This window comes from Macrotis lagotis, chromosome X (assembly GCF_037893015.1).
Source record: "Macrotis lagotis isolate mMagLag1 chromosome X, bilby.v1.9.chrom.fasta, whole genome shotgun sequence".
Lineage (NCBI taxonomy): Eukaryota > Metazoa > Chordata > Mammalia > Peramelemorphia > Peramelidae > Macrotis > Macrotis lagotis.
In genome coordinates, this window is record NC_133666.1 from 547,781,562 (window position 1) to 547,925,740 (window position 144,179).

Below are 144,179 nucleotides of genomic sequence, written 5' to 3' on the forward strand. Positions count from 1 at the left end.
ACATAACCGTAACATCTAAGTTCCACCTAAGAAGCACCTAGGTGTCATGGTGAATAGAGTACTAAATTTGGAGGAGGACTTTTTCAAATACTGACTCAGACATTTAATAGCTGTGTGACCCGGAACAAGTCACTAAACTTCTTTGTGCCTCATTATCCTCATCTATAAAACTACAGTAATGATAACACCTACCTCCCAGGGTTGTTTTTAAGAATAATGAGCATGCCTCCCCATTCTTTCATGGATATGTATATATTTATAGTTTTTGGCAATCTTTAAAGCATTAATGTTAGTTATTAACAATTCACTGTAAGTCTAAAAGTCACCAATTTTTACCTGCATTATTGGGAGTTATCACACCACTAATTCCACATGTTGATGAAATCCCAAAATGTGACTCTTCAGTAAAGATAGGATTTAGTTTTTCTGGTATTCAAATTGTTGAAGATTCCATGTGGAATAGTAAATTAGAGAGCTAGTCTGGAATCGGGAATATCTGAATTAAAAAACTTTCATCTCCAACCGGTACTGGTTCTGTCTCTCAGAAGATCAGGCACTACAAAAGAAGGTGGCTTAGCCCTACCTGATCTAAAATTATATTATAAAGCATCAGTCATCAAAACTGTTTGGTATTGGCTAAGAAATAGAGTGGTGGATCAGTGGAATAGACTGGGTGCAATAGCAGGAAATGATTATAGTAATCTGCTGTTTGATAAACGCAAAGAGTCCAGCTATTGGGATAAAAACTCTCTTCGATAAAAACTGCGGAAAATTGGAAGTTAGTAGGGAAAAGTTTTTGCACAGACAAAACCACTGTAAACCAAGATTAAAAAAAAATGTAGTAAACTGGGAAACAATCTTTACAACTAATGATTCTGGCAAAGGATTCATTTCTAAAATATACAGAGAACTGAGTCAAATTTAAAAAGAAAAAAGCCATTCCCCAATTGAGAAACGGTCAAAGGATAGGCAAAGGCAATTTACAGACGAGATCAAAGCAATCCACAGTCATATGAAAAATTGCTCTAAATCATTACTTATTAGAGAAATGCAAATTAGAGCTTCTCTGAGGTACCACCTCACACCTCTCAGACTGGACAATATGACCAGAAAGGATAATAATTATTGTTGGAAGGGTTGTGGGAAATCTGGGGCACTAACACATTGTTGGTGGAGCTGTGAACTCATCCAACCTTTCTGGAAATTTGGAACTACGCCCAAAGGACAACAAAAATGTGCATACCCTTTGATACAAATACTGGGTCTATACCCTGAAGAGATGATGAAAAAGGACAACAAAAATATGCATGCTCTTTGACACCATACACTGTCACTTGTACAAAAATATTCATAGCAGCCCTGTTTGTGTTGGCAAAGAATTGGAAATCAAGTAAATGTCCTTCAATTGAGGAATGACTTAGCAAACTGGTATATGTATGTCATGGAACACTATTGTTCTATCAGAAACCAGGAGGGAAGGGAATTCAGGGAAGCCTGGAGGGATTTGCATGAACTGATGCTGAGTGAGATGGGCAGAACCAGAAAAACACTGTACACCCTAACAGCAACATGGGAGTGTTGTTCAACCTTGATGGACTCACTCATTCCATCAGTGTAACAATGAGGGACGATTTTGGACTATCTGCGATGGAGAATACCGTCTATATTCAGAGAAAGAACTGTGGAGTTTGAACAAAGACTATTAACTTTAATTTAGAAAAAAACTGGTATCTTATTGTCTGATCTTGCTATCTCTTATACTTCATTTTTCTTCCTCAAGGATATGATTTCTCTTTCATCACATTCAATTTGGATCAATGTATACCATGGAAACAATGTAAAGACTGACAAATTGCCTTCTGTTGGGGGTGGGGGAGAGAAGTAAGATTAGGGGAAAAAATTGTAAAACTCAAAAGAAATAAAATCTTTAAAAAAAAAAATCAGGCACTATATAACACTTTAACTTGCAGAACAATTGTTTCCTCACAAGGAATTGCCTCTATCAGTTAAATCAGATCCTTTTTTTTACATCATATTGCTGACTCATTGAGCTAGTAGATAAACTGTCTATATACATCTCCCCACTCTTAACCCCAATATATTGGTGAAATGGGGTAGACTGTACCAAGTATAAAACTTTACTTTTATCATTTTTAGAATCTATTTGTCCACATTGTTGATTAAACAATAAAACAGCAAAGGAAGGTTCTATGGGATACACTATCAAGACTATCAAGATGTCAACATCATTGAACCATTATTGGGTCCACCCATTTCACCTAAATTCACCTAACCATACTATCATCTAATCTAGAAGTATTCTGCCCACAAGAATAGCATGAAGCATTTTTGTCAGTTTACAAAGATATAGCTAAAATATAACTACAGCTTTTCCCTGATCTGGCAACTGTCAAAAATGGGAAGAATTTATCTGCCATTAAACTCTAGTTGATGAAGTAGATTCTTTGTGATCATTGTTTCCTTTTTAAATTGTCCTTAGTTAAGTATCCTTTTAATATGTTGTAGAAATAGGGCAGCTAGGTGGCATGAGTGGATAAAGCTCCAGCCCTGAAGTCATGAGGTCCTCAGTTCAAATTCAATCTCAGGGGGCGGCTAGGCGGCACAATGGATAAAGCACCAGCCCTGGAGTCAGGAGTACCTGGGTTCAAATCCGGTCTCAGACACTTAATAATTACCTAGCCGTTTGGCCTTGGGCAAGCCACTTAACCCCATTGCCTTGCAAAAACACAAACACATTCAATCTCAGACATTTGCCACGTGTCCCTGGGCAAGTCACATACTCCTGATTGGCTCACACACACAGGGTCACCTCCAATCTCCCTGATATATCTGGCCATTGGATCCAGTTGGCTCTAAAGAAGGAAGTGAAGCTGGTAACCCCCTTAACTAAAATACAATTTACTTACCTATCATGTCATCACTTCCCTGCCATCATGGTCTTCAAGAATGAAGGACAAATAACAATTTTGTAGAATATTTCCAAGAATCCAAGTCAAGCTTTCTGAACCATTTGTTCAAGTAATTTGCTCTTACCAAGGACAACTCTTTTTAGGACAAGTCCCTAATGATAGTGGGTTTCAACTATTAGCCATTTTTGTTTTCATTCTTTCAGGTCAAAGATAACCTTCTTTCTTAAAGCAAATTTAAGAAAAGCAGATCTCTCAATTTTTCTGATTATTCCTGTGTGATTCTGTGCATATGTTCATTTGGTCTGTAGAATACTCTAGTAAAAATACTGTCTTTTTTGGATCTCATTCATCCTTCCTTCTCTGATTCCTGGATTTATGCAGAAGAGCTTATCTTTGCTCTCTCCCTTTCACTCCTTCTCTCCCTGCCCCCCCAAAACCCAAACATTTTACCTATAATGGTTCAAGTACCCTTCCAGAATCATATTACAATTATGGGTCCCATCCCACCAAGTCTCAATGGTTGATATTTATGATATGAAATTTGGTAATACATATTTCTCATAAGTTTATAACTTTCTATACAGACATCCAAAATTAGATTTTTTTTCCCTTGATTTTATCTCCTACAAATTTCTGAATAGCTCTACTGATATTTTTCTTCCTAATTATATTTCTTAAACTTTTTGATCTCAGGACCTCTTTCCACTCTTAAAAAATTGTTTAGGATTGTTTAGGATCCCTCAAGTTTTTTTCCATATGAGTTTTATTTTGATAATTACCCTATTAGTTATTAAGATGAACATCATTACAAAAGAAATCAGTTCTTATTTCAAGTAGCTATTGAAAAGGTCTCAGGGGTGGCTAGACGCAGTGGATAGAGCACGGGCCCTGGAGTCAGGAGTACCTGGGTTCAAATCTGGTCTCAGACACTTAATTACCTAGCTGTGTGGCCTTGGGCAAGCTACTTAACCCCATTTGCCTTGCAAAAAATCCTTAAAAAAAAAAGTCTCAGAATCCTGGTGGGGTGGTAGTGGGATACATTGTTTTTAAGTTGGTGGTTATATTTAGGCATATTTTCCCTAAAACTCTTTTTCAGTTTATAAAATTCTCTTAAGGAAGCTTTGTAAGACTGCAAGTAAATATATTTTTGCCTTTATCCAAGTTATTAATAAAGAGTTAAATATGGGGCGGCTAGGTGGCACAGTGGATAGAGCGCCGACCCTGGAGTCAGGAGGACCTGAGTTCAAATCTGGACTCAGACACTTAATAATTACCTACTTGTGTGGCCTTGGGCAAGCCACTTAACCCCATTTGCCTTACAAAATCCTAAAAAAAGAAAATTTAAATAGTTAAAGGCTATTTAGAGAGATTGCAGTGGCAACTTCCCGGAGTGGACATTGAACCATTAACAACTACTCTTATGAATTTGGCTATCCAACCTGTTCTGAATCCACTAATCATTGTTATTGCTTAGCCTACATTTATTTCTCTGACTTCTCCACAAGAATGTTAGATGTTTATATCTATAGACATGATCTTCTCTTTTGGTAATTTTGTCAAAAAGCAAATGAAGCTCACCTGTTATCACCCCCCACCCACCCAAACTATCTCTTTGGTCTTTCTTTTCTCCCACTAACACTAAACATATCCTTTGCATTGCCCTCTGTTTCTCTTGCTAGCACCAGTTCATTCTGAGCTTTTGGACTCCTAAAAAGATTTTTTACAAGACCGTATCTTTCTTTCATATTGACCTGCTTATTACCTGACCTTGTTTGCATCTTCTGCATAATTATTTTTAATGTGAATTTGTAAATAGGAGCCCTTGAGACTTTACTATTCCTATTAATTTCTTAACTTTTTTTCTTTTTTTGCAAGGCAATGGGGTTAAGTGGCTTGCCCAAGGCCACACAGCTAGCTAAGTATTATGTGTTTGAGCCCAGATTTGAACCCAGGTACTCCTGACTCCAGGGCCGGTGCTTTAGCCACTGTGCCACCTAGCCGCCCCCATTGAGATAATTGATACTAATTTTAATCAAGCAAATTTCTGGATAATTGGATATCTCTCATTACTGAACTGTGGCTTGTAATGTTTCCCATACTCATCTTTCTCCTCTCTGGCATTCTACATTCCACTGGAAAAAATCTCGTTTATTCTTCCACTGACATTTACTCAGATGGTTCCATTCTTCTAATTCCTAGATTTCCTCATTAATTTGCCCCATTTTAATGTTCAATACTCTTGTCACCCCACTCTCTTTTCTATTTCTTTTGAAATAGGTCCCATTTAAAGATATTCAAGTCATTAGTTTTCATTGCAAGAAATGTCAATAATTTCTGAGGTTGAATTTGCCTTCTTGAATGAGTACCTCTAGTAGTAAACTTAGGGCATATATATATATGGAGATACATGGAGCATTTATTTTCACTATTGGCTCTTTTAAGAGTCCGTTATATGACAGGCACTCCACTGGGCTTTGGGTTTACAAAAAAATGCAAAAGAGGATTCCTACTGTCATGGACCTCACCATCTAATGGAAGAGATGATATCAACATATTAAATAAGCTATATAACAGGATAAAGTGAGTTATTGAGAGGGATCATGAAAGATTTCTAGGAGGAACTTTTTTAACAGGAAAGAGGAAACAGCATAACATGCTATTTTGAAGGTAAAATGGAAGAAGGGTGATAAAGTAAATGGCCCAAGATTATCCACTTAAATTGCAAGACTGGGAGGATAATGGTTTCCTTGAATATAATAGAAAGTTTGGATATGTTGAGTCCAAGATGCCTATAAGACTTTCAGTAGAACTATCCAATAGACAACTGTTAAGCTAGAACTAAAGATGAGAGTAAGTTTAAGACAAATAAATTTGAGCATCGCCAGCATGGAAATGATGACCTGATAAAATTTCCAAATAAAATACTAGATAAGACAAAAAAGGATAGAGCTTTGGAGGATATCCATTTAGCAGCTAAAACTTTAATATAGCAAATATTAAGTAGTCAAATAAAGGTGGCTAGGTGGCACAGTGGATAAAGCACCGGCCTTGGAGGCAGGAGTACCTGGGTTCAAATCCGGTCTCAGAAACTTAATAACTACCTGGTTGTGTGGCCTTGTGCAAGCCACTTAACCCCATTTACCTTGCAAAAAAAAAAAAAAGTAGTCAAATAGGTAGGAAGAAAGCTTGGACAAAAAATCACTAAATCCTAGAGAGAGTATCAAGGAAAAGATTGACAGAGTCAAAAACTGCAGAGAATGCAAAAAGAATAAGGATTTTGAAAAAGCAGTTGAATGATAAGAGTTAGGATAAAGGAAAGGAAGTAGAAGCATCAATTATGAATGGCCTTCTCCAAGTGATCTTCAAAGGGGAAAAAATGGAACAATAGATATCGGAGATGGATGAACTGATGGTTTTTGTTGTTTTGGGTTTTTTTGCAAGGCAATAGGCTTAAAGTGACTTGCTCAAGGTCACACAGCCAGGTAATTATTAAGTGTCTGAGGTCACATGTGAACTCAGGTCCTCCTGGCTTCAGGGCCAGTGCTCCATCTTCTATGCCATGTAGCTGCCCTGGGACTGATATTTTTTGATAATGGAGACATGATGGACATGTTTGCAAGACAGTAGGCAGAGAGAGATTGAAGTAAGAAATAGAAATGGTAAATGGAGTAAATCTGCAAGAGAAAATGGGATGGAATGGAACTTGTCCACATAGAGGTTTGCTTTGACAAGGAAAACAGCCATCTTTTTATGTGAAAGATGGAAAGAGATACTGGTAGAAGGTATCTGTGTGATGTGAGATGGAGTGGTGTTCAGAAAAAGCAATTCTGTGAGAGCAAATATGAGCTAAGGTCTTCAGCTCAGAGAGTAGGGGAATTCTATGGGAGGTTTGAGGGGAAATGAATCCTTGGATTTTGTCTCCTGTTCAAGTCTAGATGCCACAAACGCTATCCTTTCTTCATTGTAGCTATACTTTATGATATCCGTCTCAGGGTTGGGAGGGTGGGAGAAAAAGAATCTTCTTCTTCCCTAATCTTTCTTAGTTTTACATTCCTTGATTAAATTTGCAAGACACCCAGTTTACTAATTAGCAGATACAGTCCCTACTGGGATAAGAAATGTGTCATCCCTATCCTTTAAGCCAAGATGTGGGAATCCAAGTCTCTATCAAGGAGTTGTTCACTTGTCTTCTGAATTACCTGTGTGTCCCAGTGGAGTAAAGCGACCTACCTAAGACTTCATAATCATCAGCAATACTTTTTAAGTTCCTTTTCACAGTGTCATTTGTATCCAGTTGAAAACATCACAAAGTCATCTCTTTTTATATGCCTTAGAAAGTTTTCTCTTATTCCTTGGACACAAGACTAGGGAAGACATAACTATGCAAGATACTTGTGACCCTTCTATTGTAGTTTTCAAATTGACAAAGCTGTTTCAATACCCTGTGCTAGGAGTCCACTAATACTCTGATTCTTATTACCTTTAATGGATGAGCTTACCTGATAGCTTCAATGACTGCTACATCATATTTTGAGCAAATCAGTAGCTCTGTTCTTTTCAGAAACAACCTCAGAAGTGTACATCTCTAATACTACATCTTTCCTTTTCATTCCTTCCTTTCCTCTTTCTTTTCCATGATCCTGATAAGGGTCAAATTTCCCCTTTTCCACCTTAGACCTCTTTTTCCTTCACTGAAAAGAAATATTTTATTTTATAATATTTGATTACCCTTTTGACTACCTAGAGCATGGAGAATCAATCTTTAAGACCTTTTTTTTTTCCAGGAGATTGTTCTACATATATACATTCTGGCTATTGCAGAAATAGAGATATCTACATTCACTGTACAGTTTCCCCTACTCTCTTCATAGAGGTGGATATTTTCAGCATTATCTTTCTTTAACTATTTGTGGGTGCTTAGACCTCCATCTTAAATGCCTGGTTAAAACTTTTACAGCTTGTTATCACCTTCTGATAACTTGAGAACCCCACTAAATGTTTCTCATGAAGGATTATACAAGACAGCTATGAACTTGGCTATTGTTAAATTGGAATAGACCTGATCTAAACTTAAGTCTTAGTATGAAGCTTTTAAAACTGCTTTGAATCTTTTGGGCAAAAATAAAATCTGTATCTATACAATTACTCCATACTGTTATATTTTTTTCTGGACAGGTGCTGCACAATTCTTCAACCTAGGAAGATCCATAATGGATCTGTCACCTTATTGCAGTCATATGGACTTTGTAACCATTTGCTTCTAAAAGTAGCAATTGATTACAATTGTTATATTATAGAATTATTAACTAAAATTTTTAAACAGTGCTGCTACTTAAGAATATTAATTTAATGCAGTAAAGAGTATCTGAAGTTATTTTATTTTCAAATTAAAATACTTTTTATCCCAAATGGAAATTATGTCATTAAGAAAGCTGTCAGCATCAGTGTTTTAAAAACGTATGACTGTGCCATAGAATATGTGCTTTTTAACATAAACACTTGTTAGGCAACTTTCCATATCACTTAGATAATTAGTAACAATTAACTAGGTAAACTTAATAGGAAACTATTCACCATTTCCTAACAATGAAAAAGGATTTATGATACTGATGATAGTTATGTTTGGATATGCTACCATGCTATAATTAATTTGGCTTTATAAAAGTGTTTCAAATAAACCGTGATTTATAAATAATTGTCTTAAATCATTTTTTCCTTTTTTTCAAATCTTTATTCTAAAAGGTATAAAAATTTATGATGACATAATGGATGAAATAGGTAACGCTTGGTAAAAGTGAATTCTTTTTTTTTTAAGGTTTTTGCAAGGCAATGGGGTTAAATGGCTTGCCCAAGGCCAGCTAGGTAATTATTAAATGTCTGAGGCCAGATTTGAACTCAGGTACTCCTGACTCCAGGGCCGGTGCTCTATCCACTATGCCATCTAGCCACCCCAAAAGTGAATTTTCAAAGACAAAAAAAAAAAAGACTACTGGTTATCAGTTAAATTTTAGTGGCTGAAAGCTAGGGAAAGACTAAATTTTTTTTGGGGGGGAGCATATCCAATAATTTTTTCATATAAACACAATATCTACCTCATAATTGTTTCTTAATATTAAAGAAATCAAAATGTGCACACTTACCTGTTATTTTTTACGTCAAACTTAACTTAGTATAGTGCCTCTTTCTTGCCCGTGCCATAAGTTCAAGGGCTGGCCTTATTCAACAGCACAAGAGCTTTCACCTACTCCATTTCTATCCTGAACTGGTTGGTCCTCCCTCCTTAGATCCCACAGGCTTACCACCATGATGCTGGGCTTAATGCAAGCATCTGACTGCCTTAATTCAGTACAGCTCAGAATTCCTGAGAGATCCATCAGCCTCTGCCTACCTCCTCAGAGGCAGGCATGTGTCACCAAAGACAGATGACTTGTCCTTTCATACAGTAACTAGAGTCATAGAATTAACATTTGATATCTTTAATATCATCAGTAACTAATTACAAAAGATCATATGAAATTATTTGAAATTGTTTACACTGAAGTCACATTACTTATTTCAAATACATTAACAAATCAGTCAGGAGGCAGCATGGTACAGTGAAAAAAAAAGAACAGATTTGGAGTCAAAGGATCTGGGTTCAAATCCCAGCATGGCTACTTACTACCTGCATAACCTTGAATAGGTCAAGTCATTTGGACTAGATAGCCTCTAAGAGGTCTCTTCCAGCTCTAAATCTATCATCCCAAACTTCCATATTCTGAGAAAAACAGAACGGAAGTAATACATCTGTTGGCAAAAGGTTATTGCCTTGTTAACAGCAATACAACCTGATTGTAGTTATCACATGGAAAAGTGCTCTAAGGGAGGGCCACTCTAGACTTCACCTAAAATAAATCATTTCTGAAAATACCAAAAAGATGTCTTTGATTTTATCTATGATGGAAACCTCTTGGGTTACAGTGTACAGAGAACAGGTATATAATCTAAATGGATCATTTCTATGCTCTGTGTCTATAACTTAAATACAGGTATAAAATCACAATTTTTCTACTTTCATGTAATCAGTTTGTTTTATGAATGCTAAATTCTGAATTTTAGTAAGCATGTGAACAAGTTTCATTACTGTCTTGTTTTTTTCTGCAAGCTTAGTTAATTCATAAATGATTCTTTATCCAATTGCATTTTTAAATAAAATCATTAACTCAAATGCATTAAAACTCTCAGAAGTTATGAAGTATATTATTTATAAAAGATTATGGCTTACAGTTGTTTCATGTTAGTGGGTCTTTGCTTATGCATGGAGGTGGAGGGGAGAGAAGAAATCATGGTTCTAAAAAAGGAATTCTAACCTTTTGTGTCATGAATCATTTTCTCAAAATATTTTCAAGTGCATAAAATAAAATACATAGAATTACAAAAAAAAATTATACCAATGTATGTTTCCCATCCAAGTTCACCCTTCACTACAAAGGACCCAATAATGTTATAATTTTGTCAGAAATTCTCCCACAGATTATTTTTTTAATTATTGGAATAGATCCTAAAACTGAAACCTAGGGTAATTAGGATTCCTAGAGTCTTGCCAAGCCCTAGAATGAAATGAGTGCCCTATACCTATCTTAATAAAAAGCTATATCCCCTGACAACTTCCATAGCATCTTTTCAAAATAAAAGGAAAAGCAAGAAAGCAGCTTAATACTTGGCAACTACTTATAAACATTAAAAGGTCTAGAAAAAAGAAACTGCCTTTACCATCAGCTTTACCATCCTTAGTCTTTTTATCTTAAAATGAAAATACTTTATTTAGTTCAATACCTAAAAGTTTATCCTATTTTGTACATATATGAAGATATAATACTTAAAGTTTTTGTATAATGAACTATAGTAACCACAAGCAAAATGAACAGAAATAGTACTTCCAAAACAGCATGTTAACATGAAAACAAAAGAACTCCTACAAAATATGAAATACCAATCCTACCCTGAATATAGCAATCAAAAGTAGAATCAAAGTCTATTTATTTCTCAAAACTGTACCTGTCACATAATAAATGCTTGACTGATTCAAAGTTCACTTCAGAAACATTAAGACACAGAAGTCTCCCCCCTTACCCAATCCACCCCCCTCCACTCACTGCAAAACAAAAACATTGCTACAAATGGAATAAAAACACAAATCAAATATTTTATATACAGTCTGAAGAAACCTATCATACAGCTTCATATCAAAAATTGGTCTCCTAAATGGTCTTCTGCCAAGGCTTTTTCATCCTATAAAGCAGTAATCCATATTCCCTATGGAGCAGAAATTTGAAATTACAATACATAGATGAAAATTCTACAAAAAATTCTAACATTTGACCCGATCTGGGCAGAAATGGGACTGTATTCATTTACAGTCCATATGTATATAGTCATAATCAAATGATATTTTTTTAAAAATTAAAAGATTGACCTGAAGATCACTTGTCAAAATGTTACAGAATTGTTAAGACTCATTTCATATCTAATTAATTGTTTTATAGAATCTCAGTACTGGAAGGCACCTCAGAGACTTGTCCAACCATTATCTGAAAGAAATACTTTTCAATATACCCAAGGACCCATTGCTCATAGAATTCCAGAATCCATTACCAATAGCAAGTTCTTCCCTATATATTTATACTACTTCTACTACTCATTCTCTATCCTGCCCTTTGGTGTCAAGCAAGTCAAATCTAACACCTCCCTTCTAAGGTTAACTAAGCTTAACATCCTCAGCCTCTTCATGTCATTTGACTCAAATTTGACTCTTCAGTCTTCATGGCATTTGAGTCAATTTCAGCAGTTTATTTTGCAGATAGGTTCTAATCTATCTAAATTTTTAAAAATAAAATATTTTGTCTGAAAACTTTACTATATTGCTATAACTTCTACTCTGATGCTTCATCATGGTGTCAAAGGTAACTCAGGATTTTGCAAGCTAGCAGAGTCCTATCAAGCTGAAAAAAAGTCTTTAAGTAGAGCCAACAATTTAACTGCCTACCTGCTTTCTATGGACCAGTTTAGCTTAGGTACATCTGAAGAAGGTCAGCATGAAAAGGGCAGTTTTTTAACTTTGCATCCATTAACTTTTTTGGTATATATACTGATAACTTTCTAGATAATTGCTTCTTTTATAATGCTACATATCTTAGTTTATGCATTTAAAAAAATTATTTGGAGGATTCTATGGGCTTCACCAGACTGTCCAAGGAAGCCAGGTCACCATAAAAGTTAAGAATCCCCAACTTTGTAGAAGCTTTTTTGAAAACAGTAGTTTATTAAAGAGTGGGATATGATCTAAATTGAAGGGAATACCCACGAAAATGAAATTCTGAAATTTTAAATGCAAGCTGGAATCTTCACATTCCTTAAATAATGATCTTTATAAAGAGAATATAGTTGACAAAATACGCTCACAGAGCATAGCCACAAGAAAAGTTGTATTTGCCTAACTTATTCAAAGGAGGGCTTTCTACATCACCTCCTGTTCTGCCATACACTCTATGACCCATGTTAGGCTAATCTGGAAGGATAATTGTTAAATATTTTTTTATCAAGTAATTCTAAAAAAAAATAAACTAGTGCTGGCATTGATCATAATTTCTCATCCATTTTGAATTAACTTCCTCAAAAACTAAAGCTAAACTTGAAGTGATTCCCTCATGAATTTCATAATGCTTTTTGCATGCTTAAGAACTCTGAAATTTAAAACTTTATCATATTTCCCTCAAGAACACATTTTGTTCTTTTTTTTTTATTCTGTATGTTTGTCAATGGCTACTGAGCAAAAACAATAAAATATCTTATGACATAGGACTTAAATATAGTGATTAGTTAATAGTACTTTCTGGCATGATAGGTAACATTTCTTAGCTATATGATTCTTAATTTTGGCTAGGAGTCTAACAAAAAACACAAGTGTTCCCAGAAAGTATTTGATGCATTTTTTTTACTTACTTTGATGATCTGTGATCTCATTAAAGTGGATACTTCTTCCAATGGGGTAGATTTCAGCCCATTCACAATTAGTTCATCCTGTGAAATTCTTGTCCTTTCTGAGGGCCTTCCTCTAGAGCTCAGTGTTCCACCAACAGAATTGGAGAACAACCCCTCCCTCTACACAAATTAATCCCTCACTCTTGTACAATCCTGACTTATGGCTTCTTTTCTTAGTTATACAAAGTCACCATATGTCTTTCCATTGAGCTTTGAGTACCTGAAACTTTAATTTCTCAGTATGTGGTATTTTCATGTTTAAAAAAAAAAAAGACAGTAGCAACAGAACAATATGGGAGTTTAAAAGACAAGTCTTTGTTTCAGGGAAATCATTCAAAGAACAGCCCAATTTTCTAAGAGCAACCTAACCACTTGCTTCCCTCCTTTTCAGTTCTAGGCACAATTCATTGTTGGTCTGCAGTATCTGTCGAAGATGTCTGTTAAAGGTACATCTTTTCTGTAGGCCTTTCCTCCAGTTGACTATAATAGTCTAGACCACACACATTAGTTATCCCCTTGATTTCTTCCAGTATAGTTAAGTCAAATTTTCTTCAGTGATTTTGGATCTCATTTATGAGGCTCTAAAATTTTATAAATCTGGATATAATCAGAATACTATTATCTCCAAGTAAGCACATCTTGAGTGCCTCATCAACTATAACAAGCCCCCTTCCACTTGGACATCCTTCTTGATGATGGAATGGCAATCATCTTTGATGAGCTTAGATCTCTGTTTATACCTTACTTTGTATTTATAACCAACCAGAGGAAAGAATGATGTTATCCCTATTCCAATTTTCAAGTCTCTGACAATTTTTAATGTACTCTCAAGATACAATTGTTAGTGCAAGTCTTTTAAGACCACCAACAAGCAAAATTTTCAAATTCTACCTATTACCCTTTCATATTATCCCCAATTTCTTTCTTCCCAGGGAGGGGGGGTGATTTTTTTGGCAAGGCTATGGGTTAAGTGATTTGCCCAAGGTCACATAACTAGGTAAAGTGTGTGAGGCCGGATTTGAATTCAGGTCCTCCTAACTCCAGAACCAGTGCTCTATTCACTGTGCCACCTAACTGCCCCATGCACTAATTTCTAAAAAGTAACCTCATTTTTTTCCAGAAATATTACTTTAAAAACATAAAAGCATACTCATAAATAGCTACTATCCTATTAAGAGTACATTTACCAGGGTGGCTAGGGGGCACAGTGGATAAAGCACCGGCCCTGGAGTCAGGAATACCTGGTTTCAAATCTGGTCTCAGACACTTAATAATTACCTAGCTGTGTGGCCTTGGGCAAGTCACTTAACTCCATTTGCCTTGCCAAAAAAAAAAAAAGAGTACATTTGCCAATGACAAAATCTACCTTCAGAATAGAGTAACATGAACTTGGGAGGACCTCCTCCAGATTGACAATTTAAAATAACCTTAGAGGTTCTTTCTGCAGACCTTTATTTACTCCTATAATCATATCCAAAAGTACCATGTTACTCTTCAATTTCCCTGAGCAACTTGTCCCAATTTAAGAGCAATTTCTACACTGACAATTTATTATCTGTGATGTTTTCATAATAGCTGAAAGCATTTAATTAACTGAAATTAATAAGCTGAAATAGCTACACAGTAACAGCATAGGGTGGTAACTTTACAAAAGAACTCAAGACAAAAGTGATTTTGTATCTCATTCCACTGAAGCATCTCAAATTTCTTTGTCTCACCTGATAATCTAAGAAAATCAATTACTTAAGAGACCTTCATTTTGCTATAAAGAACTTTAAACTACAAAATCCACACTTTAAAAAAAATACACACTTTAGCACTACATGATATTGCAACTTATACAAACAAGGTGAATTATGTTAAGCATTATGTATAAGAGTTTGGATTCTAGTGATTAACATTTTTCAACCCACCTTTTTTAAACACAAAAGACAACATGTTAACTCAGTAACAGCTAAGAGAAAAGATGTAATATAGTTTCCTTCAGCCATTTTTTTAATAAACAGAATTTTTCCTTCCCTCCATCAACACACAAATACACAACTATAAAAAAATAAAAGTATTAAGCTGACAAAGATATATATATATACTGGATAAGTGATAACAAAACTCCACACTATAATGGAAAGACTCAGGGTGACAAAACTCTGGGAAAATGTAGTTACTGTATTTAAATTTATGTACTTTCTTTTTAAGTCTTACTAAATGCTTCCAATTTCTCCCCAAATAGCATTAAGATATATCTTATTCTGAAGTATTAATCATAACACCATTGAAACAAGGTTAGTAGTTCCAACCTGAGAACACAAAACAAATTGATACAGTTTTCCTACGACAATTAGAAAAAATTATTTTTTAATATTTTTAATCAGGAAAAAAGGCTACTTTTTACATAGGCGTGGGATATTTTATAACAAAAATGCTAAAATTTCAAATGCCCCGACTGAGATATACATCTTGCATTTTCTATGAAATCCCTCAAAAGTGCTTTAGAATATAAAGAGAAAATATGCAAACATACATAAAAATGTTTGGATTTTTATTGAAATTTCATGTTTCGTATCAAACAAAATCTTTCTTCAGATAAAAATATTCTCTCAGATGTGTCCCGATATCTGTTAAGTCTAAATTGGTCCTTCAGTGCCTTAATTTTTAAAAATTGTCTTGATGAAATGTCTGTGCTCTCAATGTTCCCAAGAATAATTTTTATCGTGTGAAGGACCGTACGTGACGACCTCTCCCGCTGCCTCCACTAACAAACTTGCCTCTTGAGCCTCCACTGCCACTATTTGCACTTGCCCAAGAAGGCCCGAGTCCACCTCGACCTCTGGAAGCACGGTCACGTGGACTTGGACGATACCCTACAATAGAAAAAAAATAGTTATTTTAATCTATGCTTGGTTTCTTGCTCCTGTGAGTAAACACTAATTTATTATAAATTAATAAAACTCTGATTTCATATAATAGACTCTTGTTAGTTGGATCACTTTAAGTGATTAAACATTATCTCTCCAAAAGTATTATTCTAAAAAGGTTATCCTCACCATATCAGGCCTTTAAGTATAATGTAAGCTCCTTTAAATCAGATACTATTTCTTCTTTGTATTCCTAGTTCATAGAACAATAACTGAAATCTAGTAAGCACCCTAACAATGACAGCTGAAATAAATGTTTAGTCTCATCCAAGTTGTCAAAAAACTTTTAGGTAAATTCTGGAATTAAAAATTATCTTAAAAAAAATTAGGAATTCACATTAGCATTTAATGTCTGACAGTGTGCCTGGAAAAGGATGAACATCTTCCCATTTATCAGTGCTATTTCACAAAAATACAACCCACCTGCAGAACTGAGCGGTCGAAGTGGAGGAAGAGGGCCCCTGCTAAAATTGCTCTGTCCTCCTCTACTTTCATTGTAGGTTCCCCGTGGTGTACTTTGGGCACTCCAGCTGGAACCTCTTGTTCCCTCACGACGACTATAATTTCCTAAACACAATATATTATGTTATTTAATAACCTGCAATATATCTTTTCATTGAGAAACTAGTTGAAGAAATACAACTGACAACTTATTAAAAAACTTTTAAACAAATAACTGGAATAAAGAAGTAACTAACTGAAGAAAAACAATTTCCAGGAAGAATTATTAATACAGTTAGAGAAATCTATTCTCACATTCCCATATGTATACATATTATGTATGTGTAATATGTAAATATTTACTAGTGAGGGCATAAACATCAACCTTTTGTAAAAATCCTAAAAGGAACAGTTTTTCAATATTAGACTGGGAAAGCAATTTGCTGAGTATGAATTGGTAAACTAAGAAAATAATCTCAAAGAAATTTTCTTTGTAATTCAGATGGATAAATCTAATGCACAAAAATTAAAATGATCATTAATGTCACTCAAAGATACTACGATCAAAATGTGAGAGAAGGGAATAAGTCAAACCCATTGCTACACATATATCTAGTAGAAAACTTTCAGAAATGAGTCACTGAAATAATTCTAATCAGTAAATGGTAGTTTCTTAAGATAAAAGTTATTAGGACTCTTTTTAAAAGGAGAAGTGAATTTTCAACTTATCCAAACTATTCCAAAAATTACCTTTTGAAGCAGGTGGAGTGAAGAATCTGTTTTGGCTATGAAAAGCACCTCGTCCTCCTCGGTTCCCTGAAAACCCACCACGAGAAGAAATCTTCTGTGACACTTTGGGTGGTCTTTTTGGTGGTGGTAACCCATCCTGTGGAACCACTTCTTTGCTCTCAGCTGCAACAAAATCGTCCACGTGCATAGAAGGTGGCCTACTTGTGTTCTGTTTCCTCTGACGAAAAATATCATGGGGTCTGATGCCCTGTCCAAATCCTCCCCGGCCTCTTCCTCTGGGAGGTGGCACAATGTGTGCTCTCTTGGCTGGTTCAATGTATTCAGATTTTCCACTAATTAAAATTTTAAAATATTTAAGTTAAAACCAATAGAAAAAAACAAAGAAACATTCATATAAACAGAGAAAAATAAAACCAATTAACTCATACTTTCATAAGCTTTCACAAAGATCTCTTCCATTTGTTTCCAAACTTTGTTCAAAAGATTTTCCCTCAACCTTAAAATAATTCATTTCCCACAAAGTATAACATTTTTAGAGAACAGCACATAAAAAAGAGTGACACACCATATACTTACAAAATCCAGGCGAAAATGGAGATCTCTGACATTATACTCTTTGTAAATAAAAAACATTTTCTGAATGATACAATTAATTTCCTTTTTCATGCACAAGAAAGCAACAGACATTCAAGTTTTCTTAGAATCAAAAATTATAGCAATGACCAAACTCTCTATGCCCCACAGTTATAAACCAATTGAAAAAGTCATCTTTACAAGTGGAGTGGGGAAAAAGACCTCTCAGAAAAGATGGCTTATATTTCAACCACCATTTCATTTAATTTTTACTTTGAATGTTCTTCAACTATATGCAATTGTGAGATTGCTACAGAATAGCAAAGCGTACCTCGATGTTATAAAAGTCTCGTGTTTGTGCTTGCCAAGCTTAAACCCTTTTGTAGTCTTTGTCCTCCCAGGAGATGATGGTTCCGACAAAAAGGAACGCTCTAATTCGGCTTGCAAATCAAAGTCACTATAGCATTTTTCAGAGAGCTCAATTAAGTCAACCTTTACCTGCAATCATCAAAGAATATAATTTCACCTGTACAGCCACTGAGGAAAAGGGGAGTAGATATAATATATTCCAGATGCAAATATTTGGGTATAATTTTGGCAGAAGTTTTCATCATATGTCAAAGTCAACATTTAAATAGATATGGGGAAGAATGTATATATACTTTTCAAAAATAGCAAAAATGACCCTTTATCAATAAAGTAGATCCTGGGTTTCTTTAAAAAAAAAAAAAAGCAAAAACAAGCTGAGAGAGTAAAATCTCATAATCCTATCAGAAACAATGTGGAATATCTTCAGCCTGATACCAAAAAACTAAGGGTGGGGCAGCTAGGTAGCCCAGTGGATAGATCATTGGCCCTGGAGTCAGGAGTACCTGAGTACAAATCAGGCCTCAGACACTTAATAATTACCTAGCTGTGTGGCCTTGGGAAAGCCACTTAACCCCAATGCCTTGCAAAAAAAAAAAAACTAATAAAAAACAAACAAATAAATAGATGAAAAAGACTAAGGATGATGACATGTGAAATTTCCTGACTAATCATCTTCAAAAGAGAGGATCATATATCATTTATTGTCTCATATTTCTCTACCATGGTATTCCAAGAAGCTCTAGCAAGGGTTCAATTTAACAGAAATTGTAGTTAAACATACATAATTTTTAATGTCTTAACTTTTATATAATGAAACAATCTTATTTAATGTTATATTTCAAATAATACATTGTTAATATTTCACTGTTTCATCTTAAGGATCTCAAACTATAATCACTTAGATTCTAAACAACTAGAGTAAATTTAAAATTAAAATTTTAATTATTAAAATAAAAATCTAGAAAAAATTTAATACTAAAAGACACTTTGGGTATTTTTTCAAATCAACTTGATAGAGCAATTTTAAATGTAAAACAGCTAACACCAACTGTGATATTACAAAGAATACAACTAAAAATAGAAGGGCATGTCTTTTTTTTTATTAAACTAAGTATTCTATAAAATATTATTCAAAAGTATTTGCAGAATGATGATGAAACATTTTTTCCTACAATAAAATATTCAAGTAAAAATTATTTTTTCAATATCATGTTCAATAATTCATCATTAGAATGTTTTTAAATATGCCCCAGTATTTATTAACACAGAAATAAAGTGGTTAGAAATCATTTTCCCTCATATATTATTGTAGAGAACAAACTTCATACAAATTCAATGTGTTTAACTGTACACTTATAAATTTGTCAGCTTGTCTCTCTCCAAATACGACATATCATGCTACTAAAGAATCTCTTTAACAAAACATTCTTAGGGGAAAAAAACAGGATTTTGTTGTCTTAATACCCTCTTCACATTTACAAACAGGACCAAACTGATAAATCTGACATAAGGATTTTTTTCTCATCATCCTAATATCAGACAAAAGAATAGCCTCTAGAAAAAAGAGAACATGCACTTGCCCAGAGAGAACTCAGCTGATAGCAAACATTATAATGGGTATAGAATGAAAAAATATAATCTTATCCATTCAGGACTGCATCTCCAAGATTCATAACACTGAAATTATAGAACTAAAATGAGGTAAATGTGAAAAATAGAGAAATCAAACAGAATGAAAGGCAAAGTGAGACAAAACATAAGGAAACTACATCAGTAACCTCAAAATAAAATTTTGACACAAAGTAAAATATGTTTTAGGAACTTAAAGAAACTACCACCAATTACAATTTTAAAATAACTCTTTAGAGCTATATGAAAAAAAAAAATCACTTCACCATACCAAATCTAAATCTGTTTCAATCTCTTCAGCCTGGAATGGAGAGAACCACATAGACTTCAGCTGGTCATCCATGACATCAGATAGCACATATGCAGTCCTAAAAACAAAAGTTAACAAATACAGACTTCAAAATAATTAAGATCATCTTCCCAATTTTCTGTAAAGTATATTTTAAAATATCTGAAGGGTTTAGGAAATTTTGTGCTACAGCTTTTAAATAACTACCTTCGGGAAATAAGTCCTTAACAAAGATTAATAAAACTAATAATGGATTGATTCTTCAATGCTACATAGATGCTATATACTGGGGTTAACTGTATTTTCAAGAAAAATTTAAACACAAATATTCAAAAGAACAGAGATGATTCAGTTCAATACCCTCATTTTACATATAAAAAAAGACTCAAATAATCTCATAGCCAATTTAGAACAGAGGCTCTAAACAAAGAGTTCAATTCGAACATCTTTTTTGAACGTGAAGTAAACTAGTTAGGGCACTAAAAGAATGAACCATTTCCCTTTTGTGTTTGTATCCCTATTCTCAAGCACATTGCCTGATACCTCACAGGTTCTTAAAATTGTTTGATGACTGAGAATGCCAATTATTAAGGGAGGTTATATTTCATTTTGACAAAACTAGATAGGAAACATTACATATGGTCACTGATTCCAGAGAACAAAAACAACAAAAATTTATTTTACCTATTGTTAAATAAATTTTGAAGAGACTCTGGAGCTGAAAGTACTGGTTCTACATCTTGATCACTAAGTGGTAAAGGATCACCTGCAGATTCCAGCATTTGTCTAAGACCAACTATATTGTCCTGTAAAGAATCCAGGTTGTCATCATCTTTAGAATGTTCCTAGGATTAACAGGAAGAAGAAAAAACCTTGAATAATAGAGCAGAAGGTTAAAATAAAATTTACCATATTCATATTTTAATGGAAAAATCAGAGCCATTAAAATCAATATTTTCCAAAGCAAAAAATTTTCAACTTCCAATTAAAAAAAGTTAAAACAACAATTACAAGATTATTTCCAACAATGTCTTAATATAAAAATCAGATACCTTCCAAACAAAAATAAGCAAAATTTCAAAATTTTTAATTTTCAGATAATTTTAAAAATCTTTCACAAATTATTAATTTCAAAATGAAAAATATGGAAATTTGAAAAAAGTACTGCTACCCACTACAAGGATCACTCTTCCAAATAGTAACAATGAAAAAACATAGAACTCTAGACAAAATATGGTTTGATTAAAGGGAAGTTTTTTTTTTTTTCCTTTTTACCAAAATATGCTTCTCCAGTTGAAGCAACAAACTTTCTGGACTTTCTTCTTTGCTCTGTAAAAGCTGTTTTAATTCTGCAGCATTAAGATTCAATGTCCTTGATGGATGGGTTCCATCAACTTCCATGAGACCACTGTCATCTCCGCAACAACCCTATAAATATTAGGCAGAAATTAAACTAAATTAATAAATTTGGAAAAATGTTTACACATTTACATTAAACATCTAGTATCTTATTTAATTTCACTTGATGGTTTTGCTTTATACCAGCACAAAACTGTTAAATGAAGCAATAAAATAAACAAATAGCCTTAATCTGAGATTCAGTATCAAAGAAGTGATGCAACAACTTTCCTACTGATCTTCAATTATGGCACCAAGATGTCTCAAAATAAACTGAAGCATCAGAACATAACTTATACAAGATTTAGTTAAAACTATGCCTACCATTAGAGAAGACAAAATTTTAAATTATCTCTCAGCAGACAGTAAGACAAACAAAGGAAGAGAGCAATCAGATTACATCCCATGGGTATAAAAATGATTATTTTTCTGCCTTATGGGATATACTCACAGCTCAGTAAGTTTTACTCCTTAATTTGAACAATTAAAGTGAAGTTTTTTTTTAAATTCTAAACTTAAAAATCAATGTAACTAAAATAGTTTAACACGCCTCCCTCCAAAATACTACATATGCTACAAAATATTCTCTTACCAAAAAATTCCTATGGGGGAAAAAATCAAGATACAGTTGTTATAATATACTCTCCTCATACTCACACAAAGGATGAAAATGATAAATTATCATGAGAATTTTTTCTACCATCCTAGCACCAGTCAAGAGTAAAAAACACTTAAGACTTTGTCAGCTCTTTCAATTAACAGTTACAAAAAGGGGCAGCTACATGGCACAGTGGATAGAACACCAACCCTGGGGTCAGGAGGACCTGAGCTCAAATCCAGACACAGACACTTAATAATTATCTAGTTTCTGTGACCTTGGGCAAGTCACTTAACCCCATTGCCTTGCAAAACTCAAAAAAAAAAGTTATAAACAAAAGTAAAAGTCACTCTGGTTACCCAATAATGCAATTATTTCATAAAAACAGTTGTGAAGAACATAAAAATTATTAGACAAGAGATTTTGTGAAGATTTCATTTGTTCAAGGTTTCCTTCTTCCATCATTATCATAAACAACAGATCATGGCTAAAAATAAAAAAATACCTTTTTTAAACTTGATAATTTGCCCTTTGTGTCAGAGTTAAAAGTTTGGTGTCTGAAAAATTTATATTAAATTTCACATACTTTCAAGATCTTTTCTCATGGAAATCTTAACTTTTCTTAGTCAATTTAAAATACAAAGGTATAATTTTTCAACCACTAACATTATTATTAAGGAAAAACCAAATGAGCTAAGAAAATTCAGATGAGGGAGGAATAAAGGTCCCATGGGGGGGTCCCCCCAAAAAAAAACTCAAAGAAAATTCAGACAAACATAAGAGTGATATTGCCTCCCACCACTTCATATATTGTCTCATCCTCAGGGAAAAACTGATTTTTAATTTGTTAACCAAGAAAACACCCTTAGGAATTTGAATGATTTGTTGCAAGATATTCAACAGAGCTACTACTTAAGGCTGAATTATCCAACTTTTTAGCACCAATTTTAAAACTATTCAATTAAATCATAATACAAAATGTAAATTTCTAAAATTAAAAAATAAAAAAACAATTTTCAAATAAAATTCAGATTATTCTCAATAAAATTATGCTTAATAATTTAAAATTTACATTAAAAAACAAAGCTTTTTTCTTAATCTGTTAATCAAAATAGTTCATAAAACATTTTAGTTTCCTAATTTGCTTGTTAGTAATATTTTAATAAACAAGTTATTTTCGGCCAAAGCAGAGACATAAAAATCTTAGTGCAGAACCTCAAGTCAAAGGCACAACTATTCAATTTTTTTTAAGGTTTTTTTTCAAGGCAAATGGGGTTAAGTGGCTTGCCCAAGGCCACACAGCTAGGTAATTATTAAGTGTCTGAGACAGGATTTGAACCCAGGTACTCCTGACTCCAGGGCCGTTGCTCTATCCACTGCACCACCTAGCCGCCCCCTATTCAATTGTTATTATGATTTATTCTAGAGGGGCGGCTAGGTGGTATAGTTCATAAAGCACCGGCCCTGGAGTCAGGAGTACCTGGGTTCAAATCCAGTCTCAGACACTTAATATTACCTAGCTGTGTGGCCTTGGGCAAGCCACTTAACCCCATTTGCCTTGCAAAAAAAAAAAGATTTGTTCTAGAAGATTTAAAATGGGAGATAACTATGAAAGATACTTCTTGAATTTTAAATTCAAATCTCCAATTAAACACAATCTAGTACTATTAATGGGATGTTAGCTCCTTGAGAAGAGGGACTACTTCATATCTGTCTTTGTAGGCCATTTGCCTAGCCCAGAAAAGGCACTCTATAAATCAGGTGTATCCAAGCTGCCCATAGGCTGCAAATGGCCCTCAAAGCAGGCATTATTACATAACCTGAAAATAAAAGAACAGATGAACACATGCATATTGCAATACCACAGATTAACTTAACCTTTAACTTAACACGAATCAACTTTTTCAGGTAACTAACATGGTGCAGTCTCACAGACCAGTTTTTTTGTTTTTTGGGGGTTTTTTTATATTTTTCGAGGCAATGGGGTTAAGTGGCTTGCCCAAGGCCACACAGCTAGGTAATTATTAAGTGTTTGAGGTTGTATTTGAACCCAGGTACTCCTGACTCCAAGGCTGGTGCTCTATCCATTGTGCCACCTAGCCGCCCCATTGGTTTTTTTTTTTTACAAAAGATATATATATAGGAATTAAGATCTTTATTTTAAAACATTATTTGACTTAGCCTAATTGCAATAGACAACTTTATCGTATTAAGCATTAATTGATTTTATCACAGAACTTTGAGAATAGATTTCAAATTTTTGAAAACATAAATTGCATTGCAGAATATTTGCTACTCCATTCTCAGTTGACATCAACAAGTTGCAAAACTTTCAAACAAAATGTATAGAGTTGCAAGCAGACATAAACTTAAAAAGTTATTCAAGTGTCTTTATTGGACATTTATAAACCGTATCTGCCTAAAATATCAGACATTTCATGAATATGCCCTGTTCATGATGTCTCTTCTGGGAAGTATATATACTTTAAACAGTTCCTAACATTGCTATAAACCTCTAGCAAACCAGATATAGATGTACTGGTATTGAAAAGGCACATTAAATATGGCATGCTCTTATTTTTTTGTTCAAAAAGTGAATGTTTTACTATTATGCTCATTATTTTATTATCATATTATATTATATTATTATACTCACTGGTAATATAGGTTATACTGTCATAAATAAATATTAAGTTCTATATTGCAGTCCTTGAGAAGTTTTTATTGGACAATGATGTCAAGAAGAACTAATAGGTTGGGGGGAAGCTAGGTGGCTCAGTGGATTAAAGCACAGGCCCTGAAGTCAGGAGTACCTGAGTTCAAATACAACCTCAAACACTTAATAATTACCTAGCTGTGTGGCCTTGGGAAAGCCACAACCCTAGCAAAAAACCCTTAAGCCTAGCAAAAAAAACACCCAATTAAAAAAAAAAAAAGAACTAAAAGGTTGGACACCCATTCTACAAATGCTAAATGAATGAATGAATTTAAATATACTGCACTTCAGTACTAAATACTAATGAGGCATACTTGTTTCTGGGTAGCCCAAGTATAGTTAAAAAATGAAATTGAAAATAGAAGAAAACTGTTTTGAAATTACTTTTATTTTAAAGGTCATATTCACATTGGTGCTTTAAAATCAACAGCAAAATGCTTTAGAAATATGATAAAAAGAAATGCTTGTTAGATTCTAAGTAATTGAGGCAAAATGTATTTTAAAATTACTTCAGATTATAGATCAAGTTAATAAAAAAAAATGCATTTACTCACCATTGTATCAGAGTTGAGTATTTGTCTCATGAACTCCAAAAAAGAAGATGCAAGTTCTCCTGTGTCCTTACTAAATGTGCTAACAACTCGTTTCAATAAACGATGCAAGGCATTATTGTGTTTTCTTAATGAACTATTGAGAAAAAATAAAGTTAAAGATAGTACTGCTATCAGTTTCTGCTAAAGAGATCATTATTGTCCATCTACTCCAACCAAGACCCAAAAGAGAATTTCCACCATGACATTACCAGCAAAGTGGTCAGACAACTTTTCTAAGATTTCAAACCTGAAATTTATCCTTTTGAGCCTTCTAATCATTTTTAATAATTCTGTCTTATCAAGCTAAACAGAGTAACTTTAATTGTTCTTCCATATAAAAGCCCCATAACTGCTAAAACACAACAGTCATGTTCTCCTGAGCCTTCTCTTCAAGAGAAACCACCTTGGTTCCTTGTCTGGGTAAAAGACCTTGAATGATCAAGGCTGAACTACCCTGGACATTATCCAACTTATCACTGTTATCAGTTAAGCAATAGAGCACTAGTAAAAGTGAGGTGAGTTGTACCTGGTGACAGGATTATGAATTTCTCCTGCATAGAACTTACATATTCCTAAAATGTAAAGCCCCTAAATGAACCCAGTACTCCACACATGATTTAATCAATGCAGGGTACAATGAAGATGAAACCTCCTTACTTCTAAGTCAAGCCTTTATCAATGAAGCCAATGCTTTTTTATCATATTTAGCTTTCTTGGTTACCAAAGACATATTGAGTTTATAACCCACGAAAGCACCCAGATTTTTTTTTAATGTTCCGATGACTGAACAAAAATTATGTATGCAACTGCAAGATATCTTACGTATTTATTTCTAGAGTAACTATTATGACAGTTTTAATAGCTATTAAAAGAGAAACGAAACCAATTACCCAATTAGGGGCAGCTAGGTGGTGCAACAAGCAGCCCACCAGTCCTGGAATCAGGAGGACCTGAGTTCAATTTCAGCCTCAGACACTTGATAACTTACTAGCTATGTGACCTTGGGCAAGTCACTTTAACCCAAGTGGCTTGAAAAAAAATTTTTTAAAGACTGCCCAATAACAGATGTGCTTGATAACGTCATGTTATGTCATGCAATCCTTCAATGCTGCCCCTCTCCCCCCCAGCAACTCTCTAAGATTTGTGTTTCTGGAAAGGTACCAATCCTACATTGGGAGAGGAAGGTTCTTCCCAGGGCATGCCCTAGATAGTGAAGTCATAGAAAAACGTAGATGGATCTGAAGTTTAATAAATATATAAACATATACATAAAAATATGTGCATATATAAACTAAACAAATATACATGTAATCTGAAGTGTCACAATTGACTCACTATCATAAAAGTAATGTTTAGGAACAACATTAAAAAAGGTTTGCTAGGATTAACAGCAATAAGGGGGAAAAAATGTAATATGTAAAAAAATTACATTACATTAGAAATCTTATCACCAATCTTAGGAAAAAGATAAACACATGAAAAGTGAACAAAATCTTATGCAAAACATAAAAATACATTTCTAAAAGAAATGATCTAAGTTGAGTCAGATGGAATTCAGAAAGTTTCCTAAAATCAAGAACTAATCTTTTAAGGCAGTTTTAAGATAATAAAATTTTAAGTTTCAAGACATGTTGAATAAAGTTCATAAAATGTTTTATGTACATATATATATACACACACACACAGAGACACACACACACACACACACATATACATATATTTATGTAATCTGATTTCAGCCTCAAAACAGCCTTTTACAGATGTAGACAGTGAAGCTAAGATGCTAAATATTCCAGGTCAGGAGTAGGCTTAAAATTAAGATGAATATTTTGGAAAGAGAAAGATATTTGAGGAAGAAGAAAAGACTCCTATGCATACTCTTCAGAATTTATATATTCCATAACCAAAATTAGTAATAATTTAGTTCTGTTATTTTTCACAACTTAAGCATGAAATAGGACCTTTCTCATGAACAGGTAATATTCAACTGTCCGTAGTAACAAGATAGGAACAATGATGGTGAGTTAAAACTCCCAAGAAATCTTAAGACAGTTAATTCCCCATTTTCACTTTCAGGTATTTTCTTTATTCATTAAATTTCATATATGGCAGTGGAGCAAAATCCAATATTCATTCTTTTAAGGAACAGTTTTAAAGGGCTTACATGTGAGACATGCTTGGAACACAGACAAAAACAAAGATTTCCAGCCCTAGAAGGCTTTCACTCTATTGAAAGGAAGCAACATGAGTTCAGAAAAGTAAGTTCATTGCCCACTAGATATGATTATATAGCTCTCTTCCCTTTTTTGGCTACTCTTAAAAAAGACCATTTATAAGAGATGGTTCAACTTCTTTCCTCTCTCACTCATCTTTAATTCTTCTAGAGAATGATTTCTGAGTGTTCCATCAAAACTGCTTTCTCCAAAATTACTAATAATCTCTTAACTGCCAAATCTAACTGCCCTTCTCAATTCTCATTATTCTTGATATTAAAGCAGATAGAGAATGAAATCGAATAGAGTGAAAGATCTGAATTCAAAAGTAGAATTAGGGGCAGCTAGGTGGTGCAGTGGACAGAGCACCAGCCCTGGAGTCAGGAGTACCTAAGTTCAAGTCTGGCCTCAGACACTTAATAATTGCCTAGCTGTGTGGCCTTGGGCAAGCCACTTAACCCCACTGCCTAGCAAAAAGCTAAAAAAAAAAAATGTAGAATTCAACACTTAGTATTTGACCTTGAGCATTTCTGCCTAGGTCTCCTCAAATGTGAAATGGAGATAAAAATAACTTCCTTATGGTTGTGAAGGCTCAAATGAAATAAGTAATGGTCATACAAGTGTTTAGTACAATGCCTGGCACAAATTAGATAATTCATAAACACTTGTTCCTTAGCTTTGTTCTTGACCTTTGTAGATTTTAAGAGAGTTACCACCCTCTTCTCTTTCTAGGTTTTCAAGATACTGCTCCTTCTCAGTCTCATTTGCTGTTCCCATTTATATTAAGTGTCCCCAGGACCCTATCCTGGGGTCCTCCTCTTTTTTTTCTTGATAATACTTCATGTGGTGATCTCATCACTGCCTATGGATTCAATTCTCATCTCTAGGAAGATAATACTCCAGTGTTCTTAGCCAGTCCTAACATCTTCTGAACTTCCAATATATCTCCAACTCCAATGCTAATTTCTCAAAATGGGTAACTTGTAAATAGCTTTAATTCAACACATATAAAACTGAACTCATTATCTTTCCCCTTAAGTCCTATCCTTTTAAGAACTTCCCTATTTCTGCCAAGGATACCACTATACTCCTTTGCTTCCTCCTCATCTCTTCCCCCTGCCTTCAAGTTTCAGCTAACATTTCACCTTCCAAAAATACTTAGTCCACCTTAATCTTACTGTTTTCCCCTCAAGATCCTCCCATTCACACACACACACACCCACACACCCACACACCCTTTATTTTATACATAATTATCTCCCCATTAGATTGTATGCTATTTAAGAACAGGGACTAGTTGTTTTTTGCCTTTCTCTATATCCCCAATATTTAAACACAACTTCTTGCATGTAACAGATGTTTAATATGCGCTTGTTGACTGATAAGAAAGTAAAAATATATTCAACAGGAGCAGCTAGGTGGCATAGAAGATAGAGCACCAGACCTGAAGTCAGAAGGACATGAGTTCAAATCCAGCCTCAGACTCTTAATAATTACCTAGCTGTGTTACCTTGGGTAATTCACTTAACCCCACTGACTTGGAAAAAAAAATACATATATATTCAAATAGATATTAAGTAATTTCCAGAGGAATCATTATCCTCTGCTTACTAGAACCTGAGACTGTGGAGAAAATCAAATCATCTCCATCTCAGGATTGGAGGACTGTGGAGTGTTTGAACAGTCACATTCATTCAGTAAATGCAGGTTGGGGTCCAACTGTAGGTAGCTTTAAATGCCTGTCACAAGACTTGAATAATTTTAATATTCTACTTACTCAATGAACAGGGGTATTCACAATTCTGATAAAATATGAATGATTCTTTAGTCTGTAACAGTTAACTTCAATCATTAAAATAATGAAGATAAAGAAGAGCATCTTTAAAAATAAGTTAAACGTAGAGAAAATCCCAATTTGTAAAGAAATGAAAAGTTTCATATGTATCAGGTATATAGGCCAATGCAACTAAAATTTACAGTCTTAAGTACAAATAAAGAATTCACATTTCTTATTTTGGCAGCTAGGTAGTACAGTTGATAGAGTATCAGACCTGGAATCAGGAAGACCTGAATTCAAAACTGAAGAAGGAAATGAAAAATCAGCCCAATATCTTTACCAAGAGAACCTAAAAATAAGGTCATGAGGATCAGACAACTGAAACAATTCTTATTGCAACAGGAATTTTCACTCAACTTTAGTATTTCTAAAATCTGTTCAACAATTCTGACCAGAGGTAAATAAATTTCTTTTCTGAATTCCAAAATGTTTTTCCCCTCTGAAAAGCAAATATTTAAAGGAGTTTTACAGTCAAAGAAAAAAACAAGATTACAGAGAAAGACAATCTAATCTGGCCTTAGACACTTAATAATTACCTAGCTGTATGGCCTTTGGGCAAACCACTTAACCCCATTTGCCTCAGGGGAAAAAAAAAAGGACAATCTACTTCTAAATTAACTATGTACTTGAAGACAGTTAAAAACGATCATGCATGCTAAATTATATTTATGTATAGAGAAATCTTGACGTTCAAGGGATTAGGTCTCTCAAATTAGGGAAATCTTAAATCTTAAAAATACTAATTCCCCCTCTGGGCCATGTTATTTTCTTCTCCTCTCCCTCCATTCCAGTTAGATTATCTGCACAGTATATTCATGCTAACTTCAGAAAGAGTAAAGAAATAAAGAAATTTAAAATCACAATTCCTTCCTCCTCCATTTCCTTTCATCTCATCCTCAGACACTCACAAAAAAAAAATATGCAGCTTGCCTCCCTAACCTATCTTCCCACTATGTAAAAGGGATGGAGATTAAACAAGGAAACAATGTACTGAACTATAAAGACTAGAATGAAATGACTTACACTGCAAAAAGCTCTAGTTTTTAAACTAATTTTCTGTTATATGAAATCAATATTGTATAGCAATACCCAGCCTTACACAACCTTTCCTCTCTCCCTCTCTCTCAACTTTGCTGCAAGTAGCTGTATCACCCCACTTCACCCCACTCCTACCAAAAATCAGGGAAAACCAAAGCCTCATCATACTTCTCAAGGAGTTTATGTCATACCACAAACATTCAAAATCACAAAGTGCAAACAAGAAATAGTTAACAGGGTTTCCATCTTTCACATATGAATTATAAGTCCCAATTTATCACAAACAGTAGGAAACCTCTTTACTAAATATTTTTCCATTAAAACTTAAATTTCCCCACTTTAACAGAACTGTATCTTTTCTCATTTGCCAATTTTTCTTCTCATTTGTTATGCTTTAAATAGAAAGAAAAAATGCTGCACTTACAAAATATGTGTTCTTTAAAATTACTAAAATGTTTCCAATGCCAATGATCTTCAAAAAATTGCTCAAAAAAGTTATAAGTAATTCAAGTTTGTATAAAAAGTCTAGAAGTAAAGCTTTAAAAGCTGAGATATAAAGTATTACCTTTTTAAGTGAAAGAACCCATAATCATGTTCTGCAAGAAACATCATTGTTCTGACACATGTCAGTAAACAGTTGTAACTATTCTCAGAATTGGCTACTGTGTCCAGTAGACAGTCACAGATCAAGGCCATCAATTCCTTGTTTGGTAAAGAATTAGACAGCTGCTCCAGTTCAGAAAGTGATCCTTCTGAAGAATTTGGCAAAATAAGTGCAATGTCCTAAGGAAAAAAAACAATGAAAGAAAAAATTCTTAAGAAAAATACCTTCATTGTGACTTTTAATTTAACAAAATGAGTAACAATTATTCCTAGTAAATCTTTCTTTAAAGTGTTATTTTTACTTTTCCAACACAAATATATAAGCACATATAAATACATAGAAACCAAAGTATCCTTTATCTTCTTTAAAATAAGATTTAATTTTAAAATAGACAAACTAATCATTAGCTGTATTTAAAAAATATGACTACTTCAATGACTACTTCTATGAGTGATTTAGCAAAAAAGGTTTCTCCATATTGAAACTAAAACTGTTTAAAAACTAAAACTCCTTTGCATCTGGCATTTTTCAAGCCTGCCTATGATAATAAATGCAATACAATACTGATATTTTATATGGATAATATAACATTTTTAAAGGACTGGGGATAATATAAAGGAAAAGACAACTAAGAACTTTAACAAGCAAAATTATTTCCAATTGCCCAGTTTCAGGCCTTCATGACGTCTTGTCTAGACTACTGCAAAAGCCTCCTATTAAAGTCCTTGCATTTAATCTTTTCCCTCTCTAATCTATCCTACACAAAGATGCTGGAAGTATTATTTCAAAAGCAGAGGTTTTAACCAGGTAACCCCCCTGCTCAACAAATTCTAGCAGCCCACCAGCTTTTGCAACTAGGATCAAACACAAGTGTCTCCGTTTAGCCTTTAATGCCCTTCATAATTTGACTCTGGTCTTTTTTACCTGTTTATTATATAATACTCCTCTTCATGCACTCTACAATTCATTCAAAATTCTGTATTTATTTCAGATACACTCATATGGGCATTCACTACTTCCCCAAAACAACATGAATTCCTTTGCAGTCAGGAAATGTTTCATTTTTTTCAACAATAAAATGAATGAAAAAGCATTTAGCAAGTTTCTACTATGTGTCAAGCACTGTGCAGGATGACAGTGATACCAATAAAGGAGAAAATTTCTCAAGGAGCTTACATACTAATGTAACAATACAGAAATGGTCATAAGAAGAAACTGAACTGACGATTATTCCCCCCAAGAAAACAAAAAGACTAGAAGAAATGAACAAGAGGGAAGACATGGGAAATGCTGCCCAACTGAGAAGTGCACATTCCCCAGCCAAGACAGGCTGGGTCCTGTGACAAGGTCATGTCTTTTCCTTTATATTATCCCCAGTCCTTTAAAAATGTTATATTATCCATATAAAATATCAGTATTGTATTGCATTTATTATCATAGGCAGGCTTGAAAAATGCCAGGTGCAAAGGAGTTTTAGTTTTTAAACAGTTTTAGTTTCAATATGGAGAAACCTTTTTTGCTAAATCACTCATAGAAGTAGTCATATTTTTTAAATACAGCTAATGATTAGTCTATTTTAAAATTAAATCTTATTTTAAAGAGCCAGAGGCACACACAAGATAAAAGACAGCAACCTGAGAAAAGAGACCAAGACAAGAAAACAACAGCTAAAAGAACATTAAGTCAGTGGTTCACTGAAATAAACTCTTGAGAGTTCCCAGGACCCTGGAGGGCTCAATTCTAGAGTCACCAAGTAAAGACGCTGGGGAGGGAGGAAAGTGACCAAGTTTGAACTAACTAAATTCCATTCAGCAAGCATTTATTCAGTACATGTCACAACACTGACAAGGAACAAGACACCTAAGTAAACCCAATAATTTGAGAAGAAAAAAAAAAGGAATACCAATCAAAAATAATAAGTGACATCTAAACTAAGCAGCATTTTTAAAGAGGTCAAGGATTCTACAAATCTAGAGTGAAATAGGAAGACAACAACCTGTAAAAGGTCCTGAGGAAAGAGATGGAAAACCGAATTTTTTTTCAGGCAATTATAACTAAGCCAGTCTGGTTACGATGTAAAAATATGTACACAAAAGCCGAGAAAAGTAGGCTAGAGTCAGGTTCTGAAAGGCTTTAAATGACAAGCTAATGAATTTGTACTCTCAGTTAAAGGAATGGATATAGGATGCCAATGATATTCTTGGGCAATGAAATAATATGATCAGATTTTTGTTTTAGAAACTGAAACACCCTCAAACTATTGCTCTCTTTAATGCACTAAAACTGTAAAGCTACAAAAAGAAGTTTGAAACAGAAGAATATAAAAGAAAGCAGAACAAAGAAATGAGGACATTGGGGCCAGGGCTATACCATCATTCAACTGAACAAATTTCACATGTAAAGTAACATAAGAAGAAATTAAACTGTTTTCCTCAAGAGCCATTCTATAAGGTAAAACATGAAACAACTCAAAAATAAATTTTACCCAGGTCTTCTTTACATAGGTAAATGTCATATCAAAGATGTTTTTTGATTTAAGTTCTAAAGATTACCAAACTAAAATTTTCTTAGAGAAGCATAAACAAGTATCAAAAATATGGAATTTACAGAAAAGAGTGAAAGGCTAGACCTTACAACTCACTATCAGGTAACAAATGCATTCTTGAAAATTAATATTTAGAAAAGAGATGTAAAAGAATCCAAATCACAAAAGACTATTTGGATAAAATCACTCCAATTAAAAACATGGAAGTAAATTGGAAGCCAATGGAGAACAAAGCCAGACGTCTTTAGGTAGTCTGGAGTACAGTCAACCAATCTACATCCTGAAAGATTTTTAAGAACTGTCCTGAAAAAAAGAGCAATGTACAATCCTAAAAACCACAGTACTTCATGAGTTATCATATGTGAAAAAGAAAAACCTTTCACAAACTGAATTGAGTAATGTGGTCACTGTATGGCAGGGATCTAATACAGGTCTTCTTTCTCAGAAGGAAGCAACACAATTGGACAGAATGACACCTATTCAACAAGATATAGGCAATCAGAGAGGCTTATATGTGGCTGTGTTTTGAAAGCAAAATGTAAAGCAATTATAGAAGTACCTGATCACAGAGAGACTGCAAAATGGACGTGACATATTCAACACATTGCTGGTGAATGACACTCTCACCAGTCGATCGAAGAGCTAACAATTCCTGGAAAATCTCTGCATATCTTTCATCACCTTTAATAGTTCCATTTATCAGATGCAAAATAGCCAATTTACAAGCTTTATGAGAAGCAAGGGCATCAAGAAGAGCCAAAAGTCTGGTGGTTTGACTTGTGTACTGTTTTTCTTTTTCTTCTGAATTGCTGAAATAAAAATAATAAACTTAATGAAAAATATTCCTGATTTCTGACACTTAAATCATTTCTATTTTGTAATCCAACATTTTGTTTTAATCCTTGAAAAAGATGCCAACTTTTCAAAAAATTCTTAAAATTACATAAATAATCTAACTGAACAATTAACAAAGCTAGAATTCTAATAAAAATGAAGTTGGTTTTGTCTTTACTTAGATACATAAGTGAAATTTTATTAGTAAATACAATGTTTCAAATTGAAATGATCAGAAGGAGCATGCTATTCGGATTCTTGAGACAAACTGTTTAATATAATGAAGAATTTTTTTAATTCTAATAATGGTCAATAATTTGTCTATTAATTAAAGTCTGATTTTCAATATAATAGGCTTTATTAGAGCAAAGTACAAACTACCTCTTTATATGTATGGATGATTATTTTTCAGTTATATTTGTAATTTTTTTAATCAGGGTACAATTACTGCTTTCATGTAAGTATTTTAAATAATCTAAAGTTTCCTTAAAAATATATGTGATATTCAAATCCGGCCTCAGACACTTAATAATTACCTAGTTGTGTGGCCTTGGCCAAGCCACTTAACCCCCACTGCCTTGCAAAAAAAAAAAAAAAAAAAAAGCCCAAAAATATATGTAATACTTCCTTTAAAGCACTAGGTAACAGAATTAGTTTTTGCATATGAAATTCTGAAATCAAAGCTGACAGATCACAGAATCATAGAATTTAAAGTTGTATCTTAGAAATAAAGTCTGAAGTCTTCATTTCACAATTATAGATACAGGTTTCATTAAGATGACTTGATCACATTCACAAAAGTAGTAAGTGGCAGAGCAGGAATTTAAACCCAGGTCATCTAACTCCAAATCCAGAGGTTTTCCTATACAACCATATATTCCCTTGTGCGAATTTTATGAGAACTAAAGCCAAATTTCCAAATCATAAGTTAAGAATATGGTCGGGGCAGCTATGTGGCACAGAGAATAGTCCTGGAGTCAGGAACACCTGAGTTCAAATCTAACCTTAGATATTTAATAAATTGTTCAGCTGTATGACCCTGGGCAAGTCACTTAACCCCACTGCCCTTCAAAAAGCAAAAACAAAAAACAAAAAAAAAAGTAGTCAAAACATCTATACTGAAATCTATTAAAGAAAACCCAGCAAATGAAAGTAAATATTTGTCTTCCAAAAAAAAAATATAAATAAAATACCTTTGTAAGTCTTCTACAATCAAGTCCAAGACAGTTCTCATGATAAGCAGTGCAGTTGGTGAAGCAAGGTCACATAATTGAACACAAATGCGCCTCAACATGTGCTGAATTGGTAGGCAAGTTGTGCCAGAGAAAGAACGAACTATTTCTTGGAGCAGCTTTGCTTGCACGTGGAGGTGCATACTCCACAGTTTGCGAGTGTTGAGTGCCACTGAAATATCATGTGGCTCAATAACCTGTTAAGAAAGTATATATGTGTGTATATGTATATGAACTTTCTTCATATTTATAATTACTGACCAACAAATAGTTTTCAGGAAACACTACTACACAAATCTGTTTCTGCAAGCAAATTTTTACTAAAGTTAAAATTTTAAAAGAATTTCCTATTATACAGTCTAAACATTTGCTTGATTTGAACTGACTTGGTAAGATATTTTAACTCTCAGTTTTAATCATTAGAACAAATTTCATTAAGAGAAATAACAGTCAGATGCCAAATTCTAACACAATTTAAAAAGAAACAATATTTTTAGAAAATGCCACACACACTGTAAGAGCACAAATTAATTCCAGGATAATAAAATTCACTTTAACAAAAATTCACTTAAGTATTACGTCCACCACACAAATCACAGTGCCCAACTTGCATCAGCTTTACAAGTTTCACCCTCCTCCAGTTAGTTTCTTCAGGGCTTTTTTTTTTTTTTGGTCCATAACCAAGATCACGAATTTTTAAGTGATATTGAAGTCATTTATAAAGATGCAAGTGATATGGAAGTGATACCTGAGTTGTTTGCATGGGCAATGGAAGGGGCAGGAGCTCTGAAAGCAGAATGAGTCCAGAAAAAAATCCTTCAGGAACTCTCAAGACTGAAGAAAGAACTTCTTTTAACATTAAAGACCAAGTATTATTGGCTAAAGTTTCTTCCGAAATTGTAAGTTTTTCATTAACTCCCTGTGTAAAAGTCAGTAAGATATCAATGATGTCATTCTGAATCTTCTGCTCATCACTATCCAGACGACCTGAGAGAGGGATAGAGCACAGTAGCATGTGTAAAGTAACAAGGGCTGAAGGAACACGCATGTCTTTAAACTCAAAGGATCCACCCCTGAGAAGCTCCGTTAACATGGTTTTAAGAAGAGTGAGTGTGCAGCGGGCCATGGAAATGGTAGTAACTCGGTGAAGAGTAGTCCCCATGTTGACATGGAGCCTCCAAGGCTGCGTAAGAATATTGTTCAGTTTTTGTAGAACACGGATAAAGGTGTCCATTCCTTCAGCAGAAAAAAGCTGAATAACTGCAAGGTTCCACTTCAGATCTTTCTGCTGACCTTTATAAAGAAAAAATAAAATACCCAAATTAGTTGAAGAAATTGAAAAAATAATTACAGATTTTTATAGATTTCATTTAATAAAACTTAGCTAAGATATAGAAAGACTACTTTAAGGTATAATGGCTAATACTATACCTTCAACAGGAGGTGGTGGGCACGCTATGTTACAGAGGACACGTAATGCAGTTGGTAGACCAACTCCTTCTGGGGTCATCAAGTTATCAATATTCTTTTTAAAAAACAAGAGTTATAAGAGAGTTTAATACATTTCATGTCCTAATATACATCATTCCAAGAAAAAACAAGAGGCAATTAGTAACTGAAAATGTTCTTTGTTAAAATATGCACTTTTTAAGTGTATGTGTCAAGGCACTAAGTAAACTTAAAACAGGCATTAAGACACAGATATTTCTAATAATTTATTTGCTCTTTACCGTGGACTGTCTAAAAGAATAAGAGGAATAGAATAATATAATAGAAGCAAATTCAGTGAATAAGGGTCTAAATTAAGAATTTACTCTTAAAAAGTTAGAGCAAATTGCACAGGAAAGCATACATATCTGTGGGATAATGATTTACAGTTTCAAATAATTCAAAAATTATTCTTTGCCTCATACATAAAAGTTTGTATTTCCTGCAGGATCCATAATCACCAGGGGAAAATAAGAAAACTGGAATAGATAGTATTAATCTGTATCACAAGCATTTATTAAGCAAACACTATGTAACAGGAATGGAACCAAATACCCGAAATACAGAAAGAAAAGCACAATATTCCCAACCCTCAAAGAAATTACAGTTAAACAGGGAGATAATATGTTCATTATGTATATGTGTCATCTATAAATGTGTTTATGAATAAAAATCAAATTAAAGGGAAAGGTACTAGCAGCTAGGGGAAAATAAGGATAGGTTTCTAGTAGAAAATCTAATTTTTAAAAAGCCATGACTATGAGGGAAGGCTGGGACATGAAGGTGTGTATGCAGGCATGAAGAACATCCAATGTAAATGTACACAGACAAGAAATGGGTGATCATTTTTGAAAAAGCAACTAGGTCAAATATAACTGGTTCATAAAAAGTTTAGAAAGATGTAATGTGAAAGTTAATTAGAAAGACAGGAAGGGGGTAAAGACCTTTAAATGCCCAAGTATTTCAGAGATAATAGGGAGCTGCTGCTAAGAACTTATCAATAGAGGGTGGATGGGGGAAAGGGGGGAGGAAGTTGAAAAATGGGATGTATTATGATTGGGTCAGATATGCACTCTAGATAAATCACTTTGGCACCTAAGTGGATAGTGGATTGAAAAGAGGAGACCTGAGGCAGAAAGATCAGTTAAAATGATTATCAAAATAAGTAATCTGATTCCATAAATGTTGTTATTAAATGCATTACCTACTGAAGTAGTGAATAAAGGAGGAATAGGGAGGATTGACAAGAAACATAAGATTCTTAGCATATACTATAACTAAAAAATTCCAGGTTTCTCTTTTAACTAAAGTAGATTATATCTATAAAGTCAAGGAAATCTTAATATGAAATTCGTTCATAAAAAATAGCTTTCTAAATCAACAAATAACTCTTGAAAAGGAAGTTTTAATTGCAAATAGAGTGGGGAAGGGGGGAAGAGTAATTTTTTTTTCACTATTAAGTAGGTGCTTTTGAAGAAAGGTTGGATGATGTGAAGGAACTTTGGCCAACACAAAACTGAGGCATTGGGAGTAGGTGTATTTTCCTTTTTTTTTTTTAAGATTTTTGCAAGGCAAAGGGGGTTAAGTGGCTTGCCCAATTATTAAGTGTCTAAAACAGGATTTGAACCCAGGTACTCCTGATTCCAGGGCCGGTGCTTTATCCACTGTGCCACCTAGCTGCTCCATAGGTGTACTTTCAACTCAGACATTCAAGTTCTTCCTAAGACTTTGCGTGGCATTTATAAATTCAAGGGAATTAAAACATATTCTCTACAAAACCTAATGGTCTCCTGTTATCAGACATCTATAAAAGTTCATCAGCACGATTACATGAAAAATCACTTTCTGATTAGCTCAAAAAAATTAATTAAAACCTTAATTTCTCTTTTCTTCCTCTACTCCACATTTTATTATTCTAAATAGAATTTCATGAAGAAAAAGGAAATAGCAAAAAGGGAATTTGGTTATGTCTGAAATATCTCTTATAAAAGATTTAGTGGAAACTATAGCTATTTCTTCTTTTGTAATATTTTTCCATATCAGTGTACTATCTCAAAACAATACAACTTCCTCTTCACAACTTTCCACAAAATTATCTTACTTCATTGCTAAAATTTTTTATATAACTACCTTTTATAAGCATATTTCTTACAGTTACAAGGCAATTTTAATGACAAATCATGAGCAAAATGTTCCTGTTAGTGCTTGCAGCTATAAGTCATACATGATTCCTATGCACATTCATTTACTCTCAACAAACAGGACCATCTCTTCCATTGTTTTTTCCATGCCTTTAAAACCTGTTTAAATCTATTAAGAACCATGAAGTAGGGAGATGGAAGAAGTCAAGTTTGTAAAGAGAAAAGGACTTCATCTCTTATTCAATATTAGCAGGGGGTGAGGAGTGAGGGTGGGGATAGAATGTTCTAAGTCTTTTTTCACCTATACAGGTCAATATTACCAGAGAATAGAGAGGGGTTGTATTTATGGTGCTTTACATAAAACCTAACTGCAACTGTGTCAAGTAGAAAAAAATTGGAGAAAAATGTCCTGTAATTCCTGAACCTGATCCCTTAGAGGTTTAGGGTATGAAGATAAGCTATAATAGAGAAATATACCATACAGGACCATACTTCATAATTTCTGTTTTTTTCACCAGGATATTTTGGAATACTCATTTTTGGGTAATCATCTCTGATTTATTTTGCTTAAGTAATCCAAAGTAACTTCACTAAATTCTGTTAAACATAAAAACATGTTTCTAGGTGAAATTTTAAAAAGGAAAAGCAAAGCAGGAGAGTTTGAAGCCATGCTAATGAACAAACTTTCTTGATATCAACAAGAATACTATTCCTAAATCACATTAATCATATATATTGGTATTTCACATTGTATAGAAACTCATTTTACCAAAAGGATTATATACAAGATCTCTCTTAGAATTAACAGTTCTTCTTCCTCTGCCTTCCTTAGCTTCCTTTGTTTACTTTTTTCCACTTTTACTTCTATATCTCAATTGATCCTTCCAACCCACATGAACCCCCAACCCACTCAAATGTTTTGAATTAGGCTCTGAGACCAAGATTTTAAGTTCAAGCCTATTAGGGGCGGCTAGGTGGTGTAGTGGATCAAGCACCGGCCCTGGAATCAGGAGGACCTGGGTTCAAATCCGGCCTCAGACACTTAATAATTACCTAGCTGTGTGGCCTTGGGCAAGCCACTTAACCCCGTTTGCCTTGCAAAAAAAATAAAAACCTAAAAAAAAAAACCTAAGTTCAAGCCTATTAAGAGATCTCATTAATTCAGAATGAGTAGCCTAAAGTTCATTAAAAAAGTAGCCTGTCTCTACATAAAAAGATAATGAATAAAATATGAAAATCAAAATATTATGGATCAAAGAATGTACAGCTAAATGTTTCAATGAAAGGAACGGTTTATTATCCCACATTCTCATTATGACTCACATTTACATCATTCTCTTAAGATTTACAAAGAGCTTTCCTAACCAAAATTACAAAAGATAGTAGCAAATATTACTTTCATTTCTCAATTAAGGAGTGGAAGCACAGCAAGATTAAGTATCTTATGCAAGATCACAGTTATCAGTGAAGAGCTAAGACCCAAACTCAGATCTTCTAAATTCTAGATCAGTATCTATACCATCCAAGACAAACAAAAGCTCACTCCAGTCCTAGAATTCAACTCACTGAAAGTATCCTCTGACCCCCAGCCTCCTTCAGAATGGATGATTTTCCCTAGACTCTCCATTTAAGAAGGTACTAGGTCAGTCACATCTCTAAGCTACAGTCTAGATATCTTTCATATCCCTAGGCTGGATCAGGCTCTTAACCTCACTCTTCCTTTTCAGCTCCCTCCCCCCATTAGAATATAAATTATAAATTTTTATATATATATATATATATATATATACACACACACACACACACACACACACACACACACACACACACACATATTATGTATATATATATAAAAAATATATACTATAAATTAGAATATAAATTATGGATTTAATGATAGGGGATTATGTATCTAGCAGAGTAAGATCAGGGCACATAAAAGAGCTGAAAAAAAAGTTTCCAGACTATTGGCTGAGATCCTATAAGCAAAATTATACAAATATATATTGTATACCACCTGGACCTGGTGGTATACCACAACTCCCACAACACCACAACTCCCAAGATCCCTTGAATGAAGCCAGAGTTAAGAGAAATTCAGTCGAATTCCTGGCTTTGTCACTTATTACTCAGGTAATTATAGGCAAGCTATTCAGTGTCCTTAGGCCTTAAGTTTTCCCATTTGTAAAATGGAATTGGACTAGGTGATCTCTGAGGTTCCCTTCACTTCTAAATCCTATGATTCTATATATAATTCTAAAAAGGTGAAAATAAGAAATCTTGCTGATAACAATGATCCAAGATGTAAAGTCTTTGTATTACTTTTTGCCCCTATGTTATTATCAAGCTGGTTATAATAAAATATTCTTCCTCACTCTTCTTAACCTGGGGGTATCTGTTCATTCTGACACAAAAACCCTATTCTGAGATCTCACAGTAGAATCAATTGACTTTGTCTACTCAAATGCTCTGTGAGAAACAAGCTAAATTCTAAAAGATATTGGAAAGGGATTTATTTCCAAGGCCCAGTCTCATCCAAGGCTCAGCCCCAGGAGGTCAGCAATCAACTTTTTCAACCACAGCAGTTCATACTAGGCTACAAAGGAAGGAATATCAGCCTAAGTAAAGTGGTAGCTCTTCCTAAATATTGACTTTTACTACCATAGGAATGTGTAGACAATATGGTTGACAAGGAAGTGAGGAAATGGGAAGAAGGGAGGAGAGAACAGTAAGCACTAGAGAGGATGAAGAGAACAAAAGTATCACAGGGCACATAAATACTGAGAAGACAAAGTACTGGATCTCGAAAATGTAATATGGAATGATGATCGAATAAGATAGCAACAGATACTGTGCTAAATGCTGGGAATATAAAGACAGACCTAAAATATGTGTGTGAGTAGCGGGGAGGGAGATGGGGATGGGTGTGGTAGGGTGATAGTAGTAGAAGTAGTAGTACCAATAAAAGAAGAAATATCGAGGATCCTCTAGCTATTTTATAAAAATGAAAGCAAGTGCTATGAAACATGTGCAAAGATAGTCAAATTAATTGCAATCAAAAATAGTCAATGTGATTTTTAGGCTAAATTAAGAAAAGACAAATATCCAGGACCAAAAGGATAACAGTTCTACGTATTCTTCTCTGGTCAGACAACCATGTGAAGTAGTGGACACTGAACATATTATTAAAGTAGTTAGTGACATAACAATTCTAAAGGACGTGAGATGTAAAATATGACCCCCATCCAGAGAAAGAACTATGATTTCTGAATGCAGACCAAAGTAGACTATTTTTAATTTTTAAAATTTATTTTAGGCTTTATCCTTCCCCCCCTGTGCTTATTTTCCCTTTTGTTCTGATTCTTCTTTTACAACTTGACTAATATGGAAATATGTTTAACATAATTAAACATGTATAACCTGTATCAAAATACTTACTGTCGGGGGGGGGGAGAAAAATGCAGAACTCAAAATCTTATCCAAAAAAATGAATGCTGAAAATTAATTCTGTATATAGTTAGAAAAAATAAAATTCATATTTAAAAAATTAAAAGTTTTTTTAAAAGGATAGTGATCAGCTAGAAAAAGGCAACCAAAATAGTGGGCACTCTGGAGAATAATAGTCTAATATGAGGATAAATTAAAGTTGAGGCTGAAAGAGAAAAAAGGGCTTCAGGTATTTCAAAGGTTATCAGGTAGAAAAGGGATTAGACCTGTTCATCTTGCCCCCACAGAGTAAAAGTAATGAATATGATTTACTTAAAGAATCAGTCCTGATAAAAGAAAAAAAAATTATAGGTAGGAATGGCTTACTTCAGGAGGGAGTATTTTAAGCAATGGCTTGATGATCATTTCTTAAGTATGCCTGTAAAAGGGAAATCTTAGCAAGCTACAATGTAGATTAGATACACTGTCTCTGGGGTCTCTTTCAACTTTGTGAGTCTATGATATATGTTGGATGATCATTAAGAAAAATCACAAAAATGGGACAAAAAACTAATATTTCTATTTGTTTCTTATAATACCCAAATACCAATGTACATAAAGTACAAAAATTCACATGGGGATAAAATCACTAACATTACTGTCAGCAGTTTTCCTAAATCAATGGCAAACTGAATTAGCTCAGATTAATAAAGTATAACATGAACTAAATTTTTACAATAAGAATGAAAAATTACAGAAGCAGCTAGGTGGTGCAGTGGATAGAGCACCAACCCTGAAGTTAAAAGAGAACCTGAGATCAAATCTGATCTCAGTCACTTATTAATTACCAACTACGTCATCCTGGACAAGTCACTTAACCCCATTGCCTTACAAAAACCCTCCCAAAAAATTAAAAAATTCAGAATATAATTTTATAAAGCAGCAGCATAATTCCAAAGAAAATATATGAATCGCCTACTCCTTTGCAGAGCTGGGAGGTCAATAAGCATGAAACTTTACATTTATTTTCAGATTTGTTTGATGTATTGATAACTTTTGCTGGCTGTCTTTTCTCTTTTTCTTTTTATATGGAATGACTTGGGAAAGGAGAGGAGTAGGATACATAGGGAATTTAGGCAATATAAAAACAAAATATATCAATAAGAATCATTTTTTTAAATGAACTTGACTTTAACTTGAAATTGATCTGAAATTGATCAATGAACAATAACAGGGAATGGAGAATAGATTTGTGATTTCATTGTTATAGTTAGTTCCAAAAACAAGGAAACTCCTTCTCTGTGTTGAAGCTGTCATTGAGTTGTTTCAGTTATGGCTGACTTTTTGTGACTCCATTTGAGGAAGTCTTCGCAAAAATAGAGGAGTGGTTTGTCATTTTCTTTTCCAGCTCATTTTATAAATGTGGAAACTGAAGCAAACAGGCTTAAGTAAGTTTTCCAGAATTTGACTCCAGGCTTGACATTCTATCCACTGTGGCAATTTAATAAGACTTAGAGCAGGACTGTCCAACCTTTGATTTGCCATTTTAGTGAGAGCTTGGCAGAGTTTAATAAAGCATTTAGTAAAACCCACAAGTACACATGGTTTTGGAAGGCAGCACTTTGGACAGGCTGACTGAGAGCTACCTGGAATACTAAGAGTGTCAACTTGCCCCAGGCAGTAGAGATAGAATTTGAACCCAGCTCTTCATGACTCTAAGGCCAATCCTCCTTGGCATTGATAAATAATATTGATAATATTGGAAAAACAGCTAGGCAGTATGGCAGACAGTACACTCACTGAGTCTAGAACAAGATCCAAGTTCAAATCTAGCCTATGATATGTGCAAGTCACTTAATCTCTATTTGCCTCAATTACCTCAACTGTAAATAATAAGCACCCCTAATTTTCAGATTTCTGAAACTTATATCTGTCAAGTGTTTAACATAGTGCCTAGAATACTGAAAATACTCAATGAATACTTATTTAATTTTCACTTTTCATTTTTCAAAGCACTTGCAAAAATATTTCATTTGATCTTCATAATAACCATTTTTATATTAAGAATTACAATAATGATAAATAACTAGAGAGGCAAGGCTGCAAAGTAGATAGAAAGATGAGTTTAGAGTCAGCAAAATCTGGGTTCCCACCTCTCCCATGACCCAACTGGCTCTAACTTCTATATGCACACAGAGAACAAAGACTAAATTTGAAAGAAGGTTCTAGAAGTAAATAAGTTCTTAGCAAAGTAAGAAACAGTTCTTCACCTGGAGCTCCCAATACCAATGTAATAAAATGGCTGGCTTAAGGGGAAAAAAAGCAACCCAAAAGAAAATCAATAACATTTAGAAAGTTTGCAAAACACTTTGCAAATATGATCTTCACAAAAGTCCCATCAGGTAAGTATGACTGCTATCAGGCTAAAAAAGGATAAATGTTAAGAAACTTATCTATGACGACCACAGAACTAATGTCAAAGGTGAATTAAAGCTCAGGTCTTCCTAACTAAGTTAATCATTTTATCCACTATTCTGAGGGACAAATCAAAGCAATATCTGTCAAATTCACTGAAGGATTTAAATAAAAATACAAATAAGGGTCAAAAACACATGTATTTCTAAGTCTAACAGAAATATATAAAAGACTCAGTCGAAGATGTTAATTTTATTAACATGATAATTGTGCAGTGACAGAAACTAATCTTTTCTATTCCTTGAAGAAAATTTAATTCAATATAGTTATATTCTAAGATAAATTGTCCTAAAAATCAAGTAAAGACTTACTAACCTGTTTAATATATTCAATTAGGCTTGGGATACAGTTAATTTCAAATCTAAGGTTTTTCAGAGGCTCCAGCCACTTGCCAAGTTCTGAAAGGGAAAAAAAGAACTTTAAACTTTAGATTAAAATGAAAACTTGCAAAATAAAGCCTGTGAAAAGATTCTTGACCAAGACAAAATAATGTTATCACATAGAGATTTAACTTCTACAAATTAAATTCTGTTCAATCTAAAAAACAAATAAATTATTCTTAATGAATGATTCCTGGGGTTTCAAATAAACCTATAAAAGAAGGTAAGAACTCATATCCTGAAAATAAAAAACAAGGTTCTTAGTGGGGAAAAAAAAGAAGGTAAGAGGCACTGAGGGAACTTGTGTTGGATTTGGAGTGACAGCATCCAGGATCAAATTCCACCTCTGACTTAATAGCTGTGAGGGCCTAGACAAGTCAACTAACAAGCTCTTAGCCTCAGTTCCTCAAAGAAAGGTCATTTAAATGGCCTCACAGAATTCCTCCTAATTTTTCATATAATAATATTATTCCTGAAATATGTAACTACTTCAGTTAGTTATTTACTAAAAAACAAGAATTCTGAATTTCCTGAAAATTTTTCGTGTTATCCATTTAATTATCAATTTTCAACCCAAATTACAATTTGAAAGAGTAAATTGTTTCAAGTGGACTCATACTGAAGTCAATGTCTTTTTGTCTGTCTCTCTCTCTCTTTTCTCTCTCTCTCTCTCTCCCCGCTCCCCCATATATAAATGTTGTTAACAGGGCATTATGCAAAATTACTCTAAGACTTATAGGAGATACTCTGTGTGTATGTGTATATACATGTAATATGTAAAATATTACTAGATATTTTATTTTCTGTATTTATTTATACATCTCTATCATTAGAATATGTTACTCTCTATCTCTTACATCATGCTTATTCTCATTTACTATTCATTCTAAAAATAAGGGAGAAAAGATATCCTTTAATATGAACTATAGAATATTTCAATTGACTAATTTTTTTAGATATTATATTAGTCAAAATGAAGTATTTATCCACATCAAACATTTGTACATGAAAAGATAAATCTACTTGTAGATAATCTATTTACTGAAATGAAAAGATCATAAAAACAAAAAGATAAAAAATATCTACCATATTAGATTCAAATTCTACCAGTGGCAATGAAAATACTCTAGTATAAATCATCAAAAATAAATTATGCAAATTTTCATATAAAGCAATGCTCCACTAAATATACAGACTGTAAAAATGAGAAAGAAAATCAAAATAAAGACCCCTTCAACATCTATGAATGAACAAAATAACTAAGTGCATTATTTTTTTATGGAATTCTATTTAGTATGCAAGAATATAAACCTGTTACCCAAAAGCTAAGATTTTATTTAAGGTAGATAAGAAAAAATAAGCTCCTATTTTAAAATCCTAAGCACATATGACCTAAGAATGCTTGCTCAAAATGTAAATTAATTTTTTCCTATTGTGTTCTTATAAGTAGAAATTGAAAATAATTATGCAAAATATTTCTAAATAAATACATATTAAAATTTGGAAAAAATGTCCTCGATAAAGATTTTCCAGACATTTTATTCAAAATCAAAACATTTTTTTTTAAATAAATGTCCATTTTCAACAATCAAGTCTCTACATAATTCCAATAGGTTATGGCAAACCACAGTTCATAAATAACTACAAAGGTAAGATATACCTACAATGAAATAAATGGCTAACTACAAATTTGAAACCGAACGCTTCTAATTCCAGTTTTAAGTTAGCCATTCTCACTAGTCAATCACCAAACTCCACAATTATTTCTAAGAAAAGATATATATATACATATATATGTGTGTATATATATATATATAAAAGTTTCTGCAACTGAAATCTAGTCTTAGACTGACAGAGTGAAAAATATATCAGCAAAGCTCTATTCATGATTAAAACCTGATAAAGCATTATGAGATACTTAAAATAGTTTCTTTAGATGTTCTGCACACATTAATAACTTCATGTACCACACCTTGCAACTTCGTGTTATTTTCATCTGCTTTACATAGCTTCAAGAGAGGCGCTGCATGTTGCTCTAGCATCTGGACATCACTAGAAGACTGAACCACCAACAAAACAAGTATGCACGCATAATTATAAGCTACCGATTTCTTTGATTTGGAGTCCCTGAAACAAGATAAGATTTTTAAGCTCTTGGAACAAATAACATCTATTTCTTCATTCATTATAACATGAGAAAGTTTCTAAGCTCTCAGGTACAAAAAGAAGCATCAAAATACTGACTTTCAAAACTACCTCCTTTCCATTTAGTTTTAAAGAGAATAAGATAGCTTCAGATGTCACAATGAAATTTCTGAAGACAGATTATATATACTGTAATTAAATTCCTTTCTTAGGAACAAGTGAATACTATAATGCAGCAGTTCTCAAAACTTTTTTGTTCAGGGAAGAACAATATTTTTTGCTGCAAGGAATAGCAGCAGTGGAGACTTGTCCATGTGTATGCCAATTCAAGTTTCATACAATGCGGAGCACACACTTAATAATTATCAGTAGAATGATAGAAATGACAACACAAGCCTTCACAGCTACAGAAGTAAATGTTACTATTACAGATATGTATTTGCTTCTCTCCCCATTAGTTCAGACAGAGGACCCACCAATAATACTACCCTTCTGGGGAAAGGAAGCAGAGGAAGCTCAAAGTTCTCACAACCCTATAAAAGTACTTTGAACAAAAACATGGCAGTTTTTATTTCATTTGTGGGGTCTTAGTATTTTATCAAAAAGATGCACACGGCACCACAGTGACAACCCATTTCCTTAGGTTAAGAGTCACATCATAATTTTGGCAATTTGATATTTCCATAATTCTACCTTTTAATCAACTAGTAAGTCAGTTTGAGGCAAGCATCCAAAAAAAAAAGATGTTAATTCTTATTTCAGAATCATCTTCCTTTGAAAAATATGTTGGATTGATCTAGTTTTTCATTGCAATAGAAAAACAAAACAAAATCAAGTAAATAATTACCCTAAAGCCTCTTTAGAATAGTACTCCATCAGAGTAATAAGACTCTGGAGATTCTTTTCAAGACTGAAGACATGACCAACAGCTGCTCTTCCCACAGGGTTAAAAGTAATCTGGTAAAGATTATGAAGCGTTCCCAAGAGATCTGAATGGTCAGTTTCCTCATTGTTTGTGCAATGCTGAAAATGGCAAAAGAGTTCTGTGATAAACTGCAAAGTCTGTGTCGAGTACTGTAACCACAAGGCAAAGGTATCATCTATAACACCGTCTGCCTGCAGACCATCTTCTTCTTCTTGATCAAGAAGATGACAAAGAGCTCTAATCAGCAAGTTGGTTGCTTCATGTTCCGAGAGGAAAAAAAGAAGACCTTTTTGTGACTGTGTTAGAAACTTCAAAACATCTCTCATACCCTGCAGTACAGCAGGGTGAGCACTTATTGCAGGAATTGACAGCAGCAAGGTGATCAATTCTAGGAAGTGGTGACTGTGGAGGTATCTGAAAGGAAGATAAAATGTACAAAAGTCACCAATGGATGTATGCATCCCTGCCTTCTTTCACCTCTACCCTTAGAATCTCGTGTTCCTTCAAAATTCAGCACAAGCAGTTCTTACACAGTGTTTTCCAACTCCACTACTATCCTCCACATTACATTATATTTAGTTTGAATGTACTTAAAGACATACACACTGTCTCCCCCAAGACATTGTAAACTCCTTGAAAACAGGAATTCTCTTGCCTGTATCCCAACGCTGAACACTGGGGTCTTGCAGGGGAGATACCCACTAAACATATTAAACTACACATATTATTCTTCCACTGATACTTTCTAGAGGCTAGAATTAGACAGTGAAAAGAAAAATAATTTTATGAGAATCTACTAATATTTGAAAGTGTTCAAATGTTTACTGATTAATATTCATTTTGCTAAAAATATAAGCACAGTATCACTACTTTATAAATAGGAAACTGAGGCTCTGAAAGACTCAAAATTTTCACTCTAGATTGTACTAGTGCTAGCAAATATATTAAACTGGGATTCAAATTCAGGTTGATTAAAAATCACAAAGAACAGGCTCAGTTAGCATAATAATCCCTGTGAGTATATGAGGCTAGGTTAGTGGATTTTTTTAAATAAAAATATTTTATTTGTTTTCCAATTATATACAGTAGTACTTTCTAGCAATCATTTTTTTCCAAGGTTTTGAATTTTACAATTTCCCCCATCCCTCCTCCCCCCCAATAGAAGGCAGTCTGATAGTCTTTACATTGCTTCCACGATATGCATATATCAAAATTGAGTGTGTTGAGAGAAAAAACATGTTCCTAAGGAAGAAAGAAAATAATGTAATATATGTCAATTTTCTTTTTAAATAGAAGATAATAATCTCTGGACTTCATTTAAACTCCACAGTTCTTTCTCTGGATAGAGGTGATAGTCTCCATCACAGATCCCTTAGAACTGTCCCTGATTATTGTACTGATGGAGTAAGCAAGTCTATTAAGGTTTAATCATCACCCCCATTTCGTTGTTAGGGTGTACAGTGTTCCTCTGGTTCTGCTCATATCACTCAGCATCAATTCATGAAAGTCGTTCCAGGCTCCTCTGAAATCCCATCCCTCCTGATTTCTAATAGGACAAGTGTTCCATCACATACATAAATGTCATTTTGTTCAGCTATTCCCCAATTGATGAACATCCCCTCAATTTTCAATTCTTTGCTGCCACGAACAGAGATGTTATGAATATTTTTGTACATGTGCGGTTTTTACCCTTTTTCATGATCTCTTCAGGTTATAGACCCAAATTGCTCTCCAGAAAGGTTGGATCAATTCACAGCTCCACCAACAATGTATTAGTGTCCCAGATTTCCTACATCCCTTCCAACATTGATCACTGTCCCTTCTGATCATAATGACCAATGTGAGAAGTGTAAGGTGGTCCCTCAGAGATGTTTTAATTTGCACTTCTCTAATCAGTAATGATTTAGAGCACTTTTTCATATGACTATAAATAGCTCTGATTTCCTCATCTGAAAATTGCCTTTGCATATCCTCTGACCATTTGTCAATGGGGGTGCCTTGTTTTTTTATAAATTTGACTAAGTTCTCTATGTATTTTAGAAATGAGTCCTTTGTCAGAAACACTAGATGTAAAAATTGTTTCCCAATTTACTACATTTCTTTTGATCTTGGTTAGAGTGGTTTTGTTTGTGTAATCTGCTGTTTGATAAATCCAAAGAGTCCAGTTTTAGGGTAAGAACTCACTCTTCAACAAAAATTGCAGGGAAAACCAGAAGATAGTATGGCAGAAACTAGGATTAGACCAACATTTCACACCCTATACTAAGATAAGATTAAAATGGGTGTAGGATTTAGACATAAAAGTCAATATTATAAGCAAATTAGGAGAATAAGGAATAGTTTACTTATCAGATCTATGGAAAGGGGAGAAGTTTATGACCAAGGAATAGATAGAAAACATTATAGGTTAGTGGATTTTGCATATGGAAGTTCTGAAATTTGATAACATTAAAGCTGATCAGAAGTTGGACTCCAAATGATGAGCCCTTGAAAGAGGAGGACCAGGGTGGCTAGGTGGTGCAGTGGATAGAGCACTGGCCCTGGAGTCAGGAGGACCTGAGTTCAAATCTGACCTCAGACACTTAATAATTACCTAGCTGTGTGGCCTTGGGCAAACCACTTAACCCCATTTGCCTTGCAAAAACCTTTAAAAAACAAAAAAAAAGAGGAGGACCACCAGGCTGCCTGAGGAGCATCAAACTGGCCCAGATCAAGAAAAACAGAATAAATTTGTCTAATATTAAACAGCATCAGCTTGGGCCCATAATAGATTCTTGCACTTCCAGCCCAGGTGAGGTAAGAAAACCCAGTCTCAAAAAACAAGAAAATAAACAAGAAAAATATATACACTAGAGCTGAAATTCAGAATGTAACAGACATAACAGAATGGATGCTACTATGATGAATTAAGCATATACTTTAAAGAAAACTATTCAATAGAGATTGACACTTTCATATACAATCCTCTTTTCTTTATTGTAAATTGGAAACTTTCATGTTTGCTAGTTCATAATAAAAATAAAAGCTAAGGGGCGGCTAGGTGGCACAGTGGATAAAACACCGGCCTTGGAGTCAGGAGTACCTGGGTTCAAATCCGGTCTCAGACATTTAATAATTACCTAGCTGTGTGGCCTTGGGCAAGCCACTATTTGCCCTGCAAAAAAAAAAAAAAAAAAAAAAAAACACCTAAAAATAAAAAATAAAAAGCTAAATAAATGAATAAATGAATAAAATGTTAAGTTATTTATACCCCTACAGATTCCAAGAAAGCAATGGAAATCTTATCTAAAATTTTTATCACCCCAGCTCTGAACAAGAACTGTCAAATGAATCTAAACTATTTATGGTGAAAAAATCCATGAAACCTAAAAACCTTTACTTCATAATTCACTTTCATATATTAAGCCTCCAATTAACTGCCACAGAGGCAACTACATATATCAGGCAAATACAACCTAAAAGATGCAGTACAGTATAAAATTATCATTAATTGCTAATGCAAGGATTTTTTGCTGTCATTTCAAACTAGAATTCATTTATCTTTCCCTAAAAAAATAAAAATCATCTCTTTGCAAAGGTTTTTCTTTATTTTATAACTGAAAGCTCATTCTCCAGAAGTTAATTTAGAAATCTAGGAAATATTTAGACCGGGGGAGGGATGGGGGTTGGAGGAAAATAAAAGAATAGGAGTAATCCTAACAACTTTCCTTCAATTTGAATGACAGTATAAACAAGAACTGACTCGGAGTCAAAATTCTGGTGCTGCACTTTAGGTTTTCTTAATGTTTTTGTAGTCTAACGTTCCTGACATGATTTGGGGTTTTCCTTAGCAAAGATTTTGGAATATTTTGCCATTTCCTTCTCTGGTGAATCTATTTTTTGAGATAATCAAACTTGCCCAGGGTCAAACAGCAAGAAAACATCTAAGGTTAGATTTCAATTTAGGTCTTCCTGACTCCTGGCTCTGTGCTCTATCTTCTGAGCCATTAGCTACCTTCTAGTTAGCTTTGTGACCCTTAAATTATCCTAGTCTCCGTTTCCTTATCTATAAAAATTATGTCCTTAAACAAAATCATCTCTCAGCTGTAACAAATTACTTCTGTTAATTAAAAATTCTGTTAAAACTCTTTAAATATTTTTCTCTTTAACCACAATTAAATCATGTGGTGTTTATAAATATCAGTCTTTTGAACTGAAGAGTAGGATGTCATTCGCATTCACCCATATTAAATTTCTTTTTGTTCAGGCAAGGGTATGAACAATTATTTCTCTAAAGAATTGCAAATTATCAACAATCATAGGAAAGCCATTTCCAAATTACAAATAATAGGAGAAATGCAAATAAAAACAACTCTAAGATTCTGCTTCCTACTTAGCAAATTGGCAAAGATTTTGGAGGAGTTGTGAAAAGCTAGAAATACTAATGCACTACTGATGGAGTTATGAATTAATATAACTATATTAGAAAGCAATTTGAAATTATTTGGGGCGGCTAGGTGGCATAGTGGATAAAGCACCGGCCTTGACCTGGGTTCAAATCTGGTCTCAGACACTTAATAATTACCTAGCTGTGTGTCCTTGGGCAAGCCACTTAACCCCATTTGCCTTGCAAAAAAAAAAAACTAAAAAAAAAATTATTTGATAAAATACTTAAAATATGCATACCTTTTACCTAAAAATTTCAGTTTAGGTATATAGCTCAAAACTGTCACTGTCAAAAAGAAAAGCCTCATATGCAACAAAATTTTTCAACAGCACTTTTGGTCGTACCAAAGAACAGGAAATAACTGGGCCATGGTTGAATAAACTGAATATAAAAGTAATAGAATATTATTGTAATACTATTGTAAAAAAATGATGAAATTAGAAAAACCTGGAAAAATCAATCTAAGCAACAACTCATACAGCAATATAAATGGAAAGAGGAGAAACCACAAAATAGTCAAAAATGAGTTTGGCTTCAAAGAAAAGATAATCAGCAATTCCCTTAACTTCTCTGCAGAGGTTAAATAGCAGAACAAGTATGAACATTTCATATATTATTAGATTTTTTTCAATCTACTAACTAGTTTTTTCCTCCTTTTTAAAAATATTCTTTGTTACATTAGCTGACTCTTGGGTAGGAGAAGAGAGATAGATACAAGAGAAACGTTGTTAGAAAAACAAAAGAAATCAACAAAAATTTATTTTTATAAAATCTTAACTCCCCAAAATAAGTCTTGTTAATTTTGGCTTATGATGTGCCAATCTGTCCATCTATTCTGAATCCTAATTATGTCACCAGCATTATTAGCTAAGCATCCCAACTTGAATCAACCCCAAATTTGATATCTTATCTATCTTTATGTGAGGAAGTCACTGACAAAAATTTTAGTAAGACAGAAGACTGAAAATGCCATCAGAGACTATTATCCAATGTTAACATTAAGTCTTTTTTGATAAAGTATTTCAGTCAACTATAAGTCTGCCTATCATTACTATTAGTCAAAATATTTTATATTCCTGACTCAAGTTCACTAAACATTATTTAAATTTATTTTGATATCTCAGAAGCATTACAGACATCAATTATTATAGTATCCCACAGATAATGTACATTTATAAAAACAACACGCACCCATTTAAGTTATCTTATGGTTCTTAATGGGATATGAAAGCAGAGTAAGTCACAACTTTTTAAGAATTTGTGCTAGGGCAGTAAGTTCCCTAACTTTCTTGATTTGCAGTATTCTTCTTAGATGATACTATTCCAAAAAAAGACAATTATTTTCTTTAATAGTAGACTTATAATTTAAAACAGAAAAAAAAGAAAAAACTTCTCTCTATAACAGTAGAATTAAAACCTTAAGCTTAATTGTTTGCATTTATGTTTAATGCTGTTTTTAATAAAATATTTAATTAAAAATAATAAAGGAATCTTACCTGAATAGAATAGGATATGGATCATCTCTCTCTGGAGGCCCAGTAATCCTTGCTATTGTTGGGAATGACTTCACTGGAGGTTGAACCATAGTGTGAGGTGCAGTCTCCATTAAGTGGAAGATTTCATCTAAGAGGTTAATAAGCTTCTCTATCTCCCCTTCAGTTATAAGAGAGGATTCCAAGAGATGAACTATATCCAAAGAAGCTTCCACTTCATTTTCATATTCAGGGTTTGTTCTCTCAAGTCCCAGGTCTGTGTCTTGCTCAGACTCACTATGGTTAGGAAGAGAAGACCTCTCTGCCAATTGATCACCTAGTCTTTTAATTTCAGACAGAATCTCATAGAAGTGACATTTCTGGAGAATAGCAGAACCAGCAGTGACTACTCTCACAGTCTGATCCAAGAGTATGAGCTCCAAAAGTTTCTGATAACCACTTTTTTCATGTAACTCCTGCCTGCCTCTTAAAAAATCCTCCATACCTTCAGTCATACTAATAATACTATCCAAGGCTTTAAAAGCATTTAGCTTAAGAGAGGATGATACATGATCAGCAAATAGAAGTTCAAATAAACCACTGATAACTCCTGCTTGTAAAAGTCCCATCACTCCTTGAGGCCCACATTCTGCTAGGGAGGACACTAATTTAGTCCCAGCTTTGAGCTGTCGGACATTTAAGGCAATGGGCTGACGGAGAGCTACTTGTAAATTCAAGGCTTGCATGGTCCAATCTACCAGCTGGCCAATATAATTTTGTTGTGTGTTTTTGAACTGCAAATAACTTAATCCTTTCACTATTAAACTTGGAACTTCTTCCAAAGCTGTGACCCACTTTGCACCTCTATCTTCCTGATATAGCTCTAAGAGTTCCATTAACTTTACTGATGCTTCTACTGCCCCTGAGTTTTCTTTATCAGGACCTTGGTCTTTCATCTTGCTGACTTCAATTTCAAAAGTTGTCTTGTATGGGCAGCTAAAATATGCAAGTGGAACAAGTTCTCTGTCATATGGATCATATGTCATTGGAGGCACTGAAGCTAAATCCTCAGCAGTATATTCAACATCAAAGTTCGGATATTTAAATGTTTCACGTTCTAAATCAGCAATTCCATCTTCATCACTAGAAATTTGTTCATAGCCATCATCTCCTGAAAATAAATTAAAATAACATGTAAGCATAACAAAATTCTTTCACAAAATAATAATCTCATATTTCTCTCCAGGCAGCATGAAACTTCTTAAAAACTGTTCTCAAGAAGAGAAGAAACTCTTAGAAGCATCTACCAAACTGAATTAATTTCATATTATCTCCTGTATTTCAGAAGAAACAAGACATTCATGAAATGTTTTTTTTCAACCTTACTTTTGTTTCAAAACAAAATGAATCTGCTATATCTTCTACAAATCCTTTCTTTTTAAAAGATATATTCTTCAACTTACAAAAGAAAAATGACAAGCTAAATATTTTTATGAAAAAAAGATCAAATTTTCAGAAAGATTAAGAGATAATTATAACATAATTAATATCACCCTTTCAAAACAAATCTGAGGGGATCAAAACCTAATTAAATACTGTAAAAAATTGTCACTTTTATATTAAATTAAAATTAGATTAGATCTCATGAAAAGTAATTTTTCCTCAACAAAATTTGGGATTTATATTTTCTACTTCAATGTAGAACTTTTAACAGCCAACAATCCATCTCCAACTCTAAACATTTGTGTCTTCCAAGCCTGGAATTCTCCTGCCACATCTTCCCAAAAGTCCCATTTTCTGCAAGAGGATTTGCCTAGTCATTTCTTAAGAATCTTTACACTGAGATTACCACGAATTTATCTGTACATATCTTGTTATGGGCCCAAGCTGATGCTGTTTAATATTAGACAAATTTATTCTGTTTTTCTTGATCTGAGACAGTTTGGTGCTCCTCAGGCAGCCTGGTGCTCTATCCACTGCGCCACCTAGCCACCCTGGTCCTCCTCTTTCAAGGGCTCATCATTTGGAGTCCAACTTCTGATCAGCTTTAATGTTATCAAATTTCAGAACTCCCATATGCAAAATCCACTAACCTATAATGTTTTCTATCTATTCCTTGGTCATAAACTTCTCCCCTTTCCGTAGATCTGATAAGTAAACTAATCATCAAACACTGTAAGAATATCATTCAACTACAAACTGGCTGTTTTAATTCCTAAGTTTCTAAATGTCTAAGTTACAATTCTTAGTTCTTCTTTTAGGAGCTAAAATTCTTACCTTCACCTTCTTCTTCCTCTTCTTCTTCTCCTTCACCTTCTTCTTCTTCCTCATCCTCCTCTCCTTCTTCTTCTTCTCCTTCTTCTTCCTCATCTTCATCTTCTTCCTCTGGGATACTCTCTACTGTGTGACCATCTTCCTCATCTTCATCCTCCTCTTCTTCAACATCAACATCCTCTTCATCTTCACCTTCTTCATGCTGATCTTCTACTTCACCTTCATCTGAATATTGCCCTTCCTGCTGAACAGAAGTCCGATCAGGAGAAATGGGTTCAAAGTAATCTTCTCGTTGAGGAATATCATCTTCTTTTTCACCAATCACTGAAAATTAGATTTTTAAAGATAATAGTTTTAAATAGAATGTAAGAAAAAAAATTCCGATCTTTAAGAAATATTTTGTAATACTTATTCTCATTAATGACTAGAGTAGAAAATAGTTAGAACAAGATAGAGAACATAGACTATTAAAAATGCATCTCACCCAGTAAGTATAATCAACATAAATTATGCTGTAATATATTGCAAGAGTATATTTACTGTGCTCTAAGAATACTCGTGTCTTTTTTCCTACCGAAATATTTTTACCTTTGAATACTAACTAACATTAATGTTCACTTATAATGTATGCTTGCTGGTTCTAATCAGAAAACTGAGAAATGAAGTCACTGATTTTACTTGTACCTGGCACTGGCAGAGGTTCATCATCATCATCATCATCAGGTGGAGGAGGTCCTGGAGGAGTCCTTGGTCCTCGAGGCTGTGGTCTTGGAGGACTTCCATTAAACTGCTCTTCTTTCTCACCATCAGCTAATTTTTATTAGGCGGGGGAAAAAAGGTATTCTCATGTAAGTAGTAAAATGACAAAAATAAATGTATACAGAACTTTGAGGTTTAAAAAGCACTTCATAGGGGCGGCTAAGGGGTGCAGTGGATAAAGCACCGGCCCTGGCGTCAGGAGTACCTGGGTTCAAATCCGGTCTCAGACACTTAATAATGACCTAGCTGCGTGGCCTTGGGCAAGCCACTTAACTCCATCTGCCTTGCAAAAAAAAAAAAAAAAAAAGCACTTCATATACATTATCTCATTTAAATGTACTACATGTCAAAAAAAAAAGCTTTCAATATTTGAACTTGAAATCTAATTTAAACAAGATGATAAAATTTCCTTTCATAGCTTTCTCAGTTAATCTACATTTTCAGAAAGGCATATGAGCACTTAATAAAATCATAATGCTAATCTACTTCTCTAAGGCATTAGACACATCAAGTCACAAGAATCAAAACAAAGATATACACTGACTCATGAAAAACATGTTTGCCTAAAAAGTTTACTTTAAAGCAAATTTTAACACTGCCTTCCACATAATTTTGTTATGTGCCCTTAAATATCCTTATACTAATACCAAGCCTTTAAGAAAGAGAATGAAGCTTCTCTACATATCAATTCCATAATCTGGCAAGAAGCTGATCAGATAAACCCAAAGAGTCCAGCTATTGGGATAAAAACTCTTCGATAAAAACTGCTGGGAAAATTGGAAGTTAGTATGGAAGAAACATAGATTAGACCAACACCTCAAACCCTATTCCAAGATAAGAACCAAATGGATATAGGATTTAGACATTTCATTTTTTTTTTTTAGGTTTTTGCAAGGCAAATGGGGTTAAGTGGCTTGCCCAAGGCCACGCAGCTAGGTCATTATTAAGTGTCTGAGACCGGATTTGAACCCAGGTACTCCTGACTCCAGGGCGGGTGCTTTGTCCACTGCGCCACCTAGCCGCCCCCAGGGTTTAGACATAAAAAAAAAATACTATAAGCAAATCAGAAGATCAAGGACTAGTGTACCTGTCAGATCTATAGAAAGGGGAGCAGTTTATAATTAAGTTAAGATATGGAGAACACCACTAAAAACAAACTAGATGATTTAAATTACATTAAGTTAAAGAGCTTTTTGCACAGATAAAACCACTGCAACCAAGATAAAAAGAAATGTTATAAACTGGGAAACAATCTCTAGAACTAATGTTTCTGACAAAGGATTAATTTCTAAAATATACAGAGAACTGAGTCATATTTTAAAAAAAAGCCATTCCCCAGTTGACAAATGGTCAAAGGATATGCAAAGCAATTTTAAAGCATCTCTGAGGTACGACCTCACACCTCTCCGACTGACCAATATGACCAGAAATGATAATGATCATTATTGGAAGGGTTGTGGGAAATCTGGGACACTATTACATTGTTGGTGGAGCTGTGAACTCATCCAACCTTTCTGGAGAGAAATTTGGAACTACACCCAAAGGGCAACAAAAATATGCATACCCTTTGATCCAGCAACACCACTACTGGGTCTATACCCTGAAGAGATGATGATAAAGGGTAAAAACATCACTTGTACAAAAATATTCATAGCAGCCATGTTTGTACTGGCAAAGAATTGGAAATGTCCTTCAATTGAGGAATGGCTTAGGAAATTGTAGTATATGTATGTAATGGAACACTATTTTTCTATTAGAAACCAGGAGGGGGGCGGCTAGGTGGCGCAGTGGATAAAGCACCCGCTCTGGAGTCAGGAGTACCTGGGTTCAAATCCGGTCTCAGACACTTAATAAATAATTACCTAGCTGTGTGGCCTTGGGCAAGCCACTTAACCCCATTTGCCTTGCAAAAACCTAAAAAAAAAAAAAAAAAAAAAAAGGGATATGATTTCTCTCTCATCACACTCAATTTGGATCAATGTACAACATGGAAACAATGTAAAGACTGACAAATTGCTTTCTGTGGGGGTTGGGGGGGAAGTAAGATTGGGAGGAAAATTGTAAAACTCAAAATAAATAAAATCTTTAATTAAAAAAAAAAAGCTAATCAGAAGTTCTCAATTTCCCTGCCTGTCACTTGATGACAAAATTAGATCATAAGATAGTTAAAAGTGATTCCATGAACAGGATGTTTTAGCAATATATGTTTTATGTATTATTTTGAAATTTTCAGTTAAAGTGGGGCTTCCCCTGGAAGGATTTGCATGAACTGATGCTGAGTGAGATGAGCTGAACCAGAAAAACATTGTACACTCTTAACAGCAACATAGGGGTGATGATCAACCTTGATGGATTTGCTCATTCAATCAGTGCAACAACCAGGGACAATTTTGGTCTATCTGCAATGGAGAATACATCTGTAGCCAGAGAAAGAATTGTGGGCTTTGAACAAAGACCAAAGACTATTACCTACAAATTAGGGGGGAAAAAAACCATTATCTTATTATGGAGCTATCTCATACTTTATTTTTCTTCCTCAAGGCTATGATTTCTCTCTCAGCACATTCAACTGAGATCAAAATACCATGGAAAAAAATGTAAAGACTAACAGAATGCTTTCTCTGGGAAGTGGGGGGAGGGAAGCAAGAATGGGGGGGATTGTAAAACTCAAAATAAATAAAATCTTTCTAAAAAAAAATAAAATAAAATAAAGTGGGTCTTCCAAAAATTCATACCTAACCTAAATATTCTTCTATATCTTTATGAGATCATTTCCTTGAAAACTAAACAATAGGTTTATAGTGAATTCCACTTTAGTTAACTTTATTTAAAGAAGCCCTAGTAGATTTTTTTTAAAGAAGAATTTTGAAGAATATTAGGAAAAATTTTTAAAATCTATATCTAACAAGATGACTACAGATAAGAAAGCTGAAATGAAACCAATATACAGCTGAAGTCTGATACCAATTTCAAATGTGAGAAAACTTCATATTTTGACTGAACAAACATAAAATTATTCACATAGATTTCACTATTTCCAGGCAATTCTAAATTACTTACCATGTTTTGGAGTTCTTTTTACACTTGGCTGTTGCTGGGGAGGTGGTGGAGGTGGAGGTGGTGGTGGAGGGGAGTCTCTATCATGACTTATCACTCTATCGACTGATCCATATATTGCTAGTGTCAGACAGTTGTACCAACCTCTTAGGACCAAACCATCAGTATTTACCTGATTTTTTTTTTAAAAGGAGCAAAGAAAGGGTTAAGGTTTGAGTTGTAATTTCAATATAACTAGAGTTAAGTTGAAATGACAAATACTCCTAGGTTTTAACTAAAATCATTATTCAAAATACACTGAAAATTCAGGGATCAAAATTAAATAGAATTGGAATGGTAAAGACTCAATACTCCAGGTAACAAATTTCACAACTATGGGCCCCTAAAGCATTCCTAAATAGCTAAAGAATTCATCTTCCCAGACCCCAAGGTAGTGCCAGAATATGGAGATGAGATGAAATGTGGAAATTACAAAAACCTATAAAACTATAACAAATATAAATTAGCTCATAAAAGCATAAATTGCTCTCATTTCCTAACAATTTATTACAAAGGTGGAAAGTGCAAATCAGACTTTGTGCAGAAATGAGCAGATGAAATGACTCACAAAACAATAATAAATATTTTCCTATACTAAACATGTAATAAAAAACAAACTATTTGTCTAAGCTACCTCAATGCTAAAAAAATTCAGTTGTCTTTATGGTACCTCTCTCACCATTGATACATAATACAACCCTTTATTCTTGAACAGAAAATCTTCAAAACATTCTAAAATAAATAAATCACCCAGTGACCAGTCCTCTAATATCAAGCTAGAATTAAGCCTCACAGGAAATTTAAATGAAAACTTTCACTTCAATAGACCAAACCTTCAAGTCATTCTATTTATTCATTCTTTAAGAAATAACCATACTATATACTTATACAACATTTTACTTTTTTTCAAAGCACTTTTAGACTTTTCATTTGATCATCACAATCACCTACAATAGAGAAGACAAATATTATTTTCATTTCAAAAACAATATCTAGAAGGTTGACTTTCACAATATTCCATTAAGGAATAGTAGCAAAACAAGATCCAGACCCTGATTCTCTGCATTCTACCATTCTAAGTTAAGTGTCAATAGGGACAAAATTCCTAATGAATGAAATCATTTCCTCAAAGGATATAACAGGATTTATCAAATTCTACTACTAGAAAAAAGTATCAAGATCAAAGCAGTTTTGAAGGGACTGTAATACCAAGGTCTCTTCAGTGCCTAATTACATTAACCCTTTGAGCAAGAGATCAAAGAAGAGGAAAAAAATCAATGGCTAAAGAACTAAAAATGTGCAAAAAAATAAGTATTATGAGTGAAAACATTCTAAAAGGTCCTAACAACATTACAGACCTCTCCCAACACTACTCCTATCCTGGATAGATTTAGAAGATTGATCACATTAACAAACTTCATTCAATTTCCTTTTTGTTAAATAACATTTGGATGAAATGCTGCCAGAAACTACTGTTTTTAAAAAACTGGAATATAAACTTACTTATATGCTGGAAGAATATATCAAAATACTTTTCACAAAATAACAACCTTAATTCAGCCATACAAAAGTATTGGCTTACACAGATCCAATTTTTGGATTCAAGAGGAAGACTTGAAACTCATCAGGGAAGATGGGATTTAAAAATGAAAAGAAGACTTTCACTTTACCTTTGCATTAGGTCTAAAAATGATAGAAGTGTTTTCATCATAGTCCAGGCTACCAAAAGAAGAAGAGTGAAAACATAAGCTCGTACACAATGCTGTTCACTTAATATTAAAGTCATTAACATAAAAACTGTAAAGTAATGAGTACTGATACTATAGTACAAAATTAGTACAATAAAAATATCTTTACTTCTTACCAAAAACTTATCAAGATGATGTTAGTACAAAATGTAAAATATACAATTATAATTTTCTCAGACTGACACTAGAATCAAAACAAGAAAAACATTTTATCTTAACAAGTGGATTTTAACAATGCTAAGAATTTTAGAATATACAAATTATTTATTTTTATTCTACATGAATTAATATTATTCTCCTAAATGTCTTCTTAGAGTTCAAAAATTTTTTTAACTTTTCAAAACTGCAAATTTAATCTTTGCTAGGCCTAAGACTAGCAGTCCTAAGTCTATCACTAGTAATGATAATGCAACAAAGACAAAACAATGAAAAAAATACAGTAAACTAAAGACACTTTATTTCCAGTATACCTAATAGGTAAATTCTCATGGAAAAAAATACCTATATGCACTTTAATATTATTTTTTCTCATTCTAAAAGTTTCTCTTTTTTTAATTTTTTTTTTTAATTTAAGGCAATGGGATTTAAGTAACTTGACCAAGGTCACACGGCTAGAAAATTATTAAGTGACTAATTCTTTTTTTAAAAAAATTTGTAATCCTCTCTAAATGGAGTTTGTAATCTTTCTTGTGTCATGGATCCCTTTGCAAGAGAATCTACAGACAGGATGACTGTGATCAATGGATCATACTCAATCTATCATTAATCAGATTGGGGTCTAATAACTACAACCATTTAAAACAATTATGAGCATAAATGATGTTTGAAAATTTTTAGAAAAAATTTATTATGAAAACTTCTTTCATTTCTATTGGGTAACAAAATCATGAATTAGATGTTTACTGCTACTGTGGTTTGTTGTCTACATTCATAATTGAAGGAAATGCTAAATTTCAATTAGAAGTTAGGGAAAACAAATATGTAATTCTTTTCTCATCCAAATGCACAGACAGCAAATACCACTTACACTGACATCATCACCACCACCACCACAACACCCTGAAATCTCACTATGGATACCTTGGGAGAGTCCATAACACCCAAGATAAGACACTTTGTTCTATTACAAAAAAAAAAAATCACTGATTTTCTAAAAATACTTTCTTCCAATTGATTAATTCAATTAGGCTATTTTTATTAACTATTTTATTCCCTACTATCAGACTGCCTTCATAGTATGGAGAACCCATTTTTTTTTCCCCTTTTAAAATCTAGCTAATAAAAACTTTTAAAAGGTAACTAAAACTTTTGGGGGGGTGGGAAAGAGAAGCAAGAGTAGGGGGAAAATTGTAAAATTCAAAAAAAAAATAAATTAGATAAAAGGCAGCTAAAACAATTCTCATAAAGGTCTATCTAAAAGAAAAGGCAGAAGATAGAGAGTTTAATAGTATGTTATTAAAGAACTGACAGATTTTTAGTTACTACCATGTCATAATTATCTGATCACCTGAAAATTATCTTTTGGTCAAAAAACATCACTCCTGGTCAAATTACAAGTGATATTACAAGTAACATTCCTTACAATAACACAATTTGACATTTTTCATTTGCATGTTGAAACTATAACAAACTGGTCTAAGATAACTAAACTCATTATCTACTTCTGAAGTCTAAAATTTCTTCAAAGTTACAAATTAATAATGTCACAGATAATTTATATCAAAGAAACACACTTCCACACTATTCTGTTAATGAAAGGCAAGGAACACCTGGTCTATGGATCACATAAGTCCTGAAAAATCATTTGGTTTGGTGCTGCCTCAGCAACCACAAGCAGGACTCAAAATTCAATAAATTTAGGAGCTTTTTAGGGATGAATTAATTAAATTTTGATCAAATATGGCAGGCTAATTTTTAATTTGATAATTTTGTATGGTCTATGAATGATGTTATAAATATCCAAATGGCCCTTGGCGGAAAAGAAAGTTTCCCCAACATTGTTAAATGAATGAAAATGGACCAGGGGTGCTATGCTAAAAACTACTAATCTCTAACAAAATAACCTGATAAATACATACCTTCCCAATCTATCAAAAACAGGAGCACTTGGTTTGCTTACATTATTGAAGAAAAAGTCTAGCTGAAACGTGTGTGGAGATGTTTCCCTGGAAAGAAAACAGAGATGAAAGCAAAACAAAGATGAAATTTAAAAGGACAAAAAAATTCAACTTGTACTTTAGGAGCATGACATCTTTTTTTAAAAATATTAATTAGAAATAACAGGATATTAGCAACCTGGAGTAGAACAGCATCAAACTTAGTTGAAATCTCTGATGGATATCACAACATCCCTGAAATTCCACTTACTCATACATAAAATGAGGAGAAAATGCAAACTACCATTAAGAACTTTGAAAATCGACAACACTATACAAAATTAAGTTATTGCTATTAAAGCTATAAAATGAGAAATATTTCTTCCAAAGACTTAAAAGAAGAGTACTTATATATTAAAATATTCATAATGTAATAGTTAATTACTTCAAAGTCATCTGATTGCCCATTTAATGATTACCTGAATAATATTTTTTAGGTTTTTGTTTTTTGTTGCTTTTTTTTTGCAAGGCAATGTGGTTAAATGGCTTATCCAAGGCCACACGGCTAGGTAATTTTTAAGTGTCTGAGGCCAGAACTGAACTCAGGTCCTCCTGACTCCAAGGCCTGTGCTCTATCTACTGCGCCACCTAGCTGCCCCCTACCCAAATAATTTTTAATCAAATGTGATAGGCTATGTAGACCCTTATGGAACAGATATTCAGTTGTAAATATCAAATTTAATAAAAAAAGAAAAATAAACTAGATCAACAGTTTATTTTGAAAAATAAAAACCTTATAGCCCCATGGCAGAGGGAAGTAGTAGGTCTTCTACATATCAAAGCACAGGCTAGAGAGCATAAGACCTTGAAGGAATAAAGGTCCCTGTGGGGTGCCCCCCCCAAAAAAAAACCCCAAAGCCTTGGAAGTGCTGAAAATTAGTCTTGGGTGGAGGAAATGAGTAAACAACAGAAAAAGAAGGATCTGACCATAGAGAATTACTTCAGTCCCATGGAAGATTAAAACACATACTCAGATGATGACAAAATCAAAGCTTCTGTATCCAAAACCTCCAAGAGAATAGAAAATTGGCTCAGGCTATGGATGAGCTCAAAAAAGAATGAAAAGAAATTAAGGGAGGTGGTGGAAAAATTGAGAGGAGAAATGAGAGTGATACAGAAAAATCATGAACACCAAATCAACAGCTTGGTGAAAGATATACAAAAATAAAAAATACTTAAGAAAATAATATGTTAAAAACCAGCTTAGGCCTAATAGAAAAAGCAAAACAAAAGGCAAATGAGCAGAAGAATGCCTTAAAAAAGCAGAATTGGCCAGCTGGAAAAGGAGATTAAAAAAAGCTCTCTGAAGAAAATAACTCCTTTAAATGTGGAATAGAACTAATGGAAGCTGATGACATTGCAAGAAATCAGGAAGAAATAAAACTCTGCCAAAAAAGCCAAAAATTAGAATAAAATGTGAAATATCTCAATGGAAAAACAACCGACCTTGAAAACAGATCCAGGAGAAATAATTTAAAAATTATTGGGCTACCTGAAAGTCATGACCAGGAAAAGAGCCTAGACTTCATTTTTCAAGAAATAATGCAGGGGCGGCTAGGTGGCATAGTGGATAGAGCACTGGCCTTGGAGTCAGGAGTACCTGGGTTCAAATTCGACCTCAGACACTTAATAATTACCTAGCCATGTGGCCTTGAGCAAGCCATTTAACCCCATTGCCTTGAAAAATCTAAAAAACAAAAAAAAAATAATAATACAGCAAAATTGCCCTAGATCCTAGAACCAGAGGGTAAAAATAGAAATTGAGGGAATTCACCGGTCACCCCCCAAAAGGGATCCCAAAAGAAAAACTTCCAGGAATATTACAGTCAAATTCCAAAACTCCCAAATCAAAGAGAAAATTCTAAAAGCTGCCAGAAACAGATAATTCAACTACCAATGTTCCATAGTCAACAGGATCTGACAGCATCTACATTAAGGGCTTGCAGGGATTGGAATATGATATTCTGGAAGACAAAAGATCCTGGTTTACAACCAAGAATCAACTACCCAGCAAAACTGAACATCCTCTTTCAGGGGAAAAGATGGACTTTCAATGAAACAGCAGACATTCAAACTTTCCTATTGAAACAACCAGAGCTGAACAGAAAGTTTGATCTCCAAGTACAAGACTCTGGTGAACCATAGAGGGGGTGGAAGAGAAGGACTATTAGGAACTTGATGTTTGTATTCTTGCATGGGAAGAAGATATTGATAACTCATATGAACTTTCTCATTTATAAGAGCAGTTAGAAGGAGTATATATAGACAGGACACAGGAAGGAGTGGAACATAATGGTATGATGTGGTAAAGGGATGGAGTTAATGGGTGATGGGGGAAAGTACTGAGAGGAAGGAAAAGGAAAGGAAGTTGAGATTTCAAATAAGAGTCAAGCAAAAGCTTCTTCAATGGAGGGGAGGGGAGAAGGCAAGGGGGAATGAGTGAGCCTTCATTCTCATCAAAATGGCTCAGGGAGGAAATGACATAAAATTTTTTTTTTTTTTAGTTTTTGCAAGGCAATGGGATCAAGTGGCTTGCCCAAGGCCACACAGCTAGGTAATTATTAGGTGTCTGAGGCCAGATTTGAACTCAGGTACTCCTGACTCCAGGGAAGGTGCTCTATCCACTGCACCACCTAGACACCCCCGACATACACTCTTAATAGGGTGAGAAAATCTGTCTTGCCCTCGAGAAGAATGGGAGGAAAAGGGATGGGATGAGGGGGAATGGGGGGGGGAGGGAAGGGGGGAATAGGTGACAGAAGAGAGGGAAGATTGAGGGAGAGGGTACTCAGATGCAACGCACTTTTGGACAGGGCCAGGATGAAAGGAAAGAGAGAATAGAATAAATGAGAGTGGGGAGGAACAGAGTGGAGGTACAGCTAGCAATAGCAACTGAGGGGAAAATATTGAAACAACTTCTCTAGTGGACTTATGATAAAAAAAAAAAGCAACTCACCCCAGAGACAGAACCATTGGAATCTGAACACAGACTGAAGTATATTTTTTTTCTCTCTATTCTTGAGATTTATTATCTTCTTGGGGGAGGGGTACATTTGTTCTTATGTTTACTTTTATAACATTCAATTTAGATCAATGTATATGGCAGGGAAACAAAATAAGAGGCTGTCAGACAGCCTTCTGGGGAGGGGGGAGGGAAGGGAGAAGGGGGAAATTGTAGAATTTAGAGTCTTGCAAAAAAAAGAGTATATCTTACTATTGTATTTAATTGGAAAACAAATAAAATGTTAAAAATGAAAAAAACAAAAAATATATTTAGTATTTGAATTAACGTGTCATTGTTGAACTTTTAAGTATTTTTTCAATTAAAAAATTCCTAAGTTGACGTTAAGATATAGATGTCTAATATGAATTCTGTCCAAAATTAAATAATACAAAAAGCTTTAAAAAGCAAGTTTTTGGTACTTTAGTGTGTTTTTCTGTCTTACTGTCTATCTCCCTGGTTTCTTTTTTGTTTTTGTTATTTTTATCGAAACCTAAACAAGATACTTCCACGAGTCAACAAGTCCTTATTTACACCTACTACATGTCAAGTATTAGCATCATCCATCTGCATGATTTTAATACCCGACACAATCTGGTCATAGCCTACCTTTCCAGGCTTGCTGCACATGACTCTCCTTTGCATACTTTACAATCCTGCCCATATGGCCTACTTGCTATTTTTTTTTATATCAGACATATCATACCTTATCACAGTGCTTCTGCATACACCATCCCCCTTTGCTTGAAAGTACTTGCTACCCAACTTCAAGGTTCAGCACAAATGCCACCTCCAGGGGCAGCTAGGTGGCGCAGTGGACAGAGCACAAGCCCTGCAGTCAGGAGGAACTGAGTTCAAATCCGGTCTCAGACACTTAATAATTACCTAGCTGTGTGGCCTTGGGCAAGCCACTTAGCCCCATTTGCCTTGCAAAAACTTAAAAAAAATGCCACCTCCAAATGTAAGTTTAACTGATCCCCATATCTTGCATATGGTATCCTCCTATGTCTCTAGTGTCTGGCACACAGTAAGGGCAGAATAACTATGAAATAAATAGATAAATGTATACCCTTAAGACATAACAATTCTTCAAATAGAGAAAATCTTTCATTTGCTAAGTTGACTTACCCATATGCTCTATTATCAGGCAGACTACTATGCGCTCTTACTCCTGGTGGAATGACACGGACTTCATTGATATAAACCACACATGGAAAACGAACCACATCTATATGGGAACTTTGCTAAAAATAAAAACAAAACAAGTCAAGTTCATTCAAGTCTTTTCAAAACAAATGAATTTTAACCATAACAATAAAACATTCTAAACAAAGTTCTTTTTCACTCAGAATTTTATAAGTAATGTTAAAGTATATTTCATAGCTATAAAAAATACAGTGTTGTACTTTCACTATAACTGTAAATGTAATTCAAAATCTGAAAGTATTATCTCACTAAGCTATCAGAAACTTATTTCTGTACCTTTATTTCCCATTATTATTTTGAATAATCTAGAACCTAAATGGCTCTTTTCTACTATCTCTTCCTTTACAATATTTTGTTTAAACTAAAAAAAATAAACTTAAATTCATTCCCTAAGCATATACACCAACCGATAAAAAATAAACCTAAATAAATAAATGAATGAATAAATACATGAGGCTATCCAAATTCCAAAATGGGTAACTAAGCTGAGATTGGATTAGATTAAAAATTGGTCAAAAATAATAAACCAATGGGGCAGCTAGGTGGCACAGTGGATAAAGCACGGGCCATGGAGTCAGGAGTACCTGGGTTCAAATCCAGTCTCAGACACTTAATAATTACCTAGCTGTATGGCCTTGGGCAAGCTACTTAACCCCATTTGCCTTGCAAAAACCTAAAAAACAATAATCATCATCATCATCATCATCATCATCATCATAATCCAAGTAGATAATTATAGTAACATAGACAACAAGCTAAGAGGGGTTTTCAAGGCCAATCAGAAATTTCGAGCTTTAAAATCAACAAATAACAAATATATAGTTCCTTTTTTTAAAGAGATAAATCTAGGTTATGCCACTTTTCATCATTTGCCTGTTACAAGAAGGAATCCTTTCTTTCAAAAGAGAAGGGGGGTAGGGGCGGCTAGGTGGCGTAGTGGATAAAGCACAGGCCTTGGAGTCAGGAGTACCTGGGTTCAAATCTGGTCTCAGACACTTAATAATTACCTAGCTGTGTGGCCTTGGGCAAGCCAATTAACCCCATTTGCCTTGCAAAAATCCTAAAAAAAAAGAGAGAGAGAGAGAGAGAGAGAGAGAGAGAGAGAGAGAAAGGTGGGGGGGGATAGAGGAATTTTTCATATTGAACCTTTTCTATCATGAGTCCTTACAAAGGAAAAATCCTTGTGGAAAAAGGCAGATGGGTTCTAAGAACACTGTCACTGGAATTATGAAGATCTGAATTCAAGTCCCGCCTTAGACAATTATTATCTGTGTGGCTTTAGACAAATCATTTAATACCCATCAAACTCAGTTTTCTCATCTATAAAACGTAGATAACATTACCCATCTTACAGGATTATTGAAAGGATTATAAGAGATAATCTACAATAACTTTTGAAAATGTTAACACATCATATAAATGCTAGCTAGTTATTATTACAGTTTATATGTTACATGCATCTAGAAAGATTAAATGAATCTTCACAGAGATACAGGCATGGAAATGTTTATACGTCAAACGACAAAGATATAACACATCCTACATCCTGAAATTTAGTAGTGGCTTGAGAATGTACAATGCTTTTACTCTGACATCAAAACTCTTTGAATCATTACTGCACAACTGAGATTACATAAATTATATGATAGGGCATAATCCAATGAAATTTTTCCCCATCATTCTTCTCCTTAATCTCTTTGTAGTACCTGATTGCTACCTCTTTTGGTTTCCACAATTAGTATTGATTTTCCTCTAATCATCTCTGTAAAGTTCAATCTTTTGCCCCACTATCTCCTACAATCTTTGCTTCTGTTATGTGATCATTCTTACCTCATCAAATTTCACCTGTATGCTGGACACTCAAATCTATATTTAAATTGGCAGAAAACTCTGGCCCTGTATCTCTCACCTAGGTACATTTTATATGCTTTAGAGAATATATACAAATCTTTCCCAACAACCTGTTCCCCTTCTCAATGTCCTTACTTCCATAAACCTTCATGACAAATCCAAACAATGCCCTCTTCATTTTGGCCCTTGGACCAGAGTTCTAATAGGTGAGGTTTTACATTATCCAGACTCTCCAACCATTTCTTCCCTTTCTAACTCTGGCTCCCCTATACTTTATTATTGTTTTCTATGAGCTTGTAAACTACTTGAGATTGTACAGTTTGACTGTTTTTGTATCCTGACTCAAACATTCACTGGCTATTTGACAAAGTCACTTAACCATTTGGCCTCAGTTTCCTCAACTATTAAAAACAGAAAATAAAAAGACCCTACCTGACAGGGTTATTATGAAGATGAGATGTTATAAAGAACTTTGCAAAGCTTAAAATGATATTTCAATGTTAAAGATCAATACCTCTCAGATTAGGAAAGCTTCAACCAGTGCAGATTTTGCATCTTCCCTATATTTTATAATCTTAGAGGACTACCTAAACACTGAACAGTTAATTGACTTGCCCAGAACCAAGTATGTGCATGAAGGGGCTGATCTGGAAATACATAGTACTGATCTCAAAGTGAGATCTTTTTATACATCACATTTGCCTCTCAATACATGTAAATGTTAACTATTATTATACACTTTGTATACATTAAATTATGTGACATCTCTTCATAATAAGCACTTCATAAATGCTTAGATATAAAATTCTAGGGGAAGGAAAAAGAGAGAATAATCAACAGAGCAAGGTCCAAGAGACCTTAATATCTAGAGATCCATTTTCTTTGTAGGCATCCCTAATTTTTTTAAAACAATAAAAATAATAATTATGAATAAAATCAGTAAAAATTATTTTAAAATACAAGTTTTAAAGTTTTCTTCCTTTGCCACAATACTTGTCAAACAGATGCAAAAGATGACCATAAAAGCACATCTCTAGATCAGCAAGTTTTCACCACTGCTCAAAGACAAAAAGGGAATTTAACTGATTGGTAACATTGTTTTGGCTTAGAAGTTTCCCTCCTAAAATAATCAAAGATCTTATTTGCGTCAGTACTAAGCTTATTTATGCAATACAAATGACAAGGTCAGAAAAAAAAATGAAAAGAACCCTTTCAGTGATAGTTAAGAGTAAACTATCAAAGTCAAAAAGCAACTTTTCTCACAATTGACTTCAGTAAATTAATAAATTCAATTTTAACTCTCACTTATTAACATATAAATGATAACACAAGATACAATACTACATAAAAGTATACCAGAAGAACACTTTCAATCTTTCAAAAGGGTGTGTCTTAAGAAAAATTAGGATCAGATACAGTAGGTAGGTATATGAGAAAATGTAAAAGCACAAGAATCACAAACTAGATCAACAAGTCTATGTCATCAAAAGCTCCAGGTTTTTGGTCCCTATCATGTTCCCCAATCTTCTTTTCTTCTCAAGCCCTCAATCAGCCCCCTATCTTCACCTCTTCAGTAAACTTCAGTTCTCACTTTACAAATAAAACTAAAGCAATTCATATCAACCTTCTCTATCCCCCTTTCCCCAGAGCCCTCACCCTACTTTTCTGCCCTTCCCACTTTTTTGAAGTTTTGCTAAAGCATTAAAGTACCAGTGTGCTCAATATTGCCTATTTTCATCATCTCTTTTTTTGTTTTTTTGTTTTTTTTAGGTTTTTGCAAGGCAAATGGGGTTAAGTGGCTTGCCCAAGGCCACACAGCTAGGTCATTATTAAGTGTCTGAGACCGGATTTGAACCCAGGTACTCCTGACTCCAGGGCCGGTGCTTTATCCACTGTGCCACCTAGCTGCCCCTCATCATCTCTTAAGATAACTATCATTCTCTTCCCATCTCTATGACACTCTGAATCTCTCCCTCTCTACTGGTTCCTTCTACTCATCCTAAAAACAAAATCAGAAAAATTTCTCTTCACAATGTTTTAAACTATGATTTAATCAATCAATAAACACCTATTATTGGGGCAGCTAGGTGGCACAGTGGATAAAGCACCGGCCCTGGAGTCAGGAGTACCTGGGTTCAAATCCGGTCTCAGACACTTAATAATGACCTAGCTGTGTGGCCTTGGGCAAGCCACTTAACCCCATTTGCCTTGCAAAAAAAAAAACCCTAAAAAAAAAATAAACACCAATTATCTACCTAAAAGGATACAAAGACAAAAACAAAGTACATATAATTCTCTCCTTCAATGCCAAACTCCTAGAAAGGGTAATCTAGGGCAGCTAGGTGACACAGTGGATAGAGCACCGGCGCTGGAGTCAGGAGGACCTGAGTTCAAATGTGGCCTCAGACACTTAATAATGACCTAGCTGTGTGGCCTTGGGCAAGCCACTTAACCTCATTTGCCTTACAAAAAACAAAAAATAAAACAACTAAAAAGAAAGGGGAAGGGGAAGGGGAAGGGGACGGGGACGGGATGGGGGGGCGCGGGGGGGGGGGGGGAGTAATCTAATCCAGTTATGCTGTGATATAAACACAGAAGGCTGTCACACTGTCCTTCCCTCCCCATTCCACACCCCCAAAAATAAACTCCATTGCCCCCCTTATTACCTAAAATACAAAATCCTCTTTAAGGTGTTCAAAGCTTCTCATAAAAAAAAAACTCCCTTACCCTCCCCACTCCCAACAACCTTTTCAGGCTTCTTACATCTTATACCTCCCTCACCATATACACTTTGATCCAGTGACAATGGCCTCCTTGCTGTTCCCCAAACATCTCACAGCTCTGGGGATTTTCTCTGGCAGTCCACCACGATTATTAGAATGCTCTCTCTCCTCATCTCCACCTCTGTTCCACACCAGCCTCACCTCCACATCCAGAATGAGGTATCAAAGAAGAAGTTCAATGGAGGTGATAGCCCTATACTGAATTTTCCACTTTTAAAATTCATAAGGTCCTAAATTTTTTTTTTAAGGAGAAAGGGAGGGAAGAGGAAAAAAAAAAGAATGAAATCTCCTTTATGTTTCCACAATATTCAAGAAATAAAACCCTAGAAAATCTACCAACTTGAACGAAGATCTCATTTCTGAGGTACTCTTTCCTAAGGGATTACAAAAATGTTAGCTAAGGATGAGGACATCAAATTGCTAACAAAGGAAAGATAAAAAAGGTAAACTGGGAAACATGGCCTTGTAAGCAGCAGAAGGCATATGAATAATTTTAAATTGCCAGCTTAGCTTTTTTTTTAGGCTTTTGCAAGGCAAATGGGGTTAAGTGACTTGTCCAAGGCCACATAGCTAGGTAATTATCAAGTGTCTGAGGCAGGATATGAACTCAGGTACTCCTGACTCCAGGACTGGTGCTCTAGCCACTAGGCCACCTAGCTACCCCTCAAGCTTAGCTTTTTAAATTTTTTTCTTTTTGATTTCTTATAACAATTTTCTATTATAACACACATTAATGAGTTTTCCCTGAGTCTAATTAGAATACAAAAATGAAAATAAATCTTGATATGTTTATCATTACAATTTAAATTCTTCAGGTCAAAAGTTCTTTAAAAAAAATTAAATTTAACAAATATTAATCCCTTCCCCTGAGTAGACTATCTGTTAGGTTCTGGGGGAGATACCAATTAGTCCCTACACTCATGAAGTTTACAATCTTATAAAATTAAGAAATTAAAGCCATTGGCACTACTGAAAGGTTTAAAACACAATATTTATTTGTAATTTAAATTGTTCAACCATAAAGAGAATAATATTGGTGGTCTGCAAGAGTCTGTGTCCTAAGGGAGTAAGAGTAGGAAATCATCCTCACAAATACTCAGTGGAAGAATCTTAGGAAGCCCCAAGGAGCAGCAGCAACCAGGATTGAACTATCAAACAAGAACAGCCTAGATACCCAGGCCTTACAAATCACTAGCACTGCATCCTTAGATACCAAAGAGGGTTCTAAACCTTAAAGACTGAGTAAAGAGAAGACTCAGAGTTAGACAATTTGGCTAAACTACCTCACCCAAAAGAGCAAGGGGTAGATTGTTTGGTTGGGGGGTTTTTTTTAGGTTTTTTACAAGGCAAATGGGGTTAAGTGGCTTGCCCAAGGCCACACAGCTAGGTAATTATTAAGTGTCTGAGACCGGATTTGAACCCAGGTACTCCTGACTCTAGGGCCGGTGCTCTATCCACTGCGCCACCTAGCCACCCCTAAAGCAGTAGATTCTTGACCTGACATAAAAGCCCCAATTCTCGTACTAAAGGTGGAAGAATGGATAAATCAAAGAAACTCAGGATAAATTATTCTTGATTTTAAGTCTATCTCATATGCCCTTTGGAATATTATACTCTTAGGTGGTCTCTGGTTTATTATAGAAGCTACCAGGTCTTGCGATCTTGACGGTAATTCCTTCCATACTAGAACAGCTTCTTTTGGATGCTTGTAGTACTCTTCTTTGAAGTGAGAATTCTGAATTTTTGGCTTTGACGTTCCTGGGGCCATAACTTTTTTCTCCCTTTTGGAAATATTTGAAATATTAATCAATATTTTAAAGATTATAATAGATACAGTTCCCCCAGAAAGAACTCCATGACAAATGCAAAAAGAGACTCAAAGGAAAAACGTATTAACGACTACATGAATACCTGGGTGGCTATGTGACTCAGCAGATATTGGACTGGGCTGGGAACCAAGAAGATTCGTCTTCACAAATTCAAATTCTGTCTCAAGATACTTACTAGCTGTGACCTTGGCAAGCCATTTAACCCTGTTTGCCTCAATTTCCTCATCTGTAAATGAGCTGGAGAAAGAAATGGCAAACTCCAGTATCTTTCTGAACACTAGAATAGAATAATAAAACAAAATCAAAAGGCTGAAAAAAAATAGAAGAAAACATAAGATATCTAATATCAAAAATAACTGACCTGGAAAACAGGTTAAGAAGGAATCCCTGAAAAGTGACAAAAAAAAATTTAAAAATGGTCTGGCCACTAAGTTTCAAGAAATCATAAATGAAAATTGCTCAGACTCATTAGAACAAGCTGGCCAAGTAGATGAGAGGGAAAAAAAAAATCTCTGAGGAAAAAAAAGGTATAGACCCAGGAATATCAAAGTCAAAATTCAGAACTCTCACATCAAAGATAAGCACCAGTCCTGGGGTCAGAAGGGCTTGAATTCAAATCTGACCTCAGACACTTAATAATTACCTAGCTATATGGCCTTGGGCAAGTCACTTAACCCCATTGCCTTACAAAAACTTGAAAGAAAAAATAAAGAAAAGTACTATAAACATCCAAAAAAAAGAATAAGGAAGTATTTACAGTCAAGAGCTCACAAAAACCAGCAGCCTCTATAATATATATCAGAGAAGACCTAGGAATACAATATTCAAAAAGGCAAAAGAGATAAAACTTAAAATCAAGAATACTTTACCCTGAAAAATTGATTATAATTCTAGAAGGGGAAAAGGGGCCTTCGATGAAAAATTACTTTCAAATATTTCTTATAAAAAAAGATCAGAAGTGAATAGGAACTTTGAAACACAAACACAGGAGTCAAGGGAAATCCAGAAAGGTAAACTTAGGTAAGCAACTAGAAGTAGACTGTAGAATGATATAATGCCAACATTCTAAAGGAAGAGAAGAAATTCATATCCTTTCTAAATCTTAAAGTCTTCAAAAAGATACTATGGGAAATAAATTTTAAAAGGGGTCATTCTAAGATTGTTAACATTAGGACTAGAATTTAAGAATACCTTAAAAGTCCAAGCTTAACCAACTGACACAGTCTCATTCTTAAAGGAACTAGAGATAGATATGAAAATGTTTATTTCATAGTAAATTTATGTCAATTTTAAAAATTTTTTAAAAGAATGTATTGGAGCAGCTAGGTGGCACAGTGGATAGAGCACTGGCCCTGGAGTCAGGAGTATCTGAGTTCAAATCCGGCCTCAGACACTTAATAATTACCTAGCTGTGTGGCCTTGGGCCACATAAACCCCCATTACCTTGCAAAAACTTAAAAAAAAAAAAGAATGTATTGATGTAGAAAGAAGAGTGAGCATTAATTGAACCTCACTCATCTGAATCAAAGAAAGATGTGGAAATTCACAAACAGATGTAGAAAGAGATATCCCCTCCATTTCTCAGGGTTGTGACCCCATAATCTGGAAAACCCTTGTAAAATTTTTGGACCCTCTTCATACCAGAGAAGTCTAAATTATTTATGTATTAAAAAATATGTATGTTGATATAAGTAACACTATACATATACTTTATTAAGTTTCAACCTTTCTGTCATCTGCTAGCATGTCATCTGTAGCTTCCACAAAACTCCAAAATTCACATTTAACTTCTTATGCCAACCTAGGGCATACTGAAACCATGATGGGTAAATTTCAACAAGGAAAAGTAGGGAAGGTGAGGACAGACAGGGAGATAAAACAGGGACTAAAGTGAAGAACAGCAACACAAGAAACAGAATCAAAGATGATTTTCATCAGTAAGCAAATGGCTGAACAAACTATGATTTTTTTTTAAGTTTTTGCAAGGCAATGGGGTTAAGTGGCTTGCCCAAGGCCACACAGCTAGGTAATTATTAAGTGTCTGAGGTCGGATTTGAACTCAGGCACTCCTGACTCCAGGGCCGGTGCTCTATTCACTGCGCCACCTAGCTGCCCCTGAAGAAACCATGATTTATGAATATATGTAACATTACTGTAATACAAAAAATATTTTAATAGAGGTGATTGCACATAACTATGAGTACCAGAATGCAAAATAAAGTGAACAGAACCAGAACAATTTATACAAAGAAAGCACTATCAAGAAAAACAACTCTGAAAGACTGAAGAATTTTGATAAATTCAATAAACAAATACATCTCCAAAAGACAAATCAAATGTGTTATGTACCTCCTGAAAGAGCTGATATCATCTAAAAGTACAAAACAAGACATTTTTTGACATGATTCTTTCACATGATTATTTTTTTTTTGCAAGGTTAATGGGGTTAAGTGGCTAGCCCAAGGCCACACAGCTACATTATTAAGTGTCTGAGGCCGGATTTGAGCTCAGGTACTCCTGACTTCAGGGCCAGTGCTCTATCCATTGCACCACCTAGCCGCCTGCATTTGATTATTTTCTAAGAATAATTTTTTTTCTCTTTCTTTTGGCTTTTAATTGGGGAGGAAAAGATGAGAGTGAAAATAGTGCCAAAAAGAGGATCACTGAAACATTTTAAAAAATATATAGAAGATTCAAACAGAGGTTCAGAAGGAAGCACAAAAAAGTCAGTTTTAAACATACAGAATTTATTATATGTTTCTGTTTTTTTTAAAAGCTAGTAATATGAAATGGAGATTCCACAGTTAATATGCAGTCCTCTTTTTTGGACTATTGATATATATATACACACACACACATATGTAAATTCTCTTTTAATATTTCAGGTCAGAATAAAAATTCTAAAAAGTTTTATAGTTTTTTTTGGGGGGCAGCTAGGTGGTGCAGTGGATAGAGCCTTGGAGTCAGGAGTACCTGGGTTCAAATCCGATCTCAGACACTTAATAATTACCTAGCCGTGTGGCTTCGGGCAAGCCACTTAACCCCAATGCCTTGAAAAATCTAAAAAAAAAGATAGTTTTTTTTAAGTTAAACTAAGCTAAAAGAAGTTTTTATTTTATCCTAAAGGCAATAGGAAAGTAGCTAGGAAGTTATGGAGTTGACACAATAATGGTCAGAACTGTCCTAAAAGAAAATCACTTTTGCAGGAGTAAGAAAAAATGAACTGGAGAGAACCTTCACTCTTTCTCACCAACCACTCACAGTCCAAAGTCTTTTACAATTTTACAAAAATTTCCTGTTTTGTCTTCATATTCTCAGTACTTTTAAAATAAGGATCTTTCACAGAGTATATAATTAATATTTAGTTTGGATTATTTGAACCCAATTTGCACCCCTTCCCCATCCACTATTCTTCTCTAAGGTCACTAATAACCTTATCACCAAATTCAAATGGTCCTTTTCCATCATCATCTCTCCCAACTTTTCTATGACATTTGACACCAGTGACTATACACATTCCTTCTTTAAACTGACTACTTTCCTTGGAGGCACCATGGTACAGTGAAGAGCACAATTTAAAATCCATTTGGTAATCTGTTTTGACCCTGGGCTAGTGATTTACTCTAGTACTTAATTTCCTCAATGTAAAATAAGATTATACCATATCTGGAATGCCTTTCCTCCTCACATCTACCTCCTCATTTACCTAAATTCTTTACATATCAAGTTCAAATTTCTGGACTCCCCTCTTCCCCTTACCTTCCCTCTAAGATTAACTTCAATTTATACTTTTATCTATCTCTTACAGGTATAACATTATTTGCATGCTATCTCCATCATTAGAATTTTTATCTTGAAGGGAGCCAATTTTTGCCTTTTCTAGATCCATAGATCTAATGCTCAAAATAGAATATATTATAAACCAGAGCTGTCCAACCTTACTTTTAAAAGGTTTTATTGAAACAATAGGCAGGTGAAAAAATCACCCTGAGGGCCGCATTTTGGACAGCCCGATTATACACACTACAGATCTACATGAGAAATCTACAGTAGCTAATCTAGTAAACACTTATGTTTGTTGACTAACCACAGAATTACCTTTAAGTTCCTTTCTAAAGCTAAGTTTATAACACTGAACTATGATAATATAGTCTCGTGATTCTCCTACCTCTGTGATCATTCCCTATCAGTCTTCTTTGGTGGCTCCTCATTCTACTCAGGTCCCCTTCTAGGTTTTTTCTACCTCCTCAACTCTACTTCTCTTAGTGATCTCAAATACTTCCATGGCTTTCAATAAAATCACAATGCAAATATCAAATCTATAACTCACTTTCCATCAGAGTTCCAGCTCTGTATTGCTTTTGTTTGTTTGCTTTTGCTTTTGCAAGGCAATGGGGTTAAGTAACTTACCCAAGGTCACACAGGTAGGTAATTATTAAGTGTCTAAGGCCAAACTTGAACTCAGGTCCTCCTGACTCCAGGACCACTGTATCACCTAGCTACCCTCCACCTCCAGCTCTTTATTTCTGAACTTAAAATATATGTATTTGTTTAACTGATTTGATATTGAATAGAAAAAGGAAGGAAGAGAATTCAGAACTCAAAGGGAATTTTAAGTTAAAAACATATATAAACCATAATGTATTAATAATGACATTAATGACATTGAAATCATATTTTTATATTAAAAATATTTCAACTGTTTTCTTCACCAGAACATCCCATTGGTACCTTTAAAACTGAACTCTTTAACTTGCACTGTCTCCCACCAAACCTATTTCTCCTCCTAACATCAAGGATCTTAGAATTGGAAGGAACCAAAGAGACTATACTATCCCAGTGCAATCCATATGTGAAGAATTCTCTCTACAACATCTTCAACAAGTGATTTATTCAGACACTGCTTGAAGATCTCAAATGTGAAATAAAAATTCTATTTCTGGATAACTCTAATTAAGAAATTTTTCCAAACATGAAGTTTAAATTACTTCTGTTAATAACAACCATTATCCTCTAAGTTTCCTGGACTTCAAACTTTGTAATTACTCTCAACCTCAATTGCCTCATTTTATAAGTGAGGAAAATGAAAAGAGAGTATATTATAGAGAAAGAAAGAAATGGTTTTTCCATACTGAAATATCGTAATCATTCTGTCAAAGAATTATAGAACGAAAATTCTCTGTATACTATCCCTAACAGTCAACCAGTCTTTGTTTAAAGATCACTATAATCAGCAGCAGCTGATTACACCTTTGGATGCCTCAAATTATTTGGAAGCTTTTCCTTATACCAAGTCTAAATCTGCCTCTCTGAAACTTCTCACTAATTCTTGTTTTGTCTTTAAGAGCTGAACTGAATAAATCTAATTTTCTTCCACATGACAATTATGTTATTATTGTTCAGCTGTTTTCATTATGTCAGATTCTTTGTGACACCATTTGGGATCTTCTTGACAAATGTACTAGAGTGAGTTGCTATTTCCTTCTCCCAATCAATTTACAGGAAACTGAGGCAAGAAAAGTCATACAGCTAAGTATCTGAGGACAGATTTTTAACTGAGATATTACTGGGTCCAGTTCATGCACTCCATCCACCATACCACATGACAACTACCATCCAGCTATCCCCTGACAAGTTTTATGTACTCTGGTTTAAATATTCTAGGCTCTTTAATATGTCATTGTATAGGAGCAGGTAATGAATGGAAAGAGCACTAGCCTTGGAATCAGGAGGACCTGAGTTCAAATTTGACCTCAGAAACTTAATAATTGCCTAGCTATGTGATCTTGGGCAGATCACTCTTAACCCCATTTCCTTAAATAAATAAAATTTAAAACACACACACACACACACACACACACACACACGCGCGCACAAAATTGTATAGTCTAATCTTGGAGACTTTTAACCTCCTGTTGATGTCCAAACTTATCAAAGTCCTTTCTAAAATAAGGCATCCAAAAGTGAACACAACTCCAGGCACGGCCTGCCAGGCAAAAGTACATACTAAACTATAAGGAGACTATAATCTCCTTCATTATGGAAACTACACCTCTCTTAACTTCTCTCTGACCACAACCTGGAATATAAATTCTTGACCAGTACTGAGTATATAACCCAGAAGTGCTAATAATACGAACTGTTGTTACTGGTAACCTTTCAAAAAGAGTTTTAAACTGAAAAGGAAGGAAAAGGGCCCAAATTGTACTTATCTCTTTCGGGGTTTAATAGGGTGTTTTACACATAGCATTGTAATCAACACTGCTTACTTATAATGGGCAGCTAAGGTGGCTCAGTGGATAAAGCACCGGCCCTGGAGTCAGGAGTACCTGGGTTCAAATCCAGTCTCAGACACTTAATAATTACCTCTGTGTGGCCTTGGGCAAGCCACTTAACCCCATTTGCCTTGCAAAAACCTTAAAAAAAAAAAAAAAGAATTAGAAAATCATTTGGGGCCTGCCTAGTTTACTAATGGCTTCTCCAAGATTGATTTGTCGACATAGAATAAATATAGTACCATTCCCCGAGGGCCTGAGAAAACCATCGATTAAAAATACAACTGTAGTAATACCACATGCTGCTAAAAATCATAGTTGCAAAGATTTAGAGCAGGGACCTTTCTTCAAACAACTAATACTAATAAATTAGAACTTCCCTAGGATGCTCTTCTCAGGATCCACCTCACAGAAACATATTATAGATGAAAATGTTTTAAAGACAGTATGAGTACTCCAAGAATATAGTTTCTGGATATAGGTAATAAGGTCCTCTATGCCCTTGTCTCTAAACTAATCATTCAACTTTAATTTCTCCTTTTTTTATTAGTTCACTGATATTTGTCTACAAATATTCTCAGGTCTTCCCATCCTTAACTGAGTTGTTTAAATATTTCCTTGCATATAACAGCAATAATCAACAGTGAAAGACTTATTCTAATACTGTGAGAAAATTATCCAAGACAATTCCAAAGGACCCATGATGAAAAGTGCTACCTCCAAAGAAAGAAATTATGAACTCTGAATGCAGAGTGAAACTTATTTTATTTTTCTTCCTTATTTGTTTTGCAACATGGCTAATATGAAAATCTGTTTTATAACTTCATATATGCCATATTTCCATATATATAAGACACACCCTCTTTTGAAAAATTTAGAGTCTAAAAACTGGAAGCATCTTATACAGTGGTGGCAGATTTTTTTACTTGCATTTCCCGCTTCTTCGCATTTGTCCTCTTTGTGCTCCTTGTTTCACATTTGTTACCAGGATATTAGGTTACATTTTGCCATGTTCTGCCCAGAAATGGCTCAGAAATTAAGTGCTGAAATCAATTTCAAAATGATCCAGTTTGCAAAAGTGAATGGAAATTGTGCTGCTGAATCGAAGTTTGGTGCTCCTCCACCTGAGAAAACAATCCAAGACTGGCTATGGGAAGAAGAAACCCTCCTGAAAACACCAGGGCAGAAGAAGGCCAGGAGACAGGCAAGTCAGCAAAATAGCTTGACTTGGAGAGGGAACTGAAGAGATGGATTGAAGAGGAATTCCTGTGTGCACAAAGATAGTTGAGCAGGAGGCAAGAAGAATTGCTGATGAAAAATTAGTTAATGATTTCAAAGGAGGACACAATTGGTGCTCCAGGTTCAGGAAACAGAATGAACTGAGCATGTACTCAAGCAGCAGGCCTGTCCAAAAGATGACTGAAAGCTATGAGCAGAAAGTCCTTGAATTTCATGATGAATAAAACTTGAGTTCAATAACTTTATATAATACATTTTTTTTCAAATTTCCATGGCCCCAAACTTAAAAGTACGTCTTCTAAATGGGGAAATATGGTATAATTGATATAATGCTTGTCTTCTCTATGATTAGGGAGTGGAAGGAGAGAATTTAGAACTAAAAAAAACTTTTTTAAATTAATGCAAAAAAAATAGCTTCTTGCTCCCAAAAAAATAAAAATCTTTCCTTGACCCTCTATATTTAATCTATGATGATCTCTCTCCTCCCCTTCACTTCCAAAAGAGCAATCTTCACAACCCATCTAATACAGTATTCAACTCTTTGCAATTTGGCTTTCACCTCCACAAATCTCCTCAAACTGTTCTTTCTAAAGTCACTATTAAGCTTCTGATCCCAAAATTATTTGTTTTGGGGCTTTTTTTTTCCTCCCAATTCCTATCCTCTTTGATCCCTGTATAATATCTGACCCTTCTAACCAGCTTTTGGATAGCCTCTCTTCCCTTGGCTTCTAAAGCATTGTCCACTACACTGTTACAATTCTTACTCAAGTGTTCTTTGATGGTTCCTCATCCCCTTTCTTCCTTTACACATGGAAACTCTCACAAGACTCTATCCATGCTATTCCACTAACTAAGCACTGTCTCAATGACCTCCACTACTCTTGTAGCTTCATTCATTTATCAACTCCAAGCACATTTATCCAGACCAACTTCTTCAGAGTTCTAATATCTCAGTCAATAAAAATTAATTAAAAATCTATGTACCAAGCTGTGCTAAGTGTTGGGCACACCCAAATACACACACATTCACAAATACACTCAAAAAGTTGTGCCATCAGAGTTATAATTATAACAGAAGATGTGTACATTTCCAAAATTTGCTAGATTTCTGACACTTCCATTGGTACTTCAAACTTATGTTTAAAACTTAAAAACTGATTAAATGATGATAATCATCCCTAAGCAAATCCTTTCCCCAATTTCTTTACATTGATGGTGCCACCAAACTCCAAGCCACCAAGGTTGATAATCTTACAGATATCTTTTGACACTTTCCTTACTCTCCACCACAAATCCAAACCTTAGGAATTTTATTGCAATTATGCCTGGTATACATTTCCTTCTTCTTTCTACCAACCAACTGATTAAAAAGCACTTACTAGGTATTTGCTATGTAACAAGCATTGTGCTAAGAGATGAATTGCAAATAGAGTTCTTCAGTTCTTCAGAACAGTTCTACCAAGTTGTCTTGTAAAAGTCTCTTAACTCATCTTTCTAACCACATTTTATCCACTCAACAATCATTTGTAATTCACCACTCTAACCAGAGAGTAAAGAATCACAACATTTGATTTAACATGTGAACATGTTTACCTGATTTTCAACAAAGTTCTTAAACTTTTAGGCCATTAATTTTCTTGTCTCTAAGAAAAGAGTGAACTAGATGATCTCTATGGTCTCTAGTTCTTTATCTTTTGTAATCTTTTATTTTTCCTTTTAAATTTTTTTTAGGGGCAGCTAGGTGGTGCAGTGGATACAGCATTGGCCTTGAAGTCAGGAGTACCTGGGTACCAACCTCAGACACTTAATAATTACCTAGCCGTGTGACCTTGGGCAAGCCACTTAACTCCATTGCCTCGAAAAATCTAAAAAAAAAAATTGTTTTTAATTAAGTTTATATTTTTGTCTCCTCCCACGCACCTTCAGTTGAGAAAAGAAAAATAAAACCCTTGTAACAAATGTGTGGTTCTGTGATAGTTGTTTAATTGTTCAGTTGTTTTTCATTCGTGTCCATTTCTTCATGACCCCTTTTGGGGTATTCTTGGCAAAGATTGTCAATTTCCTTCTCCAACTCATTTTACAAATGAGGAACTGCTGGCAAACAAGGTTAAGTGACTTCCTAGGATCACACAGCTAAAGTGAGGTCAGAATTGAACTCAATAAGATGAGTCTTCCTGATTCCAAGTCTACCACGCTATTTACTGCACTACCCAGATGCCCAGACAAGGAAAACAAACTGGCCCCTTATGTCTCACTCTGCATCTTGAGCCATCACATCTTTCTCAGAATAAGGGGTAGTAATGTGCTTCATATTCCATTCTCTGATGTTGTCTTTAGTTCTGTAGTCTTCATGATATCATTATATAAAATAATCTCCTGGTCCTGCTCACTCTACATTTGTTGATACAAATCTTTTAAGGTTTCTCTGAAAATATTCATTTCATAAAAATCCTTTTAAAGAAAATAAATGTAAGATCATTATTTCTTATATAATAATCTTACATTTATTTTCATATAATATAATTTGCTCAGTCATTCCACAATGATGGCATGCTCTTAAGTTTCTAGTTTTTAGCTTTTGCAAAAGTAGTTGCTTTAAAAATTTTTATGTATGTACAGTCTTTTACTCTTTAATCTCTTTTGGCTACAGGCAGAATACAACACAATTTAATAATTTTTAAGGTCATAGACTCAAATTGTTTTCCAGAACAATATACCAATAAAGTATCACCAACAAAGCATCGTTAGTGTGCCTGTTAATCCATAGCCTCTCCAACAATTTGCCTTTCCTTTTCTGTCATCTTTGCCAATCTAATAAATGTGAGACAAAATCCTAGAGATGCTTTAATCTATATAACTCTATTTAGTTATCCCATGATCAATCTACTCAAAGTTCAAGAGGTTCCCTACTGCAAACCAAATTAAAATATAATATAAATTTCTGATCCTAGCTTTAAAAATGCTCTACAATCTAACTCCAATCCACCTTCTAGGGAGAAAAGAAAAGTACCAGACACTCTGCTAAGTAAGCTCTTTACAAATATGATCTCATTTGAACCATATAACAAATCCTATGAAATAGGTACTATTACTGTCCCCATTTTACAATTGAAGGGAAAGCGAGGCAGACACTTAAATGACTTAAGCAAGATCACACACAACTATTAAGAGTTTGAAGCCAAATTTGAACTCAGGTTCAGAGCTCTTATCATATCTACCACCCTATCTAATCCTACTTTCCCATTAAAGTAATTTTTCCAACTAAAATGAACCACCCCCCACACACACACACACACTCCTCTCTGTCTCCTCTCTCTGTCTCTCTTTTCACCCTCATTCTCATCTTGCTCTCTCTCCTACTTCCATGTCTCTGTTCACACTGGTTCCTGGATAGGATGCTCCTTTCTCCGTCCATTCCTGTCCTCTCAAATCCATCCCACCTTTCAAGTCCTTTCCCAGATGCCACAGCCTCTGAAGCCATCCAGGATCACCACAAAGCAAAAGTGATTACTTTCTCCAAACTTCAGAATGGCAGAATCGTTCCCTTCTTGGCACTTAAAAGGTTCCCCCTTATACCAGTTATTTATATGTCTTCCCCAATAGACAAAGGCATATCTGGTTTATCTTTGGGTTCCTGCTCTCTTAGCTAAAATTGTTTCTCTGAAGTAATCAACAAGAATTTCTTAGGGAGTCTACTTTGATACACTCACAAAGAACAAAGTCAAAAATTAAATATCTCTACTCTCAATCAAAACGCACTTAAGTTCCTAATGTGTGTTAGGGTCAAGATTACATGGGAGATGTCGTGGGGAAGGAAGAGAAAAGAGAATCAGAAAAGGTTTCATTTAGAACGAAGACTCTTAAAATCCCATGAGCTTTATTTTTTAATTAATATTTTGACAACTGAATTTAAAAATATTTAGTTTCCTTTGTAATCTTATGTATTTTGTTTTATGTGATTAAAAACAGTACTCGAAGAAGGGATCTATTAAGAATTCTTGATTTACAAGTAAATGTCCTTCAATTGGGGAATGGCTTAGCAAACTGTGGTATATGTCATGGAACACTATTGTTCTATTAGAAACCAGGAAGGATGGGAATTCAGGGAAGCCTGGAGGGATTTTCATGAACTGATGCCGAGTGAGATGAGCAGAAAACACTGTACACCTTAACAGCAACATGGGGGTGATGATCAACTTTGTTGGACTTGCTCATTCCATCAGTGCAACAATCAGGGACAATTTTGTGCTGTCTGCAATGCAGAAAACCATCTGTATCCAGATAAAGAGTCGTGAAGTTTGAACAAATTTCAATGACTGTTCCCTTTAATTTAGAAAAAAATATATCTTATTGTCTGATCTTGTTTTCTCTTATACTTTTTGTTTCTTCCTTAAGGATGTGGTTTCTCTCTCATCACACTCAATTTGGATCAATGTACAACATGGAAACAAAATAAAGCCTGACAGATTGCTTTCCATGGCGGGGGGAGGGAAGTAAGATTAGGAAAAAAATTGTAAAACTCAAAACTCAAATAAAATCTTTAAAAAAAAATTATTGATTAAAAGGATGGCTCAGTGTGTCTGGCTGAGATTTAAAGAAGGACAAGGTATCACCTCACACCTATCAGATTGGCTAAGATGACAAAAATGGGAAAAAAGATTATTCCTGAAGGAGTGGGACATTAATGCACTGATGGTGGAATTGTGAATTGAGCCTACCATTCTGGAGAGCAAGATGGAACTATGTCCAAAGAGCAATAAAACTGATCATACCTTCTGAACCAGCAATTCCAATAGGCCTATATCCAGAAGAAATCATAAAAAAATGTGAAAAGTTCCACGTTACAAAATATTCACAACAGTTCTTTTTTGTAATGGCAAAGAATTGGAAATTGAGGGGATGCCCATCAATTTGGAAATGGCTGAACAATTTATAGTATATGAATGTTATGCTATACTATTATTCTATAAGAAACTATAGTCAGACTGTAGAGAAACACGGAGTGGATTACAGGATCTGATGCTGAGCAAAGGGAGCAGATCCAAGAGAACACTGTACATATTAACAACAACAACATTATGAGCTGATTAAGCTTGATGGATGCAATTTCTCTCACAGTTCAGAGAGCTAGGACACAGGCTATGAACAATGTTATTCCCATCCAGAGGAAGAAAAACTTCAGAATCTGAATGAACATTACATTCACTTTTTTTTATTTCTCTTATGTGTTTTTTCCTTATCTCAAAGTTTTCTTTCTTTTCCCTTAGTTCTAATTCCTCATACCAAAAATGACTAATCTGTTAATGTATTTAATACAAATGTGTATGCCATTGCAGGGGGAGGGGTGGGAAAGGAGGGTGGGAGGAAATTATGTAACTTAAAAATATGCATATGCATATAGATGAAAGTTGAAACATTTTCAAAACATGTAACTGGAAAAATAAAATATCAATTGATGAAAAAGAGATGAAGAATTCTAAATAGGAGAGGAAAGGAAAATTACGTTCTAAGGATGGGAAATAACCCACAAGCAAATGCAGAATTATATATAAAGGAACCTAGTCAGATTTATTCTTTAGGGCTACCACTTTGGCAACTTTGTAGAAGATGATGCATTAGTCAAGGAGGTAATTTGAGGCAAGAAAACCAATTAAAAGACAATAGAAATAATCTAAGTAAAGGCTTGAACTAGGATGATGATCAGAAGAAAAGCTACATTGAGATATTCATTTTATTTCAAAAATACAATCTAACAAACTTTAAGAATTAGGGTTGGAGGGGCAGTTAGGTGGGGCAGTAGATAGAGTACCAATCCTGAAGTCAGGAGGACCTGAGTTCAAATTTGGCCTCAGACACTTAATAATTGCCCTGCTGTGTGACCTTGGGCAAGTCATTTAACCTCATTGCCTTAAATAAATAAAAAAAATTTAAAAGAATTAGGGTTAAGCAAAAAATTAAGAAGTTTGGGATTTTTTTAAACAATCAGGTTTATTTAAGACTCTGCTCAAGCACCAAATCCTTTTGCCATCTTCCCTAAGGCTATTTGTCATCTACTCCACAGACATCTTAGCCATACCAATTTATATATGTTATTCATACCAATTTATATATGTTATCTCTCCTATAAGAATGGAAACTCCTGGCTGGCAGGCTGTTTTTTTACTTTTATTTTATATTCCTTGTGCTTTGCACAAAGCCATCCACATAGGAAATCCTTAATAAATGCTTGATTTAATACTCAGTGAGATGATGTTATCAACCCAACATCTATCTAAAACCTTTGGAGAGCTAAGTCTTTCCTAGGTTCTCAGGATACAAGAACAAAAAAAAAGTAAAATAGCTTCAGCTCCCAAAGACCCTATAGAGAAGGACAATATTTAAATAGATCATAAATGACTTGAAGTGTATACATAATCATTTCAGAAGGAGCAAAAGAGCATTAGCAATCAGGAGCTGAGACTCGAAGAATTCTCTGGGACAACAGAAAGCAATTATGTTCAAATAGTTCAATTCACAATCAACTTTTGAAAACCTACAGCAATCTAGGACTTTTTCATTTGAACACAGCTTAGTTTGTGATTGGGCCAGCAGTAAATAAAAAGATAACACAAAAAAATGCTAAATGAGCATCAAGACTAAAGAAAATGTGCACTACAGTATGGAATATGTGCCCTGGGGAGTTAAAAGTTTGTCATTAGTGATGGGTGAGAAAGAAGAGTTAAGGTTCTTAGTTCTATTTCCTCAAAACAGACTTGAGCATGTTACCTGCCAAATAGGTTCTTAAAGGACAAATGATTAATGTATTTGTTCAACACAACCCATCAGTGCAGAAACAGGATTAATAGGTAAAAATTGAGAACAAATTTACACTTCACATCTGAAAAAACTTCCCTTATTCAAAAGTGAATTGGGTTCCCTCAGAAAGTAATAGGCGTCTCCTAACTACAGATCTCCAGGCAAAGACTCAATCACTTGTTGAATACCTTCCAGTGGTGATACTTTTTTTTTTTAGATTTCTGCAAGGCAGATGGGGTTAAGTGGATTGCCCAAGACCACACAGCTAGGTAATTATTAAGTGTCTGAGCCCGGATTTGAACCCAGGTACTCCTGACTCCAGGGCCGGTGCTCTATTCACTGCGCCACCTAGCCACAGCCCCCAGTGGTGATTCTTCATGGGGTACATGTTAGACTCAAATCTTCCAAAATCAAAATCCTGTTGTTTAAGACTGCTACTATCTTTATGAAACCAGACAACTTACTTACTCTCTGGGACTCAGTTCCTTAACCTAGAAAATGAGGGATGTATCAGATGACAGACTATACATACTACAAAGTAATAATCATGGTATTTGGTACTGGTTAAAAATCAAACAATTCCATGTACCAGCTATTAATGGTAAGATCAAGGAACCAAGAGTACAGGCAGCAACTCAGATGAACTTTTCCAGTGTTACCTCCAAGCAATTCTATTCTAAACTGCTCAAATCAAATTTTGGAGTGGTAGAGCCAATCAAAGATCACAATAAGATGTTTCACCGGATCTAGCATAACTAAGGAGGTTGGCAAGAAAGGCATATGACATCACAATGGGGACCAGTTTGCAATAGGGTCACTAGGGATAGACCCTGAAGGCAACTACAACAGTAATGGTGGCTACTGCTCAGCTATGATTAAGTCTCAATCCAGAAATAATGAGATAGAATAACTGAGAAAAAAAATACAGGGGGATCCTTTATTGGCACTGGCTGCAGTTACTGCTGACAGGAAACTCTACTGTCCATAAATAGTTCTGGATCACACATCTAGGGGACCTAACTAAACAAAGGAATGCAAGCACCTGCAGTTGTAGAGTACCAAGAGTCTTTCCCGAGTAAAGACCAGAGCACAGAACAGGAAAGCAGCAATCAAACCACTTTCCCAGATCACAACACCCTGGAAGCCTAAAAAATAGTAAACCTTACCCATTCTCCCCTACCCAGAACTAATTCTGAAAAGAGTAGTCCCCAAAAGCCTGAAGCTCAGGGGCGGATAGGTGGCGCAGTGGATAGAGCACCAACCCTGGAGTCAGGAGTACCTTAGTTCAAATCTGGCCTCAGATACTTAATAATTGCCTAGCTGTGTGGTCTTGGGCAAGCCACTTAACCCCATTTGCCCTGCAAAAACCTAAAAAAAAAAAAAAAAAAAAAAGCCTGAAGCTCAGACCAGTACCTCTCCAACCCCAGGTGAGCAGAGTCCAATTCTAATATAATGTTCAGTCAAGATACAGAATGGAAAACATGAATAAAAAAATTTGACCATAAAAAGCTACTATGGGAGCAGCTAGGTGGCACAGTAGATAGAGCACCAGCCCTGGAGTCAGGAGGACCTGAGTTCGAATGACCCAGACACTTAATACCTAGCTGTGTGACCTTGAGAAAGTTACTTAACCCTACTGTCTTGTAAAAACAAAATAAAAAAGTACTACAGTAGAAGCATGGACAAAATGTAAATGAATTTAACAATGTGAAAACACCGAAAGCAAAAAAAAAAAAAAAAAATCAAAGAAAAAATGCTAACTGGGCCCAAGACAAATAAGAATTTCTAGAAGAGCTAAAGAGATAAGTGGTAGAGGAAAAACTGAGGAAAAAATGAGAGTGATGCAAGAAAATTTTGAAAAGAGAATTAACAGCCTGGTAAAAAGAGGCCCCCAAAAAACTGAAGAAAAACAACACCTTAAAAAATAGAATTGGCCTAATGATTAAAAAAAAAAAACTTAAGAAAATAATTCCTTAAAAGCCAGAAATGGAGGTTTAATTCCAGCCCCTACATAGGGACCCTCAAGTTCTGGGACTTGGGAACATATCAAGACAATATGTTGCACTTCACGTTCAGAGTAGGTAGCTTGAAGATTCTGCAGTATGAAGAATTTGAGGAAAGCTACAAGGCTTCCTATAATGAGTCTATGACAGGAAGGAGAGTAAAATCATAGTAGTCTGCAAGCCTCAGGATAATCACTAAATCATAGAACTGATCTACATTTATAGTACTAGTGACTGCAAATTTAGCAACGACTTCTTGGGCCTCACAGTGATTTCTAGTCGGGCTGTCACCAATAACCATGAAGTCAGAGGTAGCCATTCTATAAGATTCCTGAGAGTTTTTAGAATCAAAGCGCGGGTGGCCCCACAGCCAACTCCCATCAGCCTCAGTAATGAAAGTGACCCTAGCCATGTCTGGCCTGTGCATGTCCCTTCATTATTGGGCTGATTTGCTGGGAATGATGTTTATGAGAATGAAGAGCAGCAAAGGACTCTGCTGGGCTATTGCAGACAACCAATGAAAGCTAGACATCAATGGAACAGTGCATAAGACAGCCTTTAAGAAAATTGCCTTCTGCTGTCCAAATAAAGAATTGCCAGATGTAGAAGCACTGACAAAGGAGAACCAAAAAGATTGAACACCCTTAGTTAATCTGGACAAATCAGGAAAAGCAGTGGTACAAGTAGTTATTCTGATCAATCCACTGGACATAATATTTGTTTTATGGGAAATAAAGCATTTTAAGATGTTTTCAAGATGGATGGATTCAAATGGGGACAAATTGTTGGATGACTACCATTTCTGGAAATGTGGGAGGGAGGTGTATCTTCTCTCCTTGAGGGTCCAGCTTTGTTGTCATATATACACAGTAGTTAGTAATGGAAGCAAACAAAACGATGAGTGGTTTGCTAAACATGAAATACATAAGGCTTGTGAATAATATATCATATAAACAAATACTTATGCTATTCATCCTAATTTCCCTCTAGCACTAAAAGTGTAATATTTTCAAGGGATTTATTCCTTGGGGAGCCCAGTGGCAGAGGCTACATTGCCCTTTGGGGGGGGGGGGGGAGGAAGCAGTCCTAATGAAATTTAAATGTCAGTTCTTGAAAGTTTAAAGTCCTTTCATATACGCCCAGAAACTTGATAACAGATTCAGACTGTCCTACTTATTGGTCTGTATGTCTTAGTGATGGCATAATTTCTGCTCATGATTTGCCAGTACTTTAGAAAAATAGTGGTTTGTTCCAAAGAAGTGGAATAGACACCCATCTAGCCAGACACTGAGGGAAATTGTATGACCTACTGACAGAGGGTTTTCAATGAGTTCTGTATCATAAAGTCTGATGTCAAATCATATTCTTAAGCAACTAAGGACTTCAGTTAACCACCCCAAAAGAATACCAAAGTAAAATATGGCTATTAAATAGTTTATTCATAAGTAGAAAGTGGAGAAGGAAACAAGACTTTTGGACCCTGAACCAAAAGGGTCAAATTATTGATTCTATCTTCCTCTTCATTTTTCAAACTTGTGAGTAGCCAAAGGAAAACAGGGAAAATCATACTTACAGGAGTCCTTGAAATTCCTTGAAATGATTTAAACAGTACTGAACTTTAAATTAGTTTTTCCCATTATGGGGGGGGTGTCATTTTGTCCATATTTTGCACAACTGAGGATGGAGATTTTATTTCATTTTTCAGTTGACTAGGGTTAGCTTTATACATTTAAAAAAGGAAAAAAATTCCCCCAAAACATAGTGAATTATGCTTATAATAAAAAGTATACAAAATCTCTTAGGCTCAGAGTTCAAGTGATGGGTCTTACTTTAGCCTGGAATTGGGGGGTAGGGACAACTGACCCAAAAAGGACCTAACCCAAAGGTGAGATTTAAAATCTTAGTCATTACATCCCTTCTAGAGCTAGGATTTTAATAGAAAATCCAACAAATACTATCTTAATTTTGCTTTTGAATGTCATTAGCCCTAGGAAGATTTTTACTATGTTCTAGTACTCAAATATACATTTCAAATTAGAGAATTGTAATCTTGAAGGTATTCAGAAAGCAATTTTAAAAAATCAGACTTTTTTCAGCCCTGGAATCTTTCTCAGTATCGCCCCCCCCAAAAAAAATTTATCAAATGTCAAAGGAGGCACAAAAGCTTAATGAACAAAATAATTCCTAAAAAATCAGAATTGATATCAGGTTACTTCTTATGATAGGGAAAGGGAAAGGAAGAGAAAAATGTGGAACTTCAAAAGTTTACAAAAAAATAAATGTTGAAATGTACATAATTGGAAAAATAAAACAAAACAACATTCAAAAATAGAATTAGACAACTGGATGTTAACAACTCCATCAGACATCAAGAAACAAAAAAAAGTCAAAGGAATGGAAAATTTGAAGAAAATATGAAATATTTCACTGAAAACCAAATGACCTGGAAAATATTAAAAAGATAATTTGGGGTGGCTAGGTGGCACAGTGGATATAGCACCTGCCCTGAAGTCAGGAGTACCTGAGTTCAAATCCAGACTTGGACACTTAATAATTACCTAGCTATGTGGCCTTGGGCAAGCCACTTAACCCCATTGCCTAGCAAAAAAAAAAACTAATAAAAAAATAAAGGAATGGAACAAAATCTATGCTTCATCAGAGTAAGGACAGCAATCATGGTATCAGACAAAACAAAAAGTAAAAACAGACCTAATATTAGAATAATCACAACAAACTGCTAAAAAGGCAACCATAAACTATGGAGGAATATCAAAAAATTTTAGGATAAGTTTCTCTGATGAGGAACTCATAATGTAACTATAAAGGGAATTGACTTAAATTTACAAAAATAAGACTCTTTCCTCAAATGATAGTCAAAGCATAAGAACCCACAGTTTTTAGAAGAAAGCAAAGTCATCTACATTCATATGCAAAATTGCTTTAAATAATTATTGATGGGGGCATCTAGGTGGTGCAGTGGATAGAGCAGGTCTTGGGAGTCAGCAGTACCTGAGTTCAAATCCAGCCTCAGACACTTAATAATTAGCTAGCTGTGACCTTGGGCAAGTCACTTAACCCTACTGTCTTGCAAATAAATAAGTACATAAAGAAATAAATAGATGAACAGGTAGGTAAATAAATAAATGTAGGCTAGAGAAATACAAATTAAAACAACTCTGAGGAACAACCTTACACTATTAGAAATGACAAATGTTGGAGAGAATGAGGGAAAACAGGCACATTAATGCACAGCTGCAGAGTTGTGAATTAGTCTAACCATTCTGTAGAACAATTTGAAACTATGCCCAAAGGGCTATAAAATTAGCAACACAACTATTATGTCTGAACTTCCAAAGGAAAAAAAAGGACCTATACATACTAAAATATTTGTAGCAACTCTTTTTGTGGTGGCAAAGAACTTGAAATTGAGGGGATGCTTAACAAGTGGAGAATGACTAAATAAGTTGTGGTATGTAATTGTGATGAAGTATTATTGTACTAAAAGAAATAAATGATAAAGGTGGTGACTTCAAAAAACCATGGCAAAATCCCTATGAACTGAAAGTGAAGTGAGAAAAACCGCAAGATCCTCATACACTGTAATAGAATGCTGTACTGATGATCAACTACAGAAGTCTTGACAACTCTGATCAATATGATGATCCAAGGCAATTCCAAAGGACCCATGATAAAAGAACACTATCCATCTCCAGCAAACTGATGAACTCTTGGGTAAAAATGAAACAAAATGTTTTATTTTGGTTTTTTGCCCTTTTTTTTTGGGGGGGGGAATAAATGGTTAATATGGTAAATAGGAATAAATAAAATATTTTTAAAGAATAAAAGAAATCAAACAATATGGAAATGTTTTACATGATTTCAGGTATATTAACTGTTCAATTTTGCTAGCTTTCTCAGTAAGTGGAGGAGAGGTTGAATGGGAGGGAGAGAGTTTAGAAACCAAAATTTTAAAAGAGAAAAATGTTTTAAAAATCTTTTTTTTTTAGAAGAAAAGAAGCTGTGGGATAAATTAGAAAGCAATCTGGAAAAAATTACAGATTTAGACAAACTATGACACTATGTTGTGCAAATCTTCTGATCCAACAATATACAATTAGGAATACACCTCATGGGCATGATATAGAGAAAGGACAATATACAAAAATAATTATTGCAACACTTTTTTTGTTGTAAAAAATTGTAGACAATGTGGGTACCCATCAACTGGGAAACTCACCTAACAAAGTAAGGACATGTGAAAGCAAAGAAATTTTTTTGTATCATGGGAAAATGACAAATATGAAAGTTTCAGAGCAATCTGGGAAAATCTGCATGAACTTATGAAAAGTGAATTAAGCAGCTCCAGAAAACTATTTACACAATGACAATAATAAAAAAAATCTAAAAGATTTCATAATTGATCAAGAAACTTTAAAAATAAAATAAGGGGGTTATTATCATAAAAGTTCCATTCCAATTCTAAATTTATGATACCATACTTCTTTCAAAACGTCTCTCATTTCTTTTCTATTTCCCCTGTGACTTCTTAAGTCCAATCTCCCCTCACCATAATATCAACTGCAATAGTCTTTTAAATGTTATCTCCTGTCTCTTACTGGCAAATTATAGCGTTCCTAGAGTTTCTTTTCAAGTCAATTCACAAAATACAGAGTTGAGTATTCCCTGTGCCAAGTAAGGTGCTAGGATCAGATCTAGAAGATGACAAAGATGATTCATTTAATTTGCCTGGTCAAAAACTTCCTTCAGGGGCGGCTAGGTGGCACAGTGGATAGAGCACCAGCCCTGGAATCAGGAGTACCTGAGTTCTCGGACCCTTAATAATTACCTAGCTGTGTGGCCTTGGGCAAGCCACTTAACCCCATTTGCCTTGCCAAAAAAACAAAAAAAAAAAAAACTTCCTTCAATGATTCCCCAAGACTGAAGAATGAAGCTCTAGTCCCTTAGCAAGGAAGTCAGGGCCATCATAATCTGGCTTCAATCTTCCTTTTCAACAATCTCTCTCTCACTTTTGAATAAAAGCCCAGTACTCTATGTGACATTACAACTACTTATGCATCCCATCCTACTTAGAAGACTGTAAAATCAATGAGAGAACATACTATCTTTCATATAACCTATCTTCCTCATCACCTAGGATATAAGATGATTAACAAATGTTTGAGAAACTGTTTCATTGGCTTTAGACAAAACTACAGGAGTTACTGGCACTGAACCCCTGCAATTATGCCCTTCTGGGTAACTAATAATTGAAATTCTGCTCAATTCCTACCTGGTTCCATAAAGCCTTCTCTGAAATCATTCCAGTTTGACAGTCCTTTCTCTGAATTTGTATAGCTTAAAATGAAAAAGATTTGCACTTGGAGTAGAAATGAAGGAAAAAAGACCTCCCAGTAAGGTTCTAGTCATTCCCCAATTGATAAATGATCAAAGGATATGAACAGGCAGTTTTCAAATGAAACTGAAACTATATATAATCAAATGAAAAAATGCTCCAAATCATTATTGATTGGAAAAATGCAAATTAAAAAATATTACCTCACGTCTATCAAGATTGGTAAAGATGACAAAAAGGGAAAACAATCAATGTTGGAGAGATTGTAGGAGGACTGGGACATTAATATGCTTGGTGGAGTTATAAATTAATCCAATTACAAAAAACAGTAAAAACTGGTCATACTCTTTGACCCAGCAATACCAATACTAGGCCTATATGATTAACAGTTCATAAAAAATGGGAAAAGCTGGGGCAGTGACATAGTGGATAGAGTACTGGCCCAGCAGTCAGGAGGACCTGAGTTCAAATCCAACTTCAGACACTTAATAATTGCCTAGTTGTGTATCCTTGGGCAAGTCACTCTTAACCCAATTGCCTTAAATTTAAAAAAACTACAGAATCGGAATGAATACCATGTTCACTTTTTAAAAATTTACATTTAGACAAATATACAAGTACAATGTTCACCAGACTATTCACTGCCGTAACTTATAAATATGCATGTGAATGAAATGATGAAAACTTACATAACAAGTAATTGGAAAAAATAAATAAAATAAAATACCAATTAGTAAAAAGATCTCCCAGCTATCATATTCTGGGAAAATCATATAATTTCTCCAAACTCTTATCTCTTCACTCAAAAAGTGGAAGTAAAGGAGGTACTATACCCTATACCATATATCATGAAATTACAGTGAAAACAATGTCTTTCCCCTCTCTAGTCCCTACTTGGCAAAGAAAAGGTATTTACTAAATGTAAGTCAACTGACTGAAAAGTGATAATAAATGAGCAACTGTTTTTTTTTTAGTGTTATTAAGTATTATTTTATTTTAACACTTATTCATAGACTATCATGAAAAGCAATACGGTATAAGGGACAATTATGGACAGGGAGTGGAAGAACTTACAATTTTTTTTTGTCAACCATGCAAGTAACCTTAGAAAAGTCATTTCTCTTTCTACAGGTCTCAGTTTCCTTTTTTATAAAATGAAGAAACTATAACAAAGATTGCCAACTATATGTGGAACTCCTTTTTACTTTAAAAAAATCATTCAGAACTTCTAACAATTATACTATTAATATTCAGTGATTGAAAAAAATGACAAAATTATTGGATGCAATAATGCTTTTAAATGAACTTCTATTTTATTCTACTCAAGACAATGCATTTGAAAATAGCAATATATATATGGGGCGGCTAGGTGATGTAATGGATAAAGCACTGGCCCTGGAGTCAGGAGTACCTGGGTTCAAATCCGGTCTCAGACACTTAATAATTACCTAGCTATGTGGCCTTGGGCAAGCCACTTAACCCCGTTTGCCTTGCAAAAACCTAAAAAAAAAAAAAACCAAGCCATATATAAATTCAAGGTAGTTTTAATTGAATATGTTTAGATGTTTTCTTACTCATTGTATTGAGTCACACAACATAATTTTTTAGCACTAAAGAGCAAAATCACAATCATAGACTTACAGAAGTTAGGACAGAAGAGACCTAAGTGACCAAACTATTCACAAAAGTAATTCCCCACTTTAACATATCTGTGGTCATCCAATCTCTGCTTGAAGACCTCCAAGTAGGGAGAATCTATCATTTCTTGAACTCTTGAATTGTTAGAAGTTTTTCTTGACATGAAGTCTAAATTTGCCTCTGCAACCTTCATTCAAATGCTGCTTGCTCCAATAGGGCCAAGCGCATTATATCTAATCCTTCCCTCCAGAGGAGCACTTTAAAACACTTGAACACAACTAACATGTTCCTCCCAAGCCTTCTTTTCTTTAAGAGACAAAACTATCAGTTTCTTCAACCAATCCTCAAATGACAGGCATTCAAAGCCCCTCCCCATCCCAGTGGTCCACCTTGGGGGACACACTCTATCTTACCAGTGTTCTTCTTAAACTAGTCCTCAAAATGGAATGCAAAACTCCAAAAGAAGTCTGATGAGGACAGAACATAATAGTACAATCAACTCCCTATTCCAGGAAGAAGCTTATACATGACTTAATGAATTCCAAGATTATATTAGTTTTTACAGTATGCTACAACATACTGCTAAATCATATTAAGTTTGCAGCCCACTACCCTCAGATCTTTTACAGAACAAAAATAATTTGACTGTGCCTCTGATACTTATAAATTAATCTTTTGTATGCAATGCAAATCTTTTTTTATTTACCTCTCTGAACTTCATTTTATCAGATATTCAATCTAATGCTCTAGCATGTCAAAATACTTCTGCATCCTGCCATCCCTCCTGGAATTAAGTCATCTTCAGATGTGATGAAGATGTAATCTATTCCTTCATCTGAGCCACAGGTTCTAGGAACCTGTTGCAATAATTTCTCCAGTTCCCTTGGACTTCAAGTTGGAAAATACTGGGCTAGGAAATCACTAATGTCCCTGCCAACCCTACCATTTTCTATTCATGACAAGTCATTATTTTTTCTCTTACCTCTTCCCCAAAATTCTTATATTCCTTTTAGATTAGAAGCAAATGTTGTCTTTGTATAAGGAACAGCCCTCAAAACTGATAGACATTCAATCACTATTCAATTGATATTAACAGTACTATTTCCTACAAAATGACCTCACTAAAATGATGACCAGCCCCATCAATGGGATACTTTCTTCTTTTTCGTGTTTTTTTTTCAGTATCAGCGATGAATTTGTGACGCTTTCACACTTCCTACAAGAAGATCCTAAGATCCACACTTCCGATCAAGAAATCCTAAGCAACACAACAGCTTGGACATTAGATGCTCAACCCCAACGTGCCGTTGTCCAGAGTAATCAATCCTACGCCCCTGCAAAGCCCGGCTCGGAAACCACAGAAAAGAGCGAACATCCCCGTCCCGCAGGAAGTCTCGTGAACAAGGAGCTCGAAGAACTGACACAAATAAGCAAAAAAAAAAAAAAAAAAAAGGATTGGGTTGTGCCGCTGAAGCACTTCACGAGAAGCGACTTCTGACAGCAGAGAGGAGCCGGGGCGTCCGCTCTGCCCGCTCCACGGCGCTGCCCCGGCTACGAGCGGGAAGCGGCCGGGGGGACGCGCCGGGGCCGGGCCGGGGCAGGGCAGCGCGCAGGGGCATCGGCCGCGCCGCGTCCGAACGTCCCCAGGCCGCCGTGCGGGGCACACAGCCCGCGGCCTCGGCCATTCACTCCCGGCCTGACCCTCCCTTCGCGGCGGGCCCGGGACCGTCCGCAAAAGGAGACGAGGGGAAGGAGAAGAAAAGGCCGCGCGAGGAACCGTCCTCCGCCCCCGACGGCGCCCCCCCCGCAGCGGGCAGCGAGGGCCCGGGCCGCGGCCGCTTCCCGACTGCACCCGCAGGGCGGAGGAGGGGGGCCGCGATGGGGCCCCGGGTCCACCCCGCGCCTTCTCCAGAGGCTCCCCGGGGCCGGGGGAAGCGGCTGGGCTGACGCCGGCCTTTTTACCTCGGCGCTGGGGTGCTTGAAAGTGTCTAAAAATAGCAGCTCCATCGCCGAGTCCACCGCCATGTTGGCTGCGGGCGGGGGCGGGGGCAGCGCTTCCGGGTAGCGCAGCAGCGGCCGGAGCGGCACTTCCGTCGCCCAGCGCGCAGGCGCCGGTCGCCGGCCCTCCTCGGCCCCGCCCCCTCCGGGTCCTCCCTCGCCTGCTCTGCCCCGCCCCCGAGCTGGGCGGAGGGGCGGAGCCGGGGTGCGCCCGGAAAGGGGTGCGCTCCAGGGGCGCATCCTCCCCCGGAAGTGAACCAACGCGGCGGCTGCCCGTAAAGCGGAGCCCCCGCCATTGTCGTCCCAGGCCCGGAGCCCGGTGCTGGATGCCCAGTTACCCCCCAGGCCGCGCCTCGGGGTCTGCCTCCTCCCGGGGTGCGGCCACCCGAGGGCAAGGCCCCGGACCCCCTCTTTCCCCAGGAGAGGCAGGCCGAGGAGGGGCTCCAGTCCGGCCTAAGGTTGGCGCCTCTTCCCCTTTCTACTGAAGAAATGGAAGAATGATGAGCGTGCCGCCCCGAGGCCCTGCCAACCCGGGCCTCCTGCGGGAAGGCTCCCTGCCCACTCCCTGCCACCTCCAAGTGCCAACCCCCGGGGCCCACTCACCGTCCAACCTGGACTGGCACAAAGGGGGGCCCCTGCTACCTCCGGCGTTTTAATGGGAACTTTGGGGGGGGGTCTCACCTCGGAAAAAGCATTTACTGAACCGGCATAGCAAGAATAATAATAAGTCTACTGGCCCACAAATGCACCCAGAGCCTAGGACCCGGGAGGAGGAAAAAACAAAGTATAATAGTAACGTACACACACAGGAAATAAATATGGCCAAGGCAACTCAGGATTCTGAAAGTGCCCTTTGTCTCCTCAGGGGATGCTTGGGAGGGACGAGGAGCTCTGCAGTTCAAAAGGCATAACACCCCTCAACATTGAAGGATCAGAAAAACTGAATAACATTTCAGACAGCTAAGGACCTGGGATTACAACCCAGAATGTAATACCCTACAAAATTCAGCATACATTGTCAGAGAAAAAGATGGGTGTTCAATGAAACAGAGGACTTCCAGAATTTCCTGCAGAGAAGAGTAGAACTGAACAGAGAATTCAATTGCCAAATACATGACTAAAGAGTTTAATTAAAAAGGTAAATGAAAAGGGGACTGAAAAAACAAAACTTTTAAACAAATATTGTTTGACTATCAAATTGTATGCAACCCTAGAAGGGAAGATATAACACTAATAATTCTTTACAACTTTACTTCTCTAAGGATAGAGGGTAGAATAGAATTCAAGAGAATGAACCTAAAGGATTTGGGTATAATTGGGTCTTCTCTCAGTAGAAGAGGTCCAAGATGATATCACTATATATGAGACAAAAAGCCCTGAAAAAAAATGTTAACTTTAACTTAAGTGTCTCATTATACTTTGACTGATTTTAATCACAAGGTGCTAAGCACCTTGTGTAATGGAGGCCATCATAAACTGCAAGTAACTGAGACAGTGTCTTATTTGTAAAGTTCTCAGGTGAGACCTCCAGAGCCTCCCCATACTCAGAGATCTTCAATTAGATCAAGGTTTGAAAGAACCTGTGCTTCTCTTAACCTTACTGGGGAGAGCACAAGTAAAGTATGAAAGAAAATAGGCCTGGACAGAGGGGCACAAATAGTTCAAGAAATGATATGGCTTTGGATGATACCTTCACTTGTGAGGAGGATTGTGTGTACTTCAAAGATGCTTGAAAAGGGGGTTAAGGTAAAAAATGATTTTAATTATAATCTGATGCAATTTGAGTCAGTGCTGCTTATCAAGCATCAGGTAAATGATCTATGATGATGATATATACATACATATATATATATATATATATTTAGGTTTTTCCAAGGCAATGGGGTTAAGTGACTTCCCCAAGGCCACACAGCTAGGTAATTATTAAGTGTCTGAGACTGGATTTGAACCCAGGTACTCCTGACTCCAGGGCCGGTGCTTTATGAACTACGCCACCTAGCCGCCCCTCTAGAATAAATCTTAATAACAATTGAATAGGGGGCGGCTAGGTGGTGCAGTGGATAGAGCAACGGCCCTGGAGGCAAATGGGGTTAAGTGGCTTGCCCAAGGCCACACAGCTAGGTAATTATTAAGTGTCTGAGGCCAGACTTGAACTCAACTACTCCTGACTCCAGGATGAGTGCTCTATCCACTGTACCACCTAGCCGCCCCTATGATGATATCTTGATGACAATAGGAGCTTATTAAGCAAATAATTAAACTGTGATTGATGATACCTGATTAATAATACTAGAGCAATAAATAACATCAAGGGAAGAGGCACAAAGATTTTTTTAGAGGGAAAGAAGGGAGAATGTGAATGCTGAATAAATTCTAATCAATAGATTTAGGCCAGTGAGGGAATAAAATACATTCCCACTTGGATTTAAAAATCTAACTTAATCTACAGGGAAGAGGGGGACCTGGAAAAGGAAAGATAAGTGAAGAAGGGACTCATAAAAGGGAAGGTATAAGTGAAAATAAACTGAAAATTAAATTTTTAAAAGAAAAGTCAAAGAGGAAGGATAGTAAAATTTTGGTAAGGAGGAATAAGAGAAAAGAAAAGAGATAAATATAAATGGAGAAAGATAGCATGGAAGGAAATATAGAATTAGTAATCTTAACTGTAAATGTGAATGGGATGAACTGTCCCATAAAAAAGAAGTGGATAGCAGAATGGATTAAAAACTAGAAACCTATACTATGTTGTTTACGAGAAACACATCCGAAGCAGAGATCTACACATGGGGTAAAGGTAAAAGGTTGGAGCAAAATATATTATGCCCCAGCTGAAGTAAAAAAATCAGGGGTAGCGATCCTAATCTCAGACAAAGTAAAAGTAAAAATCAATCTCATTCAAAGGATAAGGAAATGTAAGGCGTTAATAGAGTACATGGCCATGAGGAATTCATCCTAAGAGTCATGGGGACAACAGGAATGTCCATACCAGAGTGCTCAGGAAGGAGCTCTGGCCCTTCTCTCTGTTTGTTTTCCTGCCTTTCATCCTTATCTTGCTGAATATTCTCAGGAAGGAGCTTTTGTCCTTATCTCTCTGCCTTTCATCCTCATCCTGTTTAAGTGTCTCAGGAAGGAGTTTTGGTCCTTATCTCTCTGCCTTTCATCCTTGTTGAAGATTCCACATATTCCAGGATAAACACCTTTTGTGGCATGCCCATAACACTTTCACAGTGCCTGGAGATGAGGAATGCTGATACAGGGGGACTAGGCTTATATATACCCTTACTCAACTATGTGAGTCAGAGATGTAGCATTTACCTGCAATAAACTTCTTGCTTATCTCTCACTGGCTGACTTTCATTATTGAATGTGTTGTTCATGTCCAGAGGCACCCGAAGAGCTGTGGAAATTCAGGCTGAGGCCTGGATGCCCAGAGTGGGACGCAACAAGGAAAGAAACTATGTCTTCTTAAAAGGCATCATTGGAAATAAAGCTATATCATTACTAAACACTTATGCACCTAGTGGTATAGAATGCAGATTCCTAGAGGAAAAGCTGAGTGAGTTACAAGGAAACATAGACAGCAAAATTTTAGTAATGGAAGACCTCAATCTCCCTCTCTCAGAACTAGATAAATCTAACAACAAAATAAACAAGAAGGAAGTTAAGAATGTGAATGAAATCTTAGAAAACAGATTTGATAGACCTTTGGAAAAAACTTAATGGGGATAGAAAAGAATATACCTTTTTTCTTGGCAGTACATGGCTCTTTCACCAAAAATTAACCACGTATTAGGGCACAAAAACCACATTTCTCAGACAATGATGCATAATAAATAAAAATTACATGTAAAAAAGGGTCAGGGAAAGATAAACCAAGAACTAATGGGAAATTAAATAACTTTATCTTAAATAATGGGTGGATCAAACAGTAAATAATAGAAATAATCATTATATCCATGAAAATGATAATAATGAGACATCATACCAAAATTTATGGTATTCAGCCAAGCCAGTTTTGAGGGGAAACTTTATATCTCTAAATTACTATATGAATAAAATAGAGAAAGAGATCATCAATAAATTTTATATGCAACTAAAAAAGCTAGGGAAAAAAACAAATATCCCCAATTAAATACCAAATTAGAAATTCTGAAAATCAAAGGAGAGATTAATAAAATGGAAAGAAAGAAAACCATTGATTGTAAAGGGTTAAAGTTAAGAATGCTGGCCATGAAGTTCTCTTGAGATAACATGAGACCCAGATGTTTGCACAAGGTCAGAATGCTCTGATAACAGCAAATATCTGAGTGTGCTCAGTGTACTCAGGAAGGAGCTCTGGTCCTTCTTTATTTAACCATTATCTTGCTCCTTTGAAGTTGATAGAAAAGAGAACATCTATTATGAAAGAGGAAGCCTGGGAGGAATCCTTGAGTTATACTGCTTTGCATACCTAAAAGAGGACAATAAAATCCAAAGAGTGGTCTCGAATGTATATAAAAAAGGACTGTCTGCTTGCAAAGGCAGAGATGTAGTGTCCTGTTAATAAAACCTGTTATGCATCTCTCCTGTTGAACTCTCCTAATTGAACACGCCATCATGTCCATTTGGCACCAACAAAGACCTTGGAACTAAGGTAGGACCTGGTGCCCAAAAGAAAAAGGTCAGACTTTTCAATTGATCTCATAGATGAAACTAAAAATTGGTTTTGTGAAAAAGCCAATAAAATAGACAAACCTCTGGTTAATCTGATTTAAAAAAAAGAAAGAAAATAGCCAAATTACCAGAAGCAAAAATAAAAAGGGTGAACTAACCACCAATGAGGAGGAAATCAAATAGATAATTCAGAGCTACTTTGCCAAAGTGTATACCAATAAATTGGACAACTTGAGTGGAATGGATGAATATTTACAAAAATACAAACTGCCCAGATTAACAGAAGACAAAATAAATTACTTAAAGAACTCCATTTCAGAAAAAGAAATTGAAGAAATGATGAATAAACTCCCTGAGAAAGAGTCTCCAGGTTCAGATGGATTTACAAGTGAATTCTACCAAACATTTAAGGAACAATTAATTCCTATTATACATAAATTATTTTTAAAAATAGGAGAGGAAGGAGTTCTCCTAGACTCTTTTTATGACACCAACATGATGCTGATATCTAAACCAGGAAGAATCAAAACAGACAAAGAAAACTATAGACAATGTCCCTAATGAATATTGATATAAAAATCTTAAATAAAATTTTAGCAATGCAACTACAGCAAGTCATTACCAGGATAATACAACATGATCAGGTTGGATTTAAACCAATAGAAATCATATGATTATCTCAATAGATACTGAAAAAGCCTTTGATAAAATAAAACATCCATTCCTATTAAAAACCACTAGAAAGTTTAGGAATAAATGGAGTTTTCCTTAAAATAATAAATAGTATCTATCATAAAATATTATATTTAATGGGAATAAACTTAGAGCATTTCCAGTAAATTCAAGGGTGAAACAAGGATGCCCATTATCACCATTACTATTTAATAATATTAGAAATGCTAGCAGTAGCAATAAGAGAAGAAAAATTGAAGGAATCAGAATTGCCAATGAAGAAGCAAAACTTTCCATCTTTGCAGATGATATAATGGTATACTTAAAGAACCCAAGAAAATCATTTCAAAAATTCTTTGAAGGGGCAGCTAGGTGGCGTAGTGGATAGAGCACTGGCCTTGGAGTCAGAAGTACCTGAGTTCAAATTTGACCTCAGACACTTAATAATTTCCTAGCTGTGTGACTTTGGGCAAATCCCCACTACCTTGCAAAAAAAAAAACAAACCAACAACTTTGAAACAATTAACAAATTCAGCAAAGTAGCAGGATATAAAAGAAATCCACATAAATCATCAGCATTTCTATATATGACCAACAAACCCCCAGGAACAAGAGACAGAAAGAGAAACTCCATTTAAAATAACTGTGGACAACATTAAATACTTGGAAATCTACTTCTCAAAACAAACCCAGAAACTGTATGAACACAATTACAAAGTTCTCTTCACCCAAATAATGTCAGATCTAAATAATTGGGAAAATCTCAAATCCTCATGGTTAGGTTGAGTGAATATAATAAAAATGACAATTCTACCCAAATTAAATTACTTATTCAGTGCCATACCAATCAAACTACCAAATAACTCCTTTACCAAGCTAGAAAAAATAGTAACAAAATACATCTGGAGCAACAAAAGGTCAAGAATAGCAAATGAACTGAGGAAAAAAATGTAAAGGAAGGTGGTAAAACTATAAATGAGCATAGCACTTTACTATTTGACAAACCCAAAGATATCAGCCTCTCGGATAAGAACTCATTATTTGACAAAAATTGTTGGGAAAATTGGAAATAGTATGGAAAAAACTAGGCATAGATCCATATCTCGCATCCTATACCAAAATGAGGTACAGGAGTTAGACATGAAGAGCAGTACTATAGATAAATTAATAGATCAAAAAATATTCTATCTATCTGACCTATGGAAAAGGGATAAATTTATGACCAAACAAGAATTAGAGCGCATTATAAACTGCAAAATGAATGATTTTGACTATATTAAATTAAAAAGGTTTTGCACTAATAAAATCAATGCTGCCAAAATTAGAAAAAAAATGCAGAAAGCTGGGAAACAATCTTCACAACCAGGAATTCTGATAAAAGTCTTATTTCTAAAATATATAGAGAATTGCAACAAATTTAGAAGGTCATAAGTCATTCCCCAACTGATAGTCAAAGGATATAAACAGTTTTCAAATGAAGACATTAAAGCTATATATAATCATATGAAAAAATGCTCCAAATCACTACTGATTAGAGAACTGCAAATTAAAACAACAATGAGGTATCATCTCACACCTATTAGATTAGCCCAGATGAGAAAAATGGAAGCTGATCAATGTTGGAGAGGTTGTGATAGGATTGGGACATTGATGCATTGCTGGTGGAGTTTGTGAATGGATCTAACCCTTCTGGAGAGCAATATGGAACTATGCCCAAAAGAGCAATAAAACTGTTCATACCCTTTGACCTAGCGATTCCAATTCTAGGACTATATCTAGGAGAAATTGTAAAAAATGGGAAAAGTCCTACATGTTCCAAAATATTCATGGCAGCTCTTTTTGTAATGGTAAAGAATTGGAAATTGAAGGGATGCCCATCAATTGGGGAATGGCTAAACAAGTTATGGTATATGAATATTATGGAATACTGTGGTGTTCCATAAAGGATCAGACTCTAGGGAAGCATGGAATGACTTATGGGATTTGATGCTGAGCGAAAGTAGAGCCAAGAGAACAATGTACACATCAACAACATTATGAGATGAAGAAACTTGATGGAAGCCAATCCTCTTGACAATCCAGAGAGCTAGGACTGGTGATGAACTATATTATCCCCAACCACAGGAAGAAAAACAAAACAAAACAAAACACACAGGAAAAAAAAAACCCAACTCTTCCAAACCTGATAAATGCTTTATAAAAATTATCTCTTTCCCTTAATCCTAATTCCTCATGCCAAAAAATTACTAATTTGTTAATATGTTTAATAAAATATGTATATAAAATGCTAACCTGACTATTCCCTGCTGGGGGAGGGGGTGGAAAGGAAGGGTGGAGGAAAATTTTACAACTTGGAAATATGCAAAATGGCTGTAAATAAATAAATATTTTTTTTTAAATGGAGGGGGATAGTATCTCCAAGGGACGAGTAGTTCAACTGAACTTATCTTTTATAGGAATATCTCAGCTAGATAAGCCAATCCAGTGCTGAGATAGGGCAGGAAAGTCACCTGAAGACCATGCTGATTCTTCGTGAGTCCAGCTGCTCTGCCTCTAGAAGATGTTAGGAGACTGGTTACAATTGATCTCTCCCTCGCTCAACTACACAGTGGTGGGTCATCTCAACAATATCAGCCTAAAGATTCCAAGTCTCCTTGCTTCTATCTGCACATAGCAGCAACTTCAACATAAGCATAAAATGGATGCCCTTGTTAGGACTATGAAGCAGCTTCCTGCCGTGATAACAGGTCAGTGAGATGATGGAAAATATATTCAATCCTTGAGTCTTCTTGACACCTAAGAGGTAAATGGAGCCTTCGGGGTAGGCTACTCTTCAGTAACCATTTCTTTAATGATCTTTTTAATAGTCTAGTTCATTGAATTATAAGTTTGCAGTTTATAGTTTTTTCTCTTTAAATGTGAGGAATAAAAGATAGCAAGTGCTAAACAGGTTTCTTTAAAAATATGAGTGATTAAGAGGCAGAGAACTAACTTTGAAGTCAGAAAGAATGAGGTTCAAGGCCCACATCTGGCTGTTTACCTGAGCAAATTATTTACTTTTTCTTACCCCAAGAAAACCTCTAAGTAAAAGAACAGATGCCAGTTTGCCTTCCTCATCTTGAAAACTAGCTATACTACATTTCACACCCCTCAGTTCTTCAATAATCTTAAAAAAATTAAGGGGTGTCTAGTTTCTAACAATGGCTCAAGCCTCACCAGTTATGCTTCCTCTGTTTTAAGGGTCTCTAGTACCTCTGTTCTATTTAACCACTCAATAGTAAGATTAACTTTTACCAAGGAATATTTACTTTAAAAGTATAATAAAAATAAGCTTATAAACACTTATCCAAAAAACACGGGGGCATAATCTCCTCTCTGTTTTCTGGATGTAGAAGTTATAAGGACTAGATTCATCCCTTAACCCAGTTCCAAAGTAGCATATTCCCAACATCCTATAAAGGGCCCCCAAGCTTCTCAGAGCTTCCCAACTAGGCTGGCAACAATATTAGGTTTAAGACTCTACATGATCTGCGGCGGCTAGGTGGTGCAGTGAATAAAGCACCAGCCCTGGAGTCAGGAGTACCTGCGTTCAAATCTGGTCTCAGACACTTAATAATCACCTAGCTGTGTGGTCTTGAGCAGGCCACTTAACCCCATTTGCCTTGCAAAAACCTTAAAAAAAAAAAAAAGACTCTACATGATCTAAGTCTTGGATCCAGGGACTCCACTTCCTGCACCTAGAAAGAAATAAAGAGGACAACCAGAACAGAGCCAACTTCCAAGACCATTTCATGGGACCACAGAGCCTAAGGAGAAGGTGATCCCTTCTCTTATCTAGCTTAGTGCTCATGCTGTAAATAAGTAAGATCATCACTTTAAGATGATAAAGGGAATGGCAGGGAAAGACAGAGGTAGAGAGAGGCTGTTCTAGCCTGGTAATTTTTTTGTTTGCTTTTTGCAAGGTATTGGGGTTAAATGACTTGTCCAAGGTCACACAGCTAGGTAATTATCCTATCTCCCCATGTATAAGATACACTCTTTTATGAAAAATTTGGGGTCTAAAAACTGGGAGTGTCTTATACAGTGGTTGCAGATTTTTTTACTTGTATTTCCTCCGTCATCCACACTTGCTGTCTTTGTGCTCTTTGCCTCACCTTTGTTAATGATATATTAGGTTGTGTCCAGAAATGACTCAGAAAAGATTTATGGACAATGCTGAATTCAAGTTCAAATTGACCCAGTTTTAAACCCCAAAAGTCCAGCTTCTGGGATAAGAGCTCACTCTTTGATAAAAAAAACTGGAAGATAGTGTGGTAGAAACTTGGATTACATGAACATCTCACACCCCATATTAAGAAATGATCAAAATGGATACAGGATTTAGACATAAAAGACAACATTATAAGCAAACTAGAACAAGGAATAGTTTACCTGTCAGTTCCATGGAAAGAGGAGCAATTTATGACCAAGGAAGAGAAAGAGAACATCATTAAAAACAAAATGGATAATTTTGATTGCATTAAATTAAAAAGCTTTTGCACAAACAAAACCACTGTAACCAAGATAAAAAGAAATTTAATAAATTGGGAAACAATTGTTTTTACGTTTTGGTTTTGTTTTTTTTTTTGCAAGGCAAATGGAGTTAAGTGGCTTACCCAAGGCCACACAGCTAGGTGATTATTAAGTGTCTGAGACCGCATTTGAACCCAGGTACTCCTGACTCCAGGGCCGGTGCTTTATCCACTGCGCCACCTAGGAAACAATTTTTAAAACTAGTATTTCTGACAAAGGCTTCATTTCTAAAACATGTAGAGAACTGAGTCAAATTTATAAAAAAAAAAACAAACAAGCCATTCCCCAATTGACCAATGGTCAAAGGATATGCAAAAGCAATTTTCAGATGAGGAAATCAAAGCAATCTCTAGTCATATGAAAAATTGCTCTAAATCATTACTGATTAGAGAAATGCAATTTAAATCATTCTGAGGTACCACCTCGCACCTCTCAGACTGGCCAATATGACCAGAAAGGACAATGATCAGTGTTGGGGCAGATGTGGGAAATCTGGGAAACTAATACAATGTTGGTAGAGCTGTGAACTCATCCAACCTTTCTGGAGAGAAATTTGGAATTTCACCCAAAGGAAAATAAAAATGTGCATAGCTTTTGATCCAGCAATGCCACTACTGGGTATACCCTAAAGAGATCATGAAAGGTGGCAAAGTGGGTAGAGCACTGGCCCTGGAGTCAGGAGGACGCGAGTTCAAACATGGCCTCAGTCATTTAATAATTATCTAGCTGTGTGACCTTCAGCATGTCATTTAACCCCCATTGCCTCTACAAAAAAAAAAAAACAACTAAAAAAAAAGAGATCATGAAAAAGGGAAAAAAAACATCACTTGGGGCAGCTAGGTGGCGTAGTAGATAGAGCACCGGCCCTGGAGTCAGGAGTACCTGGGTTCAAATCTGACCTCAGACACTTAATCATTACCTAGCTGTGTGGCCTTGGGTAAGCCACTTAACTCCATTTGCCTTGCAAAAACCTAAAAAAAAAATCACTTTTACAAAAAATATTCATAGTAGCTCTGTTTGTAGTGACAAAGAACTGGAAATGAGGGGATGTCTATCAATTGGGGAATGGCTTTTTTAATGTTTTTTAATATTGTTGTATATATAAATATATATGTGTGTGTTTGTGTGTTTGTGTGTGTGTGTGTGTGTGTGTGTGTTGGAACACTATTCTATTAGAAACCAGGAGGAGTGGGAATTTGGAGAAGCCTGGAAGATTTGTATGAACTGATATCAAGCAAGATGAGCAGAACCAGAAAAACATTATATACCCTAACAGCACATGGGGGTGATGATCAACTTTAATGAACTTGCTCATTCCATCAGTGCAATAATCAGGGTCAGTTTTAGGGGATCTGTGATGTAGAAGACCATCTGCATCCAGAGAAAGAACTGTGGAATTTAAACAAAGATCAAAGATTATTACCTTCAATTTTTTAAAAAGTTGTCTTATGTATTATATAATTTTGCTATATCTAATACTTTATTTCTTCCTAGGATATGTTTTTTCTCTCAACACATTCAATTTTAATCAATGCATAGCATGGTAACAAAACTTTATCAAAAAAAATGATAGGGGGGCAACTAGGTGGCACAATGGATAAGAGTACCAGAAGAGGACCTGAGTTCAAATTCAGCCTCAGACACATAATAATTACCTAGCTATGTGACCTTGGGCCAAGTACTTTAACCCCATTGCCTTGCAAAAACACAAACAAAAAAAAAATGATAGGTAGAAACTACTATTGTATATAATTGGAAAACAAATATGGTATCTATATAATAAAATTTTACATTATCATATATCAATGAAAAATAGTGATCCAGTTTGCAAAAGTGAATGAAAATTGTGTTGCTGAACCTAAATTTGATCCTCCTTCAACTGAGGAAACAATCTGAGACTGGCTTTAGGAAGAAGAATACCAACTAAAAATACCAGGGCAGAAGAATGTCATGAGAGGCAAGTCAGCAAAATGGCGTGAATTAAAGAGGGAATTAAAGAACAAAGAGCTATCGGAATTCCTGTGACCATAAAGATGGTTCATCATGAGGCAAGAAGAATTGCTGATGACAAAGAAGTTATTTATTTCAAAGGAGGACACAATTTGTGCTTCAGGTTCATGAAACAGAATGGACTAAGCATACATCCATGCACTAGACTTGCCCAGGAAGTGCTTGTATTCACCCCAGACCAGAACACAGGCAGAAGAGCAGTCAAGAACCTCTCCTAAGATAGTGATTTCTCATCAAACATGGATGTGGACAAACTAATGGATGGGAGTTTTGATGGTGATGAGGGGTTATATGAATTTTATGATGAATAAAATTTGAGTTCAATAACTTTTATGTAATACATTTTTTTTCAAATTTCAGGTCCTAAAATTAAGGTGTGTCTTATACATGAAGACCTACGGTAAGTAGTTCAGGTCCTTCTGACTTCAGGAAGGATGCTTTCTCCACTGTGCCTCACGCCTAGTAGACTTTTCTGGCAGCCAGTGTGAAAAAGATTACTTCTCTTAGAAGCAAGACCCTGGAATCTCCAAATGACTGCCTTCACCTTAGGTGATCTGGGTTTGCTTCAAAGTTCAAGGAAGGAGGGAAAGGAGATACAAGGGAAAGTCTCCTGACTGCTGAGTAGAAGACTAATGGGAGGATATGGACAAGAATCACATAGAGGAACAAACATTGAATAGTTTGCAATGATGGTATCACACAGATCCAACCAAGTATCCAATTCATGATTAACAGTGGTAAGGTTACTAAATTACTCAAAAACTTGAATGGTATTGATGTTTTATTCACTTGCATCATGATTGTAAGATGAGCTTGTTTTTCATTCTTATCTTTATTGCTTTTAAATTATTTTCTCATCTCTTTATATATTTGCTTTTATTTTCCTTTTTTGTCCCTGAGATATAATCTCATGCTAAATACAGAAGCCTAGAACTAAAAATTATCAGAAAGAAACAATATTCGAGTTAGTATAAATAACTGATGGTTACTATAACTGTGCTTTCTGAAAGGGGAAAAATGCACAAATATGTGGAACCACCAGGGGGGACTCTAACCTTGGAGGCTCTGCCTATCTTCTCCCAGCCATGACTGATTTCAAATGGGAACCTGGAGCTCTTATAAGGAACTATATTATTTAAGACAGCCTAGTAAAGTTTTCCTCATATAGAGCAATACCTGTAGCTTTCATAGTTGTCGTTATTTTATGCATTAATCAAAGTGGTCAAAAGAATGAGTAACATAGAATAAACCTGGGAGAGAATCACAGCTGTGTGCTTCCTCTTAGGATAACATTATTGTGCCCTGTCAGAGCCCAATATCTACTTAATAAACATTGTGCATTCCAATCTTTCTAATAGTCCTAAGGCATAGTTCATGTTATCCTATCATTAAGTTAATATCATATTATTTAATATCATTATGCTATGATCAGATCATAAAATAACATGAGTGCTAAACTAGCTTCAAAGCATACAACCCCAAGGGCTATATTCTCCCACTTTTGTTCTCCTGCAATGTTTCATGTTGGCCTAGAGATGACCCTGGCTTCTCAAAAGCTATGTTGATAGTGTAGATGTTTTTGCAGGTTCTATCAAGCTGGAAAGAATTGGGGATTGGGCCGTTGACAGAATGTTTACCTATTTTTTTCAGACCCAGCCTAGATAATTTGGAGAGGCTCATCATCAGATTGACTAAAAAGGAAACTAATTTCTCAGACAGGACAACCCTCAAATACCAGTTACCAAATCATAGAAGAGTAGAAGTCTATCATTGTGGAAGGAGTATCCTCCATGGCAATATTATTCATAGATTTTGAAATTTTTTAAAAAAGAATATCATGAATATATAAACTCAGGCCACTATTTCAGTAATCTTTGAGCTAGAAAACAAGAATTATAGTTAGGGGTATAAAGGATAGATGCAGTGATACACTTTTGTTGTTCAGTCATTTCAGTCATATCCCTACACTTTAAAGTGGTTTTTTTGGCAAAGATATTGAAGAGGTTCTGTTGTTTCTTTCTACAGCTCCTTTTGCACATGAGGAAACTGAGGCAAACAGAGTTAAGTGACTTGCCCAGGATCAGACAAATATCTGAAGCCAAATTTGATCTCCAGGAAATGAATCTTCCTGACTTCAGTCCAAGCACTCTCTATCCAATGTCCCACCTAGCTTCCCAGTGATGAACTAGGCACTAGAAAGAGAGATACTTGGTGACAAATGACTGCCAGGGTGGAAAAGGAGAGGGTAGCAAAGATCACTCTATGCACTGACAATAATAATATTTATATATCATTCTAAAGATTTTTTAAGCACTTTGCAAACTTTTACACTTACACAAAAAATTTACATATTATTTTGTATGATTCTCACACTAATCCTATAGAGTTAGGAGTTATCATTATTCCCATTTTGCAGTAGAGGAAACAATCTCAGAGAGGTCAAGTAACTTGAACACAGACAATATGAGTCTGAGGCAGGATTTGAACCTGGTCTTGACATTGACAAAAGCTGTGTTTCTTCTAAAGACTGATCTCTCAAACATGTCAGAGATTCTGCCTAAAAGTCATCAAATCTACTAATCACTACTCATTATTGCTGATTCATATAGGAAGACAATACCCTTAAGAATTCCATAAATTCTTTGGAAGCTCCAAGGGCTTCAAGGTGCTATTGATGATTTTTATCACATTCTCTTAAAAATTTTAACCTGAAGCAAACAGAAAATGAACATTTTAGGTTCATTTTTCACACCATGGTGTAAAACACTAAAATGATGGTTTCCTGATCATAATGAATGTTCTAGTTCTGTAATGGAGGGTCCAGTCCTGAAAGTACCTGTAGGCAGCCCACATAGATGGTTAGTGAGCCTGCTATAGGAAGAATATGATGACCCAGAATGGAGGGAGGGGCACAGCTCTCTATTTCAGGGAATGCCTATATTCAGGCATTTGGTATTTTGTGAATATTTCCTGTTTACTGTGTGGTAAAGAAAAGCCTTTTAATCGACTGTAAAGAAGTTCTTTGTGAATCTTAAAGCATTATATAAATGTTAACTATTATGAAAAGCTAGACATTGTGTGTTCCAATCCTTCTTTACCTAAGGACAAGGAAGAATATTCATAACAGGGACAAAAGAATGAAACACAGGTAATGGTAGTTGCTATCCATTGTTCTTCAAGAGGACCAAAATGAGATCACAATTGTGTCCAACTGTGACTGATCAGATCAATCAATATATACTTGGAAGACTACCATAAGTCAGGCATTTACAGTAGAGTTATTTCTAAATTTTCACATTTCACAATATATTTATATTTCTTAAATATAAATTGACATTTATATACTGTTTTAAGATTCACAAAACACTTCTTTATTAATATTATCTCACTTTGCCTTACACCACAACCCTGAGAAGTTGCTATTATTGACCCATTTTACAGATGAGAAAAATGAGGCAGACCAGTTAAGTGCCTTGCCAAGATTACACAGCTACTAATTATCTAAGGTCAAAGATGAACTTAGGTTTCCCATTTTATCTATTGAATCACTTTGTTGCCTCTAGCAGATGCTTAATTAATGGTTGCTGACTGATTGAGGACAACCTATGTATTTTATAAGGACAGGAAAGATAGTTGGACATAATCAGAGCCAAGCCAGGTTTCAGCAACCACTTCTCCAGAATGAATGTAAGTTTCCTGAAGTAATGGCTAGGTTCTCTTTCTTCATATATTTATCACCTAGCCCTGGAACTTGCTCATATTGTGTGTGTGTGTGTGTGTGTATACATGTATATAAAATAAATGACATTAAAGAGGATGCAAGGAAAGTTAAAAGTTTGCTGCAAAGGTCTCAATTGACTTTGAATTATTCTTATCAAATTTCCAGCTGACACAAAACTTGGAAGGATTGTCAGCATGAGCAGAATATTAATTACACACGTAACCACATCTGTGGCTACAAAGCAATGTAAATCTTGCTTCAATATATGTCAAAGATAAAGTATAAATGAGAGAACCTCTTAGTTGCCGTAAGTAGAAGATAAATATATAGCAAAAAATGTGATGGGGAAAAGTCTGACAAATTAAAAATGATAAAATTATGAGACCAATTAAAAAAAGAAACAGGGAGAGTAGCAGTGGAAGGAGGAAAAAAGAGAAAGAAGAGAACCCAAGAAACAGTAAAGAAATGCAAAAACTGAAAAGATTTTTAAAAAATTGATCAGAAAGCCAGTAGTGAATTTCTCTATTCATTATCATTTATCATCTCAAATCTAGTCTCCAAATAAATTGGTTTGGTGACTTCTAAAAGAATAAAAGTCAGGGGCGGCTAGGTGGCATAGTGGATAAAGCACCGGCCTTGGAGTCAGGAGTACCTGGGTTCAAATCTGGTCTCAGACACTTAATAATTACCTAGCTGTGTGGCGTTGAGCAAGCCACTTAACCCCATTGCCTTGCAAAAACCTAAAAAAAAAAAAAAAAAAAAAAAAAAAGAATAAAAGTCAAATCATCTAATATGAGGAAAGCAAACAAGGATTGGGACATGACTCTTTTAAAAATGTTTAACTCAGGGGCAGCTAGGTGGCACAATGGATAGAGCACCGGCCCTGGAGTCAGGAGTACCTGGGTTCAAATCCGGTCTCAGACACTTAATAATTACCTAGCTGTGTGGCGTTGAGCAAGCCACTTAACCCCATTGCCTTGCAAAAAAACTAAAAAAAAAAAATGTTTAACTCTTAGAAATTAATCTCTACCCTGAATGATTTCTGAAATTAGTAATAACATATATAATCAGGGCAGAGCCAAGATGGTGACAAGAAGGGATCCTGTCTTAGGCAATCTCTCATAAAACTTATAAGCTAAGGACTGTAACTAAACTTTTGAGAGACAGAACCTACAGAGGGACCCATTGAGGCAGTTCTCCTACTCAAGGTAACCTGGAAAAGAGCAGAAAGGCTCTGCTCCCCAGGTTCGGAGGGGCTGCCAGCCAGAGGCAGCCCCAGGGCGCTGGGAGCCACGGCTCACAGCAGCGGGAGAGTTTCCTGAGTTAGGCCCCAGGGAGCACTGGGCACAAAGTGGGGGAACAGTGGGGGACCTCTGCCAGAGGTGAAGCCCAGCCCTCAGGGCACACAGAGAGCAGTGTGGCCAGATCCAGGAAACAGAAGCAGGTGGAGCTGGTAAGCAGGAGCCCCCAGGGCATGAGCCCATTGAGCTGAGGGAGGGGAGTGAAGAGAGAGACTGCCAAGCTCTGTCCTCTGCCGCTGGAACAGGACTCTGGGACTCTGACCACATTCAGATCCTGATCCCAGTCTAGCCCCCCCAATAGAACAGCAGAGCGCCCCCCACCTCAGCCCCATGGCAGATGGGGGGTGCTTACGGTCATTCACAGACCAGGAGGGAGGACAGAGCCTCACACACTGAGACCCTTGTGGGTGTGTCCCAAAAGCTCAGGAAGCACCCCAAAAACAGGCTCAGGCTGGGAAAATGAGCAAGCAGAGAAAAAAGAGGAACACCATTGAGAAATATTTTGCATATGAGCCCAAGAAGGATCAAAATACTTAGTCTGAAGATGAGGAAGCACAAGCTCCTGCATCTAAAGAGTCCAAGAAAAACAGAAATTGGGCTCAGGCTATGACAGAGCTCAAAAAAGACTTTGAAAATCAAATGAGGGAGTTAGAAGAAAAACTGGGGAAAGAAATGAGAGAGATGCAGGAAAAACATGAAAATGGAGTCAGCAGCTTAGTCAAGGAAATCCAAAAAAAAATGCTGAAGAAAATAGCATGCTAAAAACCAGCTTAGGTCAAATGGATAAAACAGTTCAAAACGTTATTGAGGAGAAGAATGCTTTAAAAAGCAAAATTGGCCAGGTGGAAAAAGAGATAAGAAAACTCTCTGAAGAGAACAAATCCTTCAGACAAAGAATAGAACTCAGGGAGATTGATGAATTTATGAGAAACCAGGACTCAATACTTCAAAACCAAAAAATGAAAAATTAGAAGATAATGGGAAACATCTCATTGAAAAAACAACTGATATGGAAAACAAACTTAGGAAAGATAATTTAAAAATTATTGTAATACCTGAAAGTCGTGATCAGGAAAAGAGCCTTGACATCATTTTCAAAGAATTACTACAGGAAAATTGCCTGATATTCTAGAAGCAGAGGGCAAAATAGAAATGGAGAGAATCCACCAATCCCCCCAAGAAAGAGATCCCAAAAAACCAACCCCTAGAAATATTATATCCAAAGTGCAGAACTCCTAAGTCAAATAGAAAATATTACAAGCAGCCAGAAGGACACAGTTCAAATATTGTGGAGCTGCAGTCAGGATCACTCAGGACTTAGCAGTATCTACATTGGAAGCTTGTAGGGCTTGGAATACAATATACCAGAAGGCAAAAGAGCTTTAGAATGCAGCCAAGAATCAACTATCCAGCAAGGCTGAATGTCCTCTTCCAGGGAAAAAGATGGACTTTCAATGAACCAGGGGAATTTCATATGTTCCTGTTGGAATGACCAGAGCTGAACAGAAGGTTTGATCTTCAAATACAGGACTTAGGTGAAGCATAGAGATTGGAGGAGAAGGGGAAAATATGAGGGACTTAATGATGAACTGCATGTATTCCTGTATAGAAAAATGACACTGATAATACTCATATGAACCTTCTCAGTTAATAGAGCAGGTAGAGGGAGCTTTTATAGTTGAAGCACAGGAGAAAGGTGAATTTGAAGATAAAATATGGTGTAAAAATGGAGTCAATAGAAAAAAAGGGAAACATAATGGGAGAAAGAAAAAGGAGAGGGGAAATAGGCCAAGATACTTCATATAAGATTTTTCTTTATTACAATGAGCTGTTGCAATGATATGGAAGGGGGGAAGGCAAGGGGGAATGAAGGAATCTTTGCTCTCATCAGAGGTGGCTAGGAGAGGAAACAGCATATATACTCAATGGGGTACAGGCATCTGGAGTAAGAAGGAGAGGAGGGGACAGGGGAAAGGGGCAGATGTGAATGACAGAGGAGAGGATGGACCATGGGGGGAGAGTGGTCAGATATAACATTTTCTTTTTTACTTCTTGCAAGGGGCTGGAATTGGAAGACCTGTCCGGGACCATAGGGCCAGGTGGATGCTGGGCCTAAGGGGTGGTATGGGGGCTCAGGGCCTCTTGGCCCCAGAACCAGAGGTCTCTCTGCTATGCCACTCAACTACCCTACAGCAGAGTCAGAGTGAAAGGACAGAGAAAATATAGTACATGGTAGTGGAGAAATACAAAAGGAGGGAGTTGAGATCAGCAATGGCAGTGGTGGGAAAATATGGAAGTAACTTTTGCCATGGACTTATCATAAAGAATGTGATCAAGGCGGCTAGGTGGCGTAGTGGATAAAGCACCCTCCCTGGAGTCAGGAGTACCTGGGTTCAAATCCAGTCTCAGATACTTAATAATTACCTAGCTGTGTGGCCTTGGGCAAGCCACTTAACCCCAGTTGCCTTGCAAAAAATCTTAAAAAAAAAAAGAATGTGATCCACCCACGACAGAGTTGTTGGTGTTGGAACAAAGACTCAAGCACATTTTTTATCATTATTATTGGGGGGGTGGGTGCAGGGCAAATGGGGCTGGGTATGGCCTGCCTGCATAGCAGGGTGATCATTGGGTGTCTGAGGCTGGATTTGGACCCGAGTGCTCCTGGCTCAAGGGCCAATGCTCTGTCTGCCACCCAGCTGCCCCTACTATTATTACTATTTTATTCTATTTTGGGTCTTTTTTTTTCTTTTTTTGGTTTTTGCAGGGCTGTGGGTTTCGGGTGGCTTGCATGTCACTCAACTGGGTTATTGTTAGGTGTAGGGGGCCAGATGTGGGCTCAGGTGCTCATGGCTCCAGGGCTGGTGCTCCATCCATTGTGCCACCTGGCCATACCTACAATTATTACTATTATTTTTTTAATTTTAATTTTTTTCTCTCCCCTTTACTTTATCGCTCAAGCAAGTCTATATTTATAGGGGGAGGGGGTATTTCATTTACTCTTAAACAAGGATATTTTATTAATGTATAAAAATTATTTGTACAAAATGAGAATAAATATTAAATATACACCTAAATAAAAAAGAAAGAAAAGGGCCTAGGAAAATAGCCTTGGGGCATACCCACAATTGGCAGTGATGACTTAATGAAGAATCAACAAAGGAGGTAGAACAAAAGTAGTCCAATAGGCAGAACTTGAACTGGGAGAAAGTAGTGTCATGAAAATCTAGGGGTGGGGGGAAAGGTGATTGGCAGTGTCAAAGGCTTTAGGAGGTCAAGGAGTATGAGGACTGAGAAAAGACAATATTTGGCAATTAAGAGATCATTAGTAGAGTAATTTAGGATGAAAGTTGAAATTTGTAAACCAGATTATAAAGAGTTAAGATAAGAGTAAGAGGAGATAAAATAGGGGGTACCTTTTGTAGATATCCTTGTCAAGGAGCTTAGCCATAAAGGGGAGGAGAACTGGAGGAATGGATCAATCAAATGAGAGTTTTTGAAAGAAAGGGAGACTTGGGCCTGTTTGTAGGGAAAATAGTCATATGACATAAAATAATTCAAAATTAGTGAGACATCAGGAATGATAAAGAGGGAAATTTGCTGGAAAAGATGATAGAATGGAAGCGATTATGCACATGGGGGTTATGTCTTGGTAAAGAGAAAGGCTATTTCTTCATATGAAATAGGAGTGAAAGAGGAAATAATGCCCAAAGACATCTGAGTTACATGAAAGGAAAAATAACAGAAAAAAAAAAGTTTTTGGGAAAAAGTCTCCCTTTTTTTCCAGTGAAATATAAGACAAAGTTTATAGCTGAGAGAGTGAGGGGAGGGAGAGCAATGGAAGATTTGAGGAATTATAAAATGGTTTGGAAGAACCACTAGGGCAAGCAGGATAGTGAGACCATTATTGAGTCATTTTAGTCATGTCAGACTCCTCATGAATGCATTTGGGGTCTTTTTAGCAAAGATACTATAGTGACTTGCCATTTCCTTCTCCATCTCAGCCAGCAGTCAGGGCTAAATGACTTGCCCAAGATCTACAGTTAGTATGTACCTGTGTGTGGACTGAACTCAGGTCTTCCTGCCTCCAGGGCCAGCACTCAATCCACTGTACCACCCAACTGGCCCTAATGAATCCATTAGGGAGATGTAAGAGATTGCCTTGGTGCAGTGAGAGCCCAGTTGTGATTATATTAAAAAAATAAATAAATAACATATATAATCACATAGTTCTTCATATATAAAGTGTAAAATTTCTTTCACTAGTTTTTTACAAAAGATAACTTAATGTGTAGAGACAGGTATTTACTAAACTTGTATATATCAAGATTTCTTCAATCTTTAACCAGGTACTATGAAAATTAAAAGAAAAAACTTTCCATTGTGGCTGTTTGTTGAAAACCGTGAATTTTTTTTAAATATATTTTTATTTCATCAAATATTTCCCAATTACATGTAAAAAAATTAACATTTTTAAAAATTTTGAGTTCTAAATTCTTGTCTTCCCTCTAATCTCTCCTTGCCCCTTAACAGAGCAAGCAAGATGATATTGATTATCCTGAGAAGTTTCATAAAATATATTCCATATTAGCCATAAAATCATAAAATTTTAAATAGGAATTAAAATTGTTTTAAATTTCTAAAGCATTAGCTTATAATCTTTAAAGAAGTTTATTCTAAAAATTAAAACTAAACTTCTTACAACTAATTCACTCCATTTCCTACCTTTATTTTTCATTCTTTTATTCTATACAAACTATATTGTTGCCTTATGTTTTAAATCATAATAATTCCCCCCTTTAAAAAACCACCCTCTTCATTAAACCTTGCCTTGAAGCAAAAGCATTCAAGCATGGGGCGGCTAGGTGGCATGGTGGATAGAGCACTGGCCTTGGAGTCAGGAGTACCTAAGTTCAAATCCGGCCTCAGACACTTAATAATTACCTAGCTGTGTGGCCTTGGGCAAGCCACTTAACCCCACTGCCTTGAAAAAAAAAAAACACCAAAAAACAAAAAATCATTCAAGCAAAGTCAATTGACACAGTAACTGTGACTAACAACATATATATAACATTTCATATCTGTAGTCTCCATCTCTCAGAAGGAGGAGGAATTTTACTTGAATTTACTAATGTGTTCAAAAGGAAAAAAATTCAAATTAAAAAAATCAGTAAAATCTTGTGAAGTTTATTTTTGGAAAAAAATTTTAATTGTGTCAAACTCCTTAATAAAATGTAGCAAGATCAAAGAAATAATACTGAAGCTTGATCTAAGTTTTTTTTGAAAATCTTGGACAATCAAGGGTGCTATAGGATGATAATGATTCAGTAACTTGAACTTTTTTTCACTGAGTCAAAACATAGTGATCAGTTTCATACCATAATTTGAATAACTCCTCTGACATTCATTATTACCTAAGATATGAACAGGATCTGATATCACAGATATCTAAAAATCAGTCATTCTTAATACTACATTACAAGAAATTACAGTAACTTAATCCTTAATAACCTTCCCTATTTAATCTCTACTAAAACTGGCAATATCATCACAAAAAAATCAAGCCACAAATATTTGTTGAGTGTCTACTCTTTACATGAGAAGTTGGTGAATATAAAGTATAAGATACAACTACCTGCTCTTTGGAGATTCATTCATTCAGCAAATATTTTGGGTTTTAGTTACTGGTAGAGATTTAAAATTTAGAAGTCTTCCATAGAGCTTATTATCTAATAAGAAGAGAAGACATAAAAAGCAATAATATAAAATATTGCCTAAATACATTTGTAATTACACATCAAAATTCCTCCATGAGGTTTTGGAGGAAACTTCTACATGAACTTTAAAAGAAGAATAGAAATTCAAAAGGCAAAGAGAGAAGGAAGGATATTTTTACACATAGGGAAGAATATAACTGTAACCCTGGCTTTAAGAATGGAATGTTGAAATTAAGGTTCTCCTCATTGGTGGAGATAATAATGATTGAATTCTGGATGTCAGACCTATCTTGGCCTTGGCCTTCTCAGAAGTTCTGCCAAGGCAACAAGCAGACCCATGGATAAACAGATGTCAAAGCATACACATGGGTCAATGGGCCAGTAGATAGGCAGACCACAGGTCACCAAAGTCACTTGTTGACCAAGTGCTCATGGACATTTCCTCATGTTGAGCAATAGAGGACTGATGAGGGAACAAAAGGGCACAAAAATAGCTGGAGGACTTTCCATATCATTGTGTCTCTCTCTATTAAACTAGGGCTGGTACCCTCCTCAGCAGTAAGAACAAATGGAAATCTTCTAGTTAGTTTCCTATGGTTAAGCAAATGAACTTCATAACAAGCAAGTGAAATTATAATCTTGTAGTTTAAAACTTGGGGCCTATTATAAGAAAGACTACACTAAACATATATTGATAGGGAAATATAATCAATATCCCCTATGGAATCACACTAAACTGATTTATATTATCAGAATAAAGTAGGGGCATAAATCCTCTTACCACAAGTAATACACTTCAGTAGACAGTATCTTTACCATTACACAATTGACTGAAAGATGTAGAGAAAAATAAGACAAACCTACCTAGAAGCTTATTTAACATTTAACTTATTTAAAAAAAAAAACATATATTTCAGTAGAACCTCCTTCAAGGCCTTCTTCCTACAAAGCCTCTTCTAAATATGGGGCAGCTAGGTGGCACAGTGGATAGAGAACTGGCCCTGGATTCAGGAGGACCTGAACTCAAATCCGGCCTCAAACACTTAATAATTTACCTAGCTGTGTGACCTTGGGCAAGTCATTTAACCCCAGTGCCTTGTTTAAAAAAAATACATGCCAAAATTATACAAATTTCCCTGAAATATATTACAGAAATCATCTTTTTCACTGATAAATTACAAGACATTAAAAAAAAGATAGACACTTGTTACCTCTTAGACTTCTCTTCTTTAAGGATATGATTTCTCTCTCATCACACCCAATTGGATCAAGGTACAACATGGAAACAAAGTAAAGACTAACAGATTGCTTTCTGTGGGGGGGGGGGAGGGAAGCAAGATGGGGGGGAATTGTAAAACTCAAATAATATCTTTAAAAAATAAAATAAAATGTCTAGAAAAAAAAGATAGACATATGCTCATTAAGCTTGCTTACCATTGCTAAGGGGGATTTTCAAGTCAAAGTTAAATCAAAGAATTCTTGATGAAAAGTTGACTCCTCTAAATGTCTTAAAAGTTTCTTTTTTCAGATGACATTGTGTTGAGTGCATCAAGCCCCAAAACACTACAGTCTCCAAAACTTGATTTGTAATCTTTCAAAAGAGTTTGACATAACTATCCAGATCGGGGGAAATATCACTGGATAAAGAAGATCCATTTTCAAGATTATGATGCTTAGTTCTATAGACAACCTATAGAACTATCAGTCAGCTCTCAGGAAAAGAACCTAGGACCCCTCAAACTCACAAGGTCATTCTCCTGAGATCATGGAAAAACAAACACAAAAGATAACATCTAAAACCCAATCCCATGCTTGCTTAGGCAGAACATGTGGTTTATCTGCCATATTCTCATGACTCAATGGCAACTAGTATGGTAAATAAGGTAAACCATCCCTTCTTCAAGCCTCAGGGACAACAGCTTGAAACATTCCTGACAGAATTTAAAATCAAAAGTGAAGTGAGAACTGAGGGTGGGGTCCTTCCCCTTTAAATACATTCTGTGTGTCGTCAGTGGGCAGCTGGATATTAAAGTGGATAGAGCACCCCAATGACTTCAAAACTGGCCAAATTTGTGTAGCCCCGGGCAAGTCATTCAACCTTGTTTGTCTCAGGTCCTCATCTGTTAAATGAGATGGAGAAGGAAATAGCAAACTACTCTAGTATCTTTACCAAGAAAACCCCAAAATAGGTCATGAAAAGTCAGAAATGCCTGAAATGACTGAATGAAAAGAGTCATCATTGGTTCAAGTTTAGCACCTAATGAAGGGATTACTCCATCATCTAAAAAAAATGCTCTTGTAAGATACTATTAATAAAATTGAATATAAGAAAATCATTGAATAAAGAAAACTAGAAGTTGATTTTATAAAAATTCAATAAAAAAGGTAAAGCATTAGTTAATAAATTCAAAAGAAAGAAGAAAACCAAATTGTAAGTATAAAAAATGAAAACAGTAGACATGATAGACTTAGGGGGGAAACTGAATGGGGATAGAAAGGAATATACTTTTTTTCCTACAGTACATGGCACTTACACAAAAATTGACCATGTACTAGGGCATAAAAACATAATGATCAACTGCAGAAAGGCAGAAATAGTGACTAGATCTTTCTCAGATCATAATGCAATAAAAATCGCATGCAATATTGGACCATGGAGATATAGACCAAAACTAATTGGAAACTAAACAACCTCATTTTTTAACTTAATTTTTATTAAAGATATTATTTGAGTTTTACAATTTTCCCCCCTATCTTGCTTCCCTCCCCCCACCCCCACCCCACAGAAAGCACTCTGTCAGTTTTTACTTTGTTTCCATGTTGTACCTTGATCCAAATTGGGTGTGATGAGAGAGAAATCATATCCTTAAAGAAGAGAAGAGAAGTCTAAGAGGTGACAAGATCAGACAATAAGATATCTGTTTTTTTTTTCTAAATGAAAAGGAATAGTCCTTGAACTTTATTCAAACTCCACATCTCCTTATCTGGATACAGCTGGCACTCTCCTTTGCAGACAGCCCAAAATTGTTCCTGATTGTTGCACTGATGGAATGAGTGAGTCCTTCAAGTTTGAACATCACTCCCATGTTGCTGTTAGGGTGTACAGTGTTTTTCTGGTTCTGCTCATCTCACTCAGCATCAGTTCATGCAAATCCCTCCAGGCTTCCTTGAATTCCCATCCCTCCTGGTTTCTAATAGAACAATAGTGTTCCATGACATACATATACCAGTTTGCTAAGTCATTCCTCAATTGAAGGACATTTACTTGATTTCCAATTCTTTGCCACCACAAACAGGGCTGCTATGAATATTTTTGTACAAGTAATGTTTTTACCCTTTTTCATCATCTCTTCAGGGTATAGACCCAGTAGTGGTATTGCTGGGTCAAAGGGTATGCACATTTTTGTTGCCCTTTGGGCATAGTTCCGAATAGCTCTCCAGAAGGGTTGGATGAGTTCACAGCTCCACCAACAGTGTAATAGTGTCCCAGATTTCCCACAACCCTTCCAGCAATGATCATTATCCTTCCTGGTCATATTGGCCAATCTGAGCAGTGTGAGGTGGTACCTCAGAGAAGCTTTAATTTGCATTTCTCTAATAATTAATGATTTAGAGCATTTTTTCATATGGCCATGGATTGCTTTGATCTCCTCATCTGTAAATTGCCTTTGCATATCCTTTGACCATTTGTCAGTTGGGGAATGGCTTTTTGTTTTAAAAATATGACTCAGTTCTCTGTATATTTTAGAAATGAGTCTTTTGTCAGAATCATTAGTTGTAAAGATTTAAACAACCTCATTTTAAAGAATGAGTGGATCAAAGAATAAGTGGAAAGAATTAATTATTTCATCCTAGATAATTACAATAATGAAACAACATACCAAAACCTATGGGATACACTCAGGGTGTCTGTCAGGGAATATATTATATCTTTAAATGCTTACATGAAAAAATTGGAGAAAGAAGAAATCAATGAACTAAATATGCTACTAAAAAATTAGAGAAAGAACAAATTTTAAAAACCTAATTGGGTTTTAATACCAAATTAGAAATTCTAAAAATTAAAGGAGAAATTAATAAAATAAAAAGCAAGAAAACTATTGAACTAGTAAATAAAACCAAGAGTTGGTTTTATGAAAAAAACAATAAAATTGATAAACCTCTGGTCAATGTGATTTAAAAAAAGAAAGAAGAAAACCAAATTGCTAGTATCATAAATGAAAAAGGTGAACTCACCACCAATGATGAGGAAATTAAAGTAATAATTCTGAATTATTTTGCACAACTCTATGCCAATAAATTTGATAATCTAAGTGAAATGGATGAATATTTACAAAAATATAAGTTGCCCAGGTTAAATGAAGAGAAAATTAAATACCTAAATAACCCAATCTCAGAAAAAGAAATTCAACAAACCACCATTGAACTCCATAAGAAAAAATCTCTAGGGCCAGATGGATTCTATCAAACATTTAAGGAACAATTGGTTCCAATTCTATATAAATTGTTTGGAAAAATGGGTGAAGATGGGACTCTACCTTTTTCTATGAAACCAATATGATGCTGATACTTAAACCAGGAAGAGGTAAAACAGAGAAAGAAAATTATAGACCTATCTCCCTGATGAATATAGATGCAAAAAATCTTAAATAAAATCTTAGCAAAATGATTACCACAACTTATCACTACGTTAATACATTATGACCAAGTAGGATTTATCCAAGGAATGCTGGGTTGGTTCACTATTAGAAAAACTGTTAGTATAATTAATTATATCAATAACAAACCTATCAGAAATCATTTGATTATATCAATAGATACTGAAAAATCTTTTGACAAAATACAGCACCTATTCCTACTAAAAACACTAGAGAGCATAGGGATAAATGGATTGCTCCTTAGAATAATAAACAGTATATATCTGAAACCATCAACAAGCATTATATGCAATGGGGATAGGCTCCCAATAAGATTAGGGGTGAAACAAGGATGCCCACTATCACCACTACTATTCAACATAGTATTAGAAATGTTAACTTCAGGAATAAGCAAAGAAAAAGAAATGGAAGGAATTAGAATTGGAAAGGAAGAGACAAAACTCTCACTCTTTACAGATGACATAATGGTATTCCTAGAGAATCCCAAAAACTCATCTAAAAAATTACTAGAAATAATTAGCAACTTTAGCAAAGTCGCAGGATATAAAATAAGCCCTCATAAATCCTCAACATTTCTATATATAACTAGCAAGATGCAGCAGAAAGAGCTAGAAAGAGAAATCCCATTCAAAGTAACTTCAGATGATATAAAATACCTGGGAGTCTACTTGCCAAGGCAGACTCAGAAACTTTTTGAAAACAATTATAAAACACTTCTCACACAAATAAAATCAGATTTAAATAACTGGACAAATATCAACTGCTCATGTATAGGCTGAGCTAAATATAATAAAAATGACAATTCTACCAAAATTAAACTACTTGTTTAGTGCCCTAACAATCAAAATTCCAAAAAATTACTTTAATGAGTTAGAAAAAATAGTAAGTAAATTCATATGAGGAAATAAAAAGTCAAGAATTTCCAGAGATTTAAAGGAAAAAAGTGCAAAAGAAGGTGACTTAGCCCTACCAGATCTAAAATTATATTATAAAGCATCTGTCATCAAAACTGTCTGTATTGGCTAAGAAACAGAGTGGTAACTCAGTGGAATAGACTAGGTGCAAAAGAGACAGCAAGAAATGATCACAGTAATCTGCTGTTTTATAAACCTAAAGTCCAGCTTCTGGGATAAAAAGTCTCACTTGGATAAAAACTGTTGGGAAAATTGAAAGTTAGTATGGTAGAAACTTGGATTAGACCAATACCTCACATCCCATACCAAGATAAGATCAGAATGGATACAGGCTTTAGACATAAAAAAAAAAACAATATTATAAGCAAACTAGGATATCAAAGAATAGTTTACTTGTCAGATCTATGGAAAGGGAAGCCGCTTAGGACTAAGGAAGAGATGGAGAACATCATTAAAAATAAACTAGACAATTTTGATTACATTAAATTAAAAAGCTTTTGCACAGACAAAACCACTGTAACCAAGATAAAAAGAAATGTAGTAAATTGGGAAACAATTTTTACAACTAGTATTTCTAACAAAAGACTCATTTCTAAAATATACAGAGGACTGAGTTACATTTAAAAAAAAAAAACAAGCCATTCCCCAATTTAAAAATGGTCAAAGATTATGCAAAGGCAATTTACAGATAAGGAAATCAAAGTGATCCATAGTCATGTGAAAAATTGCTCTAAATCACCACTTATTAGAGAAATTAAAATTAAAGCATCTCAGAGGTACCATCTCACACCTCTCAGACTAGCCAATATGGCCAGAAAGGATAATGATCAATGTTGGAAGGGATGTGGGAAACCTGGGACACTAATACATTGTTGGTGGAGCTGTGAACTCATCCAACCTTTCTGTAGAGCAATTTGGAATTATACCCAAAAGGCAACAAAAATATGTGTGCCCTTTGATCCAACAATACTACTACTGGGTCTATACCCTGAAGAGATTATGAAAAAGGGTAAAAACATCACTTGTACAAAAATATTTATGAGGATTTATTTTATATCCTGCAATTCTGCTAAAGTTGCTAATTATTTCTTAGCAATTTTTTAGATGATTTTTTCGGATTCTCTAAGTATACTATCATGTCATCTGTAAAGAGTGAGAGTTTTGTCTCTTCCTTCCCAATTCTAATTCCTTCAATTTCTTTTTCTTCTCTTATTCCTGAAGTTAACATTTCTAATACTATGTTGAATAGTAGTGGTGATAGTAGACATCCTTGTTTCACCCCTGATCTTATTGGGAGCTTATCCCCATTGCACATAATGGTGGCAAAGAATTGGAAATTAAATGTCCCTTCAACTGGGGAGTGGCGCAACAAACTGTGGCATATGAATGTCATGGAACACTATTGTACTATTAGAAACCAGGAGGGATGGGAATTCAGGGAAGCCTGGAAGGATTTGCATGAACTGGTGCTGAACAAGATGAGCAGAACCAGAAAAACACTACACCTTAACAGCAACATGGGGGTGATGATCAACCTTGATGGACTTGCTCATTCCATCAGTGCAACAATCATGGACAACTTTGGCGTATCTGCAGTGGAGAATACCATCTGTATCCAGAGAAAGAATTGTGGACTTTGAACAAAGACCAAAGACTATTACCTTTAATTTAGGAAAAAAAATCTGTTATGTAATTTTGGTATCTTATACTTTATTTTTCTTCCTTAAGGATATAATTTCACTCTCATCACATTCAACTTAAATCAATGTGTACCATGGAAACAATGTAAAGACTAACAGACTGCCTTCTGTGGGGATATGGTGGGGAGGGAAAAAAGCTTAGGAGAAAAATTGTAAATAAATAATCTGCAATATATATTACATATATTACATAAAATAAATAAAAAATTGTAAAATAAATAAAATCTTTCTTTACCAAAAAAAGAACCTCCATACCAAATGAATTCACAAGTAAATTCAAATAAACATTTAAAGATCAAATAATTCCAATATTTAATAAATTATCTTAAATAATAGCCAAAAAAGGAATTTTATTAAATGTGGTGCTAATACCTAAACCATGAAGAACAAAAACATAGGAAGAAAATTACAGAGCAATTTCATTAATGAATATAGATGCAAAAATTCTTAATAAAAATATTAGCTAAGAGATACCACAATATATAGTAAAGACCATACATGCTAATCAAGTGGGATTTATACCAAGAATGCAGGGATAGTCTAACATGAGAAAAACTATTAACATTATTGATTATATCAATAATAAAATGACAAAATCATATTAATATATCAATAAAATAAAAATATTTTTAACAAAATACAATAGCCATTTTTATTAAAAATATTCAAAAGCATGGGTATAAATGGATTTTTCTTTAGAACATCCAAGGAAAGCATCTTTAAAGAATTATCTACCTTAAATCCATTAAAAAACATTGTTTGTAATGAGGGTAAACTAGAAGGCTTCGCAATAAAATCATGAGTGAAGGTACCCACTATCACCAATACTCATTATGGTATTAGAAATGCTAGCAAGAGTAATAAGAGAAGAAAAAGAAATTGAAGAAATCAGATGGGCAATGAGGGAGTAAAACTATCTCTCTTTGCAGACAATATGATGATGTACTTGGAAAATCTTAGAGACTCAACTAAAAAGTTAATTGAAATAATTTTAGCAAAATAGCAGAATATAAAATAAACCTGCATAAATAATCAGCATTTCTACATATCACAAAAAAAAACTTACAAGAAGATAGTAAGAGATAGCTCTTTTAAAATAATTGAAGTCTGGAAAAACTACCTGGGACTATATTTGCTAAGACAAACCTAGAAAAACCATAAACATAGTAATAAAACATTTTTTAATATAAATACAGTCAGATTTAAATAATTGGAGAAATAATAACTGTTAATGAGAGGGCATAGCCAATATAATAAAAATAACAATTCTGCCTAAACTAATCTACTTATTCAATGCTATCTCAATTAAACTAACAAAAAATTATTTTATTGACCTAGAAAAAAATAACAAAATTCATTTGGAAGAAAAAAAGGTCTAGAATAGCAAAGGAATTAATGAAAAAATGTAAAAGAAGGGAGGATTAGCAGTATATATATTAAGCTATACTATAAGTAGCAATAATCAAAACCATCTGGTATTGGTTAGAAAGGTGAATCAATGAAACAGAGTAGATTTACAATATATAATAGTAAATGATTTTAGTGAACTTTGTGTTTGACAAAGATAAAGATTTTAGTTTTGGGATAAAAATACACTATTTGGTAAAAGTTTTGGGGAAACTGGAAAGCAGACTGGCAAAAATTGGGTACAGATCGGTTTTTTATATCATTCACCAAGATAAGCTCAAAATAGATATATGATTTAGATATAAAGGGAAATAACATAGGAAGAGTAGAACATGAAACATACTACCTTTCAGATATGAATAAAGGATAGACTCATTGAGAGATGTGAAACAGATCATTTTAATGACATTATATTTAAAATATTTTGTACAAATAAAATCAATGTAGCCAAGATTAGAAGGAAAGTTGAAAACTGGAGAAAAAAATTTATAGACATTTTCTTAAAGACCTCATATCTCAAATATATAGAGAACTTTATCAAATTTATAAGAATGTGAGTCATTCCCCAATTGACATACAGTCAAAGAATATGATCAAGCAGTTTTTCAATGAAGAAATAAAAATTATATGTAGTCATATTAAAAAATACTCTAACTCATTATTAGAGAAATACAAATTAAAACAACTTTGAGTGACCGCTAGGTGGTGCAATGGATAGAGTATTGGCCCTGGAGTCAGGAGTACCTGAGATAAGATCAGGCCTCAGACACTTAATAATTACCTAGGTATGTGGCCTTGGGCAAGTCACTTAACCCCATTGCCTTGCAAAAAAAAAAACAATTTTGAGCTATCTCACACTATTAGATTGACTGAAATGATAGAAGAAGAAAATGCAGATGTTGAAAGAGATGTAGAAAAATTGGAACATTAATACACTATTGTTGTAACCATGAGATGATCCAACCATTTTGAAGAGCAATCTGGAATTATGCCCAAAGAATTAAAAAACTGTGTGTACTCTTTGACCCATTAATACCACTATTAGGTCTGTTTCTAAAAGCAGTGGGGAAAAGGAAAAGAACCAATGTGTTTTAAAAAATTTATAACAGCTCTATGTGGTGACAAAGAACTGGAAATTCAGGGGATGCCCATCATTTGGGTGATGACTAAAGTGATGACTAAATTGTGGAATATGACTGTGCCAGAATCACTGTGCTATAAGAAATAATGATCTGGTTGATTTTAAGAAAAAAAATGGAAAGACACATGAAATAATGAAAAGTAAAGTAAGCAGAATCAAGAGAATGTTATATACAGGAATAGAAATATTGTTTGAGGAATAATTGTGAACAACCAAGTTATTCTGCGTACTGTTAATAATTAAAGCAACCACAAAAGACCTATGAAGGAAGATGTTATTCACCTCCAGAGAAGGACTAATAAACAGAATAAAACCATAGAATGGTTTTACATATAATTACATATATTTGTAAATCTGTGTCAAATAATAGCCTTCTCTAGAGTGAGGGAAGGAAGGAGACAATTTAGAACTTAAAATATAACAAATAAATTAAGCAACTAAATTTTTTAAAAATTATTTTTTCATTACTCAGTCACAGACTATTATGTAGTCTGCTGGAAGCAAAAATAGCAACTCTGTCCATACTTCCATAAATGCTTCTTCTAGGATTATTCTCCACTTCTATACCTCCTTCACAAACATTCAAGATATTCTCTCTCTCTCTCTCTCTCTCTCTCTCTCTCTCTCTCTCTCTCATATATATATATATATATATATATATATATATATATATGTATATATATATATATATAAACTATTTTCATAAATTTTTCATCAAAGTTGTTTTGAGGAGGAGGAAATTTATGATTCTTAGTACTTTACATAAAGACAGCTAAGTGAATAGTGGATAAAGAGCTGGGTCTTGAATAAGGAAAATCTGAGTTCAAATCTTACCTCAAATGAGCAACTTGTTTATCCCAATTTCCTCAACTGTAAAATGAGGGTGATAACAGCACCTATATCTCAGGGTTGTTATGAAGATTAAATGAAACAATCAGTAATTTCAGCATAGTAGATATTGGGTAAAAATAATTTATAAATTTCATCTTGAAATAAGTCAGACACAGCAGCTAGGTGGCACAGTGAATAGAGCACCAGCTTTGGAGTCAGGAGTACCTGGGTTCAAATCCCACCTCAGACACTTAATAATCACCTAGCCATGGGCAAGACATTTAACCCCATTGCCTTGAAAAAAAAAATCTAAAAGAAAAAAAGAAATGGGGGTGACTAGGTGGCGTAGTGGATAAAGCACTGGCCTTGGAGTCAGGAGTACCTGGGTTCAAATCCGGTCTCAGAGACTTAATAATTACCTAGCTGTGTGGCCTTGGGCAAGCCACTTAAACCCCATTTACCTTGCCAAAAAACCTAAAAAAAAAAAAGAAAAAAAAAAAAGAAATGTCAGACATACATGAGAAATGCATTCATACCTTGTCAAAGAGTTATCAATGATAAAACAGAGATCTCATCTATGTTACTTTTATAAATGAAAAATTAATCTTGCCAAGAGAATCTTTTGAGGTTTTTAAGATATATTCAGAAGGGCCTTTCCAGACTCCCTCAAGGATCATTCTGCCATAAAATTTCAGCCCCAAAATAAACACAATTCTCTATTTCTACCTTCAAGAAGAGTTTACATGGCAGAAAGGGTTATAAAAGTAGATTGAAGGAGGGAAATTTCAGAGGTAATTTGGAAGACTTTGAACTTGTGAAGAAAATCAGACAGACTCTGAGGAAAAGATAACTGAAGAATTTAAAAGAACTTGATGAAAAACTGAAGAGTAAATTCAATTGAAGGAGAAGAAGGAGGTGGAAAATGACTCAGGCTTAAAGAGGTAGATTGAGGAGATAAACAAAAGAGAACTCCAGGTGAACTAAAGGTCAGGTTAAGTTAATAAAAAAAGGGGAGTAAACCAAATTGATTAGACAAGGCAAGACTTTAGTGAGCTTGAAGAAAGGAAGCTAGGTGTGGCTCAAGGTGTTATGTATTGATAAAAGGGAATTAATGTATAAAAGGAATGAAAAAGAATAGAGAATAAAAGTATAAAGAGGTCACAAAAGAATGCAAACTAACTAATAATGGAAAGTTTTGCAGGCATTTATGTGTGTGCACGTTGTATTTGTCATGGTCTAGTGACTGCTCCATATGTCCAAGTTACAGAGTGGCCTCACCCCTAGAAGAAATAGTGAAGAGGTTTGAGTAACTTTAAGTGCTCCAGGGCAATGAGTTGTTCATTTAAACACACACACACACACACACACACACACACACACAAACAGACAACCTTCAGTATGAAAAAATAGCTTTTATGTAAAAACCAAGGAGGAAATGGATCTGAATAATCATAAGCCAGGCGCTGTGCTAAGCATTGGGGATAGAAAGAAAGGCAAAACAAAATAGTCCCTCCTCTCCAAGAATATGTACCCAGTCAAATTGCTGCCTGGGCAACTGGGGTGGGAAATCAGAGAGGAACAGCTATGGTTCATTTTGAATGATGAAATAATCAAATTCTTTCACTCAGGGAGGCAAGAAAGGCTTAGAGTTTAATTTATAGGTTCCACAAAAAGATTCAAAAGTTACTACAGGGGCGGCTAGGTGGCATAGTGGATAAAGCACTGGCCTTGGAGTTAGGAGTACCTGGGTTCAAATCCAGTCTCAGACACTTAATAATGACTTAGCTGTGTGGCTTTGGGTAAAGCACTTAACCCCGTCTGCCTTGCAAAAACCTAAAAAAAAAAAAAAACCAAAACACAATTTGGCTCTTTGGACAAGAAAGAAAATAATGAGTTACAATATTGTGAGCTAAAGGGGAAAAGGGGCTAAAGTGATGGTAGAAAACCATCGATCCCTAATGAGAGAGTGTCATCACCTGGGGAATCACTTATTGGTTCTTTAACTAAGTAAAGAAGGTGAATTTTTTTAAAATACTGTTTTATTGTGAACTTGACAGACTTCCACAAACATGAACATTTCCATATTTTAAAAAACAGAAAAATTGAATCTCTTATGCATAGCTGTTTTTATAATGTTTAAAATAAATTTATTTATTTATTTTTGAATTTTACAATTTTTCCCAAAATCTTGCTTCCCTCCCCCCATGGCCCCCCCAGAAGGCAGTCTGTTAGTCTTTGCAGTATTTAGAAGGTGAATTTCTAATAAGGTAGTCAAATTAAGCAAAGAAGAGAGAGCTGGGGGAGAATAGCAAAGACAGTTAAGAAAGGAGGGGAGGAAGGGAAAGGGAGCAGCCACAAGTTGATTACTGGACTTAAATCCACCCAGATCAAACAACATGAATCTGGGACCACATAGATCCCAACTGGAGAAAGAAAGGGGAAAGGGAAGGAACAACTTCCTGCCAAATGGGGTAGAAACCTGCTTAAATAGATTATGGTCATGGAAGGAGGAAGGGCAGTGGTTGAGGAGCTGTTTAACATCTGGATTCAGGTAGTTTCCAATGCCTATGCCACAGAGGCAGTCCTTAAGGAGTGATGATGATGTTTATCCTTTATTCTCAAAGAAGACCATGACATCAAGGAGGTGATGCCACAAGGCACATGAATTAGATTTGAGTGAGGAGCGGCTAAGTCTCACTTTCTCCTCCAGCACCATCTGGGTCCAGTGGCCAGATATGAATCTGGACAACTGGAGATGACCCTTTATGTAATGCAATCAGGGTTAAGTGACTTGCCCAAGATCACACAGCTAATAAGTGGCAAGAGTCTGAGGTTGGATTCAAATTTCCTTCCTCCTGACTTCTAAGGTCAGTGCTCTGTACCACCCAGCTGCCCCTAGCTGTAAGGTAGTATTCACTGCTCATGAGTAGCCGTTTATTAGTACTTCTACATGCTCCTGCCTCAGAATATGACCAAGGTCAGGCTACTGTTAAAGTGCAGAGTGTCTTAGGAAATCGAGTTCAGAAGAGCCAACACAGAATGAAGAACACTTAAAGGACAGAAAAAAATTACAAGATTTGTTTCCGATATAAAAAAAGTCATAATATAGTTCTCTGTGTCCAGAATTCCCTTCAAATGAATGAAATAAATTTCAACAAAAAAATTGAGAAAGAATAAATTGCTGATCATTTCATTGGGAAGGCTCTAAGGTTAAGGAGGATCAGAAAGATTTCTTGCAGAAGTCGGAATAGCTGCTGGTTACTTGAGTTTGGTTCTGCCTATGAGAAATCATTATTCAACCTCAGGAAAGCAAGAGTGGAAATAAAACAAAAATTTATTTAAAAGGTTATAAGGCATAGGAAGGGATAGGTAGAGAGGGAGGGAGAGAGAAGGAGAATTAAAAGAACAACCAAGCAGCGTTGGCTGGACCACAGGTCAGAGAAGACTGTGGCCCTAAACTGGAGTCCAGCCCAGAGGGCAAAAAGTAAATTCTTACTGGACCAGGAATTATGTAGAGGGTGAAGCCAAATTTTACATTAAATAATAATCAATGGTACATCCAGAATGGGGGAATCTCCGGGTGGCTAGGTGGCACAGTGGATAGAGCACTGGTTCTGGAGTCGGGAGTACCTGAGTTCAAATCCAGCCTCAGACACTTAATAATTACCTAGCTGGGTAATTGGGCAAGCCACTTAACCCCATTGCCTTGAAAAATCTAAAAAAAAACCAAACAAACCAAAGAATGGGGGATCTAAATGTATAACAAGGAACCAATGCAAACACTAATAGAATGCCTTCTGTGGGGGGTGGGGGGGTGGGGGGAGGGAAGTAAGAATGGGGGAAAATTGTAAAACTCAAAATAAAAAAACTCTTAAAAAAAAAAAGGATGGGGGATCTCCATGCAAGTAGCCTTTAAGATTACAAATTGTTTCTGTTACAATCATAATTCTCTACTTCTACTCAATTTACATCTCCACCCAATTTCTACATTCGCAATTCTCTTCATCTTTCCCCTGTATCACAATGAGGGGGTGACATGGTCAGACCTATGCCTTAAGATGATCATTTTCACAACTGGACAAAAGATGGGCTGGGAGATAATTAACAGATTATTATAATAGTCTTAAGTGTGAGTTGATGAGGTCCTGCACCCTAACAGTAACAGAGAAGGGGAAGTCTAATACTTTTCTCAGCAGTTTGGTGGATGGAAGATTATCATACTGAGGAGAAAAAGGAAGAATGCTGTATACTGGAACTAAATATAGTACTCAGGTACTCTTTCCACAACTATCACTTGAATTAACAGATTGGATTCCCAGGGGGTCAACAGCTACCCCAATTGGGATCCTGTGGGTCTGCATTTCAAAAACTGCAGGATTAAGTGATTCTACCAGTGAAGCCTCTATGACAATATAAAATTTGTCTCTGCTCCCTTCTTATGGATCTAAACACATTGACTCAGAGAACAAAATTGTATTCACTTTTACAAGCTTTTATTAACCTACTATATGTTAACATCTATAAACCTGGAGTCAGGAAGATCTGAGTTCAGATTTCTAAAACTAAAATTGTCTTTGTCTTTAAGAATTTTACATTCTACTGACTAATAGAGGAGTAGGCAAGTCAATTCATGCCTCAGGCAAAATGTCCTCTGGTGATTTCATCCATTGTGGTGGTGTTGGTTTTTTTGGACTCTGTAAGGCCAAGCTGCAGGTCTCTGCCGCCATCTTCTGGCTTTTTAACTATGATCCAACTTCTTCACTAAACTGTAGTTGTTGTCTGCTGCCCTCTGCTGATATTCAACTGAAATATGACTTCATTTTCAAAAGGGAGGGGTCTGATAGCTCTTTAGCTTATAAGCCCTAGGGGCTGTCTCTTTTGAGGTTCAGTCTTCAGCAAATTATATCTACCCAGTTAGCTAGGAAAGCCTGAACCCCTTTTTTTAACCAATCCTTTTGAAATCCTTTCTTCCAATGTTCCTCAATCTCAGAGTGATAAACCTTTTCAATTCCTTATCATTCTAGCTGATAAGAATTATATGCATATAGGGGCAGTTAGGTGGTGCAGTGTATAGAGCACAGACCCTGGAGTCAGGAGTACCAGATTTCAAATCCGGCCTCAGACACTTAATAATTACCTAGCTGTGTGACTTTGGGCAAGGCACTTAACCCAATTTGCCTTGCAAAAACCTTGAAAAAAAAAAGAATTATATGCATATAAATGGGAGAAGAAAACTAAGAAGGTCTAGGGACTTTTGTCCTATTTTCCTTTTCAGTTTTCTTGCCAGCAAGAAAACTGTCCTCTGTACAATGGAAAGATTATAAGTGTAGGTTTGGAAGGATTTTTCCTTATCACAATATATAATATCTATTTGAAAGCCAAAGCTAGCATGATATGTAAAGAAACATTCCCATTAAATGCAGATTTAAAATCAAAGAAAGAGGAAAAAGAACTCAATATATATAAAAGTATAACAGTTTTTTTTTTATAGTAGCCAAGAAATAGAGATCAGTGAACTTCAGTGCAGTATACCTCTTTCCTGGCTGTTGTTTGTCCTTCCTCAGACAACCCTGAAGACTGGGAGGTGATACTGGCTAAAATTCATAAATCCCTGCCCCAGGGAATAAGACAAGCCCCTATCAACAAAACTATAAATCCCTGTCATAATCTAAAAGGATTAAATCTTTGAGCTATTACTCTTCCTATACAGGTCCTTAATGACCTCACTTTGCTCTTTGATCTTCAGTCTTCTATACATAGTTAATTACCTCATCTCTACCTGAGCCAATGCTTCTACCTGAGCCAATGCTTCTACCTTCTATGAATGCCTAATTGCCTCAACCTAATCTCTACACTTTAAGAACTTCTCCTCAGTTGAATTGGTGACTTCCTTTGGGAAATTAGTCCTCTACTGAGGAACTTGATCCTCCCCCCCAAAAAAATGCCTTCATTTGAGACTCGAAAATAGCCTGAATCTTTGAATCTTTCCAGATATCTTATGACCTGCCTCACCATAATCCAACAGTATCCATCCATCAATAATGGATTGACAAAACAATTATGATATTTGAAGTTAATGGAACATCATTGCTCCATTAGAAATCATGAAAGAGGAACAACTCAGAGGTTTCATGGTTTAGAGCACAGGACAAAAGAATCAGGAGGAACTGAGTTCAAATTCGACCTTAGACCTAGCTGTGTGACCTTGGCAAGTCACTTAGCCTCACTGTCTTGCAAAAAAAAAAACAACCAAAAAAAAGAAATTATGAAAGGGATAATTTCAGAGAATCCTGGAGAGACTTGTATGAACTAATACAAATTGAAGTAATCAGAAGAAATTTATATAATCACAATAAAGGAAAAATAACTTTGACTAACCACAATTCTGGAAGAAAAAAGATGAACAATGCAGCCCACCTATGGATGGAAAGGAGCAGAATTGAGAGAAACATTTTTCTTTGCTTTTTTGTTTGCTTTGCTTGCTTATTCATGATTGTAAAGAAATATGATTGTGCATATTTCTTATAAAAGGTTTTGTTTTTCCCTTTTTCAGTGGAGTGGGTGAAGAAATTGGAGTAAAAAATAAATGTTTAAGTGAAAATAAAATATAAAGTTTTTTAAAAGGTTTAAAGTTGGGGCGGCTAGGTAGCGCAGTGGATAAAGCACCAGCCCTGGAGTCAGGAGTACCTGGGTACAAATCCGGTCTCAGACACTTAATAATTACCTAGCTGTGTGGCCTTGGGCAAGCCACTTAACCCCATTGCATGGCAAAAAAAAAAAAAAAAGGTTTAAAGTAGAGGTACTTGAGAGCTGAGTACAGATTGAAGCATATTTTTTTTTCCACTTCATTTTTTGGGGGTTTTGTGAGTGTTTTTTTCTTTTGCAACATGATTAATATGGAAAATTGTTTTGCATGATTTCACATGCATGAGCAATATACTGCTTGTCTTTTCAAGGGGTAGGGGTGGGGTACAAGGGAGGTAGAGAATTTGGAACTCAAAATTTTTAAAAATGTTAAATTTATTTTTAAAATGTTAATTGGAAAAATTTTAGTGAAGTAAATAAAAATATATTCTTAAAAAGGGGCGGAGCCAAGAGGGTGACAAGAATGGATCCTGTCTTAGGCGCTCTCTCATAAAACTTATAAGCTAAGGAGTCGAACTAAATTTTCGAGAGACAGAACCCACAGAGGGACCCAATGAGGCACTTCTCCTACTCAAGGTAACCTGGAAAAGAGCAGAAAGGCTCTGCTCCCTGGGGTCAGAAGGCCAGCCTGCCAGAGTGAAAGAACTTCAGCCTCCCGGAGGCAGCCCCAGGGCACTGGGAGCCTCAGCTCACAGCAGTGGGGGAGTCTCCTGAGTTACACCCCAGGGAGCACCGGGCACAAAGTAGGGGATCAGCGGGGGACCTCTGCCAGCTCAAGCACTTGGAGTCCAGCCCTCAGGGCACACAGTGAGCAGCCTGGCTGCCGCAGCCCAGATCCAGGAAACAAGCAGGGGGAAGCCAGTAAGCAGGAGCCCCCAGGGAATGAGCCCATTGAACCTAGGGAGGGGAGTGAAAAGAGAGAGTCTGCTGAGCTCTGTCCTCTGCCCCTGGAACAGGACTCTGGGGCTCTAACCACATTCATATCCTGATCCCAGTCTAGGCCCCCCCCCCATAGAACAGCAGGGCCCCCCCACCTCAGCCCTGTGGCAGAGGGGGGTGCTTATGGTCATTCACAGACCAGGAGGAAGGACAGAGACTCACATATTGAGACTCTTGTGGGAGTGTCCAAAAAGCTCAGGAAGCACCCCAAAACCAGGCTCAGGCTGGGAAAATAAGCAAACAGAGAAAAAAGAGGAACACCATTGAGAAATATTTTGCATATGAGCACAAGAAGGATCAAAATACTCAGTCTGAAGATGAGGAAGCACAAGCTCCTGTATCTAAAGACTCCAAGAAAGACAGAAATTGTGCTCAGGCTATGACAGAACTCAAAAAAGACTTTGAAAACCAAATGAAGGAGTTAGAAGAAAAACTGGGGAAAGAAATGAGAGAGATGCAGGAAAAACATGAAAATGGAGTCAGCAGCTTAGTCAAGGAAATCCAAAAAAAATGCTGAAGAAAATAGCATGCTAAAAACCAGCTTAGGTCAAATGGATAAAACAGTTCAAAAAGTTATTGAGGAGAAGAATGCTTTAAAAAGCAAAATTAGGGGCGGCTAGTGGCGCAGTGGATAAAGCACCCGCCCTGGAGTCAGGAATATCTGGGTTCAAATCCGGTCTCACACACTTAATAATTACCTAGCTGTGTGGCCTTAGGCAAGCCATTTAAACCCATTTGCCTTGCAAAAAAAAAAAAAAAGCAAAATTGGCCAGATGGAAAAAGAGAAAACTCTCTGAGGAAAACAAATCCTTCAGATAAAGAATAGAACTCAGGGAGATTGATGAATTTACAAGAAACTAGGACTCAATACTTCAAAACCAAAAAAATAAAAAATTAGAAGAAAATGTGAAACATCTCATTGAAAGAAACAACTGATATGGAAAACAGACTTAGGAAAGATAATTTAAAAATTATTAGAATACCTGAAAGTCATGGAAAGTCATGATCAGGAAAAGAGCCTTGACATCATTTTCAAAGAATTACTACAGGAAAATTGCAGAGGGCAAAATAGAAATGGAGAGACTCCACTGATCCCCCCAAGAAAGAGATCCCAAAAAACAAACCCCTAGGAATATTATAGCCAAATTCCAGAACTCCCAAGTCAAATAGAAAATATTACAAGCAGCCAGAAGGACACAGTTCAAATATTGTGGAGCTGCAGTCAGGATCACACAGGACTTAGCAGCAGCTACATTGGAAGCTCCTAGAGCTTGGAATATAATATACCAGAAGGCAAAAGAGCTTAGAATGCAGCCAAGAATCATCTACCCAGCAAGGCTGAATGCCTTCTTCCAGGGGAAAAAGATGGACTTTCAATGTACCAGGTGAATTCCAAATGTTTCTGTTGGAATGGCCAGAGCTGAACAGAAGGTTTGATCTTCAGAAACCAGACTCAGGTGAAGCATGGAGATTGGAGGAGAGGGGGGGAAATATGAGGGACTTGATGATGATGAACTGCAGTATTCCTGCATACAAAAATGACACTGATAATAATCATATGAACCTTCTCAGTTAATAGAGCAGGTAGAGGGAGCTTTTATACTTTTTATACTTTTATACTTGAAGCACAGGAGAAAGATAAATTTGAAGATAAAATATGGTATATAAAAATGGAGTCAATAGAAAAAAGGGAAATGTAATGGGAGAAAGAAAAAGGAGAGGGGGAATAGGCCAAGATATAATAAGATTTTTCTTTATTACAATGAGCTATTGCAGTGATATGGGAAGGGGGAAGGCAAGGGGGAATGAGGGAATCTTTGCTCTCATCAGAGGTGGCTAGGAGAGGAAACAGCATATATACTCAATGGGGTAGAGACATCTGGAGTAAGAAGGAGGGGGAGCAGGGGGAAGGGGGGGATGTGAGTGATGGAGGAGAGGATGGACCATGGGGGGGAGAATGGTCAGATATAACACATTTTCTTTTTTACTTCTTGCAAGGGGCTGGGATTGGATGGCCTGTCTGGGACCATAGGGCCAGGTATATGCGGGGTCTAGGGGGTGGTATGGGGGCTCAGGGCCTCTTGGCCCCACAGCCAGGGATCTGTCTGCTGCGCCACTCAGATACCCTACAGCAGAGTCAAAGTGAAAGGAGAGAGAAAATATAATACATGGTAGTGGAAAAATAGGAAAGGAGGGAGTTGCAATCAGCAATGGCAATGGTGGAAAAAAATATGGAAGTAACTTTTGCAATGTACTTATCATAAAGAATGTGATCCAGCCATGACAGAGTTGTTGGTGTTGGAACAAAGACTGAATCACATTTATTATTATTATTATTATTATTATTATTATTATTATTATTATTATTATTATTGGGGGGTGCAGGGCAAATGGGGCTGGGTGGCCTGCCTGAGGCCACATAGCAGGGTGATCTTTGGGTGTCTGAGGCCAGATTTAGACCCAGGTGCTCCTGGCTCAAAGGCCAATGCTCTGTCTGCCACCCAGCCACCCCTACTATTATTACTATTTTATTTTATTTTGGGTCTTTTCTTTTTCTTTTTTTTTTTTTTTGGTTTTTGCAGGGCAGTGGGGTTCGGGTGGCTTGCATGTCACATGGCTGGGTTACTGTTGGGTGTACGGGGCCAGATGTGGACTCGGGTGCTCATGGCTCCAGTGCTGGTTCTCTGTCCATTGTGCCACCTGGCCATACCTACAATTATTACTTTTAATTTTTTTCCTCTTCACTTTACTGTATCACTCAAATGAGTCTATATTTATGGGGGGAGGGGGTATTTCATTTACTCTTAAATAAGAATATTTTATTAATATATAAAAAACATTATTTGTACAAAATGAGAATAAATATTAAATAAAAAATAAAATAAAGTAAGTTTG

At 35.5% G+C, this 144,179-nt stretch overlaps 1 protein-coding gene across 2 annotated transcripts; it reads right to left on the reverse strand.

Annotated features, from left to right (window-relative positions):
• Positions 1-8,638: 8,638 nt before the first annotated feature.
• VIRMA (vir like m6A methyltransferase associated) lies at positions 8,639-100,456 on the reverse strand. 2 transcript variants are annotated; one of them, XM_074200234.1, is made up of 24 exons: positions 100,371-100,456; positions 68,565-68,680; positions 64,358-64,444; positions 62,202-62,250; positions 60,496-60,664; positions 57,361-57,486; positions 56,680-57,000; positions 54,427-55,573; positions 48,427-48,918; positions 47,407-47,561; positions 45,370-45,452; positions 36,956-37,049; positions 36,273-36,817; positions 35,486-35,721; positions 34,018-34,267; positions 30,875-31,092; positions 25,183-25,315; positions 21,192-21,344; positions 20,601-20,761; positions 19,899-19,995; positions 17,961-18,127; positions 17,057-17,388; positions 16,289-16,432; positions 8,639-15,811 (listed from the first exon to the last, which is right to left on the reverse strand). In XM_074200234.1, the coding sequence occupies exons 1-24, from the start codon at positions 100,431-100,433 to the stop codon at positions 15,657-15,659; spliced, it is 5,493 nt and encodes a 1,830-aa protein (XP_074056335.1). In that variant the 5' UTR covers positions 100,434-100,456; the 3' UTR covers positions 8,639-15,656. The 2 variants fall into 2 exon arrangements, with proteins under 2 accessions (XP_074056335.1, XP_074056336.1); XM_074200235.1 differs by lacking the exon at positions 100,371-100,456 and adding an exon at positions 73,275-74,630.
• Between the last annotated feature and the right edge of the window lie 43,723 nt (positions 100,457-144,179).

Bases quoted from the DNA above. Each gene is read 5' to 3' on its own strand.
- VIRMA (XM_074200234.1), bottom strand. From the start codon at position 100,433: ATGGCGGTGGACTCGGCGATGGAGCTGCTATTTTTAGACACTTTCAAG. The intron at 21,345-25,182 runs GTGAGTAAATGC...TAATATTTATAG, and splicing joins TACTCAACTCTGATACAATG to GGTTGTTGCGGAGATGACAG. The intron at 20,762-21,191 runs GTAAAAAGGAAA...TGTTAATCCTAG, and splicing joins AACTGGAGAAGCATATTTTG to GAACATTCTAAAGATGATGA.